The sequence below is a fragment of the Mytilus edulis genome, chromosome 7 (genome assembly GCF_963676685.1).
Source record: "Mytilus edulis chromosome 7, xbMytEdul2.2, whole genome shotgun sequence".
Classification (NCBI taxonomy): Eukaryota; Metazoa; Mollusca; class Bivalvia; order Mytilida; family Mytilidae; genus Mytilus; species Mytilus edulis.
In genome coordinates, this window is record NC_092350.1 from 69,667,388 (window position 1) to 69,786,440 (window position 119,053).

Below are 119,053 nucleotides of genomic sequence, written 5' to 3' on the forward strand. Positions count from 1 at the left end.
CAAATATATACAAGATTTTAATTTAAGAAGAAAAAGATGTTTCAAATTCAAAAACAAATAATGGACGCACTTTTTTTCCCTTTGATTATTGATGATTACGACATATAAATGTATATAACTGATTAAGTATAATGCAAAATTTATCTATTAATCTAAATTGTAAATAATTAACACATATAACAGGTATGGCTATCAAACGATATTCGCCTCAGCGAGTGCCGTTTATATATATTTTAGGTCTCAACGTGATTTGACCATCTAGTAGTCATGCAATGATCGTGCTCAGAATCAGAACTCTTATCATTTTTTCAGTTCATATGAGTTTTATTTTCTATCTATATTTAAAGAATAAAAATGTATTACACAGCATTGATCTGCTATGTACATGTATTGTTTGCATTTGGAAGTGTAGATATTGATCTTTGCGTGTATGGAAATAAATGACACCGACAAAATAATCAGTCAGTGTACGATATCTTAGAGATGAAGTGAAGTCAACACACACAATTATGTTGAAAAGGCTATTAAGTCGACATCTTCAGTACATGCATAGAAAACCATTCAAATACCAAAATTCATCAAAGTTAAATGTTCATTTGTATACTATAGCATATCCATATTTTATAAAAACATGAGACATTGTATTTTCTCAACAAATGTTGCAGAAAAAAAGTCAATAATTATCATAATTATTCACAAATATGTTACAGATTATGTGAAAAATCTACTTATTACATGTAAATACTTTCTCTGGTCTTTATTTTTTAATTTGCATTGTTTATTTGTGAGTTAAATCTAAATGTTCCTATTCTAAATGTTTCATTATTTATTTTATTTTTAAATATTGGTAAGTTATCTTATCTTTATCGTAAACTCTAATAATTTCTGTGTTCTTTATATTTTGACAACTTTCCCTCAATTCGTTGTATTTGCATTTTTTTTATTCCTTTATTATTTATCGGTTGTTCTCTTAGCTGTCAGACATGTTCTACTAAATTAAAGTACGTCCGGTTGCATACGAAAATATGTGTATTTTTTTTTTTGTCTGTTTGATTATTATTAGCAATCATTGTATACATAGTTTTGTAACATGTCATTTACCTCAAAATTAAAAATATTCGTGCATTAATAAAATATGAATAATTGTCTATCCATGGCGTTGATTATACTTGTTTTAACAAATATAAATAACGGTACAATACAACGATCATAAAGCTTTCTTTTTGAAAACATTTATTGAGCAACACGACGAATGCCACATGTGAAGCATGATTTGCTTACCCTTCTTCAGCACCCGATATCGCCCCAAGTTTGGAGTTCATGTTGCTCAATCTTTAGTGTTCATATGAAGGATATGTGCTTTTATAGATTTCATACCATAAAATGAATAGGAAAAAGGAGGTCCCTGTATACTGTTTTAAACATCAGAAAACTGGGGTGTACACTGAATACAGGTTATACCCCACTTTTCTTGACTTATCTTATCTTACCTGTTGAATTCTGTAAAAATTCAATATATAAAAATTATATCAAGAAATAAAATAAAATAATTTGCCTACCTACCTACCCATACCCTGATATCCTCAGTCGGGGAGGGGAAACAAAGATAATTTTAATGTTGACCTTGCAATGTTATCTGTTTGCATTATTGCGCCGTTCTGGTATATGATTTATCCACTTTTTGAAAAAAACGGCAACTTTAGCAGCGGGGCATGTAATAGCTTGTTGTCGGTACTATATATATATATCACGACAGAACGTGTACTGTCCATAATCTGCTGCTTAACATCGTATATAACATGTATATATAAACAACATTATATTAATGATTCTACAAATTCTAAAAAAGTGTCGTGTGGTTAATAATACATCTGCAAGTTAACAAGTATAAAACACGCATACAAACTGACATCTTTGTTAAACGTATTGACTTTTAACAAATATTACTAGAACTCATAATGACTGAAAACCTGTTTTAAGACACTTCAAAATAGCCCTTTTACCTTTCTTGAACATACATTGTAACAATAATTATAAGTTGTAACAATGAACCTGCATAGAGCAGATTTAAAAACAAGAGATGTAGTTAATGTGGACTTGGGTATTCTGTAAATGTTTGTGCAATGAAAGAATATTATCCACAAAAAAATGAAAGTCAATTATTAAAGGATCAACATTGAAAAAGAATAAGAACTAATGTTTACTTGTGAATGGTATACCATTATATAGAATATAACTGTGGCACCCTAGTCCATTTTAATTCATGTACTTTGCTTTTGTTGAAATCATATGTAGCAATTATGTTGTATTGACATTTACACAAATTGATGTTAACAAGATAACATAAAACATGAAGTGTGTTTCTGCTGTTTCTGTATCATCTACAATTTCATGAACTTGAAGGCTCCATTTATACAATCAATGTGTGTGGTTTTTTTTAAACCAGAAAACATCTCAACAGATATTTCACACAGGTATCATCATTTTTTTTCTGTGCATATATCATTATTTAAAAAAAAATGAAAATCAGTAAAATGGCCATTTTCCCAGATTATCCTACTTTTCAACCCCCTCCCATTCTGACTCCTACTGCACTTCCAAGACTACCGCTACTCCCCCTTTTTGACTCCTGCTTAGCAACTTCTTATTCCCATGTTCCCTAGTTTGATATTGCTATGACGTTTCACGACTGTATTGTCCGAAAAGCATGTTCTCTTGCCCAACTAACCCCTGAAAATATGTTAAGTTCCGTCTTTTCAAATGACGTAATGTCAACGTCAAGTGTGATTCGCCGTGATTCGACGCGAAAAAGAAGTTCGTTTGTTATTTTCTCTATTATTGTACAAGTTATCTCACAATGGCGAATCAAAATATCACCCCGCATGTGGCGTTCTACACAATGGCGAAAAAATGAAAAACGACGGAATGACTAAACAACAGCCTACTAAACACAACTTGAAAACTAAAAACTGATCAACACAAATCTAACATTAAAGAATACTCCCCTAAACAAAACGATGAAATAGTTCTAAATCTCCTACATTCATTGATGATGAAGCTTCTATAAACACGGGATGTTTGGTAAACACAGTTGTTCAGAGTATGAAAGATCAATTTGAACTCAGTTGTCATAGTGAAAAGGAAAACGCGTCAAAATCACTTTTGTATTGGCTTTTTAAAGAAAAAACTCGAATTCGAAATTGATTTTGATATTTTAGAAACCAACGAAATAGTAGAAATCTGAAAGTGTAAGGTTGTTGATACAAACCAAGCAAATGCTATCAATTGCCTACTCTTTCGCTAATATGTTCTTTAAAGATTGTTTTTGCATTGCGTTTTAAATGCACTGGTCTAGTTGAGCTACAGGAAAAATGATGCAATATCGCTCTGAGTTCATTGCCTATACATGAATGATGCAATAGCACTTTGATTCCCTTGGCTAGAATAATTTTGTATTCAGACATTGGTTAATGTTTTTAAAGTTTAATCAACTTTAAAAGTTGCAATGCCCTCGATGGGTCGCATTTCCAAATCTTCAGCTTTACTAATATTTTCAAAAAGCAAGTTTCTTGCATTGACGAACTAGTTTTGTACAGTAGTTAGATTTTCTGTTTCAATCTGTTGCATACACGAAGAAAAAAGGTATCCATTTATATTCAGACATTGATTATGTTTGTGAATGTTTAATCAACTTTAATAATTGTAATGCACTATAAAATGTTATATTATACATGCATTTGCATTTTTACAAACCAAAAACAAATTATCAAATAAACTAATTAATTAAATATCTGATCATTGTTGACGTCAAAAAGAGAGGCAACAGATACCAGAGGAACAATCAAAATCATAAAATGGAAAATAAACTGACAATGCCATGGCTAAAAATTGAAAAGACAAACAGACAAATAATAGTACACAAGAAACAACATAGTAAATGTAGAATATTATTTGTAATTTCAGCGTGAAAGTCTTTTCCTCCTTGCATTTATTTATGCTGTAAATTATGTAAAAAGATCTAATCTTCATTTTCAACATTCAAAAAATGTTTGATCATAACATGACAAATCAACAGAAGGAAGATCTTCCATATCACCTGACAGACAGTATTCCAAAATAGTATCTTTAATGCATAATTTAACATTTTGTATATAAAAGGTTATAAGTGTTTGCAACTAATCTATTGGGTGTTTGGACATACACATGTAAAACATTTAAAAGGCATTTGCACATAACGTAATAAATTCTAACAGAGATTACCAATTGTTCCAACGCATATGAACTATACCATTATGTATTATGTTTTTCACTGGAGATACATATGTATAAACTAAAGTCGTTAGACTATAATATTATGAAGATTTCATTTAAGTAAGATGTATCAGAACAAAACGTTTCGAAAATTTAGCACAACAATCACATCTGAGGCAAGATGCAATTATCAACTGAATTGGAGGTAGAATACACACAACATATGAAAGAAAGTAAAAGTGGTTAATCATAAAATTTGGAGGTATTCACAAATTACGTTACATTTTAATGTATTGCCTATAGCACACAACAAAGTTTGAAAATGACATATCACATTGATTGACCAAACCATTAATTAATTTGACATAACACAAAGATGAACTGTCAGAAATAAAGGCATCTGTACGTAACATAAAGATGAAATGACAGGACAAAATCAAAGCTATGCAGCACATTAATTATTTACACTATAAGACCGTTATGGCGTTCCAAACATACAGTTAAAGATGTAACCGAAGAATGCTGTAGGTGTGAAACAATTATTAGTGACATATGTTGTGTAGGTTTGTTCAATTTTTAAAATATATGCAAAATGGGTTTGGCATGCGACATCTTTCATCTTTTGTTTTGCATTTGTTTTTTTTTTCAGATATATTTCACATCAGTGAATTTTACCTGTAAAGATGTAATCGAAGAATGCTGTAGGTGTGAAACAATTATTAGTGACATATGTTGTGTAGGTTTGTTCAATTTTTAAAATATATGCAAAATGGGTTTGGCGTGCGACATCTTTCATCTTTTGTTTTACATTTGTATTTCTTGAAAGACATTAATAAATTGTATATTATTTTGATATCTACAAAATGTGAACACAATTGTACTCAAAGTTACGCTTTTTCGGGTCGTTGTTTAAAAAAAGTCTCTACATAATGTGTTTGGTTGATTGATGGTTATTCAAGTCACTTTCAGCACTATCTTTTTTATTTTGTGGCTGTCAACCATTGACATTCGGTTGAGAAACTGATAATCCTAGTCAATTAAAATCAGAGACGAGTGCAGATGTCACGTGAGGGATTAAACTTCACAACGTTATGGTCAGTGTTGAAAGGTCAGCGATGCAGTAGTTGCACCACCTAGATCATTTAGCAAACAGTGACTCAACCATTGTTAGATAAAATTAGTTTATACATGTATGTAGGTCTAACCTAGTTCTGACACCTTATACATCAATGCAATGGTACATTATTTCAGTGGAGTCAATTGTAAAAAAATATGAACATTTTATGGTGCATCGCAGTGTTGGTTTTTTGGTATTTTTGTTGAACTTCAGTATTATATTGTTTCGTTGTTTTTCCCTCATAGTTAACGTTTTCCCCTAGTTTTTTTATTTTGTAACCTGGACTTTTTTTCTCAATCAATTTATGACTTTTTTTTAACAGCGGAATACTACTGTTGCCTTCACTTGTGTATGATACACTGGTATTTCTTTAAACTCACATTCATAAGGATATGGTTTGAGGAAGGTGATGATAACAATATGTGTAATGAAAGCAAGTGTTTAATTAGTTAAAAATCAGGATTATTTCAAGTCTAATTTGATGCATAACGCACAAAAAAAAAACCAATTCCTGTTTACCAATTCATACCTTGATCATCAATTATGAGATGACAAAAAGATGTGTTAGTGACTTAAATTAATGACTTGGGAATTAAAATTTAATGAATAAAATTTTTCCATAGCAGTGAACATAATTCAGTTATGTTCAGTTGCACCTGAATCATGCAGCTTGGTCAATTAATTCCTAAACAAAAGATTTGCATATTTTTTCTAGTTCTAAAAAAAACAAGGCTTCACTTGTATGTTTTGTTGTTCCTAGAATACTTTAAGTATTTACAAATTCAACTGATGCAGTTATAACGTAAAACGTGCCCTTTTGTAAATTTCATGCCATAAATTGAAAAATAAAAACACATTTAGACTGGTCTTGTTTATGTAAGAGGTGAAAGCAGGGAATTCAAGTATCCAACATTTTCTGACTTGTGCCCAACCGGTTCGAAGTCGAAGACAAAATAGATTGATTTCAAAGCACGATTCAGACCATTTTTACTCAAAGATTTTATCCTTTAAACAGGAACAGAGGTAAAAGACACACAAAATCTCATCAGCATCATTGATGGTATCAGAGACGGTGTCCTCAAAGTCATTGTCATTTTCAACGTCATTCCCCTCCTCCTCCCATTCTGAAAACATGTAAGAAATTGTCCTTTGGCTGTCTTGGCTGTCATCGTCCGTCATGTCAATCACCACTGGATCGACGTCTTCGTCTCTGATGCCATCAAGTTTCCTGAGCTTTTCCTCAAACTCCATTTCCACGTGAGTCTCAAATGAAGCCCACCACTCCGCATCGATATGGGACTTGGCCTCCTCAAAAAGCTTGATAATGTCTTTTTTCTTGCAACTAGAATTAAATCTAGCTACGTTGCCTCTTAAGTAAGACCAAACCATTTCGGTGGGATTGAGCTCACAATGATAAGGAGGTGTGCGTAAAATCTCATGGCCATTAGCTGATGCAAGGTCATTTATTATATACCTATGTTTTGGTTTGTTTGCTTCACTAAATCAAGCAGCTCGGCCTTTTTCATTTTCTTATCATACTGTACAATGCTCTTCTCTGTCTTTGGTACCCTTGAGTCAGGATCTAAGTGGCTGTGATACGGAGAATTATCCATTATGATTACAGACCGAGGAGGCAGTTTAGGGAGAAGTGATTCTCTAAACCACTCTGTAAAGTGCTCCTTATTCATCTCGTCATGATAATCAGAGCTGTTGGTTTTCGACTCAAATATAAGACGACATCCGGGGATTAGGCCTTGTTGAAAGGAGCCAACATCTAAGATTATCAATCTAGTACCCTTGTCAGAAGGTACTTTCCGATGGGTACCTTTACAGTGGGGCTCAAAGACAGACATGGACGTGCTGGGAACATCCAGCCAGTCACCCTTTACTACATGATTAGTGTTCAACCAAGTCTCATCTATATATACAATATGACGACCCTGTTGCCTAAACTTACGTATCTTAAGAAGATATGCCATCCTCAAGAGAACGATGTCCTCCCTCTCCGACACAAATCTTCGGCTTGACGTATTCTTGTAGAACCTGAAAAAAAATAATCATATAAATATAAACATTCACAATTCCATAACACTTAAGGGTTACACTAAAACATACATGTAACATGGGGCGCAGAGAACATACTTTTAAATCTCAAGTACAGATGGGTGTCAATAACATTCTATATTTGTCAGTTTCAGAGGTTACCACATTTTGATAGAGACTTCTGCAGGTTTATATTTAAATGGAACATATTACAAAGTGGATAGAAAGGTTATCCAACTCATCGGAGAAATATTTTGATATGATTGCATATAAACATCGTTGTTGACGTTGCTTCGTTCCCCGTTTTTAACAGTCTCTTCCTAAAAATAACTGCATTTAATTCGTAATTTACTTGTTTGCCTTGGATTTACATTCATGATTTAAGATTCTGTTTTGACAAATGTTCAAACGAAAATTGTACAATGGATGAATTATTGGATATTAATGAAAAAAGTGTGGTTTAACGTAAAAAAAACTATGTACATTTGCACGGCCATCTTATCAATAAGTTATTAAGGATTATAAATGATATCTAAGAGTCTGGAACCGTTACGTCAGAAAAATATACTCGATCTGAATATGAATGAAACATTTGCCCCTGGACGTTAGGCTACAGACAAAATCAATCAATTTTCTTTGCCTTCTTCAAATGATATTAACAGTATACATTTACTATTCCAAGAAGAAAACTTATCATACATGTACATGATGTACTTTTCAAATAAAGTATATGAATCAGTCATGTGAGTGTTGGATGATGCTGTTGAATAGTTTTGTTTAAAAAAAAAACCGTCACGAACTACTGACTTAAAAAGTCATTTTAGTGACGGTTCATTATTATTGATACAGAGAGGAAATAATGGCACGCTAAATTGATGTGGACAAAACTTTTAGATATGGTATACATTGTGTCCAAAGTTGGTGTCATCTTTATCATACGATCCGTCCTGACCATTGGCGGATCCAGGGGGAGGGTTCCGGGGGTTGGAACCCCCCCCCCCTTTTTGGACGATCAATGCATTTGAATGGGAGCATATAGTTGGAACCCCCACTTTATTCTAGCTGGGTTGGGAACCCCCCTTTTTTAAATGGCTGTATCCGCCCCTAATGACATAGAAATATGGCGCCTAGAAATATTATTGGTTTACAATGAGGCTATATATATTTACATGATAAAGTGTAATGTTCAGTTTTGCATGGTTGATGCGTAAAATCAGTTACAATTGTGTCCAGATTTTATAGATATTGAATATATAATTTATAATTGCTTTTTTTTTCTGGTTTGAAAGACTACACGTCAAGGCAATAATTAGCTGAATGTGAAATATATTTTAGAAGCACAAATGTTTAACTTAAGATGAAAGATGTTGCACGCCTTAACAATGTTTGCATCATTAGTAAAATCGAACAAAGCAAAACAACATATGTCGCTAATGATTTGTTCACACCTACAGCATGTACAGCACTCCTCGATTGAATACATTATTTTCCCGTGTTATTTAAGTAGCCACTTCGTTTAAAAAGTTATCTTATTATCATTAGGTCTGCTATCACAGAGTGTGGTAAGTGTATTTATTTTCTTAATAATAAAAATCCGGCTGACCTGAAAATGTCAGCTTTTGTTGTTTGTCAATGAAATTAAGTTGTTTGACACAATTGATACTTTATTTAAATTGATGGTATACATCTGTATCTTTGTTTTTATCTCAATCTATTTATGCATTTCCAAAAGCGGTATACTACTGTTGCCTTTATTTACACCCTTTCGACATTTAACACAGAGGAAATCCTGGATAATCATAGGTTTGTTCTATGTTCTTTTGGAATTTCAACCAAAGACGAAGAACTGGATCTTCCATCACTGTATTGAAACCTTAACAACTTAAATGTCCTTACAAACAACGGAATATTTCTGGTCTTCCAAGTCCTCCACGAAACCTTTTTCTAAATTGATAACATCTGTTTTATCAGTAATCAAAACCGGGCTTCAAAGTTATTGTGAAACTGCCTATTCTAGAGGTGGCGTTAAGCAGATACTTAAAGATCTGGTACATACAATCTACGACCCTTTCATTTTGCAGTAGTAATAAACGATTTGACTTTTGTTCTTACCAATTCCAAACTAAAGGACAAGCTGAAAGAGTTGGTTTTGCTTGTGTGACCAATGTAGATACAAGTATCTATTCTTAAGGAAGGATACATCCTACTTAGTACAGGATCACTCTGATTCAACAAAACATTTACTTAAACTGAAATTATCAAGACGCTTGATTTCTTGATAAACAACATATTTGTTACGTTTGGTGGACATGTTTTTGATCAGACTGTCAGCATTCCCATTGGAACAAATTGTTCTCCTCTTCCATTTGTCTTCTTGACGACTTGTTTCTTTACTAATATACATAGGGAGAAAGATAAGAAGTAAGCAATATCCCTTGACTTTACTTTCCACAGTAAAGATAATGATCTCTCACTAATTGATTTTAAAATTTGTGACTATGTTGAACGCATCTATCCCATCGAACTAGAGATAAAGAATACAACAGATACAGTTAAATCGACCTCATATCTTGACTTACAAAATGTTACGACAAACGAGAGGATTTCAGTTCCCCAATTGTGAATTATTCATTTCTAGATAGCAACATTCCTGCAGTCGCTGCATACGGAGTATATATCTCCCAATTGATATAATATACCCGTGTTTGTATTTGCTATCATGATTTCATTAATAGAGGGTTGATGCTCACAAGAAAGCTATTAACCGAAGAGTTCAAAATGGTGAAGATGAATTTATCCCTTCGTAAACTTTACGGACGCCATCATGAATAGGTTGACCATTATGGAATAACCGTTTCCCAGATAAGATCGGAAATGTTTCTCACGTCGGAACTACAATCCCCTTCCCTTTTCATAAATGTGACCTACCGAAGTAGACTATTTACCGGTATTGTAATAACATAAGCAACACGACGTGTGCCACATGAAAAGCAGGATCTGCTTACCCTCCCGGAGCACCTGAAAACACCCTGAGTTTATGGTGGAGTTCGTGTTGCTTAGTCTATCGTTTTCTTTGTTTTTTTGTCATGTGTACTATTATTTGTGTTTGTCTGTTTCAATTTTGGCAATGGCAATTTTCGATCTATGTGTTTCGCCTCTCTTTTACTTCACCGTATTATTCACTGTTGTTGTCAAATCTAAAGTTTCTTTATTTTATTTGATTTCATTGTATTTTGGTTTATGTACTGATGTTATCTGGTTTCATTGGATTGTATAGAAAGCGGATTTGGTATTTTTTCTCTTTCCTTTTTACACCTTAGTAGACGATGCATTGTTTTCTGAACGTTCCATGATTTATTTGATTGTTTACAAGTATTTATATTGAAATAAGAAGATATGGTGCGATTGCCAATGATTCTATCCACCAACATTATCCACCACAAAAACAAATCCATACCGTATAGTCAGCTATTAAAGAATCCGAAATGAACATAAGTCAAATTTGATGTCATTTGATTTTCCCATGTGATTATGGACTTTTCGATTAGATATTCCTCTGAGTTGAGTAATTTTGTGATTATACTTTTTACATTAGAATTCTTAAACGTATATCAAACATATAAATAAGAATAAAATACTCTATGACTGACATACATGAACAAAAGTAGGTACATTGAAGAGAACGCAGGAAAAAGTGATTTTGAAATACTCCTAAAAAATTACATCAGAACTTATTTTTTTAATAATAAAGCGGACAGAAAAAAAAATTTCAATGCATTTGTTTTAAGCATTGAGTAATATTTAGTTGAACGAAAAGTCAAATTCAAATTTCAGCAACAACATATAGAACTGTTCTTGAGATCCCTGTAAACAGTTCAAAATCTAAATCAACTCCATCTTCAAGCATAAGCTGTCTTTTTGAAAAACTAAACATGTCTGTTTGGCTCTTTATGGTTACTTCGAACTTATATATTAGCATATTTTAGAAACCTGAAGCTAACAGTCAATATTTATCTTTTAGTGCATTCAAGTAAAAAAGCACATGTTACTGAGTGACAATTCCCCTCTTAATAACCTTGAAAATATCATCAATGTTTACAAATTTCCGTTTTAGTATTACAGTATCATGATGAAATTTTGTTGCTTGATGGTAATAATCCTCTGCACAATTCATGTTTCTACTGGCGCAAGTAAGTATTCTTAATGTTTCATGTATGAAAATCCTTGTATCAAGTCTGGAATATGACAGTTGTTGTCCTTCATTTGATGCGTTTTTTTCATTGATTTTGCCATTAATTTTGAAATTCGAATTTTCCGTTTTGAATTTACCTCAGATTTCAGTATTTTTATGATTTTACTTTATACTACTGTTGCCTTTATTTAGTTACCGGTATCTCGATATGGGTCAGACTGAATCTAGGACAATGAATGCTTCCTTAATTTAAATTCGAGTAAAAAATATAAATAACTTTATTTAATGTTTCTTTGAATTAAATCTATTATATGAAACATTCACCTCACGTTTAAAAATAAAATTATGTTATTATAAGAGGTTTGGTTTCCAATTGATATGAACCTATTTTACTTTCCATAAACTCATTACTGCAATGAAGAATTTAACTTTAAGAGTATGAATAAATCAGGTTATTTTCCTAATAAATGCTTTTTTTCTTATTGTATAATGCAGAGATTGGAGTTCATAATGTCACATTGTATTTAAGAACTTTACTCTTTAGGACTTACTCGAAATTGTCTTGCTTCAAATGGGAGATGTGGACGGAAAGGTCTGACTTGCGATAATGCGTTTGGTAAAGAGTGGATCAAAAAAGGAAGATGTTGCAATGGAGGACCATGTTGTAAATGTAAGAAAACAAATAAAGCATGATCGATAGTGCTTGTCCCTTCTATTCAAAAATGAAACATAGGCACAAGAGCATGTTGTTAAATAAAATTAAAAAATATAAAAAGTAGCATATTAATCTGGTATAATAAAAAATCATAATATCTAATAAAATTTGTAGATTTAGCTAACAAAGTCCTTATATTTGTATAAAGTAACATTCGTTTATAGTGGAAAACTGTTTAACCGTTAAATAAGCCACAATTACAATTTGCTTGCTAGTCCATCTTTGGGATTAATATTAGATAACTCTGGCTAATTTCCCACTCAATCTATCATGAAGGGAAGATAGATAATTCGACTTTCATTTACATGTATAGTATTTTCAAAAATGATAAACTGTTCTTTTTATTGGTATGTTATCATTTTAAACGTTTCAAATTTATGAAATTATATTCGTACATCAATGTTTTTGATACACCAATACCAAAAACTGAAATATACTGAATTTATACATTTTGTAATTATTCAAAATCATATCAGAAACCTATACTTAATTATAAAATAATGAACTTGTTAAAGGGAGACAATACTCGCATAACGTTTTTTTAATTGGCACATGATACTAAGGAATGTCACTTTTGCATACGAATGACACATCAGTATTATTAATTAACTGTGCATTCGTGCTCTACCTTTAATGAAGATTCTAAATTATAAATATAACCGAAAGTTGTTAAGCTAAAGGATAGTAAAGACTAATGAAAGCTAACCCACTGTATAAAATATTTCTTTGAAATTTTTTGAAACTTCTGCAGAAAAATGCTCGAGTCATTTGACCCTCAAACCTATTAATTAACGTTTTTACATAATATTTTAATAAAGTAGTTACAGATTATTTTCTTCTCAAAGTGTAAGACGCAATAAAAATCGTATGCTAACCCAAAAACAGATTTAAAAGTCCTGAACATTTCGACATGTGTTTGTTTATTTTTATCAATACCGGTTTGTAAACAAATCACAAGTACATGTTGAAATCCGACTAAATACCCATATCCCGATATCGTCAGGTAAATATGCTATCAAAAGCAATATATTATTGTCTTTGAATTAAACGTATATATTTGACACCATTTATCAAATTATGTTAACAACAGACTATAACAAAATTATTAAGGTGCTCAAACAATGGCGATATTATACACTAGGTTTTACTTTTTTTTATGGAAAAACATGGCCGATAATGTATACACTTGCTTGAAAATTAAATTTGAGTCATCATGAAGGATACACCAAAAGAATATAATTAAATTGTAGAACGTTAATTTCTAATTTCTGCAGTTTTGCCTGCATGACAGATTTTTTATGTGATTCTTATGACCAATCTCATGGTTCGAGACCACAGCTGACCTTCTCTTTCTCAATAATATGTTTACAGTATGTTGTACAAGTTATGGGATAAATTATATCAAAATGATTGAAAATTTCATCTGCTCTAATTCAAAATATGGACAATTTTAACAGTTATGTTAAGGGGATCTAGAAAACTTTTGACAGCTTCTGAAATGTTAATTTTTGACCATTTTCAGCTGGACCAAATCACTACTCTTGAACAAATAATGAGATAAATAAACTTACGTCACTTCATTTTTATTAATTAAGTCTAAAAAAATATATATATTACTTAATACACATATCGATAACGCTGATATAAATACATTTAGTATCAAAGCATGTCCAATTGACATAGTTATTTTGTTTTGAACATATGTATTCGCAATCTGACATTTAAATGCCCAATTAATTAGGGATGAGAACTTTTTTCTTAATACCAATATGAGGCAAAGTGGTATATAGGGTAGAAAAATCTAAAGTTTGAACAGATACAAAATCACCAATATATGCATGCAATTTCTCAAGTACTTTCAACGATTTTTTTATACTCCCAAAGTAATTAATTCCACTATTTACAAAGGCCTTATTTGAACTATTTATTATCAGGTTTTTGATTGTACTAAGTGTACTAATAAGGAGAATAGACAATTTAGTACTGAAACAATGGCTTGTGAAGATGAAATAAATTTATATTTGTAAGGTGTTTTGTGAAGCGCCAGAAGCCAGTCCATAGTTTGGACTTTCATTGAACTGGGTTCTGCTTGTAAAGAAGTAGCTAGAAGTTTGTGTTTGTTACAGATATATGTTTCTGAAAATAAAGTCATTTGGAATGTTTACTTACATATATTCTGAATGGAAAGGCTACGTTCTGCAATAATAAAACCATAGATACAAGAGGTAAAACTCAAAGTTGCAACACCTGCGGCATTCTCTAAATTAGCCAATCCCGTTGCTGCATTTGAAATTGCACGAAATATGATGACGTTTGTGGATAAAAAATTTCACCGCGGTCCAATAGTCCGACGCTTAAAATTTAAAACAAATAATTAAAATGTTGTGTACTTATTTTATATATACTAATACCATGTGTTCCAACTAATCATCAACTTATATTGTGTCATATTTTAATAGTTTCATGTGTTCCAACTAATCATCAACTTATATTGTGTCCTATTAAAAGTTTCATGTGTTCCAGCTAATAATGAACTCATATTGTGTCATATTGATAGTGTCATGTGTTCCAACTAATAGTGTCGTATTAATAGTACCATGTGTTCCAATTAATGATTAACTCATATTGTGTCATAGCACCAGTACCACCATGTGTATCAAATAATAATCAACTCACATTGTGTCGTATTAATAGTACCACCATGTGTTCCAACTAGTTGCCCTGAAGGATACATCATTTCAAATAACTTAGCAGCTAGTACTAACTGTTACTTCTTCGGTGGAGACGATAAGCAGAACTGGACTAATGCTTTGGTGAGTATATTTTATCTGACATCAAATTAGATAAAAATAAAATCACCAAAAAACTGAACTTCAAGGAAAATTCAACCCAGAATGTCTGTCGTAAAACACAACAAAAGAATAGACATCAACACCTTATCAGAGTAGGTTCAATCTAAGATTATTCAAGATGGTTCAAAAAAAATTTACAATCTATTGCAAAACAGTGAATACTAATTGAAGCATATTTGCATTCGTTTCAACGACTTTCATTTGTTATTGCGTTGTGTTTGTACCATCGTTAAAACATGTATATATTATAGATAGCAAAAATGATGAATCCAAAGTAAAACAAAACAAGATAGAGGAGATAACCTTTACACTAGTATTAGCCTTGTTATATTTAAAAAATCATAAAATCTAATCCCACACTTATTTACACGACGAGAATTGATGGAGGTACTAACAAATTCTAAAACACTTCCATGTCTAAGGAACAAACTCAGAAATCGAAAATAATTTGAAAATACAATGGCTAAAATAGAAAAAAAAATACAAGCAAACAAAAGCTTATAAAACTTAATATATGAAAAATAAAAACAATGCTACCTAAACCCCATAAAATACTGGAGGTAATCTCATATACTCCGAAAGGGTTGAAAAAAACTGCTCGATATGTTGCACCCGTCGTGCTGCATTATTATTGATTGTGTTTTCTATTTTGAAGGCATCAAGTAAATGAAATCAAAAGTTATTAACGGTTGCCATTAGTGCTATATTGATTAAGAGAAAACAAAACACAACAACTATAAGAGGGATACACCGGAACAACAGAAATACTGAACTGCTACAAAAAACATAATGTTTAATGGTGTGTTAACTATAATAATGATATCCATGTAGATATTGAAACTGTGTCTTGTTTTGCAATTTTAGAATATATGTAGGATGAAAGGTGCCTACCTATGGGCGCCAAATACCGAAGCAGAAGCTATTGCAGTTAAGAGTACGACGGGTTTCAGTAAGTAATGAGTTATTAAGTAGTTTGTTATTGTGCAATGTTAAGTGCTTCGTTGTAATTAAACAGAAAACGAATATCCATTGACAAACACATCCATTATTTCTTGTTATAAGTAAGCGTGTAGATGGTTCTGTATCCGTTTTAAATGGTTATCTTTTAAATAACATGTATCGAGACAATTATTGTTTTATTGGCAGTGGGCAATAGTTCTTTAATATAGCAGATGGATATTTAGATAACCTTTTCTTAAAAATAGTAGGACAACTGTAAGAACTTCAAAGGAGCTTAAATAATTAATGGAAGATGCAATTATACTACTATAAATGTTTCAGTTCATATCGTCGAATGTATGGTATCCTACTTCCAACTCAGAGCAACAAGGCATTTCAAAAATCTTGATTTGAAACTGGAAGTTGAATATCTAGGCTAATGACAATGTTAATGTTGCAGTATGATGAAAAAACTCAAGAATCTGGAAAAAACAGTATTGGACGCGCAATTACTTAATATGTTTGAAATTAAATTAATCTTCGCGGAAAAGGGTGGGTATTTTTTTGTAACAATTGGATCTACCATAACAACGTCCGACCAACTTTCCACCCTCTAAGTTCAGACAACTTATACACTTATTTCAATCTGTATAATAACTCACCGAAGGATCTTTTATCCATTTACATTTCTAACTGTTTTGTCTGTTTGTTTTGATCACGCATCGTTGTTAATATAAAGGAATTTGATGCGACTGTGATACAAGTGAGAGGTTAAGCTAGCTATCAAACCAGATGCAATCCACCTTTTTCACATAAGAACATGCCTGTACCAAGTCAGAAATATGACAATTGTTGTCCATTCGTCTGATGTGTTTGAGCTTTTGATTTCAGCATTTTATAATGGACTTTCCTTTTGAATTTTCCAAGCAGTTCAGTTTTTTTGGTGATTTTACTTTTTACTGTTGTATTAAAATAAATTACCTCGAGCAGTTTAAAATTATCACTCATAATCAAACATTTAAAGACACAAACAAAATGACAGTGTTAACAATCCGATTCTTTTTTTAGAAAACCATAAGGATATATGGACAGGTCTTTATAGTCGTACAAGTGACGAGAATTTTGAATTTGTTGATGCTGGTGGTGCTTTTACATTGGATACTCTCCCATTTGGAAAACGTAAGTGTTTCCTTTTTAGATAGTTATTAGGTAGTAAATTATGACTGTAATGGTCTCTTTTGTGGGGTTGTTGTCTCTTTGAAACATTCCCCATTTGGATTCACAATTTTATGATTATTTATGAATATCTACTGAGTTTGTAATAACATGAGCAACACGAAATATATAGGAATCAAACAAACACTGAGAGAATCGAAAAGTCAACAAGGAACAGGCCGGTTGCGTGTACTACCATACATGCATCATCCATCGTGCAAATTCACACTCAGTTCAAAATTCCCAGCGGGAAAATGACATAACAGCTATAAAACAGATTGGACGAATATTTTGTTATTTAAAGATCAAAGATTACAAAAAGAAGAGGTCCTCTACTGAAACACTGATGCAGATAATATGTAAGTAGAACACTCCTGCTCGTGCCTATACTGATACACTGGTTCAGTTTATGTGTAAGTAGAATACTCCTGCACGTCCCTCTACTGAAACAATGGTTCACTTTATATGCAAGTAGAACACTCCTGCTCGTCCCTCTACTGAAACACTGGTGAAGTTTATATGCAATAAGAACACTTCTGCTAGTCATTCTACTGAAACACTGGTGCTGTTGATATGCAAGTAGAACACTCCTGCTCCTCCCTCTACTGAAACACTGGTGCAGTTTGTATGCAATTAGAACACTCCTGCTCGTCCCTCTACTGAAACACTGGTGCAGTTTGTATGTAATTAAAACACTTCTGCTCGTCCCTCTACTGAAACACTGGTGCTGTTTATATGTAATTAGAACACTCCTGCTCGTCCCTCTACTGATACACTGGTTCAGTATATATACACTGGTGCAGTTTATATGCAATTAGAACACTCCTGCTAGTCCTTCTACTGAAACACTGGTGCTGTTTATATATGGTCCAGACCATATGAGCATTTGGACTGTACGCGTACGGTCCGACCATACGCGTACGGTCGGACCGTATGAGTATACGCGTACGGTCCAGCTGATGTTTTGGGATCATATTTGTTAAATTTAAACAAATTTTTATCAAAATCATTATTTTTAGTTATACAAATTGATTTTATTACATGTATATGGATGAAATGATTAAGCGAACAATTGAAATTAAATATGTGTTTATTTTTATATCCGTGATTCCTATTTTGGTACTCAAGGTGACACTGACTTCCACAAAGAACGTCATATTTTTTTTACAGTAACATAATTTGTTCATGCACGTTGCTTTGCATTTTTTTTTTGTAAAGTTCCTTAATATTCTAAAACGATTGTCCTCCCACTCTAAGTTTACTTCCGATAACTTCAATTTTAATTAGCATACTTGGCTTCAATATATGAATTACTGACATGCTAAATACAGGAGATTAACAGATTAAATAAACGTGATTTTTTAAAATAGTTATAACATTATTTTGTATTATTTCAATTACTATTGAACTTTCTACATTAATTTGAGATGTAAGCTATGTTGATCTGTTATATACATTTGTATCTGATAAACGTGACTTCTTCATATTAGTCAGACCGTACGCGTACGGTTCGACCGTATGCGTATTTTGAAAATATACGCATACGGTCCAGACCGTACGCGTACGGTCCAAATACTCATACGGTCTGGAACATATACAAGTAGAACACTCCTGCTCCTCCCTCTACTGAAACACTGGTGCAGTATATATGCAATTAGAACACTCCTGCTCGTCCCTCTACTGAAACACTGGTGCAGTTTGTATGTAATAAGAACACTCCTGCTCGTCCCTCTACTGAAACACTGGTGCAGTTTGTATGTAATTAAAACACTTCTGCTCGTCCCTCTACTGAAACACTGGTGCAGTTTATATGTAATTAGAACACTCCTGCTCGTCCCTCTACTGAAACACTGGTGCAGTTTGTATGTAATTAAAACACTTCTGCTCGTCCCTCTACTGAATCACTGGTGCAGTTTGTATGTAATTAGAACACTCCGATTCGTACCTCTACTAAAATAGTGGTGCAGTTTGTATGTAGTTAGAACACTCCTGCAAGTGAACTATGTAAAATGAGTCGAGTTTTTAGAAAGAGGCTTAAGATACCAAAAGGAGGCTTCAAACTCATAACTAATATAAACTGACAATACCATGAAAACGAAGACAAAAAACTATTTTCAAAACAAACACAACATAATAGACTAAGACGAAAAAACACGAACTCTACCAAAAATCCTTAGGTGCCCTCGCCACATTCTGTATGTAGGTAACTGTTCAAAGGCAGGAGCCTGTAATTCAGTTGTCGTTTGCTTATGTGTTATATATTTGTTTGTCGTTCATTTTTGTACTTAAATCAACCGTTAGTTTTCTAGTTTGAACTATTTTACATTGTCATTTCGGAGCCTTTTATATCTGACTATGCGGTAATGGCTTTGCTCATTGTTGATGGCCGTACGTCGACCTATAATTTCTGTGTCTTTTGGTCTCATGTGGAGCGTTGTCTCATTGACAATCATACCACATCTTTTTTTTTATATTGATACTTTTTATGAGTTTCCATGCAGTCGTTATTTATCAAATATTTGTTTCTGTTAAGTTGTTTTTATCTTGACTTTCTATTCAGTCTTTATTTATCATTATTTTCTATTATGCCTGAACCAGACAGGAATAATACAAATTGTCTCTCATTCGTTTGATGTGTTTGAACTTTTTATTTTGTTATTTGACAAAATGCCTTCTGTATTTTTGTTTGTTTGTGTTATTATGTTATTTCGCATTGATTTTCACATTGTTTCAGGTGATGTAATAGATAACGAGGACTGTGTGGAATTTGAATCCAGACGTATTAAATGGAACCTTCCGTCTCTTGCGTGGAACTGGGATGACGATCCGTGTTATTACGTTCATCAATATATGTGCGAATTTCCAATGGTTAGTATGAACAACCTTTTAGGAATGTTGTTTTTAGAAAACTGTATACCTTTTGTAAATATCACACCGAATCAATCAGAATCAAGTACGCGCATTAAAATTTATTTCAATTTAATTTTAATTTCAAGATGGCCGCCGTGAAGAAATTCTGAATGTGATGTCTAGTCTCTGATCTGCTTTATGACACCATAACATGCATAAAGAACGGTTGTGCCTAATCCTATGCGTGTATCTCCATTTGCGCGATAATATCAAACCCCGGTACCAAGCATCCACACTACATAACGAAAAGCATAAGCAAAAATACATTAATTTCTGAAGAGTCTTTGCTCACTCATAAAAAATTTAAAAAAAAGAGGTATTAGAAACATCACGGTACTTCATTTATAATAAAAGACTTGTTTTGAATATAGGTGTTATACAACCATTCATTATTCCTATAAGTCCTTGTTAAATTTGCACTTTTCTAAACCATGTGCACATTTTATCTTTGTTTCAAATAATGAAATACTTGACATTATCAAAGTGTTATCCTGTCTAGTACTTAAGACAAAATTTTATATAAAACATCATTGCATAATTGAAAATAACCTTCACTGGAAGTTTTCTAATCAAACATTCGCCTTTTTTTTCCCTTGTGTACTAGCTTGATTAATCATGTAACCTCAACTTTCATAAATATTCTACAGAAACACCATATAAAAAAATGATGATGCTTTTAGCAAATTTTCCTGCAATGAAATGGGTCAACATTTACAATTAATTCTCCATAGGCGGTAATGGTAACATTTTCCTTCGTTGCTCAGTCCATATCGTTTACTTGAACATGTATGATGGCTCATATCGAAGCTAATACATTTATACATGTCTGGTTAAAATTTCGGGGTGGCAAGTGAGATCACTTTTTTCGCAAATTGCTGGATCCCGGGAGATGGTTAAAAATGTCACTCTCCCCTGATCATAAAGTTCAATAAAAAAATTGTCCTTTCTTATCATTTATTTTAGGTCAAATCTACGTATTTCTTTTCTCATCACATCAGCTCTATAAAACAGTTCTTATTGTTCATGTATGTCCATTTTTAAAACCACAGCATCCACAATTGTATGGCGGGCTAATATTTTTTTTAATTACGTCATCTGAGTTCCTCATCTCAAGGTCCATTAGGGATCCTGACCCAAATGTAGGATTTTTTCTACAACTGTCAAATTCAAGGGAACATTGTTTTCAACCCTTTTTCATTTGTAACCGGATGTGACGTTCTGTGATTTGTTGGTATGTTATCTATGACATTTATTATATAACTTATTTTAAGGATAACTGACAATTACAAAAACGAATCCTTTCATGTAATATTTTTGTGAGCAGTTGCATTTTGCGTCTGTAAAAATAGAAACTGTGTCGAAAGGCAATTTTACGAATTTCAAACATATTGATACCACTGCTGGTGGACGTTTCGTCCCAGAGGTAATCACCAGCCCAGGAGTCAGCACTTCGGTGTTGACAGAAATATCAATTATTTGGTCATTTTTTTATAAATTTCCTGTTACAAAACTTTTCAAAAGACTAAGGATGTTCTTATTCCAGTAATATATTACCTTAGTCGTATTTGGCACCACTTTTGGAATTTTGGGTCCTCAATGCTCTTCAACTTTATACTTGCTTGGCTTTATGACTATTTTGATCTGGCGTCACTGATGAGTCTTATGTAGACGAAACACGAGGATGTCATATCAAATTATAATCCTGGTACCTTTGATAACTATTTTGGTTATAAGATTCGGGGGGAGAAACTCCATAACAGCAAAAGACAAGGAACAGTATACAACACGTAAAAGAAAATTAATTTCGATACAATATACAATATGCTATATTTTAAAAACACTCCGTCACATTGATATCTGAAACAAAAGGTAAAAAGAGGTAATTAACATAAAAAGGAACGATATATGATGTCTCTTAAGAGTAAGCAGATCCTGCTCAACGTGTGCCATCCATCATTTTAACTATATTTGATTGATTCAGATGTAGCGGCGGTATATGCCATTAATTGGAATAAGTTTTCTAGTAAATTTTAGATTGATTTAGTTGACCAAGCATTTAATTTCAATTTAATCATATGATCTTATGATATGTATGTTACTATATATAGACTTATCTTTATTATGTCATTTTTTTTTTTAGAAAACTTGTCCGTAGAAAGATATGTGGTATATATGGTTGCCATTATGTTCTAATGAATGGAGATTTCTTCTTCTTGGCGCCAAAAAAAAAATTATAATCGTTTTTTTTTTGTATTGTTTATTATTTATTTATTTTGGCCTTGATGGATCAAAAGCAGATATTCCTAGGCTCTCTTAAAAATAAGGAGATGTTGTATGATTGTCAATGCGACAACTGTCTACCAAAGTTCAAACAAAAGTGGATTTTAGCCATTATAGACAACTGTAGCGCTTTCAACGATGTGACAATATCCGTACCGTATATTTAGATATTATAGGTCTCGATGTTGAATATAAAACAATTCAGATGAGAAAACCAATGGCTATTTTGAGCATATTTTAAAAATGTGATAAGATTGTAAACACCATCGATAATAAATTACTAGTAGTTTCATGGTTTCGTGAGGCGGATTTACTGCACACATGGCACGCTAAATGTGGTTTCTAATCGATAACAAGCAGTGAAATAACACAAAAACCTAACACCAAAAAAGAAACACAACGGAATTAGGTGGCAAAATCAAAAAGCTCGAACACATGAAATGAATAGAAAATAAATGTCATATTCCTGACTTGTAACAGACATTTCATGATGTAGAAATGGTGGATTAAATCTGGTTTAATAGCTGACTAAACTGCTCACTTGAAAGACAGTCCCATTGAACGCCATTTTATTGACGACATTGAGTGGGTGCTTTACTTAAGTCATACGCATACACACATTTATGTTTTTATATCTATCTGCATTTGTATGCCCTGCAATCAGAGCATAGGGACATTTTATTTTCGTCGATCTATTAGCCTTTCTGTCCTTCTCAGTTCTTGCTACATTTGTTTGGTTAGGATGGGTCACCAGAAGGTTACAATAAAATCAACTTAAATATGATAGTAAGCATATGTCTATCGTCATGATAATTCAAACGAAAGCAAATTGAGTAAATATTTTTGATATTTAAACAATATTTATATTCAATATCACATTGGGTGTTTCTTTACGTAAGCATGGCCATTTCATTTCATCTTTCATTTATATAAAGATATTTGACATGGAATAATGTTGCCAAACTTTGGTAAATTAAGCTGGCCAAAAAAAAATACCAATTCACAATGCTGAGTGACAAACTCGTACGGTTCTAGGACATGCGTGTAATATGACATTTTATACGCCGGAATCGATGCTTCGTGGAGAATCTCTTAGTTTGGCAATTGTAAAGTTGGACTAGGTGAAATATCAGGTACCCTACTGTATGCTTATAACTCGTACAGGTCCAGGGCATTAGTGAAAATGGCCATTTAAGAAATTTGTTATAATTTTCTATAAATTGAGAAAAGAAATTTAATTTAATGAAATTAGCTTGTTTTTTATTCAAATCATTCAAAAATATTTTATAGATTCATGTGTAACACAGTTTGACCTGCAAAATATTGTCTCATATTTTTCCTATTGTATTTCATTTTCTTATAAACGTTTAATGACGTTTGCAACCTCAATTCATAAGAGATCACTAAATGTAATTGGGTATGATATCTGTTCAATTGATAATTTGGGATATCTGAGACTCCCTTTGGAAGATAACTGGCCAAGGAACAACATGTGTGATATCAGGCATATAGGGGCACCCATATTGGAGCTAAATTCATTTAAAACTTCATTATCATGACAAAAATGAATGTGACAGAGTTCATCAATAAATTTCTAAAAGACAAAAAGAAAACACCTTGCGAAATTCTTTAATTTTTTTCTTTTATATATTTTGATGATGTCCTTGTACTGAATAATCAATATTCCAGCCAATAATTGCATCTCATATATCCCAGTAAACTTTAAATTAATAAGGAATAAAACTAATACTAGAATGACTGTTTCATCTTGTTCATACCTTCATCTTTTCTTCAATATTGACACAGGTGGAAGACTTCACAGTCAAATTTATGACAAACAGGACGATTTCAACTTCCCAATTATCACGTTCCCATTTGTCAGTAGTAGCATAACCGTCATGTGGTGTTAACATATCTGAGTTGATAAGTTATGCTCGAAAATGTTCGCACTATACGGACCACATATACAGGAATATACTCCTTTAGCAGAAACTGCTCCAACAAAGTTATAAAGAGAAAAGATTATAAATGATACACCGTAACTTTTATGGACGCTGCACGCATTAGTTGATCCATACTATGTGGCTTTCTCTAAATTAACTAAGGACATTTTACAACGTCTCATATAAAGGTATGTTACCGAACATGATCTATTCTCGAAATATGAGTGTTTTCCTGAGTGTGAATTCGCATTGATATAAGACGTGTCACGGTTTTTGATATCCAGCATGCATGTAATTGGTTATGATGTTGTATTTGTAATTCTGATCTAATATTGTTAAATGTTTCATTGTTTGAAGTTGTAGCTCCAATCTTTTTTATTCGTATGTTGAATGTATTTTATTTCGTTTGAAATAGGGTTTTTCCCGTTTGCTATTTGTAGTATTATTTATAGATGGGAACTAGTATAACTAGTTCGGATACTGGTTTTGTAACAGCATGTATTATTTATAAGTTTGATGTAAGGTGCAGGAGGCACGAGGAAAGTTTTGGCGGTTTTTATGGGTGGGGTTTAAAGGTACTATACAAAGTTTGGGATTTAAATGTATTAGTATCGAAGGTGCTCGCAGTTACGTCGAATTGAAGTTGGTCACATAGGTATATGTGCAGTTGCTGCTATGTTTATTGTACGTACAGGCATTGGAGGTATTAGCTGGGGAAAAAAGAAACGATGCGAAAGAGGAACAATGTTATATTTCATATGTTTTTATATTGTTTCAATCGAAGAAATATGTACAATAAAGTAAAATAAAATATTGTATCGCAAGAGAAAATAATATGTTACTGCGAGCAACTAATCCTATATCTGTGTTTGTCTTGTTTATAGCCTATTGAATTAGAGATTAAATGCTTTAAATTCGGACGAGCAGGGCGAGGGAGAATTTAAAGTAAATTATTCAATCTATAATTAATCACCAAGTTCAATTGTAGGATTCTAGTTTAAAGCAATAAAACGTACAGGATTTTTTGTTTGTTTCACAGTTAAATTCAGAAGCATACCTAGATAGCTAGATAATACAATTAATCATAAAATTACATTGTAATTGTTATAAGATACATCACATACTTTATCTTGATATACATTTTATATATAAATTATTTGGAAATTTGCATGTGACGGCACTTTTGTTGCGTCGATCTAGTGGTGTGATAGACAATGAGTGGTTCTGTTTTGCTGTTTTATGTGCTGCCCTAGGTTGTTTAACGTGTTATTTTTTTATTCTGTGGTTATACTTCGCTGTTGATATGAATATCAATGGTCTGGTCATTTTTTTTTATAAATTTGCTGTTTGCAAGGTTATGAATTGTTCTAAATACCAGGGATGTTCTTATCCCAGGCATATTTAACCTAAGCCGTGTTTTGCACAAAAGAGGGACGAAAGATACCAAAGGGACAGTCAAACTCATAAATCGAAAACAAACTGACAACGCCATGGCTAAAATTGAAAAAAGACAAACAGACAAACAAAAGTACACATGACACAACATAGAAAACTAAAGAATAAACAACACGAACTCCACCAAAAACTAGGAGTATCCGTGTTTAGCACAACCTTTTTGAATTTTGGGTTATTAATGATATTTAACTTTTTATTAGTTTGGCTTTCTGACTGTTTTGATCTGGGTGTAACTGTTGGGTCTTAAAATGTAGATGAAATGCGCGTTTAGTGTATTAAATAATTATTCCTGGTACGTTTGATCACTACTATAATGTTGAAATGTATTCTTGTATTGATTATTTGTGTCTTTCTCTGTCCTGTATGTTCTTGTATTTATTTGCACTGTAGTTCTGTCATGTAATGTTGTCATTTTAGGGTTATATAAAACATTGCTATAAAAGATAGAGAATTGACTAGCCACAAAACCAGGTTCAATCCCCATGTTTTCGCAAAATGTCCGGTACCAAATTAGTTACAGTAAATTACAGTCAGGAAAATGGCAGTTATATTTTAGTTCAATTCTATGTGTTTAACATTGTCGTTTGTTAATGACTTATAACTTAAAATGTCTAGTTTGGATAATTCTAAATTAATACACACAACGTGAAAAATATTATAATTCAGTTACACGTCAGATCAGATATTCAGGGTTTTACCTGTTTAATGAGCACAACTAGAGCACAATATGATCAAATAGTAGGGAATTTCAGTACAGACTCGATCGCTTCAGAAATTTACAATATATACTCAAGGGCGGTCGAATATGCATTGGTCCCACATTCATATATTGACGCCGGATAAGCCACGGATACTATCTTGCATAATTAAAGTTCATCTGTATTGGTCTACGGATTTCTGTGTTGTAGCTGTAGTCATACGTAGTAGTACGTACTTGTATATCGATCCGTGACATTTGACTTACGTAACGGATTAAACAACTGTAGTATATTCTACTAAACTGTTTAACGTACTGATACGTTTAATCCCTAATGACCCCTGTCCTACATTATCCTTCATTTTGAATATACGATTGTGTTTATGTTGTGTCATTAATCAAATTCATTTGTTCAGTGTATGTTTACTTGTTTTTCTTGATATTTCTTTTTGATCGAGTTAAGCCATTGCAATTGATAGTTAGTTTATAATATAATGTATATTTCTATGTTGAAATGTTATGATATTATTTCAAGAAAAGGTGACACCGATTGCATTGGTGTTTATAGTTTCTCGTTTTTATATTAGATTACACCATTGGTATACCTGTTTGCATTGTTTAACACTAGTCATTTTGAGGCTTTCTATAGCTGCTGTTTGCTGTGAACAAAAGCAACGTGTTGAAGGCTGTACGACCTATAATGGTATATTTTGCACACATTATGACTTGGATGGAGAGTTGTCTCGTTGTCACTCATACCAAAAACCACTCACCTTTAAAATGACATGCTATGTAAGAAAGGAGACTACTCCGACAAATCAGCAGATTAAAGACAAATGACAAATGGATGAATTGCCCTAGTTCAAAGACATGTTGGCTAAAAATTGATATGAATAAACAGTTCTACTGTTTACACAAAACAACATAACGCAAGATGTCTATAAATCATGTGCACATGGAAACAAGTGGTTAAAACTCTCTTGTCTTCTAAAAACAATAAGCAAAGGATTGGGAATGAAAACGGGTGATGTTTCAAAGAGACAACAACCCTTCCAAAGTCCAGAGTCACCAAGAGATCTATAACTCATGAAAATTCAGCACTTAAGGGCGGGCTTAAAGTAGACGAAACGCGCGTCTGACGTACTAAATTATAATCCTGGTACCTTTGATAACTAATTAAACTGCCTCCTAAAAAATAATGATCACTGACCGACTTTAGAAACTCAACGTTAGATTATTCTTTTAAATTCCCATTTTCAATACTGCATTTTTCTTGAAAAAAATCATGATTAACATAATTCATTCATCACTTCATTGTCTAAAAAAATATTACAGTTCGAAAATTGAATTAAATACTTAATTTTTCATGTTCAAATCATGTGCATGTGGTATGCACTGAAACCCTGTTCTCCCCCTTATCAAAAAATGTGTCACCGTCGAATGTAATGACTGTCTGTAACTAACGCGAATTGTTGAAATGTCAACCAATACTTTTGAGTTCTGTTAGTACCTTCTGATTTTGCCTTTATCCCACCAATTTCAATAACTGTTTGCAATTATGCAATTTAAACTTTAAGGCTTTAAATGATTTTTCTGAAGTCAATTCTTTGGCATTTTAGTTAGAATAGAAAAGCATTGGTTGTCAACCAAAAAAGAGGGTTCCAACCACTGGGCCCCCTTTTTTCGCAATCTCAACTGTGACATAACTTTGTTTTGATTTTTGTAGATGTGCTTTATCCTTTTGAGGTTTGGTGTATGGATTCACATATGATAATACCATATATATCCGCTTTAATTAAACATATTGAATTATCAATTACAATTATGCAGGAATGTTTCAGAAGAGCTTTTTGAAAACATAAATGTAAAGTAAATGTACTTGTGTAGCTATGCAACCAGTGACAGAAAAAGACACAAGAAATTATGATAATAAAAAAAGATCTAAAGCTTTTTGAAATTGTGCACATGCTGCTTACTGCTGGACACGAGAATATAAACATACTTTCAAAAGAAATGTAATTTTTTTATAAGGGAGGATACTTGTAGCTGGTTTTATGTAGACTTTTAATTAAGTGATATAAAATTAAAAGACTTATAGATAAATGGTCAGCTAATTTTTGAAATGTGGATAGATAATACATGTACATATAATAAAATATTAGTATTCATATCGTTTTGGATTCTTATACAAACACAGATAAAATAATTACATGTATGTATATAATTAGGTATCAGTTGTTTTGGACCCCTTGACAGTAGAATCACTCGTTGTCGTTAAGCTTCCCAATTGGTGTCACTGCGGACTTCAGAAATGTAATATTGACAGCTTGCTTAGATGGAGTTTGAGACTTTCGGTTGAATCGTGTGTGCTCTGGTCATTACCTGACATAAATGAGTTACTAGCTTTTGAGTTTGACTTGGATCACTATTTTATTTTACTGTTGGTTTTTTTTTTCGTTCTTGTGGATAAGCTACGGGATTAATAATAGATTGCGACTGTCCGTTGTCATCTTCACATCCAATAGTTGATACACCTTCACGCTCAGCATCTGATGAACCTTCGCGTCCGGTAGGTGATGCACTTGCACATGTTGTAGCATTGTTTGTTTGAACGGATATTTGTGTTGTATCGGTGCCAGTTTCAGATTCGGAAGTTTCATCATCTGCATCACATGTTTCATTGCTTTGTTTATTGTTTTTATTATCTGATTGTTCAGGTACGTTTGAGAAAGTATCTTTGTTACATGCATTTTGTTTGTGTCCTTTTTTTCCGAATGACCTACATACCCAATAATTTGTACAATCTTTTGTTAGATGATCTTCCTGCAGACATTTCGAACATTCCTTATTTCGAGAGTTGTTCATATGCTGATCACGATAGATGATGATAGCTCTATATTTGCCAATGTGAATGAATCGTAGGATGTGATCTGTTAGCGGTCAATCAAAAATGATGATCCTGTCCCCTGTTAGGCAGTTTGTCAGCTTGTTGTTGTTCGACTTTCAACGTATTCAAAATCGTGTCGCCTGACATTTTTTTATTCACATGTCTAGATTTTGACAAAGGCAAATAAATTCGACCACGATGTTTCAGTTTTACTTTCTCGCCTTGATAAAAATCTACCGTTAGGTGAAATCGTCCAATGTTCATGTTTTCATGCAGACGATATCGTACTGATCCCAACGCATTGGTTTCTGACGTTATCGCGTGATGTGTATGCGTAAAATCGAACAGCTATACGGTATTTAAAACGTACGATCTTGGAATTATAGTATAGAGATAATCCAACAACCATTAAACATTTTTGCATAAATATCTATTTCAAAATCTTGTATGCATCACAAAACATCGAAATGTAAAATGAAATTAGACACGGTTAAACGGACGATCTTGGAGTGAAGGCCGTACCTTGACCTATAATGGTTTACTTTTATAAACTGTTATTTGGATGGAGAGGTGTCTCATTGGCACTCATACCACATCTTCCTATATCTATAAAGTATAGAGATAATGCAGCAACCATTTAACATTTTTGCATAAATATTTATTTCAAAATCTTTTATACATAAAAAAAAACATCGATATATTTCCATTCACAGTCATTCCAGTCAAAAGTCCCTTTTTCACAGATTCACATTCAAATAATTATAATGTTCAGTATACTGTGTACTGTGTTCGTCGTAGAGGCCGGATACACATTGTACGTGCATGTCACGTGGTATACATCCACGTGACGCATGTCACATGGTATATATATCCACGTGACATATGTGTCGATTTCCTGTATTTAAATAACACTGAAAAATTAAAACAAAGAAATCATGTTTACAAAGGAACAATCATAACTAAACAATGTGTTTATATTCTAAAATGTTTTGTTCATTTGCTTTGTGTATTTTTTGGTGTAGAGTAAAATTTGTAAAACAAAACACCAATCCAATTGGACGAAAAACCACAATGTGCAAAACTATAAACAACAAAAAATTACCTAACCTGCCGTAAAATAAGTGCAATTTCAAGCATTATTTTCTTTAACTTGGAACTTACAGCGATAAAGGTTACATAAACGTGACTAAATCGACGCTTAAAGTTAGCATTCCATCCACAAATTTGCTTATTAAGTCCTTATGAAGTTTGAAAAACGTTTGTTTGTTTTAAATCTTATCAATCGACGAATTTTCAACTAACTCAGTTACCCGTATGCTCCAAGCCTAAATTTGACTTGACAAGCATGGCATCCTGACCCAATATCGTCTTTAAATCGGAAAGTTGGGTGTCGAGCAGTGAGTATGGATGTCATGCTTACTGTGTATGCAACATCTTTAATTTCAGTACAAAATAGTTTCGAGTTTATAAATTACACAATTGAAACATGACATGGGAGCTTGTCCTTTATTGAAAAATTGAATTTTGATATTTTGAGGTATTTTGGAGTGTATGGCATTGTTATGTTTAGGTGTTTCATCAACGTAAACTGGCACGTTTCGTTGACGTAAACTGGCTTGTTTCATTGACGTAAAATCCAAGGTCGTCTTTTATTTTATTAAAGACACGTACAATTCTATTAAGTTAAACAAAATGAAGATTGAAACATCATCTTTTCATTCAAGGACACTCTAAGGTTAAGAATAAAAAAAAACAGCTTTAACAATGCTTACCGTATCATGTACGATGTCTTACTCAATCAGACTAAATCTACGCCCATTCTTTTTAACGCAAGCATTGCATTTACAGCTCTCTAAAAAGAAAATTGAATAGTAGTAGTAGTTTATTGCAATGTAAATTGTCATCATTATTACTCTTTGATTTTTCCCGAGAAGCATGAAAAAGATATTAAATCAGCCTGTCAGCACGTAAACAAAAGTAACCAGATGCTCCGCAGGGCGCAGCTTTATACGACCGCAGAGGTTGAACCCTGAACGGTTGGGGCAAGTATGGACACAACATTCAAGCTGGATTCAGCTCTAAATTTGGATTGTGATTAAATAGTTGACACAGCATAGGTTTTGGACACAGAATGAATGTGGTCTAATGAACTTAAAATAATTTTTTTGTCTTTGAGCAATCACTATGCTGTTGAATATTAATCCTCTCAAAAAAATGTTTGAAGAAATTTTCTTTTTATTTATGAAATCTGAAATGAGAAAAATTTAACCCCCCCCCCCACAATTTTTTTTTCACATCCCCCTTTCCCTTTTTTCAAAACTGATCTCAATTCAAATTTCTAATGGAGTTTGCAACAATAACTACTCATTTAAATACTTCATAAAAAATTAAAATGTAACAAAAAGTGCTTGTTATCACTGAATGGTAAAGATTGTTTTAATTTATCAGTTGGTAGTAAAAGTGAATATACATTGTGTATTGTATAAAACAATGATTTAAGTTGATTCAACTACTATTCTGGACAAAGAAAGATATGTTGCAATCAATTGAAAATTTCTTGCTATTGCACAATATTGTGCAATTAGATATTTCTTGCTATTGCATAATACTGTGCAATTGAAAATATTTGCTATTGCACAATACTGTGCAATTGAAGATTTCTTGCTATTGCGCAATACTGTGCAATTGAAAATTTCTTGCTATTGCACAATACTGTGCAATTGAAGATTTCTTGCTATTGCTGAATACTGTGCAATTGAAAATTTCTTGCTATTGCACAATACTTAATATAATAATTTTGGATCCTGATTTGAACCAACTTGAAAACTGGGCCCATAATAAAAAATCTAAGTACATGATTAACTTCAGCATATCAAAAAAGCCAAAGAATTCAATTTTTATTAAAATCAAACTTAGTTTAATTTTGGACCCTTTGGTATTTAATGCAGACCAATTAGAAAACGGGACTAAAAATTAAGAATCTACATACACAGTTAGATTTGGCATATCAAAGAACCCCAATTATTCAATTTTTGATGAAATCAAACAACGTTTAATTTTGGACCCCGATTTGGACCAACTTGAAAACTGGGCCAATAATCAAAAATCTAAGTACATTTTTAGATTCAGCATATCAAAGAACCCCAAGGATTCAATTTTTGTTAAAATCAAACTAAGTTTAATTTTGGACCCTTTGGACCTTAATGTAGACCAATTGGAAAACAGGACCAAAAATTAAGAATCTACATACACAGTTAGATCCGGCATATCAAAGAACCCCAATTATTCAATTTTTGATGAAATCAAACAAAGTTCAATTTTGGACCCTTTGGGCCCCTTATTCCTAAAAACCTGTTAGGATCAAAACTCCCAAAATCAAACCCAACCTTCCTTTTATGGTCATAAACCTTGTGTTTAACTTTCAAAGATTTCTATTTACTTATACTAAAGTTATGGTGCGAAAATCAGGAATAATGCTTACTTGGGCCCCTTTTTGGCCCCTAATTCCTAAACTATTCAGACCTCAACTCCCAAAATTAATCCCAACCTTCCTTTTGTGGTCATAAACCTTGTGTTTAAATTTCATTGATTTCTATTTACTTATACTAAAGTTATTGTGCGAAAACCAAGAATAATGCTTATTTTGGCCCTTTTTTGGCCCCTAATTCCTAAACTGTTTGAACTAAAACTCCCAAAATCTATCCCAACCTTCCTTTTGTGGTCATAAATCTTGTGTCAAAATTTCATAGATTTCTATTTACTTAAACTAAAGTTATAATGCGAAAACCAAGAAAATGCTTATTTGGGCCCTTTTTTGGCCCCTAATTCCTAAAATTTTGGGACCAAAACTCCCAAAATCTATCCCAACCTTTCTTTTGTGGTTATAAACCTTGTATCAAAATTTCATAGATTTCTATTTACTTAAACTAAAGTTATAATGCGAAAACCAAGAAAATGCTTATTTGGGCCCTTTTTGGCCCCTAATTCCTAAAATTTTGGGACCAAAACTCCCAAAATCTATCCCAACCTTCCTTTTGTGGTTATAAACTTTGTGTTAAAATTTCATACATTTCTATTCACTTTTACTAAAGTTAGAGTGCGAAAACTAAAAGAATTCGGACGACGACGACGCAAGACGCAAGACGCAGCAGGACGACGACGACGCCAACGTGATAGCAATATACGACGAAAAATTAAAATTTTTGCAGGTCGTATAAAAATAGACACAATGACATCTTTAAATATTACAGAAATATGACCAACACAAAAATTTAATGTAGTCTACTAGCTGGTTCAACATTTGATTTTTCAATGCATAAAAAGTTTTTTTAGAAATTGCATGTAATAGGTTAATAACTATTTTTATACGATTGATGTGCCCTTGTTGAATTCAATATCATAAATTGCGTGGTTCAAATTAATTCTCCGAAATAAAGTAATCAAAGTAATTAAAGAAGTAATCATGATACACTAACAAGCCTTTCAATACTTAAAGAAAAATTCTTATTAATGACAAGCTGTATTCAAATACCATTTTGTTATCAGAAAAATATCTTCACCCTTATTTTTGATTGGTTTTCTGTGTTTGATTTTATGCACCATAAGTGGGACTTGAGTTTAGAATCAAAAATGGTCACTTAAGTCTTCTTTTGAGCAGCATCTAAACCCTTACGTACCAAAGTAGGGTGTCCGTGTGGCTATGTGGGATGTTTAAAAGGAAAGTAGAAGTTAAATCCGATGCCTATTTTAAAAAGTTACCACGCCTTCAACTTGTTTATGAACCATTGTTACACTTATCTGAGGGTCAATAGGTGGCCTGTCTCCAGGAAGGCAATTGTTCTGAAATCCATTATATCCTCGTAAGAGAATGACCATCCGCATTTCCCGTCTTTATTCCCGTTCGAACCCTAGCGTACAGAACCTACTTTTTGTATTAATAGTTATTTTCCTGCTTGAAATATCTGCCACTGGACGTAAAGCAAACAATATCGTATCAACCAATTAATTGACATGATTTGATTTGATGAGGAAATCTTCCCAATGCCAACTAAGTATATGTGCTGAGTTCATTCTTAACAGCTAGTTATGCTTCTAATTATGCCCCCCTGTGACTGCTTTTAAAATTGTATTTTTTCTTTAAACTTTTTGAGTCGGATTCCTTTTTCAAGTTTAGTTTTATTTTGATCCTTTTTGACGTTTTAGCATTTCGGCATTATTCGTTTAAATGATTTTTCAATATATTGGTATCACTGATAAATATGAATGTCTGGTAAAGTAAAATAGGTACCGATTATGTTATTTCAAGAATATTATGTATAACAGTCATGCAATCATGTTCAAAGAGAGACAATTCAATTAGTTTCTCACTGAACAGCAAACGTAATTGAGTAAGACAATATGGCGAGTTGCTATTGTAAATTTCTCAAAAGGAACAATGACTAGTCTGTGAAATGATTGCTTAAGTAGGTGAATTAATTAAAGAATTTTCGACTTTCCTTTTTGACAAATGATATAGTTGTGCTTAATCACAGGAAACACATTTATCAATAAAATTGCCAATACACTTTGCTAGATGTTTACATCATAGACTTAAATCTTACAAATATTTTAATGATGCATATGACCGCCAATAAAATGTTGTTTTTTTTCAAATTAAAAAAAAAACATTGTAAACAGAGCAAGTCTCTGGTATTGTTTGGAAGCAAGACGAATAAGCTATAAATTATTACCTGCCATTTTCTCCGATAAACAAACTTTCTTAAACGTTTAGTAGACAGGGTCCTCTGTACAGCTTTAGTGGCCCTTTGAATTTGTTTCTGAAATATCACAGCGATAACTTTAAAAGAATTAACTAAAAGAAGGCTCTCTGACCCCAACTTCCATGAAGTAAACAAGTTTGGTTTAATAAAATTGAAATTGTTTAAACGGAGATCTGATTTTCATCAATACAATTATTATAACTAAAAACCACACATTTCACTAAAAATATTCTCTTTGTCGAATTCAATTTCATTCCGAAGCGTACAAAACTTTGAATACATTGTACGTCTGACAGTGGCTGATCAAGGGGTTTTCATGGGTTGGACCCCTCCTTTTTTACGATCAATGCTTTTAAATGGGGACAAATAAGTGGTAACCATCTTTTAAATATGACTGGTTCCACCCCTGCGTCATTATTACAGACTAAAACAATCCAATTCCCCAATACAGTAATCATTATTACGAACATGTTTTCTCTGAAGCTAAGAATAAGAAAATTACTAACCCGCAACCATTTATGATCAAGGCACTCTCTACAACTCATTCTTTTACTGCAAAAAAGAAACAAAATTTAACATTATGATTCTTTATATATTTATCACTATGCAGTAATTCAAAGATAAATAAGATATTCCAGTAGAATAGTTGCTTTTACCATGCATGCTGGAGGAACTAAGTTGCTATATATTTTTGTATTTACACCGCATTACTAATTTATCTTTATTGGAGTTCGGTATTTTTGTTATGTTTTCCTTTTTTAGTAATTATGAAAAATTGTTTTGAAAAAACTTTCGTTCCGATGTTAGTCAAAAAGTGAAGCATATCTGTCCTTTTCTAATTGTCAGGTTAAATGTGACTAAATGGTTGATTTCTTAAACAGATTTTTTTTTATTTTAATACATGGCTGTAGTCTTCAATTAACTGTTGTGTTTTCTGAGAATTTTGCTCAAACCGGTACAAGGGACTGTTTTTTACTTGCATCTAGGTTTACGGTTTTTGATCCGTGTTGAAGGCCTCACTGTAACTTCAAGATGAAAAACTGCTATAACAGCGCTGCTCCATTGCTTTTTTTTTTGCTGTGCATTTTGTGTCATGACTGAGGGTCGTAATGGGGGTACCTTCATGACGAATCGCGGTAAAAAAATTTGCCAAATAACGTTAGCGGTAATTTTTTATGCATGACGATAAAATGTACCCTCTCTTTTAGACGATAAGAAAATTGACTGATTTTGACGAATCACGTTAAATTTTCCAATAAAATGACGGTAACGATGATCATTTGAGACCTCTGACGAATAACGTTAAAAATCTAACAAATTTGACACTAACAGTAGCTAAAAATGACCTATCCCATATTCATTCTTTTCTATTATATTTGTCTTTTTAGCTCACCTGTCCCGAAGGGACAAGTGAGCTTATGCCATCACTTGGCGTCCGTCGTCGTCCGTCGTCTGTCGTCGTCTGTCGTCGTCTGTCGTCGTCGTAAACTATTTCAAGAATCTTCTCCTCTGAAACAACTGGGCCAAATACTTTCAAACTTTAACTGAATGTTCCTTAGGGTATCTAATTTATAAATTGTATCCGAAGTTTTGATCTATCAACAAACATGGTCGCCATTGCTAAAAATAGAACATAGGGGTCAAATGCAGTTTTTGGCTTATAACTCAAAAACCAAAGCATTTAGAGCAAATCTGACATGGGGTAATATTGTTTATCAGGTCAAGATCTATCTGCCCTGAAATTTTCAGATGAATCAGACAACCCGTTGTTGGGTTGCTGCCCCTGAATTGGTAATTTTAAGGAAATTTTGCTGTTTTTGGTTATTATCTTGAATATTATTATAGATAGAGATAAACTGTAAACAGGAATAATGTTCAGCAAAGTAAGATTTAAAAATAAGTCAACATGACGGAAATGGTCAGTTGACCCCTTTAGGAGTTATTGCCCTTTATAGTCAATTTTTAACCATTTTTCATAAATCTTAGTAATCTTTTACAAAAATCTTCTCCTCTAAAACTACTGGGCCAAATACTTCCAAACTTTAACTGAATGTTCCTTAGGGTATCTAGTTTGTAAATTGTATCCGAAGTTGTGATCTATCAACAAACATGGTCGCCATTGCTAAAAATAGAACATAGGGGTCAAATGCAGTTTTTGGTTATTATCTTGAATATAATTATAGATAGAAATAAACTGTAAACAGCAATAATGTTCAGCAAAGTAAGATCTTCAATTAAGTCAATTTGACCAAAATTGTCAATTGACCCCTTAAGGAGTTATTGCCCTTTAAAGACTTTTTTCCCAATTTGTTCATCATGTTGACTTACTTTAAAAAATCTTCTCCTTTGAAACTGCTGTATCAATTTCAGCCAAACTTAGGCTAAATGAGTTTCAGAGTATCTAGTATAAATTTTATATTTTATTTCCTTTTATGTCAAGAAACATAGCTCCTATGGCTAAAATAGAACATAGGAGAAAATGATTATTTTTTTTGGCTTTTGAAGAAAATAGGACGATCCAAAAAACATTTAAATAAATTGAAAAGCCAAAATAATCATTGATGAGAGATTTAACCAAAAGAATTAAGGTGAGCGATTCAGGCTCTTGAGAGCCTCTTGTTTTTTAAGCTGTCGCTCGATCTTGTATCGGCCTACCGCTTTAGGTAGGTGTGTTCGACTCCGACCTAAGTTGAAAAGGATTGGCCAGTTTTTCATGTTCCTCCACCAATGAAAACTGTTGCTGAAAAGTTGCGTTTTACACTAACAAATAACAATCAATGTATCGTCCTATAAACATTACCCGTCTTGTTTAACATGCAAGTGTTTCCGTGCGATTTCAACCTTAATTTAATAGCATTCACTTTTCAGTTTTCCCTGTTCCTCCACCAATGAAAACTGTTTAAAATGTGACGTATTACACTTATAAAATAACAGTCAATGTATCGTTCTAAAAATGTAACTCGTCTTGTTAAAATGCAAGCATTGACGTAGTCGCGCTGGTACATCTTAAAGTGCATACATAGCATCTAAAATTCCTAAATTTCGTACATGAAGTTGATAAACAAACAAATTAACGATAACACATATTGGCAAAAAAATAAGTCATGGAATTTAAGTTAATTTGATTTCTTTTTTATTTTGATGCAATAGGCGCCGGAGGAGTTTATATATTCTTTGTTTCATTGAGAACATTTCTTATTTATACTGTTAGTTTAATTTCATTAATCATACAACATATATTGATGTTATTAAACAAGATATGGAATATAAATAAATACGTTCAGTGCATGTAATCACTTGAAGAATATAAGATCTGATAATCATACACGTCGCCATTTTGTTAAGGATTGATAATATTTCTTGTGATTGTTTTTCATGTTTTGTTTTTGTACAGATTACAAAACAAATACGACTTCAATTTTAGAGAGTTTCAACTAAAAGATCTATTCCAAGCATGAGGAGTATATGCATGCTAACAATATGCGACATAAATAAAGCTTTGTTATGCTTAAAATCAAAATCTGATGTTCTAGTATTTATTTTAGAAGTTTATATGTATATAATTAGGGTCATTAAAACGAAGAGAAATCTAGTTCGTATAGTTTTAATCTAAAATCATTATGCATAATTTTACTTATAACGCAAGTGTCACTTTAGTTACATGTAAGTAAAGAACTTCTGATTCTGCCGGAGCAATCAAGTTCTTCACGGTTTTGGTTGAAAGTTGTGACATGCGTAGTGTTTTCTGAACTATTAATGTGCTTGATCTTTTTATTACCATGATGATATCTCCCCTTCATCAACATATGCCTTGGACTTGTTATATTATGTCAGGTATATCTTGATACATTAACAGTTGTCTTAATTTTATGTATTTAATGTATGAGAAGTATTAAATACGTCTATACGACGAATAAGTTAATTATCTTTTTGAACTCATATTTCAAAATTCTACAATTTCCATTCACCGACATTTCCTCTGTTGTAGATTGCAGATTTTTTATTATACATTGTTAATTCTCATTTTCTTGTCACAAAATAGTATATGGCTACATATAGAAGATACCTTGGGTCTTTTATTAAAAGGTTTGATATAAAATCTTTGGCATCGCTTGATATACACTCAAACTCTTCTGCACTAAAGTCCCATTTCGCTGTCGTTATATTGCATAGCGTTTCTGGTTCCGTTGTTCCTTGGAAGGGAGATAATCCTGATAATCTAAAACACACGAAAGAAAAATCAGTAGAAAATTGATATTCTTTCATTTTTGCTGAATCTCATACTTTTTTATGGTTTGTTTTTACATATAATAGGAGAATTGGCAAAAAAAAATGTTACCTGGTATCATCTTGTTCGGCAATACGACCTGCATGTATGCTAGTGGAGCATGTGTGTACCGATTATCAGGTTGTCTGCATGTTGATATCGTAAAATATCAGCTGCGAGACATAATATGAAGCTTTTTGTCGAGTAAGCGCAGCGAACGAGATCAAAAAGCCTTCATATTATGTCGAGCAGCTGATATTTTACAATATTAATATGACGATAACCTGATAATCGATTTATCGGGCTGTATTTGCGTCTTTTGGAAGTATTGTCTTAGTTTCACCAGCAACCGGAAGTTGACTAGATAAGTTCGGGTCAAACTTATCAACGTCGGTTCAAACATTATGACGTCGCTGATATGTCCGGGTCAAAGTTTTTAAGGCCAGGTCAACGTATTTGACGTCACAAAGCCGTAATATGGAGTTTTATTAAGAGCTGAGCAGATTGATATAGACAGTTGGACGACCGATAACTTTTTTTATTGCGTTATTGTTTTATATCCAGATATCGGAATGAATAAATACGGGATGTATAAATACGAGATGAAGACATACATATCCACGTCTGGGTGAAATGAGGATGTGAAATGCGTTACACCGAATTCTTTATAATTTGAAAATATGCCTCTTATCCAACAAATCGTTCCATCACATTGAAATTTCTGCTCTTTCTCCCGGTTGACCTACAAAATGTATTTGTTTCATGTGTGACTACATTTTTGTATCTATAAAGTAAATAATAAGTTATCGTCCTTTAATTTGTATGATATACGGTAGTTACCACTGGACGTTAGTGAAACACGTACTATACAATCTATGCATGCATAACACTTATGCGTTCCACTTGTTAAAAATACTTGCTAAAATGTGATGTCACTTGGAATAACGACGTTCAATCTGTTGCCTCGTGTAGGACGAGTTCCACGCTCTCTGTATTTTAACTAATCAATTCAAATTAAAACGTTTATCGTCCAAATATTGAATGCATATTCATGAGGTGAACAGATTATCAATCTTAATACAATAGTTAGGTTTGGTAAGGTGGGTTGACCGGGATGAAGGGCATTTAGACAACTCTCCATCGGAAACCAAATGACGTAGTAGTGAACAAATGAATGCACTCCTATCAAGAAATTTCATTTACCTACAACATCAAGGCTGTTGAGAAAAATAAACTTTAAGAACCAATTGGAAGCCTCTTTTGATATTTTATGATAATGATTAAAGTAGAATTTCCATGCCATAATTTGTCAAAATGTGAACTTTTTTTATTTTAAAACCTAAGTGTATAGATATTCTAATTGAATTAAAACTTTTTTCTTTTAGAAAGGATAAGTAAGCAATGCTTACATGTGTTTTATTGAAATGTCAGTTCAGATTAGATGATTGAAATAGAAAAGATTTTTTTCAATTAATTTTAACTTTCAGTAAACTAAATTGCTAAATAAAATGCCCGACAAAAGCTGATAAGTGCCATTTTTAATCGATTGTAAGATTTCTCATTAAACGAACTGTAAATTTTGACATTAAATTTTGGCAAAAGATGCGATGGATTACCAAACAATATGGAAAACAACACGTTTAATAATTTATTGTGTCCGAAGCGCTTTTCTGGATTTACCTTTTTCGGGAACGCTCAAAGCCAAACATTTGAAATCCGAAGATGGATAAGTACCGAAAATCGTAATAAGGATGTACTAAACATAACCAAATAACCTATATGACCAACAGAAACAAACAAACACACGATTACAGGCTAGGCACATATAGAGTTCTATCATTTTTGACTAACAATTTTTCAAAAATTATTTATTTGAACAAATCGTTGCTCAGAGTAGTATATGTAAATAAATTAATAAAAATATTCTTCTTTTATGCAACTTGATTGATACCGTTGCTAAGGGACAGTTTGACTTAAATTTTGTTCATTAGTATATTTTTTGCTAATGTGCTTTGTCTATCCGCCGTATGGTGTTACTTTGAAAACTTGTTTGTTGCTCGACTTTGTTACATATATGACGTGGCACTGTATTTATACATCCCGTCGTTGTGTTATTGTACTATGGGATTTTGTGTATTCTTGTCTTTAATTTTTGCTAATATGCTTGGTCTATATGCCATTTTGTGCTTCTTTGTTACATATTTGTATGTTTTTGAGTGATAAAGATTATAACACAATGTTGACTGCTGTTTCTTTTTTTACATTTTTACCTATTGTGTCTGTTTGTTTTGTTCACGCATCGTTGTCAATATAATGGAATTTGAAGCGACTATCATACAAGTGAAAGGTTTAGCTAGCTATAAGACCAGGTTCAATCTACCATTTTCTACATAAGAAAATGTCTGTACCAAGTTTGGAATATGACAGTTATTATCCACTTGTTTGATGTGTTTGGGCTTTTGATTTTGTCATTTGATTAGGCACTTTCCGTTTTAAATTTTCCTAGGAGTTCAGTATTTTTGTGATTTTACTTCTTTCTTTTTTTTTTGGAAAGTGGGTTTGTTTTGCAAAGTTTAAATTGTCGAAAGAAGCTGTAGTCAGATGACATTTGATTTACCTATCCTCTTCGTACGAATTCATGTACATGCATATCATTCTCACTTTAATGGGGAAAAAATAAGGATACGGTTTACTCATTCATGACACAAAATCAGTACATACACAGAAAAAAATCACACTTTAGCTCTCTTAAAGTTTTTCCTTATAATTGGATTTCTTCCCAACGAACACATTTAAGCAATTACTGTAATATTTATTTCTGTCTATACAATGTACAACGTATTATTTTAAACCAAGCTAAAAGAAAATATATGACGCACTAATAAACAAATATAAATGTATGTCACACGTCAAATATTTGGTGCACACTGAATAACACGCATAGCGTGATATTTAAACGTTTGCACCATATTAATTATGTTATTTCAAATAGACAGTACAGTCATTCCATGTAACTTAACTTCAAATTCAATTTTTAAGATGAAAAAACGTTGAAATTAAACGACAAAAATTCAGCCAATCAGAAGACGTGTTACATTATCAAGTAAATTATTAATCTCAAACTTACAATATGTAACATATCACACCAATGCTCCACATGTCCGTTGACGGGTAAACAGGGTCGAAGTTTACAACTTCCGGAGCCATGAATTCCGGCGTACCGAATAGAATTTTCAATTCACTTTTCGGATTGTACTTTCGTGCCAATCCAAAATCTATAATTTTTATTCTGTTCCCTTGTCTTGATAAACAAAGAATGTTTTCAGGCTGAAATGACATGAATGCAAAATTAAACAATAGCTGATGTGAAATCAAAGTTAGGTTTTTCATTATTTTTTATTTATAGTTATTTTCCTAATACATGTAGTTTTTTAAGGTTTGATTGGCTTCCTTGCTTTGTTTGTATAAATGTTTGCTTAAGCATTGTTATTAGTATTGACATTTTCAATCAACAGGTAGGTGGGGTCTTCAGCTGAAATAATGTCTTTGGATGCTTTGGCCAATATCTATCCAAACAAAGCAAGCAAGCCAACCAACCTTTAAACAACATGCATTATGAAAATAGCTCTAACAGGGTGATATTTAATGTATAATAAATAAACTCATCATAGATACCAGGATTAAATTTTGTATTTACGCCAGACGCGCGTTTCGTCTACAAAAGACTCATCAGTGACGCTCGAGTCAAAAAAAGTTAAAAAGTCCAAATAAAGTACGAATTTGAAGAGCATTTATAGGACCACAATCCCAAAACGTCTTGCCAAATACAGCTAAGGTAATCTATATTCCTGAGGTAGAAAAGTCATTTTATCTATTTGTGATATGTTTGAAGCTTTCAATGAAATCGTTGATTTAAAAAGTTATTGAAATTGGTAAAGCTATCTTTTCTGGGTTTGTGTTTGAGTTTCTACATTAGGGAGCTACCATTTGATTTTTATGGGGGGGCTAGAATGAAATTTGAAAAAAATAGGCAGGACAGGAGTTTTGAGTAAAAAAAAAAGGCAGGATGAGACACTTTGCAAAAAAAAAGGCAGGATGACAATTTAGGTAAAAAAAGTCAGGATAAACTAATAAAAAAAAGGCAGGACCGAATAGAGTGAAAAATAAAAAGGCAGGACAGAGATTACAACTAATAAAAATGCAGGACAAAATTTTTCATCCTAGCCCCCCCATAAAAATCAAATGGTAGCTCCCTTAGTATGGCCTCGCCGTAGGCATTACAGATTACCCTTTTCCGTTTGTCTATCCGTTTCCCCCGCAATATAACAATAATATATATATAATAATATTATATAATCATATTAAAACTTTACTTTTTTTCTAACACAATTTGTCCTAGGAGAAGGTGAAAAAAATGTTGTACAACATGTACAAGTTAACATTTGTAGGAGGAAGGCAATATTTACTATCAAAGCTATTTTTAAATAGCTTTTGATATTAATAAACCACACAAAGCTGTTTAATAACCAACACCTTTATCTTAAACGTTAAACGGTCGGAACGAACACAATTTGTCCTCACGAAGGTGAACCAAATTTTGTAGGCGTAAACATTTGTAGAAGAAAGGCAATATTTAATTTCAAAGCTGGTTAATACACCACACCTGTACATAATAAACGTTAAACTTTGGAACGAACACAATGTGTCCTCACGAAGGTTAACCAAATGTTGTAGGAGTAAACATTTGTAGAAGTCAGGCAATATTTTTAAAATATCAAAGCTGTTTAATAGCCACACCTGTATCTAAAACGTTAAACGTTCGGAACGAACACCAATTGTCCGCACAAAGGTGAACCAAATGTTGTAGGTCTGGAGTAAATATTTGTAGAAGAAGGAAGGCAATATTTAATATCAAAGCTGTTTAATAAACCACAACTGTATCTTAAAGTTAAACTGTCGGAACGAACACCAATTGTCCTCACGCAGGTGAACCAAATGTTGTAGGAGTAAATATTTGTAGAAGAAGGAAGGCAATATTTAATACCAAAGATGTTTAATCAACCACACCTCAGTATCTTAAACGTTAAATGCTCGTTCCATTGACTAACACTTACAAACTAAGGTGATAAAACAGTATAAGACAATTAACATTCCTTGTTAGTAATTAAAACATTATCAGCACCATATGTTTTATATTAGGCCAATCAGAAGTGATATCTATTTCCTGAATAGTAGACAAACAAATAGCACCACTTCTTAAGCGTTGATTCTTCTTAATTGATATTCTTAAGTATTCGAATAGGTTGGTAATTGCTATCACGATGAATTAACAATGGCAGCTTGTTTTTTTCTAAGTTTAGGTTGTTTTGATTCATGCGATATGAAAAAAATGAAACATGTTTCAAATCTGCCAGATATTTTTGATCTAAAGGTGAAACAAACGAAACAAATACTTAAATTATATAAACTTGAATATTAGAAACTTACTTGAATTAATTTTGACAGGAGTTCTATTTTGAGATGTTAAAGCACGATTTTACATCATTTTAGGATGTTACGATTATTTGATTTATTTATGCGCAAGATTGGATCGTTTAAAAAAATTATCCTCACTTGTCTGCGCATGAACAAAAATGTAGGCTTACCGTTAATGGGGTACCACAATACAAATGAATGCATGATTTATATTGTGTTATGGTGATTTCCGTCACTTTTATAACTGTTGGCCCTATCAAAGCGGTCAGTCTTGTTGATGACTCAAGCGGGCCGGGTACATAGTTAGCAATACCGATATTCGCCAAAAAAATTGGCAATCAATCCAGAAATTTTCATAAGTGGGGGGCCCCTGTACCCCCCCCCCCCCCCCTTTCTCCTCTAAATCCGCCTCTGTATATGGTCAATAATGATCGTCGGTGAACAACGACCAGATAGGATAAATCATGAGCCTGTAATTTAGTAGTTGTCGTTTAATTGTGGCTGTGTAACATATTTGTTTTTCGTTCATTATTTTGTTCATAAAATTAGGCCGTAAGATTCCACGTTTTCTCGTTTGAATTGTTTTACACTTGTCACTTTTATAGCTAACTATTTGGTGTGGGCTTTGTTTATTGTCTAAAGCCGATCCGTTGTTAATTTCTGTGTCATTTTGGTCTCTTGTGGAGAGTTGTCTCATTTGCAAACATACCACATCTTTTTTTTTATATATTTTAGTGGTATCAGCTCATACAGCTTATATATTGAGATTTTTTTCATCATACGTCAGACTTTTGATTCTGTAGTAAGTTTACATTTTTTTCGACAGGTTACCTTCTCTGTGGTTGGACATCCTGGTACCCGGTTAATTTTGAACAATTCAAGTTAAAAAGAAAAATTAAAATCGACCTGACAATCGGTACTATTACTGTTTTATGTGTTCAATGAAAGACAAAATTATCGGAAAACAGTTTTCGAATAATTCTGCGCCCTGTAGCAATCGTAGATTCGTCGGTATTTGGCGGAATACAACGACTGACATTATTCGGGTTACGGAAAACAGTAAAGTTATCTCCCAATATAGAACCGATTGTATGTTTGATTTTAGTTCTTTTCGGTTGATTTTAATAGACCAAAAACTGGAATGTCCTATCACAGATTCTGTCGAAAAATCATAATAATCTGGAGTCAAAAGTAAATTATAGATTAAAATATGAAAATAGTATATAATCAATCACTACATTGTGCATCTCTTATGCCAAACCAAAAAGTATGTGTGTTTACTGTATCCCTACCTACCCTAAAGTTTTTTGGCCATTTTTTATTGAGCACTGTTAAAGTCACAATATTGCTCCCATAGACTCAATGTAAAAAAATCCTTACTAGCTACCTACCCGATTATTGTTCAGCATGTGACAGTAAACACACATACTTTTTTGTTTGCCTTAGCCACTGGCGTAGCCTTCAAACAGCAGACGCTTTTACAATAAAAAGAAATTCAAACTTAACTAACCTTTTTTTTAAATTTTAAAGTTTTTACGTCATAACTAACCTTCATATCTAAATGAAGAATGTGTCTGGAATGCATAAAACTAACACCGTCACAAATCTGGCGCATGAACATCACGGATGCTTTTTCTGTCAACACGAAATCATCGTTGATAACTCGCTCAAACAGTTCTCCACCTGTAACTCTAAAGAAACATCAATCAAACAATATTGTATTATCAAAACTTTGGCAGTATTATTGTTAAACAATACTCGAAGGGTCTGGATGGGGTTTACAGAAAAAACGAATCAGTTGTAGAGAAAACGAACCAAATCTACAGGAAAACGGCCCAAATCTATAGAAAAACGATTCAAATCTACAGAAAAATGGATAAAAAATAAAGAACAGCGAAAAATAGTATAAAAAATAAAGAATCCGGAATAATGGCCAAAAATTGAAAAGAAGAGAAAAACATACTTTAAAATAATTTAAATACAAAAGTACTTAAAAAAAACAAAAAAAAAAGGTATAATACTCAAAACTTTTGCAGTATCACTATAAAACTGTACTCGAAAGGATGTTGATTGGGTTTACGGGAAAACGGATCAAATCGACAGAAAAACGGATTAAATCTACAGAAAAACGAACCAAATCTTCAGAAAAACGGTTCAAATCTACAGAAAAACGAACCAAATCTTCAGAAAAACGGTTCAAATCAACGGTAAAACGGTTCAAATCTACGGTAAAACGGACCAAATCTACAGAAAAACTTACCAATTTTACAGAAAAACGAACCAAACACAAAAAACGAAAAAAAAAGGACAAAACTAAAGAATCGTGAATAATGACAAAAATATAACGAATATAGAAAAAAAAAATACTTAAAAATAAAATAGATACAAAAACGAAGGACCCCTATCAAGACCATCATTAGTTGTTTTTATACTTTCTAGAGCAACTTTCCACCTGCCATTGTTAAGATGTATCCATCAAACAACAGCGGCTAATCAACAACTTTGGCATATCAATTAGTCTAAATACAGATATAAGAAAAATGTGAGAACAATAATGTTCATTGTTATCTATTGTATTATGCGATCATTGCCTGTTGTTAACGCTTAGTAAGTACATTGTAGAAGTACATTAGAGGATCAATACGGGAGGTCCTTCAATTCTCGTTCGTTCATAACTGTTTTTTTAACCCTAAGTATGTATAGAATACCAAGCAAGCGAAATTAGCTGGCAGTTTATGGAATCGGCAAACGTGTTGCATCCTTGAAATAAGGCGACATGTCTTTTGGCTATGAGCGAACTCGGAAATCGAGTAGAGTCAGGATATAGTAGGAATCAAACATATAGAACATATTGTGACTTTTTGCCTTCTATATATTGTCATGGAAACAAGGGACTATATACATGATATACTTTCAAAGAATGGAAGGTGCTGTTGTTTTGGTTTTTTTAAATAACTCTACAAGTGTTTGGGTAAAAAAGAAATGTAAAATAACAAAAAAATACAGAATTCCAATGCAAGAACAATTCAAAACGAAAAAAAACCTTATCAAATGGCAAACGTACTTATAACTATTTTACCAGACGTGTAATCCTTATAGTGTGTAAAATTTAGAAAATAATACTTACAACTCTGTTACAATACAAAAAGCGCTTTTATTTTCAAATGCGTCATAAATCTGTAATAGTCTAGGATGCTGGAGGCTTCTCATGACCTCCACCTCGTTTGTAACATCTTTACGTTCTTGTGGTCCACTAAATTCTATAAACTTAGCTGCTAACTGACGCCCAGAACGCTTCTCACGGCATGGTTTAACTTCGCCAAACTTCCCTCTGAATAAAATCATATGTATATATGCAGTATGGGCTTTGCTCATTGTTGAAGGCCGTACGGTGACCTATAGCTGTTAATTTCTGTGTCATTTTGGTCTCTTGTGGACAGTTGTCTCATTGACAATCATACCACATCTTCTTTTTTATATTTAACGTGAGGAAATATTGTGTTTTGACATACAAAAAAGAAAAATGAAGTATAATTGCCAATGACGCAACTCTCCGGAAGTCTTAGAGACCAAAATGACGATGAGAATTAACAACTAATATAGGTCATCGTACGGCCTTCAACAATGACCAAAAACCCTAAAATGACACATGTAAAACTATTCAAACGAGAAAATCAACGTCTATGTTTTGTACAATATGATAAACAAAAAACAAATATGTAACACAGCAACAAAATACAACGAATAAATTACATGCTCCTGACTTGGGACAGTTACATACAGAAAAAAAGCAATAATTATAAAAGATTTACCAAAAACTCTGTTCAAAAACTATTCGTAAAAAAAGAATGAGAAATGAAAAAAAATAAGCGGTCAAAATTATAATGTCACTTTATGGATAAGGCCAGAATATTTGCATGTCAGATCTTTCATGATCCAGTCGTATTACTTGACCACTGTTACTTTTTGTGTGTGTTCGAACGATTGTTTTCAACAAAGCAATCTTGATATATAAACATTCATATGTGCCGCCCCATTACTGAATAATATCGATATAATATCGATATCGACATTTTAATCGAAAAGGAAAATATTTCATCTTCGTTGCGCCTCATCTTCATATATGTATGTATAGCGTATGTGCATATCTTTTGTCAAATAATATACAAAAGAAGATGGTGTATGATTGCCAATGAGACAACTGTCCACAAGATCCCAACATGAAACAGAAATTAACAGCTATAGGTCACCGTACGGCCTTCAACAATGAGCAAAGCCTATACCAAACAGTCAGCTATAAAAGGCCACAAAATGACAATGTAAAACAATTCAAACGAGAAAACTAACGGCCTTATTTATATACCAAAAAAATTTAACGAAAAACAAATATGTGACACATAAACAAACGACAACCACTGAATTACAGGCTCCTGACTTGGGACAGGCACATACATACATAATGTGGCGGGGTTGAACATGTTAGCTGGATCCCAACCCTCCCCATTATATTAACCTGTGACAGTGGTATAACAGTACAACAAAAGAACGAACTATAAAAGTCAGTTGAAAAAGCATGTCACAAAAAATGCTAAAACGATTCTTCTAATTTGTATGTTTTGACAGTAAAAGTGTTATTCTCTTCACGAGACATATATCATCATTATTTAAGATTTAGCTATACCGTTGTGATGTTTCTGTTTTGTTTATTAGATACATAGATGCAAGGTTTTACGATTATATCATCAATTATTAGTAATATTTCATCTACGTTATGATTATATCATTAACACAAATTGAGCACGTGCTAGAAAGATCCTTACAATCAGGTCAAATTATGATCTATAATGAAATCATCGGCAAACTTTACGCTGGATGATGAATTTACTATTTCTTACGCCATTTTATCAAGCAACATGTGCACTCTCAAGATTTATGTTTATAAAGCCGTGGGTATCAATGCATCGATGCATGCATGGCCGAGTTGTCTTTTTGGATTTATCTATTCTTTAACTAGCCCGTCAACACTAAAGGGGTTCGTGTTATCATGTGTCTTGTGTTCTTTTATTTGTCTGTTTGTCTGCCTTTTTTTTTGCCTTGGCGTTGTCAGTTAATTTACGATCTTTTTAATTTTAATGTTCCTCTTGTATCTTTCGCCCCTCTTTTGCAAGTTCGAATCAAATCATTTTTGACTAGTATAATATAATTACAAGCTTTCCTATTGAAGATCAGAGTTTATCTACGGGAACTCTGCGGCTGCCTACACCAATAAAACTGACCCTCACGTAAAAAAAATAGGGCTGACAGTCGCGTAAAACACCAGCAAATCTTTCAATAAATACTAGATTACTGAATAATTTGATATTCTCATTTGTTTTATTTGTATAGTTGATTTTTTGACGCAAGTTTTCATTGCTATAACTAATTAACTATTTTTTTTCACTTTTCCCGTCTAAAAATACGATATTTTTTATCAGTTTGAAAATGTTCAGTTAACCAAATATATAGTGCATTGAGAGACATATATTAATAGAGACCTTCTGAAATAATGTCTTAGTGATCTCAATATATAATATCAAGTCGTGAGGGGATAAAAGAGGGACGAAAGATACCAAAGGGACAGTCAAACTCATAAATCTAAAACAAACTGACAACGCCATGGCTAAAAATGAAAAAGATAAACAAACAACAGCACACATTACACAATATAGAAAACTAAAGAATAAACAACACGAACCCCACCAAAAAACTAGGGGTGATCTCAGGTGCTCCGGAAGGGTAAGCAGATCCTGCTCCACATGTGGCACCCGTCGTGTTGCTTGTGGGATAACAAATTCGGTAAATAGTCTAATTCGGTAGGTCACATTTATGAAAGGGAAGGGGATTGTAGTTACGACGTGAGGAACATATCCGATATCATTTAGGAATCGGTTATTCCATAACGGTCAACCAACTCGTGATGGCGTCCGTAAAATTTACGAAGGGATGATTTCAACTTCACCATTTGGAACTCTTGGTTTAATAGCTTCCTTATGAGCAGCAACCCTCTATCAAGAAAATCATGATAGGAAATGCAAGCACGGGAATATCGTATCAATTGAGAGATATATACCCCGTATGCAGGTGCTGCACGTGCTGGAATGTTGCTACTTAGAAATGGAAAGTTCACAATTGGAAAGCTGAAATCTTCTCTTTTGTCGTAAAGTTTTGTTTTCACCCCCCGACCCTCATTGTCAATTTCTAGATGTAAGTGAAGATATGAGGCCGATTTAACTGTATCTGTAGTATCCTTTATCTCTAGCTTGATGGGATAGATGCGTTCCATATAGTCACCAAATTTTTAATTATTTGATGAAAGAACATCATCTATATAGCGGAAAGTAGAGTTAAAGGATATTGCTAACTTCTTATCTTTCTTCCTAAGAAGTTCCTGCATGAAGTCAGCCTCATAATAATAAAGAAACAAGTCGGCAAGTAGAGGGGCACAGTTTGTTCCCATTGGAATGCCGACAGTCTGTTGAAATACACGTCCTCCGAACGTAACAAATATGTTGTCAATCAAGAAATCAAGCATCTTGAAAATATCAGTTTCAGAGATTTTTTTGTTTGAATCAGAGTGGTCCTTTACAAAGTAGGATTTATCCCTCCCTAGGACAAGATACTTGTATCATTCTTTTTTATGAAGCAAATCAATACCAACTCTTTCAATTTGTCTCTTAGTTTGGAATGTGGAATACTAACGTGTAAAGAGTAGAAAAGTCAAATGTTTTAATACTGTTACAAGATGAAAGAGAATTAGATTGTATGTACTCTAAAAGATCTTTGGATAAGATGATTGTTTAAGGATTATCTGATTTTATTTATATCTCTTAGTCATAATATTCTTGTTAAATTTTGTACAAGTGCTTGTTTAATGTCCTTTGGCAAAAATAAATAAATGCCCACATCCCCCGCATAAATTTGAGCCCCCTCATGGTGTTGGTTTTTTTTTTTTTTTTTTTTCATTATACGATAACCTGGCCGTTTTTATAGTGATTATTTGATTTTTTTTATTATCAAGGTTTGTTTAAGGGGGTACAGAACACCTAAGAAAAGATAACTCTTACTCATAGTCTGATTCATTGCTACGTTTTAAAATTATGTGCAATATGTAAGCTTTTAAAAGATCATGATTAGAATGTTTACATTATTGCTAAGACCAGCTGTACACCCTTTGTTATTCTTTTAATCTTTTAATTCATTTAAAGTTACTCATTTTCAATAAATGAATCTTCAATGAGACATAATAGGGAAATTTCAAAGTGAAATAAATTTACCAAAAGAAAACCAGGACGTTAGAAAAGGAGGGAAACAGAAAGAGAAAGTACCATAACTGTTTTCGTTTTTTACTTGGCAATGCCTAGGTCTTAAAGAAAATGAAATAAAGTACAAAAAGTCAAAAGTCTAAGGATGCTACCATTTGATTTGAGTGGGGAGGGCTAGGATTTAAAATTTTGTCCGGATTATTTTTTTTATAGTTGTAATCATCATTATTGTGCTGCATTTTTTATTTTTCATTCTTTTACGGACCTGCAATTTTCATTAGTTTACTGAAATTGTTTTCATAAATTGTCATCCTGCTTTTTATGCCAAATTACTGATGATCCTGCCTTTGTTTGTTCAGAAGCCTGTCTTGCCTTTTTTCAAATTTCATCCAAGCCCCCCCCCCCCCCCCCCTCCTCAAATGAGGGTGGATAGGACCTTTACCGGGACTCCGGGATCGAGTGTTTTTAAGGTCAGGATTAAGGGATTGACCCTTTCGAGATCCAGAAATTCTTTTTTCGAATTTCGGAATGTCAGGATTTCTGGACCTCAGGATTTTGTTTTTTTAAGCCGGGATTTCGGGATCAGGACCCCTCCTACCTCAAATGGTAGCTCCCTTCGACAATAAAATTTTAACAAAATAAATAAGAATCCCTGGACAATTACACAATGCTTATGTTTGTAGATCTTATCAAATTGATTAAATCAAAACTGAATTGACTCCACAATACTTGTTTTTAAACAAAACATGAGGTTTGATTTTTAAGGAAATACACTATGGCCTTAGTAATACAATGTAATGTAAAAAAGATTACGAATAATTTATAATTTTATAATTGCTGTCATATTTTTTACAGTGTAATTGAATATTTATTGCATGATTTATATTCATGTAAAAAGTTAGAAGATACCCAGAGGGATAATCAACCACCAGTGCATCATTTACATGTCACGGAACAAGGCAAAAAGAAGGAAAAAAACGTCCTTTTCAGTCCAAAAAACACTACACATATTTTTTGCTTTCTTAATTCATCTGAATAAAAAAACTTTATCTTTCTAGTATCTTTTTCCAACCTTTATCCTGACAGGTGTAGAAAATTAACGGGTGTCTTCTATTCCGTCCGCAATTTTAGGGAAAGTAAAGTCTATATTTAGAATCATAGTTGAAACTGAAACTACACATGTATGATATAAATAGAACATGTCATTTTCGCTTTATCAAATTTAAATTTCGAAGGGATAGCAAAATTTGTTATTTTCTTTTGTTGTGCATTTGTCATGTTATTAACTTGTGTATCTTTCCGAATTTTTTTTTATCAAATACAATTTTGAAATAAATATAAAAAAGAAAGTGTGGTGTTATTGCAAGTGACAAGTGAAAATGTTTCTTCTCAAGTCTCAATTCAAGATTATTACTGAATAGAGTAATCATTTTCTATAATAATAAGGGGCCCCAAAAATAATGTGAAACTTGTAACTGCCGTACGTGCTTTTAACTAAAAACCAGTTGTATCTAATTTTCATAACCTCTACAGAAATACTAAAAACATTCTATGTTTAACGAACTTAATTTAACAGTATAAGGATGTCAGCTCTAATTCATCTCTTATGAGCCGTGATTCTTTGCACCAATGGTTTTGTCGTTAAGTTTTGAATTGTATATTTTTGAATCTGGCCAAAAGACCAATAAATTGAAAATCTTGATCATGTAAAGCAGCTGCCAACTTTAAAGCTTTTCCCTATGAATCATGTGTATTTTTGGCGTGTCATGCTTTTAATTTCAACAGCTTGTATCTCAAATGAAAAATCAGTTACATCCTTTTTTTCCCCCTGCAACGGAAAGTCGGGGGAGGGGGGGGGGTTTATTGTTTTACCCCTGTCCGTCTGTCCTTCCGTCCGTCCCATTATTGGTATATAGTTATTTGGCATAACTCCTCCTACTGTTTGATTTCTAGGAAGTTTTCACTTTGCTGTCTGTTGAGTAGTTAAGTACGTACGCTGGGCTTCAATTGAAACGATTCCCTTTTCAAACAATTTTATGTGACTACATGTCCATTATTTATTCCGTGTGCATTGAATGGGTTGACATGTCATAAATCTTTCTATATTGTTGTATGGTCGATTAAAGCTTGTGTAATATGATTTTTTTAAATAAATATGAATTCATACTGACTACATAAAAGTCATGGCCCGTACAAGTGTTTCTTACCAAAAAACACATTTATCGTCCTTGAGGTCAAAGTTCAAGGTCACATGAAGGTCAAAATTTTAAGAAGGCACACCACCTCATGATGATACATCCACATGCCAAAGATGTAAGGCCTAGGTCAAAAGGCAAAAAAGTTATGGCCTACATGGTTGTGTTTTTCACGGGGAAAAAAAACATAAAGTTGACCTTGAGGTCACATTTGAAGGTCACACAAAGGTTTCCATGATGCAAGACACTTAACCCTGTGATGATACATCAACATGCTAAATAGCTAAGGCCTAGTTCTAAAGACGAACAAAAATATGGCCATTATGTACTTTTTGAATAGATTTTGCTCTTATTTAATGAACCAATTTGAGGGTGGGGCGTAATTTAAACTTAAATACCAAAAAATCTAATGGTTAAATTTTAAAATAATTTTGCAAGAACAACCGACTAGTATAGCACTCCAAATGCTTAGTTTTATGAAAAAATTAAACGACACATTTTTTTTTCAAAAAAAAAAATCTTCTTCAAATACTAGAAGCACAGCATTCACTTTTCGGGGCTGATTCTGATACCCCCTATTAAAGTTCTGGCAAAATTTTAAATCCGGAATATAAAACTTACAAGGAAGGGGTATCAGTGAACTAATATTCACCTCAGCTATCATTATTAGCTATGCTATTGTCAATTTAGGATTAAATTTTTAAATTTTTAACAAATTCAACCCTATACCCATATTTCAGAAACTTCCAATTTTGGCCGATACTAGTATGTAAAAGATGCCATATTTGAGTTGCCAAATCTTTTAAACCTATGGTTCAAATCTTTTAAAATTTTTACAAGATGTTTAGGTTGGCCTAGTTTATCAATGAAAAAAAATTAATAAAAATTAAACGACAGGATTTTTTTGGGGTATAGTGTTGGGTACCCCCTTAAAAAACAAACAAAAAATGATTATAATGTTTATGTTGGCGAAAAAAAATGTGATTACGTGATTACTTGGACATCCCAATGAGGCGCCTTATATGTCTGCTTCCTTGTCCTGGTTTGACTTTACGTTCGATCCTCTTTGGTTTTATCGTTTCCACAAAGTTTATAGTTTTTAGAATTTCAAATAGTTTTGCCCTAAGAATCACTGGAGATATAGAGATTATCGAAATGTGCATCTGGTGCAAGACATTTCATACCGTTAATGTTATTAAAGATACAGAATGCTATTATCGATACAATGCACTCAAGTACGTGTGCATTTCCTCATTGATAATGGTAAGGTATAAATCTGATTTGTTAATGACATTACACACTTGAACATCCCACATTTCTTGAACTTTGCAAAGAGGTATAATCAAATGAATTGATAGCACCTGTTAACGTAATTCTTTATTGTCTCTTAATGTTTCGAATGCACCCTTGGCTGATTTTTTTCAAAGAGAAAGGCCAAATGTAACACATTCAGTCCGTATGCATTTTTAAACAATAAAAAAAATGTATATGACTAAAGGAACATTTATAATCTGGTTTACACCATACAGCGACGACTTTACTTTTCTCTTCGTTGAAATATCCTGTTTGTAGTAGTTTTAAAAGTACTTCAAATTAATTCATATTTAGTCTGATCGGAAATTATAAGACTAACTGTACTTGAACCTCCAGCGCTGTGTAATTCCGACATGCTTGAGTCTGGGCCAATGACCGATTTTGCATGAACTGTCATGACTAATTGGGGAAAAAATAGAAAAAAAAGCTGACAGCAAGGGGAATTCATACATATGCTGGCAGCATTTCATAAAACATATGGATGCATCAATTATTGAGTTCCTCTAAGTGACACTTTTATTTGGAATATTCGCACTCACATTTAAACATTCTATAGACGTCTTGTCATGTGTCACGCGGTACACACTTAACCCGTAAACACCACGTGATGTGCTACGATATAAACTTTTTGTTTAAAAGCTATTTGCAATTTCTTGAATGATTTTCGCATTCCTGGCTTCAAACTTATATTTATACAGTACAATGTGGAGGAGTCTCGTTCAAAATTGACTACATAATCATTGAAAATTGTCCAGGTCAACTAAGCAAAGCCAAATTTAACCTATGAAAATATTACAACGGAAACTGTTTTGTAAAGGAAAGTTTGTAAAAGGTTTTTACTATAATGATTGTTCCTTCTATTGAACAAATAAAGTTAATATAAAGATGAATTGTGGTTTTTTTTTCTCCAACAGTTACTCACTTGACACAATCAAGGCAAAGTGACTATACTTATACTGATGTTCTTCATCCAGAAGTATATCAGGAACCTTTGACCGAGAATTGGTCAAGAAATCAGAAAATAAGCAACCTGCCATTGGAAAATACCTGTTTGAAATAAGGTTCATAAAAGGACAAGAGAGCCTTACCTCCCAAGTAGATTATTATGGATATCATATTCATCAGTCACCCATTTTGATTTCTTTACAGTGACGTAACGTGGTTCAAATGGTGGTTCATCACCTGAAATGTACAATAGAATGGTCGAATTGTTTACATGCTACTCCTTCTCAAAATTCAATCATTATGCTACATGTAGATTTAATAATGTGAATATTTCAAAACTTTTTCTAAACTTATGGCGATTCCAAAACGAAGGTCGCTGGTCATGTTTTGGAATTTTGGTCAGATTTTCGGAATCCTCTAATTTTATCCATCTGAATGCCTTAACAAATTTTGCCATGTGACCCCCATTTTTCTTTTTATGATTATTTGACATGCATAATGATAAGCTGTCTGTTAATTATTTTGCAACTTAGAAGCGAACTCCCTTAACTAGACCGACGGAATTTTAATTTAATGTTTTTATGACTTACCGGTATGGCAAGGATTTATATAAGTACTAATAAAAATGGCTTCCTGTTTCATTTCATATAAGTTGTGGTGCGTTGTCAGATGATGAAGGTGATAGGATTGATAGAATGCTGAAGCTGATCATTGACTTGTGTCAGAAATCTCGCAATCGTTAGTGGTTTTTAGTCATAACTTAGGTTTTTGTCTAGGGTAGTTACTACTTTGGTGTTTATGGCTTATCTTCGATAGTCTCTTTTTTATTCGTGACTTTTCTAGACGTATGACGAGATCAAAACTTGTTCGTCTTATGGCAATATTGAAATGTTTCTAGACTCATTATGCATGGTTATTGAAACTTTTCTAGACTTATGTCAATATTGAAATTATCCTACACTTAAGGCAATATTGAAACTTTTCTAGACTTATGACAATATTGAATCTTTTCTAGACTTATGGGAATATTGAAACTTTTCTAGATTTATGGCGATATCAAAACCATTTTTTTTTTAGACTTATGGCGATATCAAAACTTTTCTAAACTTCTGCCGATTTCAAAACTTTTCTTTACCTACGGCAATTTCATTCTTTATTTTACTAATGGGGTATCAAAGTTATCTAGATGTCGATTAAGAGGCTGACATATTGTTAAGGATGTTCGCTGCTCAGTTTCAAAATAAATAATTTTTCATAAAACTAGTATGTATTGACATGATTGATAGTGAATAAATTGATGAATAAAAAAAGCAAAAAAAATATAAGGGTCAATGTGCTTGTTTTCGAGATATTAGCCATTGAAATTTTGGCGGGAAAATGTTCTCTCTTGATTTTTCATAGCTTTATCATTGACTAGTTAAAGTTCTCAAATACTATTAGAAAATAAATAAAGTTTTATAAGACAAATGACTTATAAATATACGCGTAAAAGATTTATAAAAAGAAAAATGGGGGTTCGTTGGGAATTTTTTTAAGGCATTCAAATTGATAAAACCAGAGGATTCCGAAAATCTGACTAAAATTCCAAAACATGACAAGCAGACACCCTTAATACATTATTGCCTTTTGTTAAATCCACGTGTTGGCCTCTGAATTTCATTTGAATTTTGGTAGTTGCACTGTGAGACATTGATCGCATACATCACAGCTTGTATTCAAATGATGGCTATATAAACACAGGCACTTGTTTCTATCCATTGGAAGACCCACTATCAACGTATATTTACGAGAAGGTACCCAACTACTTTTTTACCTCTCCGCTTAAAACCCTTATTTCTCTGTCAATTCAGTCTCAAATTTTTTGTTCCATACACCATTCGATTCATGAAAAGTTTATCTTTCAGATGATATGCATTGTATTTACCCTTAGAGTACCCCTTACCCCCAGTACACAAGATTTGTCAATGAATTTTCATGTGATCGTTTTTAGTCCAACTACAAAATACAACTACTTCCGTTTTAGATAATTTGCATAAAACAGTGAAACATAAGTCTAAAGAGTCACAAATGATTAATGTAAAATCTAGAAAGTGAATGACCCTATGAACTATGAACCGACCAATCACAAGCGGTTTTGAATTTTTCTGCTATAAACCGGTTGTTGTTGTATTTTGTAGGAGGACTAAAATGATAACATGAAAATTTATTGACAAATCTTGTGGACTGGGGGTAAGGGGTACTCTAAGGGTAAATACAATGCATATCATCTGAAAGATAAACTTTTCATGAATCGAATGGTGTATGGAACAAAAAAAATTGAGACTGAATTGACAGAGAAATAAGGGTTTTAAGCGGAGAGGTGAAAAAAGTAGTTGGGTACCTTCTCGTAAATATACGTTGATAGTGGGTCTTCCAATGGATAGAAACAAGTGCCTGTGATATAAAGAGTCGGGTAAAGTACCCGATTCATAAGTTAGCTTTCTCGTTACTGCCATCCTTCTTTGATATATGATTGATATGTGCATTTAACTGTGTTTTCGTTCTATTTTTTGCCGTTATCATGGTTATTACTGAGTTTAAAGCTTTGTCGTAACTTACATTTATTTATTTTTTCTATTGGTGGTCGGAATTAGTTACTTCCCTTGAAGAGTTATCGTACTTACCACCTGCTGGTTCGGTTTCATCTACAATAACACGGTGACTAGTCATATTCTAATACCATCTATAACTACCATTTAATAATCTGTAAACAAATAAATAAACACTCAAAGTTTCATCTACAATAACACGGTGACTAGTCATATTCTAATACCATCTATAACTACCATTTAATAATCTGTAAACAAAGAAATAAACACTCAAAATTAAAAAAAAAAATGCAGTGGTGGAGCTCATCGAAAGGCTCTTAAGGTGGTATTTCCCTTTCAGTCTTTATTAAAACAAACAACAGGGTAACAAAGGAACAGACACTTAAAAGGGTTTCAAGTTGCAGGGATCACCGAACGGCTCTTTTCTGGATATATTTGTACGGTATAAGCAAATGAAATACTGTGAATTCATTTATTTTCGTGGATACAATGTACCAATTTCCTTGGATTGAAGAAAACTTTTTTACATCAAAATAACATTCAATCAAATTTTAGTATACTGTGGATTCATAATTGTTCGTGGGACACTGTACCAATTTTCGTAAATTTCGTTGTTATAGTTGAACCACGAAATTAAACGTTTAACATATAACAAATTTCATATAGTCTTATATGCAGACTTTGGCAAATATCAACAACAAAAAACGGAAATTGGTACCCACGAAATAAATGAAATCACAGTAATGTGTACAGGATTAAATCCGCCTATTTATATTGTTTGCAGCGAAGAATGCTTGCGCAAGCATTAAAACAAACAAAACAAGCAAGTCAATCAAAGTCTTAATATGTACAAGCATCAGAAAATTAGCTCTTAGCTTCATTACAGTGAAATAACAGTTGTTCTCCATGTGAACTAAGTCAGACATATACCCAGTCTGGCTTGTACAGTCTAGTAACACTATCAGGTATATCGTAGATGATTACACTGTAAAAATAGTGTTTAGATCTTATTAAAAAGACAATTGTAAGCACATATTATGTGCACTTTTTTTTTTTTTACATGTTTTGGTCTGATTGCGCATATACATGTTTTGGTCTGATTGCGCATATATACATGTATGGCATAATATATTATATACGAAATACTACTAAGAGAAATTTTTCGTCCATTTGATAAATGCGGGTCAACCTTTGAGTTGTAATATCTTTGAAGAAAATTCCCAAGACGGTCTGAAGTCAACAGCATTCCTGTTTTAAAGACCTAGGATTTACAAAAAGTCAATTATGAGGATACAGACTTTGAAAAAAATGGGGGGGGATAAAACGTGACTCTTCCAATTGTTTTATCCTTTTTTTGGAAGACAATATTAGTTTCTTTTCAAACGAAATAAATTATGCCATTTTAAGGTTACCCACTTCGTCAATTTTGTGCGCTGTGAGTGTATAACCCTAATAAACAGGCAAAATAATGGTTAACTTAAAACAGTTATTTAATCACAAATATCTTCTGTGAACCGAACTGTTTTGTCTTTGGAAATCGTTTAGAGATTAAGAATACGACTTAATTTAAATTTAAGAATTTGTTATCTGAAAATGTGTTTAATCGCATCTACCAACTCGAAATATATCAACCCCCAGCTGCTAATCTCTTTTTTTTAAATACATTAACCACAAAAATTGTAAAAATGCAATTAGGTTTTTACAATAACAACGTCCATTCTCATTTTTTATGGCAACGACAACGTGCCGTAAAAGCACTACCACCATGACCACGTGACTACCAGTGTGGTTTTCTGGAGAATTCTAAATATTTGGTAATAGATCAAGGTACATAAAACTTCAAATGCCTCAAATTGAAGTTTTAAAGGAATTTGATAACCATATGTCTCTCATGAATTCAGCATGTTTACGATACACGTAGAAGAAACTGCGCATTAAAAAGGTTTAATTGAAAATCATGCGGAACATCTGTATAAGATTTAATTTATTCTTCATAAAGAGGAAGCTTAAGACAATTAACTTCACGGCCACTGTGAGCTCGGCTGTGAGACAATGGTGAAACACAAGTTAATTGTTGGAGTTATTACATAATTTTTATCGGAGCGTATTCTTTTAACAAAATCGAGCAGTATTTTTTGCCCCTCTTATCTAATGTAACATAATCAAGAACAGTAAGATTTGTCGATATTCTATTTTCATGGAGCGTAAACTGCAGCTAACTTGTTTTTTTAATTCTTAATTTACACTAAGAATGCTAAGTGCTGATTTTAAATTTCACGATAAAGTATCATCCTTAACAAATACCAGATTACAAAATCGGTCAAACAAGTTGCAGGAATACACAACAAATATGTATACACTAGTCAACAACAGAAACGCTACACAAGTTTGAATATGAATAACTGTTAAACATGTTAAATGATCCAATGAAAAACATTCATTCACCATTCGACTGTCATACAAGTGAGAGGTAATTAGTTAGCTATAAAACCAGGTTCAATCCACCATTTTCTACATTTCAAAATGCCTGTACCAAGTCAGGAATATGACAGTTCTTGTCCATTCGTTTTTTATGCGTTTAGTTATTTGATTTTGTCATGTGATTATAGACTTTCCAAATTGATTTTCCTCTGAGTTCAGTATTTTTGTGATTTTACTTTTTACTAAGCAAATGCATATGATTAAAAGAATCTGACCAAATTGGGGCAAATTCATTTTGCGGAAGATGATAACAAAAGTCGGCACTTATTTCGAAGATGAGAATCAAGTATTTACATACCTGCAAAGGCATTCAAATTTCAAGCAGACCATGTTTAATTTTTTAATTTTAAGTTCTAATATCGATTATTAATTTTTGTAAAAAATACGATTTTCGAAATAACAAAAATTCATCAAAATTATTTTTTGCATTTTTTGCATGAAATCTATGTCTATAAAGAAAATAACACTCTGTAAAATATAGACCGATTGGACAATTATTTACCTTAGGACAGTGTATCCAATTTCATTATATACATGATATATGGAAAATACATTGCCTTGTATCGTTTCTTGAGGTGTTTAGTATATTACACCTTCAGGGCGTGTGTTTAATTTACATCAATATATTATTTATTGCCAATGAAGAATGGTATTTTTCAAAAATTTTGTATAACCGACTTTTGAATTCGGAGATCAATATTTGTTCGACGGGTTACCTACTTTGTGGTAGTAAGATTGTTTGGTACGATCAACTAAGCATGGTGAAAGAAGAAAAAAAGTTTTCAATGCGTAAAATTTTGGGGGAAAATTAAACGTTTCAGGATGATTTTTCTTTGTAAAAGGAAACATAATGCAATGAATCCCCCCTCCCTCCACCGATTGTAAGCTTGGTTTATTTCTTCGTACTCGCTAGTGGATAGTTGTCTCATTGGTATAAATCATACCAGATCTATTTATTTTTTTTAAAGTCAAAATGGTTTATAATAGACCATACGATGTATTTAAAAATTACAGACTATTGTTATTATTGCATTCAATCTTACTGGTACAATTATACTGAATGACACGTTTATAAAATTCTAGATGAGGGTCCTTCATTTTTGTATATTTTTAATTTAAAATAGTTTTCTCTACTATTTACCCCCCCCCCCCCCCCCTATAATTCTTTCAGTACCCAATTATTATCATGCAAAGGATGTAACTTTATAAATGTAGATAATTCAATGCAGTTTTTTGCACACATATTTACAGTTTTATTTAATTGAAATTGACATTGTGGACCAATGACCTTCATTAGGGTCATAAAGTCAAAAGTCAAGGTCATATCCTAAATAGCGAATTTTTATTTTTGTCATATTTTTACAGTTGTATGTGTGTTTACGAGCTTTTCAGTGCATGCTACGCCTATTGGAACATGTACTTTACATTACGAAAAGGAAAAACCTCTCGATTGTTCATTATCATTTTAATTGTTCCTACTGTATATCTTCAAGTTTGATATAGACACAATGAATATATTATAGGAAAGTACATAGATTTTTATGAGCGTTTCTTGGATTGTTTGATCATAAGTATCTCGTTACCGGCAATAACTATTAAAAAAATGTACTTTGTTCTGATTTTGGCAGTACACAAGGCCTGAGAACACATTCATGTCATAGTGCATTTCTTTAAAACAATACTTGTAAATTTAACAACTCCCACACGTTAAATCCGTATACGATTTTGACAAAGTTGTTTACTACTTTAGGACAAATTATATCAAAATTATAGAATATTCTATCAAGCTCTTACTCAAAATTAAACATGGACAAATTTAATATATAAAATTAATTTTGACAGCTTTGACAACTATACTCTTTTTTTGTCTTTTTTAACTGGTTCAAATCACTACTTCACATAACAAATTCATACCCGAAATAATTATGTTTTAATACATGTAATTTCATGCCCTACTTATATTGACTTGCTGGGGTATAGAAATATGGTCGCTTGGTCTTCTCCCGACCGGCAGTAAAACGCTTGCTGAAGTTGGGCGTCCGTTTGGCTGTGCGGGATGTATCAAGTTCGCAGTCACGTCCGTCAGAAGGGGACGTTAAATCCGATGACTCGTGTAAAGAGAGTGCCACGCTCTTTACACGTTAAGAACCCTTGCAACAACTCTTTGAGGGGTCCGTAGGTGGCCTGTTGCAAGGCAAAATTTCTGTCCCTATCCAATGTACCCTCATTTTCCAGTGGCAGTCCAAATTTCCCCGACCATCATCCTAGATGGCCTCTATTACAACAACCTACCTATTGTATTCATTGTGAACTTGTTCTCGTCCTGAATATGCATGAAATATTTGCCACTGGACATTAAGCAACCAACAATCAATCAATCAATATACTGACTTGCTAGTCTATCCATTTGTTCATTCAACATTAAGAAATAGATTTGGAAGATGCGTAGAAAAAAAATGCAAGCTATACTCTGTCCACACTAAGGAATATTTGTTGTTCACGGTCAATCTGTTAAATTACTGGTCAAAGATTGGTAGATAGCAGTATCTTGAGAAAAGAACTTATTAATAAGTCTTTTGGTAAATGTAGACTTAAATTTACATCACATCATATCAAACTTTCCCTGTTTCCTTCTTTTAAGAGCTAATTTCCACTCTGGAATATTGCCATAAGATAAATAGTGCTTGTAAAATGCAAAGAACATGTAAACAATTCAAGCTTAAACGCTAGGTAGGCTAAATGAATATTCTTGTAGATTTCTGATACGAATCATATGTTTCACAACAAAATGAACATGTTTAGATTCAGTTCTTATTTATCTATTATTTTATCATAATCATAATGATATTAGCAGTATTTCGTATTATTAGGGTCTGGTGTATTCTATATTTATTTTATTTTTTTATTATTTTTTTCGTGGTGGGGGTGGTCATTTGCTTGCAACAATTTTCATTTTGTTGCTAATTATTCGTCATTGTTTAGTCTTGCCTATGTTTCTTTATTTTTGTCACATACTCTCTATTCTGAACCCCCTAAAGTACCCTCTAGCATGGCTCAAAGCAAACACATGCAAGAATGAATTTTCTGAATCTAGCACATTGTGATATCATTATGAAATATGATATTTTTATGCGAGTTATACTTATGCAGAAGCACGCCTCAAAGTGCGGGAGTTTCTCGCTGCATTGAAGACCCAATGGTGGCCCTCGGGTGTTGTCTGCTATTCGGTCGGGTTGTTGTCTTTTTGACACACTCCCCATTTCCATTCTCAATGTTATTTGTAATGCAATGTATAAAAGTATTGTTATATATAATGCTTGTATCAATTTACAGCACGTTTGAAATGCAATTGAAAATTCATAATCATTTTTATTAATTTTCTTTAAATCAATAAAAACTCACTTTAGATGCCTTTTCATGTAAAGGACCTAGAAAATATAGTGCTGTAGTTTTAATTGGAAGTAGTTGACAGCATCGTAGTTGGTTAAGTGCAACGATCCTGTACTCTCCCCACCACGCCTTGCACGTGGGGAACAAAGGACTGGGCGGTTACGCTCGGGTATGTAGAGAAGTTGGCTTACATCATCGTAGCTAGTCAAGTGAAACGATCCAGTACTCTCCCCACCACGCCATGCAAGTTGGGAAGAGAGGATTGGGCGGTTACCCTCGGGTATGTAGAGACGTTGGCTTACATCATCGTAGCTGGTCAAGTGTAAATATCCAGTACTCTCCCCACCACACAATGCAAGTTGGGAGGAGAGGACTGGGGTAACCCTCGGGTATGTAGAGACGTTGGCTTACACAATCGTAGCTAGTCAAGTGTAACGATCCAGTACTATCCCCAACACACCATGCACGAGGGGAGGAGAGGGCTGGGTGGTAAACCTTGGGTGGCGACGTTGGTTTACAGTATCAGATTTGATTTGACAATTTTAATCTTGTGCATATTTGAGGAACTCAATGTGCAAAATTAGCTAAGTGAGTTCAACGTTTAATACACTCGAGACACGTTTTGCTTACTTTCAAATTGGTGGTGTTTTTAAACGCAGTGTGTACTGTTTTCCCCATTTTTTCATATTTTGTGATAAATTAGACTTCAAACTTGTTTATCATTTCTTTTATTGACTAGTGTAGTTATGAAGAGGCATATCTTGTTTATATTCATCATATATATTGCCAATGAGAAGTTCGTTGCATGCATGTACAAACCCACAGCAAAAATATTGTTATTGACATACATGTATTGTCAGTGGTTGAGTAATAAAGACACATTCCTGCATGTCCTTCGGTGCCGGATGGATGTATGTAGTTGCTAACAATGATTACGGTCTCCTTATTATAATTAATTCAACACATTGAGGATTTTAGCTTTATAAAAAATATATGTAAATAATAGTTTCTCTGTTTTAAATAATAAAATATAGAAGACAATTTAAATGGCTGCCGAAATGGCTATGTGGACCCACTTATTAAAAAAAAACATGTTTGTTTTTCCTTTAAATGTTCATATTCTATATATACTATTAAACGAGAAGACCTCATTTTGTGTGTTGCTTCTCTTCCCTCCACAATAAATCAATCATCATGTCCTATAGGTAACATGCATAGTCGCATTTGTCATCCATTTTTATGATTATTCAGATTGAGTTATTTTGGGAGAAAAACGACAAAAAAAGACACTTTTAGTCATAGATAAGACTTCCGGTTTGAAACATGCACAAATACAACCAATCGTATGATAGATAACAAAAAATGAAAAATAAATAAGCCAATCAGAGCGTTCTCCATATCATGGTGTTTAGATCGCAAGGCCCAAAACTATTATACCTCCTTATAGAGGACATTTATTTTTCGCGTTTATCTACATGTAAACTACGATTATACTACTTTAATATATAAAGACTCTCTGTATTATGTCAGGGACTTTCTATGTTAGTATAGAAAGTCCCTGATTCTGTCTACTAATTTCTTTGAAATGTTTACTATTTAAGGGGTCATGCCACTTGCATATATACACATGGAAAAAAGTATTGCAACACCAAATTGAAATTGAAATTAAAAAAACACTCTTTATTTTTTTTGTGATATAATTTGGTAAAATAGAACTAGTTAAACATTATTTAAGTATCACCTTTAATCAATAAATATCGACTCGATAAGTTTTTATCTGCACATACAGCTACTGTACCCGTTAACAGCAAAACAGATGTTTTTACCCTCATTGTTTTCAACACTTTAAATAACCAAGTTTTTAAAGTTATGTGATTAACACCTTGTAATGGGTCCTTGACAACTCTTAACTGCAGCAAGATGGCAGATTATCAGCATAAGAGAAGCAGGGATGTCGCTGTAACAACTGCACGTATTGTTGGTCGTCACCATTCCACTATAAGTCGTTTTGAGAATAAAAATCAGGCAATAAACGCTGTTAAAGACTTTTCGAGATAATGAAGACCCCCTATACCATTTGCTAGAGAAAATCAAGCATAATGAAGGTTGGTCAGAAGGAAACCCATTGCATACAAGACAATCCTAAAAAGAGAGTGGTGGCAATACAGGAGCCTTTTAACAAGAACTGTTCGAGATCAACTCATCGCTACTGGTTATCGTGCGATAAGACCATTTCGGAGACCTTTGCTAACGAACAGACACACAGTTTTCCGTATCTAATGTAGTGAGCTCGCCAAAGTGGAAAATTAGCATCGTGGAGGAAGATCCAATGTTCAAATGGAATTTGGTACATCTTCCTTGGCCCGATCGTAGCCCGACTTTGAACCATATCGAGCATATATGGGACACTATTGGGCGGAAAGTGCGCGAAAGGACATCCCAGTTCAAACACATCATGAAATAAACAATGCCCTTCATCAGAAATGATTGCTGCTACCTTAGCAACAAATTAGTCGATTTATGGCAGGAATCAGAAGACGTTAAGATGCGGTTATCCGTTTGAATGGAGGCTGCGCACAAAGTACTAATTCTTTGGCATATAACGATCAACCATGATGTGAACAGTCATCTGAAGATTAATTTTAAAATGTCTGACATTGTAAAGTTGGACTACAGTAAAAGTTGTAAAATGCATTTTTTTGTACAAAAAACACTTCATTTTGTTATTAAAATTGTGGTTATATAAATCTTTTTTTTTTAAACATTTTTTGTTCGTGTCAATGCCAATGTTATCATAAACTATGTTTCAATAATATCATACACATATTTTATGATATTTCATCCAAAAAAAGAGACTGATTTTTCAAGTTTTTACAAATCAAGGTGTTGCAATACTTTTTTCCATGTGTATATATTAAAACAAGTAAAACATGCTCAACTTCATCTAAAACTACCTCGACCAAAAACTCAGTTAACCTGAAGCGCGAAAGACGGACGGACGGACGAACGAACAAACGAACGAACGCAAGGATGTACAGACTAGGAAACATAATGCCCATAAATGGGGCATACAAATTTATTGTTGAAAGGGAAAATAGTGACTTGGCAAAAATGAAAGTAAGGTAGAGATTAGAGGACCTTTTTGGGGCGTCCGGATCGGGTGTTTTTAAGCTCCTGATTTTGAGATTAATCCTTACATGATCCGGGAATATATTTTTTTTATTTCGGGATTTCGGGATATGAAGTTTCTTTAAAATTCTGCATCTCGGGATTTCATGGTTTTAAGCCTGGGATTTCGGGATCAGGACCCCTCCGACCACCCCTCAAATTAGCCTTAGTCGGTCTTGGTCATTTATACAAGATTCATATCCTACCATTGGCATGTTAATAAGGCTCTCAAAAGAAAAAGCACTGATGGATTGTCCTAGAAGCATATTTTATTAGACTAATAATGGTCTATATATAAGCAGTTACATTTATTTCATGTTTGAAACGGTGCAAATTTTTAATTTAATTTGACTTTTACCAAAAGAAGCATTGTAGCAAAGGAGAAGAATAATTGTGGTCTGAGGCCATAAACACGAAATAATTGAATTTAACAGAAAGGAAACAAATATCGGACTTTGGAAAAAGGGAGAGAGCTTTTCATACCTTTTATGAAATTCTCCATACATCATGTACATAATATCTTTGACAAAAAATCGTCCTACAATAGTTCACAAGCTGTATATGCCCGCGTTACGCGTGTGTGTTCTAGTAGATTTTGAAACAAAGCAAATACACGTCCTTACATGTAAAAGACATATCAACGGTCTAACGTCAAACTCGTCAGCTTGTTATACTATAATAATTATCTGTTTAATTTCTGTAGATTTGTTCTTTTACTCAATACGGTCTTTGGAATTTAATGTCCTAATAAATTTCTGACAACCGTGTCTGATTTGAGTAAAATAAACTACAAGGACAGCCATAAATCATGATATATCATGTTTTAAACGTGCTCTCTATATTTATTTGTTAACTCGTAAATATAAAGAAACTATTAAACTTCATATCTATGAAAACGTTCAGAGGTTTGTAGTTCTTTCACTATACTCGCGAGCTATCCATGTAGACAGTAGCTCACTACTTCTAATCATAAATTCCATCTGATGGAATTCCATTCATAAAAACGATTACAAGATAAGAAGAAAAGTCAGACTGACGACCGGAACGGCCAATGTAGTTCTCGTATAAATTAAATCAATAAAAAATAAACCTACCTCTATTTTTATCATGAAATTGGTCCCATGTCGTAGAATCCAAAGCAATGAAGTGTTTAATGTGCTCTCTGTTGTGTAATGAAATCGTAGTATTGTGTGTAGAGAGAATTATTCTTCTGCTACTGTCTTGAATTATGCACGTGCTATCGCCATGATCACGTGATCAGAACCATTCCCAAAGTTAATTGCAGACGATGAGAAGATGCCTCAACTTCTGTCCAAAAACAACAGAGATGCTCAACAGATAAACACTAAAGAATCTGTTAGTAAGTCTTTGATCAATAGTGTGTATTTGTTCATTTTGAAGGAGTTATAACGTTTTGTAAATTAATAATTTTAAGTTTCGGAAATCATCAAAAGGAATTATTGTTCTCTACAGTTCTCCGAGTGCAAGAGTGAATTAACAATTGACAGGATGCCGAGTAGGTGTTAAATGCATGAAATCATATAAAACTTCTAGAAAAACATAATATTATGAGAGCATTATCTGGAAATCCACTCGAACTATAGTTATTAAAGTTCATTACATAGCCTTCCTTTGTTAATTGTACTACTGCATGGTAGTGTATTGCTCTCAAGTAATCAGCAAAAAGATAAACAAAGAAATATTATGCATCTTATGAAAGCGATCCTCAACTAGACATGAAACTGATTATTTGTGTATAGAAATAGATAACGCGTATACTTTCGGTTGAGATGGGGATATCAAATCCAGCATCGTGTAAGGAGGAGATTGTCATGCTTAACGTTTGTTTATACATGTACGTTGTTGGACTATATTGTAACAGTTCTTTGAGGCTTTTGGGGTGATCTCTATCGTTATGATCATTGTTAAGAAAAAACTTATTCAATATATGTACTTTTCAAACAAATAAACATACAGTGTAGTATATTAAAGACTTTAAATATTCACTCTAAAAAAGTAGCGTACCGGTGTACAAGAGGACAACATATTTGCAAACATTGTTTAAATCGAATTATTTTCGTTGTTATTTTTATAATTGGTTTCGAACGCAACTGGTTTAAATATATACTTCCCTTTCAAGAATAAAAACAAATCTAAATCCAAGATTTCATCTCATTTGTCTACCTTATCTTATATCAATTTATTTATTTATTTATGAAATGCACATTTATACCACTGGGGGTTGAAGGCATATACAAACAATACAATACAATATACACAATGGAAAAATGAACATATTATAAAACATCATATATAAATGATAAAACAGTAATATTTATGCAGGCGTTGTGTCCACTCCCCTTAGTGCAAATGACTTTTCAATGAACGGAACTGTAAGCTGCATAATATCAAATGAAGATAGAATTAATTGTAATCTATCTGTTTCAGACAATATAAAGTATTCTGGACATATATTATTTATATCTTTTTCAAGCTGATTACGTAAAGATTTATTAATTTTACATTTTAAGAAAAAGTGGGTTTCATCTTCAACCGCATTTATATTACAATGTTTACATATTCTATTTTCTCTTTGAATTCTTTTATATCTACCCCTCTCTATTTCCAAGAAATGGTCACTTACTCGCATTTTACATAATAATTTTCTATTTTCAAAACTATTTTTAGAAATGTATTTGTCTATTTCATATTTTGTTTTTATTTTACTGTACAAGAATATTTTACTGGTTTCATTAGTTAATTTTAATTTTTCAAAGAAAATATTTTCAAAGCTATCTTTTAGTTCTTTTTCAATATGATTATATGAAGCATTTAGTCTTACTCCATCGACTAATCAATATGTTATATTGATTAATTATTGGTGTTTTAACAATACTTTTGGGTTATTTCGTGCCGGTCAGTTGATGAGTAAAGGAAGCCGGAAACCACCAACCTTTGATAGGACAACTGAGAATCCGAGTCAATTAAGATAAGAGTCAAGTGCTCCTGCACGAGCTGGGATCGAACACACAACCTCAGTAACACTAGCTGTTGTCTGATACATATAAGTGATTACAGTAATAGAACTACTTCGACCACTGGGCCACCGAGGCGCTTTCAATATGTTATAACGATTGTAGGTAACTCAGGGATGTGGAAATAGCAGATGTCCGGACAGTCCAAAAATATCCCGAAATAAATATGTTCAAACTTCATGTACTAAACACCTAATTTCTTTAATAGCACAACCAGTAGGAACAAATGAAAAAACAAATTTCAAAGGAAGCAAAATTTCGACTAATATTTGTTCTTTGACAATTGAAAATTTTGATATTTCTTCTTTTCTGGCAAGATCTCTAACACTACGACATGCTCTTAACAAAGTTACCATAAATTTTAATCAAGCGGTTCTCGAAGATGTTATACCAAAATCCATTGTATACAAAATTCAATACTAGTATGTATGTTATTTAAATGTTATTACAGAATGTCACTGTAGAAGTTCAAATTTATGTATAGAGAATTCATTTTAGAAGAAAAAAAAACGAAAATGTACATTTGCGAATTATTTTACTCGATACCAACATCCAATATTAAATTGCAAAATAAGCGTATAACATACTGTGAATTCATTAATTATTCGTTGATACCAATTTTCGTGGGTTCCGTGGGTACATGTGAACCATGAATTCAAAGTTTCAACGAATAACATGTTTTCAATAGGTTCTGTATGCAGAGATGGTCAAAACCACGAAATCAAATACCCACAAAAACGCAGGTTTTCCTCAATCTACGAAAATTGATTCCCACGAAAAAAAAAATGAATCCACAGTATACATTTCAAAACTACATGTAAAACGTGGCCTGTAAATTATTAATGCATAACTTAACCCGAATAATTCAGTCGTTATATTCCGCTGATCTACGAAAGCTACATTAACCTCGTGTGGGAGAAAATCGGACACGGAAAGGGCTTGAATTATTCGAGTTATGCATTACTCAAAAAGAAAAGATGAGACAAGATAGAACGTTCATTTTTATATATGATAAGGGAGCTACCATTTGATTTTTATGGGGGGGGCTAGGATGAAATTTGAAAAAATAGGCAGGACAGGAGTTTTGAGTAAAAAAAAAGGCAGGATGAGACACTTTGCAAAAAAAAAAGGCAGGATGACAATTTAGGTAAAAAAAGTCAGGATAAACTAATAAAAAAAAGGCAGGACCGAATATAGTGAAAAATAAAAAGGCAGGACAGAGATTACAACTAAAAAAAATGCAGGACAAAATTTTTCATCCTAGCCCCCCCCCCCCCCCCCCCCCCCCCCCCCCCCCATAAAAATCAAATGGTAGCTCCCTAAACACGGGAACTATGTTTCTATTAGTTTATTGATATATAATTGATTATTAATTGATTATTAATATATATACATAGTTCTTGCCAGCAAAAAAATACTCGTCTTTGATTGGCGATTTGCACAGCTAGATTAGTAATATATAGTATCTCGGTTATTTCTATGGACATGCACCACAAGAAAACAAGATAATATCATTACAGTTGCTAATATGTGTGCCATCTGGGTGTATAAGATGCACAAGATTTTACACGACCAAAAGAATATGATTATGTGTTTGTATGTACGATTTTTTTTTTTTTTTTTTTTTTTTTGTCATTCCTCGAATTGTCCTTTGAAGTTTTAATATGCACCTTGTTGGATGACTGCTTAAGATCCAGCAGCAAATTAATATGCATATTCAGAACGAGAAAATATAAATGTTGTACGAATATTAAACCACGCTGAAGTACGTCCATTATTCAAAATTCAATAATGAATAATGAAATAGTTCACTATTCACTATTTAATGTTGAGTGAAGAAAAGTGAATAATGAAATAGTTAATGTTTCATTATTCAATTGCAAGTTAAAGCGGTGAATAGTGAAATTAAAAAAATGACTGTGACACTTACCTATATCCTGTATTTCTAAATTCATCATTTTGGTGTTATCTAACAAATATTCAAATTGAAAAAAAAGAAAAACACTCTTTAAGTTTTTAATTTTATTTATTAATAAATATAATTTCGGAGGATAAACTAGTAGGTTTTCCTAACTATTTTTTTAAACTACATTATTTTTTAACAACTTATCAAGTACGTTCAATGACTCTACCACCCATAGCCAAACACCTAGTACATATTTTTAGGATATATAACTACCTTTTATTTCGTAATCTTATAAAAGTCCCAGCAGATGTGTTTTTTGACCCTGAGAAATCTTTGTTTCACCCTCAGCTACCACTATATGTTATGCTAAAATTGAAAGAAAAAATTGTTTTCGACTTGTCGCCAAAATAAATAGATTGCTTTTCGCCAAAATTCTATAAGATTATCTTATGTTGTAATTAGGTCTTTGAATATAGTTTAATTTGGCAAAAATGTTGATTTTGTCATCAGCAAATTAAAACATAACTAAATTTGTATTCTTTTCAAACGGGATAAATAAATAACACACTCACCATGCTCACGTTCATTTTTCATATATACTAGTAGAACTACACTCCTAACTATCCCTCTGCCTGGCGATACTTTATTTTTGGCATTGCACAATTAAGTCATGTTTTCTTTGACTGTCAATGACGTTAACATACTAAATTCCTGGGATGTGTTTTTATAAAGTGATGCTTTAGTCTCTAATGCATAGTTTGTTTTTATTATTGACTCTTTTCCGGCTTTTTAACTATAGCTTTCAGTAACTGTGAGTACACTCGAATCGTACTTTCGTGTTAATAATTTAACCTGTTGATACAATACATAATGTTTGTCATTTATTGTTTACTTTTTTTTTAGTTATATCTCGTCTTTCTATTTGTACATGTAGTTTAATTATACCAACTTTGATAAGTTCTTTGATAACTGTATGGTATTACTATAAATGTTCACTCCTGCACTCGTACTTTATTACTCTAAAAAAAATATTTTGTTTGCCTGTATAAATTATTTTATTTGGCGGCATTTTGTTCAAGGTTTTCATCGTTATATCATGTAACGGTTTACCTTAACAAATTATGACTTAGATAGTGAGTCGTCTCATTTGCACTCATACTACATCTTCTTATATTTATATACAAACTTAGACAAACAAGGTATTAAAGAATAGCATTTTATTTTTTCAAATTATCTTTCTTAATCTGAAATTCAATCCAACTGTCCAAATAAACTTTTTCTTTTGTAGGTAATTCAGGGGCTGTCAGCTGTGTTTTTGATACTTTTGATGTGTTTGATGATGGTATTACTTCTCCCGGTAAACTAACATCCATGTTTGAGTTGGCTGCAAACATTATAGTCATACTTTGTCTTGTTCTTACACCCTTCGCTGCTTTGGGTCTCAATCTTCTGTCCAGTGTATCAATTGTACCATTCAATACTTCATCAACGTCTTTTTCAAATATAGCATCACATATATTTATATCGCCGATAGTCTCCTTTTCGTTGGCCTCTTTTGTTTCTACTACTTTTCCCTGAATGTCGCGTAAACTGATTGTCTCCTTTTCGTTGGCCTCGTTTGTTTCTCCTCCTTTTCCCTGGAAGTCACGTAATCGATTCATGTTATCTTTGGCGGAAGGTAGGTCATCGTTGTTGAATTCAACGTTATTAAGAAGTGGTGTTGGATTTAAATCGATACAAGGCTTGTTCAAAGCCGTTTGACACTTCCTTTCTTCCATGGAGAGACGTCTGCTCTTATTCTGATTATTTTGAGAAATTACTGTTGTGTTACTTATAACACTTGATACAGAAGGTTCACTAAAAGGTACAACTCTGTTCTTATTAAGTAGGTTTCTAAGTCTTTGCACAAACCTTATGATAGCAATCTCTTTTCTTTGTTGCTTCTTGCTTGATTTACATTTCTTCCCACAATTAGCTCCCATTTTTTATGCTTCAGTATTTCACGTCGTCAATCTCATGCAACAAAGCTTTGCGCTATCCCGAAATGCTCGCTGTTGCTGCACGCTGACGTCGACTGCATTGTAACGTAACTATAGAGGATGTGCATCCTCGATGAAGACTGGACGTCTGAAGGGACAGGGGAAAAGATTTTGTAACTAAGAGTGTTTAATTAAAACAAATAATTATATTATATTTTTTTATAATATTATAATCATAATACAATTAAACAATTTAGAATGAAACTAAAGGGTTGAGCAGAGCATACCCCCCCCCCCCCCCCCGTCCATTAAAAAGGGAGGAAATATCAAACAAATAAACAATATACAAAAAATATATATCAAAACATAATAGATAATTTTTTGAAACATTGAACTTTTTTTTAATTTCGGCTTATAACGTCTCACTATAGAAGAAGAATTATTTAATACCAATTTAGGGCCCGAAAGGGATAATCATTAGGCATGTCTTTTGAGAAAATCGGATATCAATTAAATTTGTGATATGAACTTTCTTAAATAAATATTTTCAAGTTTTTTTTATAATACACAATGCAAATGTGACTGATATTTGGTTTACAAGTATATAAAAATATATATACATTGTACATATAAAAAATTATATAAGTCTTTCCCGTATCAAATTACATACTAGTATTACTTAAATAAGTAATTTAAGTAACATACGTTGCGGAACCAATTGACTATTTATAAATTGTTATTTGGATGGAGAATTGTCTCATTGGCACTCATACCACATCTTCCTATATCTATATATTAATACCTTTTGTACCTCTATTAAAAAGCTTTCGAATGAGGTACAAGGTATATTTGTGATTAAGGACTGATGGGTAGCAACAGTCCATTCCATTATTCAAAATATCAATTCTATTATTTTAAATTTGGCTTTTTTCTTAATTTTCACCCGTATTTTGGCATTTAGGTCCTCCGTAACCACTCTAATGGTCATTGCGGCACAATCGACACGTTATATCTGTACAATCAAAGGATGAAGAACTTGAAATAAAACACGGCAGTATTTTAATTGTGCTATTTTGTTTTGGTATTCATGTCGTCCATACATTGAACGCCAACTGTATCTGCATTCCCGGCAAGCTTTATTAGTATCCCATTTTATATGTAAATGATAAATAACATTGGCGGATCCAGGGGGGGGGGGCTGGGGGGCCCGCCCCCCTCCTTTTGTGGGAAAAATTTGGTTGATTATATAGGGAATCATTGAAGCATGACTGGAGCGGCCCCCCCTTAGGTCAGTCAGCGGGCCCCCCCCCCCTTAGGAAAAGTTCTGGATCCGCCACTGAATAATGACTACAATTTTGTTGGTTATCACTTATGTGTTTTGTGTTTGTTTGGCTCATGGTTGTATTTATAAAAAAAAATAGATGTGTTTATAAAGTTTCGTTACGCTGTGTATTAGCAGTTCTAATACGCTATAAGTATGTGAAACTTGTTTCAGATAACTTGGATGTCTCGGACAAAAAGCCTTTGTTAGTCTTGTATGATTTTTAATTTTAGTTTCTTGAGTATAATTTGGAGTTTAGTATGACGTCCATTATCACTGAACTAGTTTATATATTTATTTAGGATTCAGCTAAAGGACGCCTCCGAGTGCGGGAGTTTCTCGCTGCATTGAAGACATATCGGTGACCTTCTGTTGTTGTCTGTTCTATGATCGGGTTGTTGTCTCTTTGACACATTCCCCATTTCCATTCTCAATTTTATTTAAATGACAAACTAAGCGTCTTGTAATTCTGACGTCTATTTTGTTTTATTTACAGAATACTGTGATACTTGTTTTTGTCTCAAGAGATATTTCCTTTTTGATATTTTTCTATCACTTTTTTTCACTTTATTCATACATGTACATTTATGCACTCTATGATCTTTTCTCTAGCGAAACATGTCGTAAAATTTTTTTATGCATGGTAGGATTTTCATTTGAACAGCTATCCGCAATATATATGTAGGACTCTAAAGTGCGATGGTACTCTAAAGTGCGATGGTCACGCTCAAGTGCGATGGTCTACGCTAAAGTACGATGGTGTCTCACGCTAAAGTGCAATGGTTGTTTGTTCGCTAAAGTACGTTGGTGTATTACGCTAAAGTGCGATGGTCCAAAGGGTAAGATGCGAGGGGTTAAAACATACAGGTTAAAAAGGTTTTGCAAATGCTAGTATGATAAGGTATAACATAAGTGATAGGCTTTATAATTTTCTGGTAGGCTTAAGTGATTGTTTCTAAATAAACAAGTTCGACCAAGTAACAATAGCGATAAAGGTACTAATTTATGTGTCGAAAAATATTAAATTTCATGTTAAATGAATTTTTAACAACTTGGAGCGTATTCATGGTATTGAATATTTGGATAATTGGTATATATTGTCGTTCAGACCAATGCTACAACCTCCTTTACAGTCGTCATTGAAAAATTATAAATACGAAATTCGTTCATTGTCGGAATATGCAACATTTATTCTTTTATTTATAAGCTTTTAATCATGTCAAATGCGAGAGAAATGCAATGTTCGCCTAGCTTTCTCCTTTTTCTTAACGAGAACAAATACATGTTTTATTTTTCTACAATGTACAGTACAAACAAATGTTTAAGCAGAAAATTTATAATTCACACACGAAAACATTTATGTCTATTTTACCGTCGGACGTATCTTTTATTAAAATCGACAGCATTTTAACGAGGATCACAAAGTAAACTACCACATAAACAATGCTTCAAATGTATCCGTTTGCTTCCAAAAGAAGCAGGATATAAGTATGCGTATACTGTTTTGTATGTATTTAGTAAATTTGTTGACTACAGAATACAAGTCCTTCCAGCACTCGAAAAAAATAAACATTGCGCTACAGCCGACAACGAACGGTTAAGTTTAAATTAATTACTAGTATCAAAAAGTCATGGACATTTATTGTATAAATTGTTAATAAAATATTCTGAATCTATCTTCCGGCATGTTCATTTTTGGTTTGTATAAACGACTGATAACGTCATAATCAAACTACGTTTCTTACGTCTATACTTTCGCGGACCATCGCACTTTAGCGTGGGGATGCATCGCACTTTAGCGCATACCATCGCACTTTAGCGTGACCATCGCACTTTAGCGTCCCCATCGCACTTTAGAGTCCTACATATATATATGAGCTAGCGTATGGTTTTCAATATTTGAACACTGAGAAAGCCAATACATGTAAATTGCAAAATGTATTAACAACTCAAACAAGAAAACTAATGGACAACTTTATGTACAAAACAATAAAAGATAAACAAATATGATATACAGCAAAACACAGTATTATATATAATAATTGAATTGACAGGCTTTAAATAAGTATAATGCAGACACAATATCAGACAATCTGGACGGGTGTCCTTCCTTTCTTTATTTTATTTCACTTTTTTTATATTATTTTTCTTTTCCTTTTATTTTTTTTGCCCAAATGTCTTTATTCCTTATATTTAAGCACCTTATTATTTTATTTTTATTTTAAATTTGTCTTTATTCTGAACTGTTTACCTGTTGTTCTCAGTCCCGTGAATCCCATCCAGACCCTCATGTTATAAAATCACGAACTGCATGTTTGAGTTATAGATTTACAAAAATTAGGAACCAACTATCCTGTCTTTTCTACCTCCGTACAAAATGTTAAGGAAGAAAGTATTTACAATGATCATCTGCAATATAGTTATGGGCAGACGTATTAAGGGTACGTAACTCTGAACTCCTCGTCGTGTTACTTATTCTGAGTCATTTGCTATATAATTCAATTCATATTTACAAAAATTTCAAACTCAATCGTTTTCCATTTATAAAACCTTAACGTTGCAATTGTACACGTATGACACAACGTCACAATGCACCTGTTCTTTCTAAAATTTCCCATATTCGTGTAACATTTATAAAACGTGAATACATTCAAAACGAGGCTAATAGATTGTGCACGTTTCTGTATCGCAATGGTAGTTCTCGTTCGCAAAGCAGTGTCGTTGATACCTGTGGATCCTGTCTTACTATAAATTGGCGTGTTCCAAAGTCCAGAGCACACTGAAAAAAAGAGAATAGATATAAATGAACGGTTTTTTTTAATACACCTCGTTGTGAGAACTTGTCAGATGTAAAAGATAAAGGATGTGTAAAATAATGGGTTAACATATTATATATATATATAAATATATATATGAAGATGTGATAAGAGTGTCAACTTCATGGCACAATCCTCCATCCAAGTCACAATGTGTAAAAAGTAAACCTTAAAAGTCAAAGTACGACCTTCAACACGGAGCCTTGACTCACATTGAAAACCGCACTATAAAGGACCAAAACATATGACTAGTGTAAAACTATTCAAACCAACGTTCTAACTTATATAAATAACGAGAAACAATTATGAACCACATCAACAAACGAAAAGCACTATACAGGGTCCTGACTTAGGGGAGGTGCAAACAAATGCAGCGGACTTGTTTTAAAAGTTTAAACAGGTGCCAACCTTCACCCTAACCTAAATGTAACATCACAACATATGAAGACACATGTGTACAAGTTAAGGTAGCGATCATTCATCTGTAGAAGAGGTCTTCAAGTTTGAAGTTAAAATATTACTAGAAGTTAAAATTGTTGGGTAAACAAATTGCCGAAGACACTAAATTGAGGAAAAAAATCTTTATAATCGTTTTTTTTGGATACCTTAAATTAGCAAACACATAAACAACACTCTATTAAAATCTTTTAATATACCAATTGGACACTAACTTAGCTTGATCCTTTGCACTTTCCTCTTCAATTAGCTAACTTATCAAATCTAATCATACTGTATATTTACAGTTCTTCAACACTAAATTGTTCTAAATTAATTTATATATATATAAAGTATGTTCTCAATCAAAGTTTATCTACCTCATCATTTTCTGTCAAATTGACTACAAAATGAATAAAGTGTTAATGTTAGAGGCCCCTCATGGGGGGTCCTAGTAATCACATAATCACCATTTTTTTGCCAATATAATCACATAATCATTAAATATTTGCTTATCTTTAGTAATCAAATTATCATAAACTAAAAATACAGTCCTAGGTAATCAAATAATCATGAAATATTTGGCTTAATAATCAAATAATCATTAAAAAAACGGCCAAGTAATCACATAATCAAAAACCCCATGAGGGCCCTCATGTTATCTGCCAACTTCAGAAACATTTTTGATGGGTGGTACATGCACTTTTAATATCAAAGAAGATTGACAGGAATGCATTTCAAATGGTAGAGGTTCTATTTTCGTGACGATTTTTATACCCATTTATGGGCATTATGTCTGTGCGTCCGTTCGTTCGTTCGTCCGTTCGTCTGACTCGTTTCAGGTTAAAAATTTTGGTCGGGGTAGTTTTTGATGAAGTTGAAGTTTAATCAACTTAAAACTTAGTACACATGTTCCTTATGATATGATCTTTCTAATTTTAATTCCAAATTAGAGATTTTTCCACATTTCACGGTCCATAGAAACATAACAAATGATAGTGTGGATGGGGCATCCCTGTACTAGGGACACATTCTTGTTGAGAACAGTAGCGACATTAACAATGGCGGATCTAGAAATGTTCCTTAGAGGGAAGGGGCAGTGACGTTTTAATATTTTCATCGAAATGTTTGTTCCGTATGTTTACATGTTATTACTGATACATGTTCAAGTTACATGTACATGTAATTACCTCTAGTTGCGTGAAGAAATCCAGTCCAAGAACTAAGTCGGGTACATCTCCTATAAAGAAAATAATACAAAAAATAAGATTAAGTCGCTAAACATAACCCAGTCCAAGAACTCAATATTAAAAAGAGATGTGGTATGATTGCCAAATAAGACTATTATCCACAATTACTGGTGCATCTCCTACAAAAGAAAATGATAAAAATAAAATAAGTTCCAGATCCGAAACATTATGTAAGTGAAAGTTAATCTTAGGGAATCTGTAGTTAACAAAACCCAAAGGTATTCACGAAGGGAAATTAAATATTTGCTAGTCCATATAACAACCTTTTTAAATTTGGTACAACTTTAGAGTTATACATTGTCCGTGCATCATGTTTAGATTGGTTTTGCAACTTTTTTTTCGAGCGCCATTGACGAGTATATTACACAGAGTACAACTCGCGTTTTTTATATCAGAGGTTTTGTGTTTTGTCTATAAAGCTTTGAACTAAAGTAATCAATTCTTTAATATTGTTATGGCAGTTATGACATTTATCCTGAATACCTTTGGTATTAAAGTAAATTTACTTTACTACATAAAGGTATATTTTTTATCAATAAGAACTCAAATGATTGATATTCTTTTGGCGGGGTTTCCTTTCGTAGTTCGTTTCAAGTGGAAATGTTCCTGGAATTAATGCGCAGCATTTCTGAACATGCATGGACCATATGTTAAAAAAAAAAAGCGTGAAAAATGTAATTCTACAGTGATCAAATAATTATATATTAAAAATTTGATATATTATATATATCATATTATAGTTTTATTATAATATAAATATCGACATTAAAACGAAATGTTGAAATGACAATGCATATATAAAACGAAAAGAAGTAAGAAAGATAATCCATACAAAAATGTTCTAAAGAGGATAGATTTCCTGTATTATGGTAAAGGAAATATTACCACAAGGATATTTGAGAAGGGAGTGTAGGATAGACCCACTGACAAGCATCAACACATGAAAGACGGAAAATGTCAAAGAGATAATAAAGCTCAAATGTCGAAGACAAACAGAGAATACCCTAACATGTGTTGCGTAAAAAGGGGAGGCGCAGTAGTGCCTAAAAACAAAACCATAATTTTCATCAAAACACCGATGTTACGCCTTTTTGACCGTTCCCCATGATGCCCCTGAAAGTCTTTAATTGATGTAGCGGGAAATATGTAGCTAATTGTTGAAAAATATAAAAAAGAAAAAAAGAAAAAAAAAGATATGGTATGATTGCCAAAGAGATCAAATGCCACAGACATTAACAATTACAGGTCATCGTACGGCCTTCGATAATGAGCAAAGCCAATACCGCATAGTCAGCTTTAAAAGGCCCCGAAATGACAAATGTAAAACAATTCAAACTAGAAAACTAACGGCCTAATGTATGTACAAACAAGAATGTGTCCATAGTACACAGATGCCCCACTCGTACTATAATATGCTAGCTATATATAGTGGACCGTAAAATTGGGATAAAAACTCTAACTTGGCATTAAAATTAGAAAGATCATATCATAGGGAACATGTATACTAAGTTTAAGTTGATTGGACTTCAACTTCATAAAAAAAAATAACTTGACCAAAAACTTTAACCTGAAACTTGCACTATCATTTTCTGTGTTCAATTGACCGTGAAATGGGGATCAAAACTATGATTTGGCATTAAATTTAGAAAGATCATATTATAGAGAAAATCAGGTGTACTAAGTTTGAAGTTGATTGGACTTCAACTTCATCAAAATTACCTTGACCAAAAACTTTGACCCGAAGCGGGACAGACGGACGGACGAACGGACGGACGAACGAACGGACGAACAGACCAGAAAACATAATGTCCCTCTACTATCGTAGATGGGGCATAAAAATGAACGAAAAATGAATATGTTACATATTAATAGAATTACAGGTAGGAGGAGCAGCCACAAGACAGATCAGATGAGACAGTGACGACGAAGAAGCAAAAAAAAAAAAAAACGCAAGCAAACAAAAAAGAAATTACGTAGAAAAATATTTTTCAGCAAAGCGGGTTTCGTTAGATATCCCACGCGACATATCAAAAAACGGGAGCGATGAGAGATCGGTTTTTAATTAGATTGTGGTGCTCAAAGTGTACTTAAATTCGTATGCTATATACATGTACATGTATTTGTCATAATTGTTGAATAGCAAACTAATAATTTAAAAAAAAAAAAATAATAATACTTACCGCGAATAATGAAGTCAAAATGAATGAGTCTGTTGTTTATTACAAATGGAACACCTCTGGCCATGTCGTATGCTTGGAATGACGCTTCCTCGAAGAATCTGTATACAATAAAAAAAAAATGTCTTATGGGTACAATTTTGAAGAACCTGTACAATTGAAAGGAAATTGTGTCATAAGGGAGCTACCATTTGATTTTTATGGGGGGGCTAGGATGAAAAATTTTGTCCTGCATTTTTTTTTAGCTGTTATCTCTGTCCTACCTTTTTATTTTTCACTCTAGTCGGTCCTGCCTTTTTTGTTTTGTTTTTTAGTTTATCCTGATTTTTTTTACCTAAATTGTCGTCCTGACTTTTTTTTTTGCAAGTGTCACATCCTGCCTTTTTTTTTTACTCAAAACTCCTGTCCTGCCTATTTTTTTCAAATTTCATCCTAGCCCCCCCCCCCCCCCCCCCCTTCCATAAAAATCAAATGGTAGCTCCCTAACTGGTAATTCTCTAGGAATTTTAACTGCATTGTACTTTTGTGGAGGGACGTCCGTTTTAGCTGAATGAGATTTCTGAATACACGGCAACGCCTGTTGGCTGTGTGGGGTTTGTAAATACATGGCAACGCCCGTTGGCTGTGTGGGGTTTGTAAAAACACGGCAATGCCAGTTGGCTGTGAGGGGTTTGTGAATACACGGCAACGCTCGTTGGCTGTGTGGGGTTTGTAAATACATGGAACGGCAGGTTGGCTGTGAGAGGTTTGAAAATACATGGCAACGGCGGGTTGGTAGTAAGGAATGTGTAAGTTTTTGATTGAGTAAATCAAATGAATAAAACAACAAACAAATATAACTATTTCTAGATGTCTGCAAACTGTCGATGAAATTCAGTCAATGTATTTAAACGTAAATTACTGCGCTTCTACTCAAATCATTAAAATACCTCTTAGATAAGACAATAAAAAGGATTACTTACGTAACAAATGTTTTTCTAGCACTTTATTATTATACATAATTTCTAAAATGAGGATTTCAATCAACTGTTTCAAATCATTTATCATGCAGGTTTACTGTTATAACTTAATAGACTTGATTGACAAGAAGCACGCATTTATTTGATTGGAAGAGGGAGTGGTGCTTATATGTCTTCGAAAAAAAAGAAGATTAAAAATGAAAATACTACTTCATAAAATTGTTTGCGCTCGTACAGCTTTTTGGATTGACCTTCACCAAGTACGCGCAAACTGAATCAAGAAAAATTAATGTCAAGGACATATAAATACGTTGAAATATGTTACTATCAATATGACCAAAAGGAACACCAAAAAGAAAAGACGCATTGAGCAAGGGAGGGAATTGGATCATTAGTTTCTTTATAGTTTCTTAATTTATCAATGGGGAAAATATAAATCGTGGAGTACCGAAGCTCTGACAAATTTGCTGAGGATGAAATTCGGGGACTAACAGTCCACCAGCAGTGGCATTAACGCCTTGTTGGTAAACGGAAACAAACACGTTATAGATGTCGTGCGTCTGGGGCGCCTTTCTGGGTTTACAATCGACAGGAGTGCTCCAACAGTTGAAAGCCAGTGCTGTATAAATACTTAGAAACTTTCTGTGCTTCATGACCGAAAGGGACATCAAGTTTAACTCCGTTAAGGAGGTAGACCTTGGTTAAGGGAAATAACTATTAAAATCATAAGTACGTTTGTGTCATCCATTTTCATAAATATATTCTAAGCTTCAAGGTTACATAGATTATTTCCAATCTGTTTCATGTAAATGCTTAAAATACATTGATGAAACTTGACTTTTACAAACGTATAACTGATTTAAAGAGTTATCTCCCTGAACCAAGGTCTACCCTCTTAAACTTTGCCTGAGGATGTTCGAACCTTAGTTTCTTATTATTTGAAAGAGACGAAGAATAGAATAAATTTTTATATGCAGTTTAACCGAAATAATTAATTAAAAAATGACCCGGAGAGATGGGAGTGCATGAACTTCAAGAAGACGTGGATTCGTATTTATACATTCCGCGCAGCCGAAGGGGACGACCTAACCAAGCTTGAGTTCAACTGCCGGATCGATAAAGTAAAAGCGACCTTACTTTTTTACCTAAGCCGATCGTTGTTGTGGATATCATAATGATATTGCAATGAAAAATAGAAATGAAGTGCGTGTCTTTCTTAAATAAGTCATGAAATAACATCCTCTTGGGCATCCTTTTCCTGCCTTTTTTGAAAATAAAGAGTATAGGGCGGCTCGAATCACCTGCTGGTATTGAAACATTGTACATGTTGTACGGACGTAAGGAAGAAAACATTATAAAGGTACAGTAAATCGAACTCAGGTGCGGGTTCAGGTTCAACAAAAGGGAATGTAAATTCCCATAAGGCCACAATTAAAAATATTTTGGTTTGCCCAAACCCTACTCAAGGTTGAGACAGTGGGTAGGTAGGTATGCATTTTCTTTCTTCTTTTTTTTTAAAGAAATTGAAGTATCGGATGTTTATTAGTCTTCATGCCTATCTGATTAAAAAAAAACTTCTTCAAATCAGGACAATAAAAGAATTTGAGTAGGCAGCTTTTTTCTGGGTAGGTAGGGTTTGGGCAAACAAACCTATTCTTTTTTATGGCCTAATGGAAAAAATATCGCCGATTGTAGCGAGCCGAATTTTTTTTTTTTTTTTTTTTATGATTTTATGCACAAACAATATATTTTTCCAATAAAAAGGGTGTAAACCCTCTACAAACCCTCCTAGAGTTTGAGAATCAACTGGTACTTACAAATCCTGGTAAAGTCTTCTGTTAATGATAGACGATAACACACACGTGTTGATTAAAGCTTTTGCTTCTCTTGTATGGAACTGTAAAGATTGTAAGTTATGTATCACGCATTTTTGGAAGATTTATCGTTAATCTGTGAAATCAATACTTAAAATTGTGAAAATTAGATAAATTGGATGTTATATCTTTTCAGTATTCAACTATTCGTAAAATGTGAAGAAAGAAACAAGTTAGAAAGTCACTATAACTGCATGTATAAGAAAGATAAGAATTTCAAAATGCAAAAAGATAACATCTATATGCATAAAGCAATACACTGAAGTCTGAAGGTTATAGAGTTGACATATGTTAAATTGAATTTTGCCTTGTCACCTATAAGTATATGTACATGTATTTCCTTAACCTCATATAATATGAGTGTCATTTTGCAATAAAGATTATATAATACATAATGGGATATATTTCAAAGTGTAAACATGTCTTAAGTATGCTGTCCATTTACCTTGCATTGAATAAATGGTAGACAGAATGCTGTATTCCTAAACTGTAATTGTCTGTCGACAAATTTAGGTCTTCTCAGTGTCTGTATGGTAGGTACTGTAGTAAAGCTTTCCGTTGTTCTTTGTTCCAATGATAACTGTAACACAAAGAAAACAATTCAATCTGATTAAGGGAGCTACCATTTGATTTTTATGGGAAGGGGGGGGGGGGGGGGGGGCTTGGATGAAATTTGAAAAAAAGGCAGGACAGGAATTTTGAGTAAAAAAAAAGGCAGGATGAGACACTTTCAAAAAAAAAAAGTCAGGATGACAATTTAGGAAAAAAAAAGGCAGGACCGAATAGAGTGAAAAATAAAAAGGCAGGACAGAGATAACAACTAAAAATAAATGCAGGACAAAATTTTTCATCCTAGCCCACCCATGAAAATCAAATGGTAGCTCCCTAAAGTACAGATTATAAGAGACAAAGGAGGATCCAGAAGTGTGTATAGAGGCCACATACACCCCTTTTTAATTGACAAATGAAACCAGCACGCTGGTTTTAATTTGTTTACAAATATCGGCCAGAAATCTTGTTATTCCCTTTTTTTGAATTGTTTCCCCTTTTAAAATCAATGGATCAGCCGCTATGGATGATAGAACCTATTCAGAGTTAAAGATCGGAGCCTTCGTTCATTTAAACTTTATTCAGTATATATACTTTGAGTACAAAATTTGTGCTCGAAGCATCGAGTTTTTTTATATTTTTGGTCGATGATCGTGCTCAAAATTTATATTACCGTAAGGTCTGGTATTGAACCTTTAGATTCCTAATATTTATGTCTACGCTGTGATATTATAAATGTGCACATCTCTTTTAATTATTTTGAATGCAAAACTTGTATAGATTAGTTTGCAAGTTCTATTGTTTGCTCTTGGTCATGAAATTAACAATGGGGAGCAGTCTACATGACCAAACCTTTTAATTATCAACACTTTTGGAGTTAGTCGGGCTGGAAACCATCACCCTTTCCCCCTTTGCTTCTTTTCTTCTTATCATTTTTAAAATGAATGTAAACACCGACAAATAAATAAGGAAAAAATTGAGCTATTGTATGAAACCTCCTTCATCTTTAAAAAAATGTAGATTCGCGCATATTTGATAATTTTATTTACAGATGATAATATTCTTATATAAACTCATAGCTTATCGTACATTGTACGTTACCCAGTTTATTATGGTACCTCTGTATATAATTTAGTATATTAGTATATAGTTTCTAAATTCTTACCGGTGTTGTACTGCTCTCTGACTGTTCCATACTCTCATCTCGTGAAACCGGTATTAGCGGTCTAGGGCGTCTTCGTTGATATCGTAGAGCAGCTTCTTTGACAATACTTCCATCCGCCATGTTTTTATCAGTGGACCAACGCGAAGCATTCCATCAACTTGAGAATATTAGCTATAGTTTTGACACGATGTGATAACCTTTATGAAGTATCTGTGTGATGAAGAGATTTAAAATCAATATTTATAAAGGTGTTTTTATTAAGGAAATTGACATCTGCGGAAATTGACTATTGGAATTACAATAAATGTGCTAATTTGTGTATTGATTAGTTTTTCTACAAACTTCCTTGCATTTTCATTTTTTTCAATTTTGACTTTAATGTCTTTTTTCAATAGTTACATTTGCAAATAAAACATTTAAACAAGAATGGAAGGATGTTGATCATTAACATCTTTGATTTACAGAAACCATTAAAAAAAAAGAATTTACGCCCCCCGTGTAATGCTCGAATATCGATCTTTTTTGATTTGTCAAAAAAAGTCACGGTTTTTTTTCTTCTTCGGTGCGTCGCATTTGCGCATATGTAAATACCATATGAGCACAAGGGAGCAGATTTGTAGGTACTTAATGACAATTCCCTAATGACAGAAGTGCTGATTGTCAATTTTGAGAATTTAATTTGCTGAATAATTATTATAGTTTTCCAACCACTCGCTCAACATTAAAACGGAAGTGACGACGCCCCTAAACGCACAAATGACGTTCACTAAAACCAGAGTTTTTGACGGAAATGCATCGAACTCGAAAGTTGTCTATTGTGTTTACCAGCTACCCTACACGTCTAGGTTCATTTACATAATTTCAGGATTAAATGGCAATGAATCCAGTTTCAAAACTTTTGTAGTCGGGTAGGTAGTTGGCATTTGAAATCAACTATTAAACATTAGATATGAGCTTAGAATAATATGTGTGATGAAAACACATGCATGAATTTTAAAAAACTTTCACTCGTGAACGCTTTTATTATCTTAAATTATGATATGGAAGTAAGAGCATGACATGTGACTTTCAAGCATGTTGCCATTACTTCAGCTATATGCTAACCTTTAGCTGTTTCTCTTTTATTTTTCCTGTTATGAACTTCGACGTTTCCATTATGATTCTTTTTTCTACCCCAGGAATAGATAACCTTAGATATATTCGGCAAAATATTTGATTTGAAATTTTGGAACTTCCTTTCAGGTCCTTTCAACTTCGTATTTTGTTTCGCCTTTTTAACTATTTTTATTTGAGAATCACTAATACTGAAATTGAGAACGGAAATGGGGAATATGTTAAAGAGACAACAAAGAGCAGATAATAGACGACAGTCACCAATGGGTCTTCAGCGCAGTGGGAAAATCCCGCACCTGGAGGTTGGCCTCAGCTGGCCCCTAAATGAAACTAAGAAAAAAACAATTAATTTGCAGTATATAAAAGGTACCTATGAAGCTGGTATGTTACTCTGAAGAAAAAATATAGGAAACCTGTCACATGGTTTCATTTCCCATGAAAATTGGACTTCAAATTTATCTATACAACATCTACCAAGAGTACACACAGCTTTAATGACGAGTATAGATATAACTGAAGGCATCCAGGAAATAAAATAAGAAGATATATGGTAGATACATTTTTTGAAAAATAAATGCACTAAGTTTATTGAGCAAATTGAGTGCGTAAATTTAAATTGCGATTTAATTTGTACGATTTGCATTAGACATAAGGTTTGCAGAAACTATGATTTGCAATAGGATTATGAAAAAAAATATGTAAACTCTAGTCAAGCCTTAACTGATGTATATTAAAGTAGTAGCTGTATAATTTGCACGTTTCTAATCACTATCACACATTGCTTTCAACCGACTTGTGCAATATCTACACACACTTATATATAAAAGGTATTTTTGACATCACCATTATATTATTATAACTACAATAAATTATTTCAATCAGCAACGAATGTTTTGTGATTATTCTGCAATCTCGGATTCACGTATTGCTTTTTTTTTAAAGACGCAATTTAACTTGTTTATTATATGATGGCAAAAAAAAGTATAAATTTAAACATAACAAATTATTTGGGCACTGGACGTTCAGGTAAGAAAAACCAATCAAAACATGAAAAAATCTGTGAATGTTACTTACCGTAGTTTATTTCAATAGATGAAATATCAATGGGAGCTACCATTTGATTTTTAGGGTGTGTGGCTAGGATGAATTATGTAAAAAAAAAAAAAAAAAAAAAGGCAGGACAGGACAGGAATTTTAAGTTAAAAAAAGGCAGGACCGATTAGAGCAAAAAAAAAGGCAGGACAAAAATTACAACTAGGACAACATTTTTCTTCCTAGCCACCCCCCTTTTTTCGACATAAATATCAAATGGTAACTCCCTATAATGTGAAAAAATACTTTGTCTGACTTTTTTATTATCCCTTCTTTCTTTTTTCGTTTATCTTTTATTCTTAAAGTCCAATTATATTCTTTTATCTAGTTTCTTCTATAACAGAATGGTCAATTAGAGAAAATAGCAAAACCACATCTTCTTTTTTATAAATATATATAAAAAGGATTGTGTCTGTCCATGACCTTCAGTTAGCCATCAACTTGGTCAAGTACTTAATCAGGCAGAAAATGAAATTCCGTCATATAAAACCATTGATTAAAACTGATAAAGTACAGAGACAAGTTGTTATTAAAGAGAATTATTTGTCCGGTCAATAAAGCCGTGTCCAGCTAGTGTCGACTACAAGACCACAAACTCTAATAATCTTCCGAGACATAGCATGACAAGTGTGTAAATATATTGATACAAACTTCCTCTTCACGGCATTATTTCGTAAACCTAATCAAAAGATAAAAACAAAGTATGGAAAAGAGATTAAAACAGATATATGCTACTTAATTTACATTTGATTTTCGGCATTTCTTTCATCAGGCAGAGTTATCAATTTTTTTCTGAGACTTTGTACATGCGCCTTGATAACGGATTTAGATACAATTTTAGTAAATAAACAAAAGTGATTATCGTATATATACTGTATATGTGGAGATGGCCTCTAATTCTCAGTTTTTATTGTCAATTTTTGTGATATTTTCTTTACTATTTGAGGTAAGGTTTTATTAAGCAATTTGATACATTTTTCTTACAAAAAGATCAGGTTCGCTATATATATCTTTTTTTTTTATCTAGAATGATTTTTGTGTTTATTTTTATGTTACAATTAACATTTGAGAGTTATCTTTTATGTTACAACATGTACATGACCTAATGAAGATAATAGTAAATACATGTAAATATCTCAGCCTTATTTACAAATATTCAAATATAAAGCATACAGGGAGAAACCAGGCGAATGCAAAGAGGTGTGGTCAGTTTTCCCCTTTATATGTTTCACTCACAGGGACATTTGTAGGTTTCTGAAACCGACAGAATATTGTTAGGACCAAAGAATATAATATTTGGGAACTTTTCAATAATTTTACATATTCCAAATATTAATCATAACACAAACAAAATCTGGAGGGTCCGGGGGAAAGGGGGTGGTAGATTTTAAACTGAATTTCGTTCTGACAGGTAAGAGTTGAAATTGATTAACAATGCATGAATATTCTGCAACCCTGTCCCAAAATGCAGAAAACAGCTGTGAACAAAAGTTCGAATTTATTTTCGTTGAAGAAAATAAACAGGCATGTGACAGATGAAAATGACTATGATAGTCAATCCGCTTAAAATCCTCGTGCAATACCCCCTAACCCCCGCCCCAGAACTCTCAAATAAAAAATGAAATCAGCTTTCCTATAACATGTGTTTATGCCAAGGATTTTTTTTTAATTACATTAAAGTTTTTTTCGAGCCACGACAGATGTTGGTAATACATAATGTACCTTTGCTACGTTTGAAGCGTATGCCTTTTGTATATTTTTAGTGAAGAAGTTTATGAAGAAAACGTTTTAAAATATATCGAGTTTAAATGAATGAATACTCAGAAAACATTATCAGAAAAATTTGACTATAAATGAGTAAAGTTGTAGTGACCGATTAACGAAAAAAGGGGGAGGGGGTAGAGGGCGTAAGGGAATAATCGTTTGCCAATTCAGGTTGTAACTAAATACTCAATCACATGTGATTTATATCCGTAAAGGCCCCTTTCCCTTTTTTTTCCTTGGTAGCAAAGTATTACTTTCTCTGCATGTTTAAGAACCTATAAAATCTATATTGTTTTAGATTAAACAGAACGCATATTTTCTCTTTGGTGCGGTGGTTTTTTGTTGCTTTTGTTTGGGTGGGGGGGAAGGAGGTCTTGAAAGTTTAATCTTCATGTATATTTAAAATATAGTACATTTATACAAGCGCTAAATTTGGGACAAGCCACCATATTTCAGGATTATGGGGTTTTCTGGTTTAAAAAGGGCTTATTGCAAATTTGTTTAGTCCATGCTGAATATCACATCATGTCAAAGAGAGGCGAACGATATCAAAAGGGACATCCGAATCCAAGTTATTATGACTTATTTATTAAAATAAAAGTATTCGATTCAACTTTTTGATTAACAAAAGCATTAATTTATATACATATATTTCATTGGCTCTATGTAATTTCTTACATCACATTTGAACATAATTTAAATGTTATAAAACAGCGCTTTGCTTCTTTTTTTATTTAGAAAATGTACTTTAAATTCGCAATTAAAATAGTTTTAAACTTTTCTTAAAGGAAGATTGAAGTAGTTTTTGTTTCAGTTTCAGGATGCATGTACATGTATCTACCACAAATAGCAACATTGACTGTAACAGTATAAGAATTAGTTTACAAAATGACATCGTAAATATGCATTCCATACGGTGCATTTATTAAACTGATGCAATTTGTATAAATGATTTTCGAATTTTAAACACATAAAACAACTTGTTTATAGAGGATAAAGTAATTTCAACTTCAAACAAAAACGTAAAACTACTTCAATATTTGTATAATTAACAAAAAGTGTAACCAAAGTACATGTTATGTGATGTACCTTGTTCACAAATACTTCTAAACGACAATAAAGGGACCAATCATTTGACTTTTAAAAAAAGGGGGTAGGGTAATTTACTTTGAATAAAACATTTCGCACAAAGAGCATTGTTTTTAGTTTTTGACGCTTTTTATCAAACTGTTTTTTTGTTTTCAAAATTTAACACTATAAGATATTCTTCTGCTTGACCACAATATTCATTTGTATAAAATTGGAAATCAGAATATTTTTAGGTAAAAACCATAACCCCCCCCCCCCCCCCCCCCCAAACCCCCTTCTTGGAGTTAATTTACCGTATTGACCGTTCCCTAAACATCACCTATTAAATCTAGAGGAAATTGAAGGAACTAGACGTAAACAGGCACTTAAATTTGTAACTGTTTGATTTGCATTCAATTTACATGTAGTTATAATTTTAAACAGGATTTTACTTTTACATGAATAAAATTATGTTTTAAATTATCTTACGACTTTTTTTGAACTTCTATGTTCTAAGGCAAATGAATTGTTTCTGTCAATGGATGTTTACTAATCACACTCATACGAGTGTTTTTTCGTATCAGTGCCGATAGCAAACCCCTATCGACAGAAACAAGTGCCAGTGGATAAATTGACCGAGTTTGAGAACAAATTCAAATAAAAAATTGCACCATCTCTATCTCAAAAAGATGTATACAGTGTAGTGAACTAATTTTGGGACATATAATTTCAAAATTATAGAAAAGTCTACAAGCTTTACAAGAAAATTTGACAGCTTCAGACATACTTATATTAACTGGACCATGCAAATCACTACTTATTAAAAAATAATAATAAATGTTTGAAAGTGTATACATGTATAAAATTTGCAAGTTTCTGCAGAACTATAAATGTTGGGACACCGAACATTTTGTTTATACTGCATCTCCACTATTTTTAAGATATTACTGCTATAAAACAGTTGTTGTCAAAATAACTACATGCAAGTTACACTGTGCACTGTTACACTTAATTCAACTCAATCTTTGAGTAATACTCAGCAAATTAATTCAATTCAATTCTTATTTTACTTTAAGCAAAAAATGATCAATAATGGTCCTCAGTACAAGCACTACAAAAATGATAATACAGTATCAAATATGGGGCGAAAGATACAAGAGGGACATTTAAACTCGTAAATCGAACATAAACTGACAACGCAATGACTAAAAGAGAAAAAGACAAACAGACGGACAATAGCAAACAAAACACAATATAGAAAAACGAAGACTAAGCTCAAACACTGGGGGTGATCTCATGTACTCCGGAAGGGTAGACAGATCCTGCTCTACGTTTGGTACCCGTCGTGTAGCTCCCATGTTCCATCTCCAGTACACATATAAGAAATGATTTCCAAAAGAATGTTTTTGGTATTGTATATGTAGAGTTCTATATCTCCAGAAAAGGGAATGATTTGTTTATTTAAGGTGCTTGTTAAAAAAAACAACAGTTGATCTTCGACTCCATAAAATAAAACAAATATTCTCATAGTAAAATTGTAATTTTGATTCGAAATTATCTTTTTTACAGGTGTACAGTAATACACATGTACGACGTGTACGACGGGAAACCACAATAACACTATGGCCTGATGGGATAATTCCGTACACCATACCTGCCTCTCAATATAGTGAGTAACTTCTGTAGATTATACTTGTTGGGCTGCTGGCTGCAAAAAAAATATAGTCACAATGAATGAATAATTATCCGAGCAAGTCTTTGCACTTACTTCTTTAATGCGGCGTGCTTAGCGGAGAAGCATCAAGTATCTATTTTCAAGTCGTTGGTTTTTACCCCGCCTTGGTTCGAACCTACGACCTCCCGCTCTCGAGGCGATCGCGCTACCACGAGACTATGAGGAATAATATCGTATACTCGTATAACATACCTGCCTCTCACTATCGTACTAGGTAGATCCTGTAGATTATACTTCCTGGTGCTGGGTTGCTGCAAATTTTATTTTTCGACATATGTCACAATAAACCAGGAAGGTACATAAATGAATAATATTTGTATATTTTTTTTAGGAGGGGGGTTCTTATTTCTTATAATTTTGTGAACTCTTTAACTTGTAAATAGGACTCAGTTTCATTTCGACATGATCAGATTGCATGTAAAACTTCATTTATCTCAGCTATCAAAGTCATGTAGCAGAAAATAGATATTTTTCATCAAACAAAGAAAATTACAGCTATACAGTAATTTCAATAAAGATATAAAAGCGACTCCGACTAGCATTACATCTGAAGATTTTCCAATTACAAATGCACAATTAAATATTTATATAACCTAAAAAAGAAGTTATGGCGAACGGTATAAATCATTAGAATACTTATTTGAATAATGCATATAAACGACCAATTTTATACTCATAGATAAGACAGAATTACTGAGTTTGTACAAACATGTGGTATTAAATTATAGTTCTACATGCTATCACTTGTGAACTGTACATTGATTGTGCAATTATCTTTATGCCAAGCATATTATCTAAATTTCCCTTTGAAACAAAAGTTTATTGGTGCTTTTTGACTTTGAAACTATGATTTAAGCTAGTAATAAACATAATAACGTAATCTTCCTTGTGGAGGTCATTGCCTTTCTGGTATGTTTTAAAATTTATTTCATTTCTCTGAAACCACACAAGGTCGACATACACAAAGAACATATATAGATGACAGCTGAGGCTTTCCTTAATGTAGAATGATTGCCACTGAGAAAACTATCCACCAGGAACGAAATGATTGTCTAGTTTTAAATGCATGAAATAGTGTCCACTAGACGTTAATCAAATGTGAATTATTGACATTTTCTGAGATCTATCCAATAATTCGATATCAAATACTTCAAAGTTGTTCTCACTATATAAAATTACGCATATCAAGCATAGAACTGGCGGGGGAAAACTCCCAGAAGGCATTGACCCCATCAAAGCTTCAATAATGGCCAAATAGACTTGTTGACTGGTGATGATGGAAAACGCAAGTGTTGTGTCCCTGAGATATCACCTGGAAAGACAAAAAAAATTTCACCAAACTCTTCATACAAAACTTTAGAATGTTCAACTCGCACCACATGGAAGTGATTACAGGTGTTCCGGACGGTCATCAGATCCTGCTTCACTTGTGGCACCTGTGATGTTGGTCATGTTAATACAAATTTGGCGATTTAAAGATTGCGAAATAGATGACAATATGAAGATGTCATTGATCTTAATTATTACATATTGTCCAAAGAACTTGTTGATTTATTGATTGTTAGTGTGTAAAACGCCACTTTCGACACTCTTGGCCTTTATCCTGGCGACTTATAATTGGTGGAGGATGGCTGAAGCCACACCACCCAGAGAAATCCACTGATCTTTTAGAAGGAAAACTGGCAATCCTAGTCAATTATGATCAGAATTGAATGTCCCTGCTACGTGGGGGTTCGAACTCACAACCTCGGTGTAGACAAGCAAATGGTACAGTAGGCGAGCAACACAGACCAATCGGCCACCGAGACCTCAACCAACTCTTGATGGCGTCCAATGAGACAACCCTCCAACGGAGTCCAAATGACGTAGAGGTTAAAGAAAAACTATGGGTCACCGTACGGCCTTCTAAATGTATTTTCATCTTAAAGATCAAACAGCCTATTCATTTCTACCAGTGATTTTTCCTTAAAATTTTGTGTGAAGGTATTTCATGATTTGAGGAACAAAATATGATGAAAAAAATTGGGGGTCACCGACTTAGTTTTGTCGCTATAGCAACCTCAGTTTCGTGTTTTCCCGAATATTAACATAATATATGTACTTGTTATATAAACTCTCCAAAAAATACTTTATATCAAACCTACAAGCATAATTCTTGTTTCACGTTAAACAGTAGATTTGTATCTATCAAATACAGGTTCAAGAGTTTTAGACTCGTATTGTTTTGATCTTTAAAAATATGATTTATTTCATTCCCGCCAAAAATAAAACGTAAAAATGAAAAACGTTTCCAGTATTAAAAAATATCTACCAGTGATTTCTTCATAATAATTTCAAGAAGGATAGTGCCATGTGTACTCTTCAAAATAAAGCAATAAAAAGTGTATGTCACCGACCTTTCAAAAAAGTTATGAGTGATTTTCATGTTTTTTTCTCGTTCATTTTGAAGAAAAGAGTTGTCTTTCTTCAGACCATTGCATCTGACGTCATAGTACAAACTTTCCTTGCTGGCGCACTATTTGAAAAAAATCGCAAATTGGACGTTTGAAACCCACATTTAAATTTCCAAGAATGACAACTATATTCACCTACTTTATTATCCGGTAATACAAGAGATTAAATGCATGTGTCAGTATCAGATCTTACGATGTTGCCACACAATATTAACCTTCAGAAACACCATCCGTCGGAATGGAAAATTGTTTAAAATAACCTTTCACGCCGCTTTTGTTAGGAAAGTCTGTTTTTGTCCTCTACCCTCATTACAAATTATTGAAAATAAAAAAAGAGATGAAAGATGGCACTGGCTAACTACAGAGTGTTTGATTATATCAGACTAGATGTGTGTGGTTTTTTTTCGCGTCAATTTCAGAAGTTTGCCGTATCGAACTCATTTGCTACTGTTGACAGATGGACATACAAAAGCACGGACGGACTTCTTCATACCATTATTTTTTCCCGATTAAGACAAACGTATAGACATTATTCCATCTAGTTTGTGAATTCATTATTTCTTAGTATTTAAGATATAAGGAAATTAAAATTATAGGTATAATATATGAATTAAAGTTTTTGATTCTAAAACGTTATACATCTATCATAAAATACAATCCCTGTTATTACTTCCTCACGTGTTTTGAATAAACGAGACAGTAAATATAAAATACAAAAAGTTTTTAATTCAAAAATGTATTTAGAAATAATTTGTCTGTTGAAAACTATTTGAAAATTACAAAGTAAGATTTCTCCAACAGGATAAATTATTATAAAGCAAAATTATTGAAAATAAAAATAGAAATGAACTAAGCTAACTGGTTAACTTAAGAGTATTTGAATATACCAGACTAGTTGTGCTTGTTTCTTTTTCGCGTCAATTTCAGAAGTTTGCCGTAACGAACTCATTCGGTACTGTTGAAAGACGGACATACAAAAGCATGGACGGAGTTCTTTATAACATTATTTTTTCCGACTAAGACGAACGTTTAGAAATTATTGCATCGAGTTTGTGAATTCATTATTTTAGAATATTTAAGATATAAGGAAATTAAAATTATAGGTATAATATATGAATGAAAGTTTTGGTTCTAAAACGTTATACATGGCATTTATCTTAAAATACAATCCTTTTATTACTACCTCGTGTGTTTTCAATAAACGAGACAGTAAATATAAAATAAAAAAAGTTTTTGATTCAAAAATTAATTTAGAAATAATTTTCCGTTGAAAACTACAAAGTAAGATTTCCCCAACAGGATAAAATATAATAAATCTAAATTGCTCATTTTGGAAATTAAAACAAAGAAAAGGTTTTGCCGGCATTGAAAATCGAAATTTGTTTTCAATCTTTCTTCACAGTTGTAGCTAAATGAAAGGGAGCGATTTAATGTAAGATATCATTCTTGGAGAAATTGTTTTTGTCATAAGTTAAACTTACAACAATTTAGTTTTAAACACCGAAAATTTAGATTTTAACTCACATTCTCTGAGTATTAGTTTTATAAATATTTTTTGCCTTACAGCTAATTTCCTAATGCATGTAGGGTAAAACTTTGGTTGGCTTCCTTGCTTTGTTTGTATAAATGTTTACTCAAGCTCTGTAATTAAGATTGACATTTTTATATATAGGTATGTAAACCTGTACGTATGCTATTTAATTGAATTGGACGTTATCAAAACATAATTATACAAAATATACAAACAAAGCAAGCAGGCAAACCAAAGTGTTGATCTACATCCATTAGGAAATTAGCTGTAAGCTTCAGTGAGATTAGACAATATTTTTATCATTTCTCCTTAAGACAATTTGAAATGAAACAAATGACAAACAAAAATGACCCTTTGTCATCATTTTATTTTTACTATAAGATTTTGTCAAATAAGCAGTATAAATAAATTTTAACTTCATTGCAAGATCGGACATTACGAAAATCATCCAGACATCAGTTACATGCACATGTTGCCAGTATGTCAAAACTTTAACGAATAATTGATTATCGGCCAAACCTTGTGAATACTCAATTTAAAAAAAAAAAATTAAATTGAGACTAAAATTAGAAGGATCGTTGCATAAGGAACATGTTTACTAAGTTTTAAGTTGATAGGACTTCAATTTCGTCAAAAACTACCTTGACCAAAAACTGTAACCAAAAACTTTAACCTGAAGCGGGACAGACGGACGAACGAACGGACGCACAGACCAGAAAACATAATGCCCATAAATCGGGCTTAAAAAAAACTTTCACATAACCTGTACACAATCGGCGCAAACGAAAGACAAAATCTACGCAAGTGAAGAAGAAAAAAATGAAATGCAGATCGACGCAAATATAAGACAAAATCTACGCATGTGAAAGAATAAAAAAAAATGAAATGCAGAACGATGCAAATGCAAAAAGTCGAGATCAAAATTTATATTTTATCATTTTTATTAGAACGAAGGTTAAATATAGTGTAGTTTCTTATGTGTCCATATGTGTTAAATTTCCACAGGATATTAAAGTAGCGAGACGCATAATAGTTCCTCTTTTCTTGGGAGACGTAGCGTACCTACGTAGCGTATACCATGTTGGAATTCGAGAAAAACGCGAAATAGGACGTTATAATTTGACGTTTTTTCATTGCTAGAAACAACGTCATAGAGCTTTTATGTCACTACCAAGTTGCGTTAGCTGATGCGCATAAACAATAGGCTGTTTGGTCTTTAACTCATGTTTTATTTCTTTTGCACAACTTCATGTACATGTATAAATTATTATGTCTTGTAACTAGCTGAAGAGCAACAGAAAAAGATACGTGTAGCTATGAACAGGTGGGAGGAGGTCACGTGTGTTCAGTTTGTACCATATACGGAAGAATTACGAAAACAAATGGGCGCCAAACGATATATTGAATTTTATCTAGGTTCAACGTAAGTACTGTTAATATATATATATATAAAGATATGTATGATTGCCAATTAGACACCTCTTCACAAGAGACAAAATGACAAAGAAATTAACAACTATCATGTCACTGCATGGCCGACAACAATGAGCAAAACCCATACCGCATAGTTAGCTATAATAGGCCCCGAAATAAACAAATGTTTAACAATTCAAACGAGAAAACTAACGGCCTAATCATTTAATGTACAAAAAGATGAATGAAAACTAATATGTAACACAACAACAAACGACAACCACTGAATTACAGGCTCCTGACTTGGTACAGGCACATACATACAGAAGCTGACGGGGTAAAAAATGTTAGCAGGACCCCCCCCCCCCCCCCCCCCCCCCATAACCTCGGACAGCGGTGTAACAGTTCAACATAAGAACAAACTATAAAAATCAGTTGAGGAGGGCTTAACTATATGGATTAAAATAGAAATACATCTAACAAAACACAGAGTGGACGTAGTCGTGTACTTGTACTTGTATATCCCAACAAGACCGGCCATCATCTAACAGTTCTCACAGTTACTCAAACCCAATTACAACTTAAACATAAAGCATTACTTGGCGGTTTTTTTTTTCTTCAAAAGTTATATATTATGAAGTCTTGAGACTTAACTGAGTAAAATTGATTTTCTGTTAATTTCATATTGATGTTAATAAACTTTCAGATGCTTCTCAAAGAATGGACTTGCTAATAGACAACCACAAACCATTGGCATCAGTCCTGGTTGTCTTGATGTAAGTCTGTAATTGTATCTTCAAAACTGTTAATTTGGTCGTCATGACAATATACAAATTGTGTAACACAGGATTATAAGGGAGCTACCATTTGATTTTTATGGGGAGGCTAGGATGAAAAATTTTGTCCTGCATTTTTTTTAGTTGTAATCTCTGTCCTGCCTTTTTATTTTTCACTCTATTCGGTCCTGCTTTTTTTTTTTTTAGTTTATCCTGATTTTTTTTACATAAATTGTCATCCTGACTTTTTTTTTTTGCAAGTGTCTCATCCTGCCTTTTTTTTTTACTCAAAACTCCTGTCCTGCCTATTTTTTTCAAATTTCATCCTAGCCCCCCCCCCCCCCCCCCCCCCCCATAAAAATCAAATGGTAGCTCCCTAAGCAATCTACTGTAATTTCAGTCAATCTCGCTCAACATACTTTAACGTGGCTTTATTTTAAAGTAGCAACCAAAAGCTTATTAATAGCAGAGGATTGGGAAGCAGGGGAACGGGGACCCCAAACACTTTTTGTTGGAAAATTTGGTTATTTCATGGAGCATGACAGTCAATGTCCCCTCACTCCTTTATGAAAATTTGCTTAAACCTGAATTTACTTTACATCAACTGTGTACAGTAATTTCTTCATTTCAGTACTAAACGAGCGTTCTAATTTAGAAAATAGAATTTACGAAAAACTAGTACGAGAGATATGGACCACCAACAACAACTGAATTTATGCTTTAAATGTGTAGTCTTGTGGTGTATTTATAAAATTCAAACAATAACATCAGGCGCGGATCCAGAGGGGGGGGGGGGGGTTCCGGGGGTTGGAACCCCCCCTTTTTTTGAACGATCAATGCATTTGAATGGGGACATGTAATTGGAACCCCCCCCCCCCCCTCTTTTGTCCTGGGTTAGGAACCCCCTCTTTTTAAAATGGCTGGATCCGCCCCTGAACATTTACGTAAATCTAGTATGACAGATATAATAACCAACAACAACAACTGAATGTATGTTCTATTTGTAGTCTTGAGACTTGTTTATTAAACTGAAAGGTAATGTGTATTTTTTCAGACAGTATCTATAGTCCATGAAATTGGTCATGCCATTGGTCTTGTTCACACACAGCGCCGAGCGGATAGAGATGGTTACGTCATAGTCCACTATGATAATATCAACATGGCTTCCTTCGCACAGTTTGATACCACAGTGATGCGGGGAACCCCGTATGATTTATTCGGGACGGTGTATGACTATGCCAGCGTCATGCATTATAAACCAAAGGTATGTTCCTTTTCTTACTGTTCCCTTTGCTATGTTTTGAATATATACTCCTGGTTGATACTATGTCCCCCGGCAAACACATTTTCGTCCTCTACTTTTGGAAACTATCCTGTCTTAATTTGAACGTAATTCATGCGCGGATCCAGAGGGGGGGGGGGTTCCAGGGGTTGGACCCCCCCTTTTTTTGGACGATCAATGAATTTGAATGGGAACATGTGATTGGAACCCCCCCCCCCCCTTTGTCCTGGGTTAGGAACCCCCCCCCCCCTTTATAAAATGGCTGGATCCGCCCCTGTAATTTTAACACTTGTCTTTGAACTTAATAATTTTGGAAGAAGGTACTTCCGTTTTGGTTATTATACGTTTAAGAACAAACCAATAATTATTAAATTATGTTTTTGGGTAGGAGATTGGTTATTAACTGATCGGTCTGTTGATGGCAACATACGGTGGGATTACCTCAATTATTTATAGTGTGACTGTCCTTTGTCAATTCCAAATCAAATTGTAAATGACATGTTAATGAAACAACACTGCAACCTCCAAGCAGAAAAAAGGTTAAAGCAAAACCAATATATCAGGTCATTAATGTAGAAGGGGGAAAGTAACTAGGATAAGGCCACTTTTTGGTCCATGAATTGAAAAGCAAAATATAGTGTATAGGTGACCGCTATGGATGATAAACTTGGATTTGATAGTAAATAGCAAATACAAGTTATTTGCAGTATATGTATATTCGTATAATACAGAAAAACGCGAAAATAATTGAAATTAATAGGCTAAGCAAAAAAAATATATCGGATTTTGGTATAAAGGGGGAGGACTCACAAAAATGTCTTGTCCCCATGTACCTATGAATTCACCCTTGGTTTTTTTCTAGTACGAACTTTTGTATTTAACTAAAAAATATATAAACTGTAACAGAAGTTTATAAACATGACTTACATGTATATGTGAATAAAATACATTCAGAAAGTAATGTTATTATTATAAATACATATTATAATTCATGAGATAATTTGGAAATAGTGATCGGAATCTTTGACCTAAAACTCAAAATTTATCAGAAATATATTTTTCATACCAAAAATTAATATTTTTTTGTACTCAATGACGGCAAATTTCAATAATGATATGTATTACTTCAAAAGTATCCAAAAAGTTCGAAGTAACATAAAAATGAATATACAATGTAATCATATTCAATTATCGTGATTATATGCGTCAATTGCGTTTTAATGTCACAAATCTGCATTTGAAATAATGTAAAATAATTCATGTGCAGTGACCTACATTAGGTCAGCGAGGTTATATTGGCCTTTACGTGGAAGTTAACCATTATACATAATTCATTAAAATTAACATATTTTATAGCCTCTGATCGAAAAATAAAAGTATGTTATCTAGTATACATGTACTTCCTTCACAGGTTTGTTCACGAATTCTTATATCGTAATTGACAAATCAGTTTTGGTGTCTCGCCACAATGCACCACCTACTGGGTCTGGTGGTACATCGTACTTGTCTCGTGCACAGGATGAAAACCATTTTTCTAGTTCTAGTCTATCTTACGAAGTTCTGTGCAATTGGGTATTGCATATGGCTTGTAGTGAGATTTATAAAATTGATCAGATTAGGGTGATTATAGAGTTTATGGAAAAAGAATAATTGAAAGAATTTTAGACTTTTACAAACCGAGTTCAAATCGTGTAACATTTAAGGAATGACTGTAATACTTTTTCTGTCTATGAAGAAATAACATCAAAAATGTGGTGCACGCACACTAAATAACCCGCGTCGGAAAAAGAATATGAAAGTCATTCCTTATAATTTAATTATAAATTACATTTTAAACCGGAGTTAATCATGAAAAAACGTTGATGACGCCACGATAACATGAGAAAATTATGTCTATGAGCTGATATACAGCAAAACACTGTCAGCCAATAAGAAGACGCGTACGTTACATCCAAAATTAAATACTTAACATATAAAAAATGCCTGTTACAGTAAAATTTTTCCGGTAGACGTTAACCATCAACTAACAAATCAACCCAACAATTATGTTAGGAGAAAACACTTGATATTCACCCCCATAAATAAATCAAATGGTAGCTCCCTTACCTCACCTCATGTTTTACCTATATACCAAGAAATATTTAGTTAGTGCGTTGTTCGTTTTTCGATTATCTTTGTTTGTAAGGTTTTTTTTCTCTCGTAGAAATCGTATGTTACTATTTGATGTGATCTGTTGTATTATGCAGTGTTGTTGTCGATTCATATTACACTTGTGTATGTACCAGAGGAAGATTTAGCGGAGCAGAGGGCCCGGGTCCCCCTTTTCTGGGAAATATTTGGTTGATTATATAGGAAATCATTTAAGCATGACCAGAGCGGGTCCCTCTAAGGCAGTCAGTGGGGTCCCACTTATGAAAATGTCTAGATCCGCCTGTGTGTACTAAAGGAAATGCATGGTATATATATATACATAATGCTAAAGTGGACGACAAACTTAACAAAAAATCATCCTTTTGTTTCAGTCTTGGTCAAATAACGGACAAGCGGTTTTGGAGACTAAAGACCCGGCATATCAATCTGTCATTGGTCGAGCAACAAAAATCAGCTTTTATGATGCAATGTGGGTAAACAGAGCTTATAGATGTAACGGTAAGTTAGAAATATTTAATGGTTCGTCTGTCCGTTATCTGTTTGACTTTTACGACTTCGTAGCAATGTTAAATGAAAGAAAAGGGAGAGAACCACACTAAAATAACGTTTTGTTCGTGTTTAGAATCTTAAAAATTTAAGGTGGAAAAAATGCACGAAAAGTGTGTTGTAAATTTGATATATTGCATGGTTCTTTGTTAGTTTTTTGAAAGTATTTCTCTTCAGCATATATATATATAGTATTATATATTTTTTTTCATCAATTAGAAAACATATGTCGTTTTTCAAAACAAATTTTTTTTGAATAAGTTAAAGAAATACAACTCAATAGCTACATAAATTTATTATGTTGTTAGATTTTGGCGGATATTTAGGTATCAAAAGTCCCATTTCAAATCTCTAATGTGTGTCAGAAACCTATATTATATCAAAAATTCAATCACAATCCAAATTCAGACAGTATCAAGCTTGAATAGTGTGTCCAAACGTTCCCCAGCTGTTCAGGGTTTGACATTTGCTGTCGTATCGGGCTGCGCTCGGCAATGCATTTTATTATCATTTACAATAAGATTTCGTTTATCAAAACAATACAATCTTAAATAAGTTAGAGAAATAGAAATTCACAGCTTCTATTGAATTACTAAATCGTTATTGGTTTCTTTTCTCCAAAATTTGCATTAAGGTTTATGTACCCTTCTGTAGCCATTTTTGGACGAATTTTTCAAACCTCAATTGTATCAAAACTAAAGATATAATAAATAATAGAGATAGGCCATTTAGTACATATTACAAGGGGAAACTTGATGCAAAGCATTATTTTTTACTGTTTCATTGCATTTGATAGAAAAAGTGGACTTTGTGGCAAATAAATCAAGATTTTTATAGAAAATCCACAGCCTTTAATACAGAGATTTTTGTTATAAAATTTAAAACATAAATTACTCACTTGATTTTCTATGATGTGCTAGTGTTTATTTTTTACAAAAAGTTCTAAGTAACCTGTAAATTCCAAAACACCTCGTGCTGAGTCACTAAAGTCGAGCGCACCCTAAAAGGTGTACTTGATTTTTGCCATATTTATACTTGTCTTAACCAATAACTACATTTATAAACTTGTTTTAAGGAAATCAATGCTAGCACTGCATGCAATAATCCTATATCTATCAGTCATCAAATTGCCAAATATGAGAGTACAAGGATAAAGGCTGTGGATTTTCTATAAAAATCTTGATTTATTTGCCACAAAGTCCTCTTTTTCTATTAAATGCAATGGAACAGTAAAAAATAATGCTTTGCATCAAGTTTCCCCTTGGAATATGTACAAAATGGCCTATCTCTATTATTCATTATATCTGTAGTTTTGATACAATTGAAGTTTGAAAAGTTCGTACAAAAATGGCTACAGAAGGGTACATAAACCTTAAATTGTATTTCTTTCACAACATTTTTATTTAAACATTGGTTCATCGTACTGTGTACAAATATAATACATTATTTAAATATGTATTTTAGAGCAATGCGATAAATCAAAGCGATGCCTGAACGGAGGCTATATAGGTGGCAGCACATGCAAGTGTATATGTCCGGATGGTTTTATAGGCTACCACTGTGAAGCCCCAATACCTGGATACCAAAGAAGTAAGTATAACTATAGACTTACAAAATGTGAGTTACTTTGACGATCACATCAACATGCCACAGTTTTGTAAACCAACTTATTTTCGTGTACTTTTATTTTCCGTTGAACCTTATAACGACGATATTGCGACGATTCATTTTTTCTCGATTTTATATATACTAAATAAGTATTGCAGTGGCATTACAAAATGTATCGTTGTTGGTGTGAGAAAATCAAACTTGAACATTTTTGCGACGATTTATATTCGCGACATTTTTTTCTACTCGACAAGTCACGACAACCAAATGGTTCACAGTACAAAAGATCAATTAGTTCATATTTCAACTACTGTATATTGAACAAAGCGATATTTTTATTTTCAGTAATAACCTGGAAATGTCCTGGAGGGTGGGTATTTGCTAATGGTCGTTGTTACAGACTTTATCCAAATATTTACATCACATACGACGCAGCTTTAAATTTCTGTACGAATCAGAGAGCAACTCATGTCACATTTGAAACAGGAGTCGAAAAGGTGAGTTATTAAATTCGATAAAATCAAACTGAAATAATTTCTACAGTATTAACAAACCAAATGACACTGTTCTTCGGACAAAACAATATATACTCCTATCCTAAAAAAATGATATATATGATTGGGTGGAACTTTCCATCGACTGCAATCGCTTATAGATCTTTAAATGAGTTATTGTAATGTTGCTCTAGCTTGCAGATGGTTTTGCTGTCTAACGAATTTTTGCTTAGCTTGTATTGACCGATAATTCATTTATTATTTTTTTTTTTTGCTATTTTGCAATTTCAATTTATCTTCTTTTAAATTCTTAATTTGCGACACAAAACAGTATTCCAGAGTTCTAAAAAAACAAACACAAATATTTTTGTTCAAGTATCACATCTACCACTGTTGATAAGTTAACATGTGGTTATCTTACAGGAATAGGTCCAGTAAGTCACCTTTTTGTTCCCAAAATTGTTAAAAAAATACAACATTAGCTATTTATTGGAATGAAGAACACTTCTGCTACATGAATATGGGATTTGTTTGACAATACAATGCACACATATCGGGTACTAGCATCATTAAATCATGCTAAATTACTGAAATATTCGCAATATTAGCATTAATTTTAGACGGTTTTCGTCTTAAATGGAAGTGGCTGCATATGTGTTCATTCTTGATATTTAAACGTAAGTTGTATTTGATGATATTACATATCATATATAAAAGTTAATAGCGAACACGGATGCGGCCACTTTCATTTTTGACAAAAACTGTCTGAAAAGGGACATAGTATGGCATATTTGAAAGATTTTTCATATCGAAGCTTGAATCTGAACGTCTGAAATGACTAAATCAGTTCAAATCTTTCTCATTTAAGCTTATTGAATCGACTGAAACAGACACTAATGTGTTTAAAAAAGGTAAAAAATCTTTCATCAGATGAACCCTTACCATACTCCTTTCCATATTGAATCTGAGACTGTAAAACAACACACCTAAAATAAAACTATAATACGAATTATATAGATGATAGTTTATAATGATGATAGTGAAAAGCAAATAAAATAATGTAAAATTCAAAAAAATTCAAACATATTTTATAATGTTATATTAAACATATTCTGTAGGACTGGGTTGTGAATACGCTTGAAGAAATGAAGTTTACTGGCGACACCCAAAGTATCTGGTTAGGAGTCAGGCGTACTGCTAGCGAATGGTTAAACAGTCTACCCTATTACCAATGGCTTGATGGGCAAGCATACAATGATTCGCTAATGTAAGTACCTATTTTGATAGAATGGTATGTTAGTCTTTTTAATGAATGAATCATCTTTTTACCAAAACTTAAGCATACTATGTAAAGTTATGAATCTATATGATATATAATATATATATATGCATGTTTTGGTTTTATATATTTATATAGTTTGACACTCAGAGACATTCTAGACTGACGCTTGAAGTAAATACAGAGTTCTATAATCTTTGATCTTGACAAACAAGAACAAAATGGTATTCATCATCAATTATAACACATATTTCTCTCGGAAAATGAGTGTATATCTTATGAACAAGTTATGATGAACAAGTCCGTTATATCATTTGCTCGTAAGATTATTTTGTTTTGTTTAGGGAGCTACCATTTGATTTTAATGGGGGGCTAGGATGAAATTTGAAAAAAATAGGCAGGACAGGAGTTGTGAGTAAAATTAAAGACAGGATGAGCAACTTGGTAAAAAAAAAAGGCAGGATGACAATTTGTATAAAAAAAAGTCAGGATAAACTAGTAAAAAAAGGCAGGACCGAATAGAGTAAAAAATAAAAAGGCAGGACAGAGATTACAACTTAAAAAAAAGCAGGACAAAATCCCCCCCCCCACCCACCCCAACCCATAAAAATCAAATGGTAGCTCCCTTAGATATGCGTCCATCAAATACGAAAATAACAAAAAAAATACAAAACAAACCCTCTCATATACTACTGTTGTTTTATTATTAATATGGCTAATTTACTCATTTGTGACGTTCTGTAATTTTTTTTGTATTTTTTTCGGTTCGTGATGTTTGAAAATATATTTCGTCTCCATTTTAGGTCAATTCACGATCTCGGTGCAGAGGAAGGAGATACTTGTGGATCCACTGACGGTCAGTTCCTGTCAATAGGACCTTGTTCGAAGAATTCTAACAGAGGATTTATCTGCATGAAGAATTTTGGTACGGAAATAGTAAAAAAAAAAAAGCAATTTAAAGTATAATAACAAATAAGTTCGATGTTTGTATACCCAAGAGTTGTTGAATGTAAACTTATTTAATGTTGAAGTCCAGTGTCAAATATTTAGGAATAAATGGAAGAAGAATCCCAGCGTTCAACCAAAAAGAAATCAAATGGACATTTGTATTGTCACGTCAGTGACTTGGACTGTTGCTTTGAAATGACTGATTGTCAGAATAGACCGTCTTGTTCTGACTGAAGTTTGCTCCATGCTTATACATTTAGTGTGATATAACAAATGCGTCCTTTTCTTCGATCGTATTAACAAAAAGGGTATAGAACGAAAAGCTTGCATTTGATTGGTTTTTTCAACAACGAATAAATGACAAAGTGCAGGTTCATTCTTTTAATTAAGCCCACATTTTAAAGTATGTTAATGATCGTTTAATTCATATTACCTGTTTATTTTAGACACAGCTTGTGGTGGCAGGTTTCGTCTCCGAAACAAGGAACAATATATTACCTCCCCTGGATATCCCAATGAATACACAGACAGCATGGAATGTCAATATGTTATACAGGTGAACAACTCTTGTATTAAATGTTGATAGAATAATTTTTAAAACGAATAGTTGCAACGTTTATATATAACATGCACATTGAGAGGTAGAATGCAAAACCAGGTTTTAAGGTGAACCGTGTTGTTAAATGATTTTCACTCACCTAACTTTTTCTGTTTTTATCTTTTCAAACTTGTGAGTCTGGGGCTACTTGATAAAGAATTATTTTGCCTACTTTAAAGTTAACACTTCTTACTTCCAATTTGACATTTTTAGTTCAAGTAGATATAAGGATGGTGTATCAGTACCAATGAAACAACCGTCCATCCAAGTTACAATTTGTGAATGTAAACCATTGAAGACCAAAGTAAGACCTTTAACACGTAACCATGGCTCAGACCGAACAGTAAGCTATAGAGGGCCCCAAAATGATAAGTGTAAAACCATTTAAACTGTGAAACCAATGGATTAATCTGTATATAAAACGAGAACGGAGAACACTTGTGAACCACACCAACAAGCAACAACCACTGAACATCAGGTTCCTTACTTAGGACATATGGAAACAAATGCAGTGGGTTTAAACGTTTCTATTTTGCGCCAACCCTATAACCTTTACCTGACACATTATAAATGTAACATCCCAACATAGAAAGACACACCATAAAATATCGATTGAAATCGCTTAACTCAAATAAAAGACATAAAAACAAAAGCAAGTGAACATTTATATTTTGCATATAGAAAACCAAGTTTCCCGTTGAGACAGATTTTTCGATTGTATCATGTTCTCTTAAAGCTATCACGTTATTTGTTATGGTTACAAATTGCATAGGGAGATTGTAATTTGGACTTATTAGTACCTCCACGTTAGATACAAGTTTTACTCGCAGAAAACTATAAACGTTAAATGTTTTTTAAAAATGTTTGAGCTTTGATAGCGAGTTGACGAAACATAACTTTCCTGAATATCACAAGCAATCGAATTATTTTTGCCACAAAAAAAAAAAACACTTTATAAATACGCTAATTATCTTCTTGAAACATATAGTTCTGCTATTTGAAAAATAAATATTCCAAACATTTTATGAATTATATATTTTATAGACAAGACGAGACAGGCGAATAGAAGTAACATTTGAGGTTTTTGGATTGGCTGTAACGAGTGGTTGTCAAGACGACTATGTTCTGGTACAAAAATCATACAGTGCATTAGATACAGGAAAGAAGTAAGTCAAATTAATTATATAGGTGTAAATTCTATGTTTACAAATAACGTTTGTATCATATTTTTATGTATCACATATTCTTGATATTTCATAACGTGGTAGATACAACCACACTTTTAATAAGATAAAAACTTATTTTTTAAACAGTTTCATTTCAAAATAATTGATTTGAAATGTGTTTCTTCTCAATCAGTTACATTGAGTGTGATTTTATCTTTAATTAACTAAGTTTTATACAATACACTATCGTTCAGATAACTTTTTTGATAATTCAAATTAACTTAAATTTAAGTACAAAGATAGTTCATAATTGTCTATCTGAATTTATGCTTCATTTTCTTTTAGATATTGTGGCGAAGGTCTACGAAACAAAACATTGACTTCCGATGGCAATCTTATGATCCTCACTTTCATATCAGACATGCGCACATCTGGTATAGGATTCAAAGCAAAAGTAAAGGCAATACGACCAAGATATGGTGCTGGACGAGGAGAACCAACAAACTTTCTCGGTTCTTTTTACTCTGTTTTCTCTTCCAACAACGAACAGACACAATCTAATTCCTATCTTGAAAGTGCATGGAATATATTTAGAAATATGGACCTATCAAATATTCTTCGATAAAAGAAGTTATTATACGTTTTCGTTAGAGTTCAAACAAACATTGATGTTTTTTTGTTGTTATATAAGTGACTTCTTTCACTTTCATAATTCTCCAGACTTGAGGGGAAGATAAGATTACGCTTTTTAAATATTGAATTTATATTTTTTTCTTCATTTAAGAATTGAATGCTTCTTTTTGTAACTTCATTTGGGGTGTGAAAGCGTTGACTGAGGTACATTTTGTATGAAACGCGGAAGCGCTTCATTCTAAAAATGTGCGCACGGTCAACGCTTTTACAACACTATGAAGTTAAAAAAAAAAGAAGCATTCAATACTTATAATTACATTTTTTAGCTATGATCATAAAAACACGAATTTAATGCTTTTTTTAATTCTAATTCACCTGTGCACTATATCGAGGGACCACGTGTTATCATGAAGGATAAGTTTTATTGAGTGATGCAACTGCTTACGGAATAACACGTGATGTGCAGTTAGCCAATCAGAATAAAGTATTATAATAAAACATACATCGAATGTAATTATTTGAAAATGGAATGGGAATCACAATTTCAAATCTAATAACTTCGAAATTGACTTTATGGAATTGTGTGTACCGATGCCCGTGTCTTCTTTATGAGATTATTTTATGTTTCAATTTATGAAATACACTTATCTATGAAATTAAAAGTATATATTTGAGTCTTAACAAACATATACCTAAACACCTGTTCGAAAGGTCAGTGTTTGTTTGGATTTTGTTGTTGGTTTATATATTTTTACATTATTCTACTCCTGTCACAGCTTAAATCCCCCGTTGAATAATTTCCACTAAACATGAATGGGTTGATAAGTGGTTATTTACGTCCCAGTCCACTTCCAATTGCAATCTTAATAGCATGTGCTGTTTTTATGTGCTGATTTAGGTTGTTTTACGTATTCATTGTTTTCTCTAGTTAGTCACCACTTTGGTGTTAACATGTAACTGATTATATAGTCATTTTTATAAATTGACTGTCTTCAAAAGTATGAATAATCTTAAAAACTATGGATATTTTTATCCCATGCAGATAACCTTAATAGCCGTATTTGGCACAACTTTTTGGAATTTTTGGTCATCAATGCTTCCATCTTTGTTTAGCTATCTATGCTAATTTGACCTGAACGACACTGATGAGTCTTATGAAGACGAAACACCAGTCTGGCGTATTAGATTATAAGCCTGGTATGTTTAATAACTATTAGCTTGTGGTAATGTTCTATTGTATTGTTTATTTGTGTGTTTCTCTGTCCTGTATGTTTGTCCATTTATTTTTATTGTGGTCCTGTCATGTAATGTTGTCATTTTTATGTTACATTTAACATTGCCATAAAAGCTTGAGTTTTGGCTAGGCAGAAAACCAGGTTCAACCCACCATTTTGTCTTAAAATGTCCTGCACCAAGTCAGGAAAATGGCTATTGTTATATTATAGTTCGTTTCTGTGTGTGTTGCATTGTTAAAATTAGTGTTTCTGTTGTGTCGTTGTTCTCCTCTTATACTTGATCTGTTTTCCTCAGTTTTAGTTTGTAACCCGGATTTGTTTGTTCTAAATCGATTTATGAATTTAGAACAACGGTATACTACTGTTGCCTTTATCTACGTTTGGACGAAAACATGGTTAAATTTGATGAATACCAGTTCTTCTCTTTTATAGAGTTATACGTTACATTATTAGGATATTATCATGCTCTCAGTAAAAGCTACATAAAAGCACTGCACTCAGTTTGAGGTAGACCTTTTAAATAATACATGTATGATTCACGATGATCCGTTAGTTTGACTGGCTAGCAACGTATTTCAAAAATTAACCTTCAAATCAAAATGAAATTTTATATTCATGATGACACTTGATTCCAGAAAAATGTGCACTAGTAAATACATGAAAAACTTGATAAAAAGTCAGGAAACTTTAACAAAGTCATGGCATTGCAACCGACAGTTCTATTCCGGAACAACGAGTTAAAAGTTCGTGTTACTTTGTGAATTCATAAACTGAACATTCCTTTCCGTGATCAGTCATAACTAGAAACATGTTCTTAGTCGGATGGAAAGCAATATTCTCGGGAGTTACAAGATGCTCTAATACTGGTTCCTTGTATCTTGTTGTCGTGTTTATTCGCACAATAGAACCTACTTCTTTGTTGCAAATGCATGCATATAAATGTCCTTGTTCGCCAATTTCTAGTCCTGTGATCTCATCGTTTTTTGTCATGTCGGTGGGAATTTCAATGTTTAAACCAGATTTTGTTATATGTATGATTGATTTGCGGTCAGAAATAAATATTTTACCACTGTTTTCCAAACACATGAAACATACCTTCAATTTGGCGTCTAAAGACTCAATAACAGTTCCATCTTTATTAAAAAGTATGATATTGCCATTGCAATTTGAATAAACTATGTCATCCTTAACCCTGATGCAATCAAAGCTATTTCCCCGTACTTTATGTGTAATATTGATTTTATAATTGCCTTCTATTTTCATGTTTTCGATATTAATTTTATTTATAGATATTGGACCAAAAGCTCCATAAATATTATTCTTTAAATCACAGGTGATACTGATTGGGATTAATCTTCCATCAATCCTTTGCACATTTGAACTCCTCATGTCATAAATTCTAATTGGCTTGCCGGCAAAAATAATACGATCATCTGTAGTAAAACAGGCTCCGTGATATTTGATCATGTTAATTGTGGAACAACTGATTTTGTGGAGAAAACGCGGGTTGACTTGTTGCATTTTGTAGACTCGAACTTGCTCTACTTTACGTAGAAGCGGGGCAGTAGTTTTAACCTTCTCTATTTTTATTTCGGATAGTGTAGCTAGAATTGGTTTAATAATTTCTGAACATTCAAATATGGGAAATGTGAGTCCGTATGCAATCAAACCTTCTCTAAATTTGGACAAGAAAACTTCTTCTTCGACTTGTAAGAGGTCTATAGTTTTGATTGCTGCAAAGATTCTTGTTTCGGATGCATGTTCTTTTAACGTTTCTATAGCAGTTTGTCTTGACTCCAATTTCTTTTTTCTTGTGGTTAGATCTTTAATTTTCGGAGTGGCTATTTGTCCGGCTAGCCGGACGAATAGTGCCAGGGCTATTTGTCCGGCTATTGCAATGCGCATGTCATATTATGTGCTTTCGGAAGTGCGTGTCATATTATCTTCAGTAGCACCAGGGGGCGCGTGTAATCCGATCACTGTTTTTTTCAATTTCAAGATCATGGCTGAAAACGGCGATATCAGTATTTGTTATAAATTTTGAATTAGAAAATGGAATACGATATAGTATGAACTTCAAAGAATGATATAATCTTATAAAAGGAAATAAAAAATAACTGAACTCACAAGGAAAATTGGAAATCATCGGAAAGATGATTGATCGGTGGACTATAGTTTTACCAAATAATTCGACTCGCTACAGCTGTATAAATGGTGGTAAAGCCGAATTTTCAAAGCAAGAGTATTTGAGAAAGGCCTTTACAATGACATGTCTAACTTAACAAGAGTGCACACGCTGAAATGTCTCGCCTTCTATACTAATCATTGATATTATGTTGATAGTCCTAAGTATAAAGCTAAGCTTTAATACAACTGTCACATAAACTTAACATTAACCAAGATAACTAAACAAAGACCAATGAACCTTGAAAATGAGGTCAAGGTCAGATGAACCATGCCAGGCAGACATGTACAACTAACAATGCTTCTATACAACATATATAGTTGACCTATTACTTATAGTTTAAGAAAAATAGACCAAAACACAAAAACTTAACACTGTGCAATGAACCGTGAAAATGAGGTCACGGTCAAAAGAACCTTCGCGACTGACATTAAGATCATAAAATATTTCCATACACCAAATATAGATGACCTATGGCATATAGTATTAGATAAAAAGACCAAAACTCAAAAACTTAACTTTGACCACTGAACCATGAAAATGAGGTCAAGGTCACATGACATCTGCCCGCTAGATAGGTACACCTTACAATCATTCCATACAACAAATATAGTAGACCTATTGCATATAGTATGAGAAAAACAGACCAAAACACAAAAATTTAAGTATAACCACTGAACCATGAAAATGAGGTCAAGGTCAGATGACACCTGCCAGTTGGACATGTACACCTTACAGTCCTTCCATACACCAAATATACTAGCCCTATTGCTTGTAGTATCTGAGATATGGACTTGACCACCAAAACTTAACCTTGTTCACTGATCCATGAAATGAGGTTGAGGTCAAGTGAAAACTGTCTGACAGACATGAGGACCTTTCAAGGTACGCACATATCAAATATAGTTATCCTATTACTTATAATAAGAGAGAATTCAACATTACAACAAATCTGAACTTTTTTTTCAAGTGGTCACTGAACCATGAAAATGAGGTCATGGACATTGGACATGTGACTGACGGAAACTTTGTAACATGAGGTATCTATATACAAAGTATGAAGCATCCAGGTCTTCCACCTTCTAAAATATAAAGCTTTTAAGAAGTTAGCTAACACCGCCGCCGCCGCCGCCGCCGCCGCCGGATCACTATCCCTATGTCGAGCTTTCTGCAACAAAAGTTGCAGGCTCGACAATAAAAATTAATTATAATCCGAAATATATCTTGCAAGTAGCCCTCGAAGTGGGATATAGGGAAGTGGGGTTGAGGTTACAAAAAGGGGGATGTTGGATAAGGCATTATAAAAAGTGGGGTAATGAAATATAGGGGAAACAAAGGTGGAATCTTGAGAGAAAAAAATTTAGGAAAAAGCACACCTTGTCACCCCGACCCCCTCTCGTAAATAAAATAAAATCCCACCTGATATTTCTGAATAACATTTTAACAGTGTTATTAACTCTTTCTTTTTTTTTGGCGAGATGGGGTGGGGCGGGGGGGGGGGGGGGGGGGGGGGGGCACCCGGTCTCACTCGAAATATGGATAACTTTATGTCAAGAGCTCGATCTATAATTCTATTTTTTTTTTACCTTTTTCGGCTAGACAAAATTATTTTACGTTAACTTAAAATGCACGAGTCAAGATTTACAATCAATTTCTTCTCTCTTCTTACAATGAATTGAATAGAATAGACTAGAATTTTCATTTTTTTTATTTCCCAAATTACAGGGCCCATAAAGGGCATCAAATCAGATACAATTGATGTAAGGCCATATAATGAAGTAATAAATATGGAATACTAGTATATATGATTCCCCCCCCCCCCCCCCCCCCCGCTAATTATTCGTTATCCACATTGGACTACATGTATACATGTACTTCCATACAGAAAACAACAAGTTCAATTAGCAGTAACAAGATTGGGCCCCCACAATGAAGATTGCAATCATTTGCTACCCCCTGGTGCTGCTGGAGATAATATTACACGCACACACAAATAGTGACATGCGCATTACATTGGCCGGACAAATAGTCCTGGAACTATTCGTCCGGCTAGCCGGACAAATAGCAACTGCCTTTAATTTTCTTTTCAATTTCACTCGTGCATTCGTTATCACAGACTTCGATTTTTGTATCGATTTCCTGTTCCAGCGCATCCAAGTAGGTGTTAAGTTCTTTTCGAAAATTTCTCATTTTTTCTTTATATTCATCTTTCTGGTCAGATATTGAACTTAAGTTATTTTTGTATACATCGAGTACTTTACCTATCATAAGGGAAAATTCTGAAATACGTCTTTGTAAATCGTCAATCGCATTTCCCGTTTTCACGCCTTTTGATGCCTTTTCTATTGATTGAACATCTGTGCATGCTTTGTGCGATTCTCGCAGACAAAACGCGCAACAGATTGCATCATGCTGCACGCAAAAGAGAGAAAGTTTCTGATTTTCATGAATATGACAGGTATCCGGAATATTTAAAACCGAAGATCCTAACTTTTCAGCTTGAAGGATGGGCATTGTTTTGTGATTCGCCGTTGTTTTCCCTTTTCGATGGAACTTTAGACATTCTCCACATAATGGTTCAGAGCAGTCACTACACCAGGAATGAGGTTGTTGGTTTTCTCCATCCCTACCGCATGGTTCACACCACTGTATATTCGAGGCACCGGCCATGATTTTGTTTTTTTATTTTTTTGCAGTTCTACAAACAAAGAAAATATAGAAAGATCAGTTTAGCTTGACTGTTGGTTGGATGAATTTATAAATCAATATGTAAATGCAGTTTTATCATGACCTTTCGTGTTCGGTTTGACTTTTTTATTGTATTAAGAGGTAGAGCCAATTTGTCCGGATTTTTTTTCACAGAAGGGTCAATTTCAAAAAGTGCCAACAGAATACAATTTACAATAAAAACAAAAAATAAAAATAAAAATGCTTTTTGATCAATAACTTGATTTACATATATTATGATATGTGTGATAAATATTTAATTTAACCCTAAAAGAGGATGAAAGTACAATATGCGGAATTTAGGGTGTTTTTAGGTAGGAAAAACAGGGGATACCCCAAGAAGGACATTTCAAACCAAAAAAAAAAGTTATGTTTTTCGTGACTGTGACAATTTATACTACATTTTCCCTCAAAAATGAAATTGGTTTAGTGTGTCCTTATTATATAAAAACAACTTTTTAATCAAAAAATTGTAACATCTCTAAATTGTACCGATATTTCTCCTTATTAAGCATATTATGGTCAAGTATCGCGGTGGCTCAATCGGTAGAGCATACATGTAGACCTACAAACGATAAGTTGTTTTCAAGATAGGGTTCGAATCTCGCTCAGACTTTTTGCATTTTTTGTGTTGTTATATTATATTCCCTCAAAAATGAAATTGGTTTAGTGTGTCCTTATTATATAAAAACAACTTTTTAATGAAAAAATTGTAACAACTCTAAATTGTACCGATATATCTCCTTATTAAGCATATTATGGTCAAGTATCGCGGTGGCTCAATCGGTTTAAACCATTGTGATGACGTCAACCTATTCATTTACCGTGGATTCTTTTTCTAGAATCAACGCTTCCTAAATCCGTCGCTGAAATGGACTCACCAGATTATATTCTATTGTTTCCTTTGTGTTCCTAATATCATTAAGTTTGAATTGACTAATTTCCGGATTTCTGTTCACTAATGCAATTATTTTTAAAAACTTACCTTTAATTTTTGTAATTTCTATATGCCTTCACTGGGAATCGAACCTGTCCATAAGTTTTGTAACTTGTTACTGACATTAACATATCGACGAATATATGATATACATCGGTACAACGGACACACATGGCTTGTACCTTAATATATACATAATAGGTAATCGTATAGTATGAGTTGATAGCCACGAGGTTTCGTAGTTAAGATAAATGATATAAAGCTAAGGACTTGTCTGTTTAGGTTCGAATCCCTGAATTTTTTTTGTTGTTCCAAATTAGTCTTGATTTCCAGTTTTTGTTCTTGTTTTGAATGTTATTGTGGATATTTTGTGTAAAAAAGCGATTTTGGTCGTTTATTATCGGATAATGGTAAGCTATTCCATATGTTTCAAAGAAAACAAAAATGGATTGCATAATAATGGTCCACTTTTCT

At 33.0% G+C, this 119,053-nt stretch overlaps 4 protein-coding genes and 1 pseudogene across 4 annotated transcripts; 2 read left to right on the forward strand and 3 right to left on the reverse strand.

Annotated features, from left to right (window-relative positions):
- Nucleotides 1-6,355: 6,355 nt before the first annotated feature.
- LOC139483372 (uncharacterized) lies at nucleotides 6,356-8,339 on the reverse strand (annotated as a pseudogene).
- Nucleotides 8,340-8,804: 465 nt separating this feature from the next.
- On the forward strand, nucleotides 8,805-22,481 carry LOC139483607 (perlucin-like protein). The gene is made up of 8 exons (XM_071267602.1): nucleotides 8,805-8,973; nucleotides 11,526-11,601; nucleotides 12,148-12,273; nucleotides 15,013-15,131; nucleotides 16,035-16,119; nucleotides 17,178-17,288; nucleotides 20,059-20,192; nucleotides 22,375-22,481. Exons 2-8 carry the CDS (start codon nucleotides 11,538-11,540, stop codon nucleotides 22,387-22,389), a joined length of 654 nt encoding a protein of 217 aa, XP_071123703.1. The 5' UTR covers nucleotides 8,805-8,973; nucleotides 11,526-11,537; the 3' UTR covers nucleotides 22,390-22,481.
- A 7,651-nt stretch (nucleotides 22,482-30,132) lies between these two features.
- LOC139482078 (myosin light chain kinase 3-like) lies at nucleotides 30,133-69,652 on the reverse strand. The gene is made up of 11 exons (XM_071265731.1): nucleotides 69,474-69,652; nucleotides 59,416-59,495; nucleotides 56,896-56,989; nucleotides 48,125-48,328; nucleotides 46,547-46,688; nucleotides 42,650-42,849; nucleotides 39,322-39,474; nucleotides 35,762-35,807; nucleotides 35,226-35,312; nucleotides 31,269-31,348; nucleotides 30,133-30,407 (listed from the first exon to the last, which is right to left on the reverse strand). The coding sequence occupies exons 2-10, from the start codon at nucleotides 59,459-59,461 to the stop codon at nucleotides 31,295-31,297; spliced, it is 1,026 nt and encodes a 341-aa protein (XP_071121832.1). The 5' UTR covers nucleotides 59,462-59,495; nucleotides 69,474-69,652; the 3' UTR covers nucleotides 30,133-30,407; nucleotides 31,269-31,294.
- An 8,930-nt stretch (nucleotides 69,653-78,582) lies between these two features.
- LOC139482112 (uncharacterized) lies at nucleotides 78,583-88,081 on the reverse strand. Its single transcript, XM_071265779.1, has 6 exons — nucleotides 87,846-88,081; nucleotides 86,577-86,711; nucleotides 86,075-86,154; nucleotides 83,302-83,399; nucleotides 81,062-81,111; nucleotides 78,583-79,399 (listed from the first exon to the last, which is right to left on the reverse strand). The coding sequence occupies exons 1-6, from the start codon at nucleotides 87,963-87,965 to the stop codon at nucleotides 79,271-79,273; spliced, it is 612 nt and encodes a 203-aa protein (XP_071121880.1). The 5' UTR covers nucleotides 87,966-88,081; the 3' UTR covers nucleotides 78,583-79,270.
- Nucleotides 88,082-90,840: 2,759 nt separating this feature from the next.
- LOC139482113 (protein SpAN-like) lies at nucleotides 90,841-113,992 on the forward strand. Its single transcript, XM_071265780.1, has 13 exons — nucleotides 90,841-90,996; nucleotides 94,452-94,551; nucleotides 99,886-100,024; nucleotides 100,721-100,790; nucleotides 101,845-102,054; nucleotides 104,595-104,721; nucleotides 106,234-106,359; nucleotides 106,723-106,874; nucleotides 107,990-108,138; nucleotides 108,954-109,075; nucleotides 109,545-109,654; nucleotides 110,741-110,862; nucleotides 111,208-113,992. Exons 1-13 carry the CDS (start codon nucleotides 90,937-90,939, stop codon nucleotides 111,485-111,487), a joined length of 1,767 nt encoding a protein of 588 aa, XP_071121881.1. The 5' UTR covers nucleotides 90,841-90,936; the 3' UTR covers nucleotides 111,488-113,992.
- Nucleotides 113,993-119,053: the final 5,061 nt, after the last annotated feature.

Coding starts and splice junctions, on each gene's coding strand:
- LOC139482112 (XM_071265779.1), bottom strand. CDS start 87,965: ATGGCGGATGGAAGTATTGTCAAAGAAGCTGCTCTACGATATCAACGA. Junction 86,155..86,576: donor TACCATTTATTCAATGCAAG/GTAAATGGACAG, acceptor CAATCTTTACAG/TTCCATACAAGAGAAGCAAA. Junction 79,400..81,061: donor ATTTCTTCACGCAACTAGAG/GTAATTACATGT, acceptor TCTTTTTTTCAG/TGTGCTCTGGACTTTGGAAC.
- LOC139482078 (XM_071265731.1), bottom strand. CDS start 59,461: ATGACTAGTCACCGTGTTATTGTAGATGAAACCGAACCAGCAGGTG. Junction 35,808..39,321: donor CTTTTAATAAAAGACCCAAG/GTATCTTCTATA, acceptor TCTTTTTTGCAG/TAAAAGAATGAGTTGTAGAG. Junction 31,349..35,225: donor TTTATCGGAGAAAATGGCAG/GTAATAATTTAT, acceptor TTTTCTTTTTAG/AGAGCTGTAAATGCAATGCT.
- LOC139482113 (XM_071265780.1), top strand. CDS start 90,937: ATGGCCTCTAATTCTCAGTTTTTATTGTCAATTTTTGTGATATTTTCT. Junction 100,791..101,844: donor TCAGTCCTGGTTGTCTTGAT/GTAAGTCTGTAA, acceptor GTATTTTTTCAG/ACAGTATCTATAGTCCATGA. Junction 109,076..109,544: donor TATCTGCATGAAGAATTTTG/GTACGGAAATAG, acceptor TGTTTATTTTAG/ACACAGCTTGTGGTGGCAGG.
- LOC139483607 (XM_071267602.1), top strand. CDS start 11,538: ATGATGAAATTTTGTTGCTTGATGGTAATAATCCTCTGCACAATTCAT. Junction 11,602..12,147: donor TCATGTTTCTACTGGCGCAA/GTAAGTATTCTT, acceptor TTTACTCTTTAG/GACTTACTCGAAATTGTCTT. Junction 16,120..17,177: donor TAAGAGTACGACGGGTTTCA/GTAAGTAATGAG, acceptor TTCTTTTTTTAG/AAAACCATAAGGATATATGG.